We start from the raw sequence: 142500 nt of genomic DNA, 5'->3' as shown, positions 1-142500 counted from the left end.
TGTATTGCAGGGCCTTGAGCACTGGCCATGGGGAGAGGAGAGGAGAGGAGAGGAGAGGAGAGGAGAGGAGAGGAGAGGAGAGGAGAGGAGAGGAGACTGGAAGAAAGGCGGAGAGAGGCGGAGAGAGGCGGAGAGGGGGAATAATGTAGCTCTGTGCAGTTCCATCTGACATCACACCTTTCTCCTCTCTTCTTTACCTCTCTTATCCTCCTGGTCGTCTTCCTCCCCCTTTCCCTTTCTCCTTTTACACTTGTATCCCTTTTCTACCTCTGCTTTGGTCATGACATTCATCATTTCGCAGCCTCCAGACACACACATGATTTGAGTACCAAATGGCACCCTATTCCCCATATGGTGATACTTTTGACAGGGCACATAGGGCTCTGTTCAAAAGTAGTGCATTAGGAAATAGGGTTCTGTTTGGGACGCACACATGAAATACATTTTTTTTCAATCAGTTTCGTGCAATTTTCAAAAGCATTTGGCACATTTTCACAACTCTAAACACAAAAATCTAAACAGATTATCAAAAGGGCTCATGTTTTAAAACTCTAAGCACAACAAACAAATTCACAAATTAACGTGTTCACAGCACCAAATTGCTCTTTCAATTGGAATACATATTCAATCTAAGTGTCTGCTTTTCAAAATGCAATATTCACTTTACTTTTGATATGTTTTCCTTGTCATTTGTTAACAGTACAAGCACTTAATCAAAATGCTCGAAACAGACAACTACTGAACCTGAACTATGTAGTGTCTAGTTAACATCTATACCGCCGTTTTATCACGTTGGTGCATATAAATATATCATAAAAATGGCTCATGTTCCAAAACTCTAATCACATTTTCAATTGACTGAGTACAACAAACAAATTCACAAAGTCACTTATTCACTGCAGCAAATCACTCTTTCAATCAGTAACATAGCCAGACATTCGTTGATGGGTGAGCCTGCAGAAATTTGGGTGCGCCCCCCCCCCCCTAACTTCTTGTAATTCAACACATTTTGCCATGGGCAAAAATACAAATTTGCAGTTTTATAGCTAATCCCATGCTATTCTACACATTATGCCATGAGACTGAGAGAACATTTTGCATTTTTAAAGCTAATTAAATAATTAAAGCTAAAATAGAGGTGTGTTGACCGTGATAAAGGCACTGGATTATGAGCTGTGTTGTTTGCTAAAGGTGGTCATGGTGGTCATATTCGTGGCATGTTGAGGGTGTGGCTTTTAGTTAGTTGTTTTTGACCAACCATCCCATGAGAATGGACAAATAATGTCCTGTTTAGAGCTCTGACAAGTCGAGAGCATTAAAATATATATATATTTTTATGCTCTCAACTTGTCCGAGCTCTAAACAGGACATTATGTGTCCATATATATGGTTGGCCAATACACAGTGGCAAAAAAAAGTATGTGAACCCTTTGGAATTACCTGAATTTCTGCATAAATTGGTCATAAATTTGATCTGATCTTCGTCTAAGTCACAACAACAGACACACACAGTGTGCTTAAACTAATAACACACACATTATTGTCTTTTCTTGTCTATAATGAATACATCATTTAAACTTTCACAGTGTATGTTGGAAAAAGTATGTGAACCCCGAGGCTAATGACTTGCTAATTGGAGACCTCGAGTCCAATCAATGAGACGAGATTGGAGATGTTGGTTAGAGCTGCCCTGCCCTATGAAAAAAAACTCACAAATTTTGAGTTTGGTATTCACAAGAAGCATTGCCTGTTGTGAACCATGCCTTGAAGAAAAGAGATCCTAAAAGACTTAGGATTAAGAACTGCTGACTTGCATAAAGAAGGAAATGGTTACAAAAGTATCTCTAAAAGCCTTGATGTTCATCAGTTCATGGTAAGACAAATTGTCTATAAATGGAGACAGTACAGCACTGTTGCTACTCTCCCACAGTGCAGAATGTTCAATGAGGTTAAGAAGAATCCTAGAATGTCAGCTAAAGACTTACAGAAATCTCTGGGACATGCTAACATCTCTGTTGACGAGTCTACGATACGTAAAACACTAAACAAGAATGGTGTTCATGGGAGGACACCACGGAAGAAGCCACTGCTGTCCAAAAAAAAACATTGCTGCACGTCTGAGGTTCGCAAAAGAGTACCTGGATGTTCCACAGCGCTACTGGCAAAATAATCTGTGGACAGATGAAACTAAAGTTGAGTTGTTTGGAAGGAACACACAACACTATGTGTGGAGAAAAAAAGGCACAGCACACCAACATCAAAGCATCATCCCAACTGTAAAGTATGGTGAAGGGAGCATCATGGATTGAAGCTGCTTTGCTGCCTCAGGGCCTGGACAGCTTGCTTTCATCAACAGAATAATTAATTCCCAAGTTTATCAAGACATTTTGCTGGAGAATGTATGGCTATCTGTCCGTCAATTGAAGCTCAACAGAAGTTGGATGATGCAACAGAACAACTACAAAAAACACAGAAGTAAATCAACAACAGAATGGCTTCAACAGAAGAAAATACGCCTTCTGGAGTGGCCCAGTCAGAGTCCTGACCTGAACCCGATTGAGATTCTGTGGCATGATCTCAAAAGAGCGGTTCACACCAGACATCCCAAGAATATTGCTGAACTGAAACAGATGTGTAGAGAGGAATGGTCCAAAATTCCTCCTGATCGTTGTGCAGGTCTGATCCACAACTACAGAGAATGTTTGGTTGAGGTTATTGCTTCTAATGGAGGGTCAACCAGTTATTAAATCCAGGGGTTCACATACTTTTCAACCCTGTACTGTGAATTTTTACACAGTGTTTTCAATAAAGACATGAAAACGTATAATTGTGTGTTATTAGTTTAAGCAGACTGTGTTTGTCTATTGTTGTGACTTAGAGGAAGATCAGATAACATTTTAGGACAAATCTTTGCAGAAAGTCAGGTAATTCCAAAGGGTTCACATATTTTGTCTTGCCACTGTATATATATATACAGTATACATAAGCAAAAAAAAAATCTCAATCTGTTTGGGTGGGCTCCCCAGTGGCTGGGCCTGGGCTCCCCAGTGGCTGGGCCTGGGCCCACCCAGGCTAACCCGTGTCTATGTGGCTGCCTTCAATTTGGATACATATTCAATCTAAGTATCTAGTTTTCAAAATGCAAGATTCACTATTTTTTTTTGACATTTTCTTGTCATTTGTAAACGATACAATTATCTTTAACTTAATCAAACTGCTCAAAACGAAAAACTATTGAACCAAAATGATGTTGTGCCTAGTTAATGTATATAGTTTGATAGCTTCTGCCGAGTGCCCAATAACCGGATGTTCAGGTTTTCAAGGGAAATGGAAAGGGAGACTGCAACACGCCATCTTAACTCATCCACATTTACTGGATTGGTTGAACAGTGCAGAAAATAGCCTGCAACAGTTTTTTTTCCTTCTCGTCAAGACCAGTATGTAGGGAATCTAGTTTCAGGTGTTTCTTTTACACCGGATACATTAGGTTTTGCATTTGGTAACTTCTGAACACGGTACATTTTTATATTTTTACCTCATGAATGTATCAATTTGACATCAATAGGACAAAGTGGGAAGAGTCACTCTATGTGCAACCCATTTGGAATTACAGGGCCTTCAGAAAGTATTCACACCCCTTGACCTTTTCCACATTTTGTTGTTGCAGCCTAAATTTAAAATTGAGTAAATTGAGAGTGGCCGAGTTACAGTTTTGACTTGAAAAGACCTGAAAATGGTTGTCTAGCAATGATCAACAACCAATTTGACAGAGCTTGAAGAATTTTCTAAAAGAATAATGGGCAAATGTTGCACAATCCAGGAGTGGAAAGCTCTTAGAGACTTTCACAGAAAGTGAAAAAGTGTTTCATGTTCAATAAATGTCCTAAAAATAGGTTTTTTAACTTTGTCATTATGGGGTATTGTGTGTGGGTGAGCAACATTAGAGTCCATTTTGAATTCAGGCTGTAACACAACAACATGGAGTACGTGAAGAGATAATACTTTCTGAAACCACTGTATAGTGTAGTGTGCAATGCACTGCTGAAATACCCGGGTTGTATTTAACAATATATTCCACTCATTATCTGAATGTCATTGATACACTGTAAGATGGCGAATTCCAGTCAGAGAGACAGGTGATACTGTATCAGTTGACAAGTCACGTAGAAAAAGTGATATTGTACAATCCTGCTTTGGGCAGAAATGGCATAATGGCTGCTTTACAGTAGGCTACCCCTATTTCTGATGAATTGTCCTACGTATGTGCTGGATAAGGATAAGGAAACTGTAAGACTGGTATTTGTCAGTATGCTCACAACCTGCCATTGGATACAAGTAGTGTATGGATAAGTATAGTAATATAGTGTATGGAAAATTATATTTACCATCTACTGTTCTTTCTATTCAACACTTCAATAACAACAGTTTTAAAGTGTGTATCTTGTATTTTTCTGCTATTAAATTAAATGGTAGTTCAAATGACAACATTATGTATTGGTGACTAAATGAAATGTGCTCATGTTATTTCACGAAAAAGGTTGATTTTGCTTAAATAACCTATTCCTGCAGTGGGATAAATGTTTTTTGGTAGTCTTAAAAATATATACTTTGAAACAAAAGTATACACCTCACACACATGGTTATGGGCTTTCAAAAAAAGAAGACAAATGTACCATGTCCAATATAGAGTTTAAATGTCTTACATTTTGAGTTTGCATCCCAATATTACACTTTATATACTGTACATCACAGAAGACTGAAATATAACAAAACCGTTTGACATAGAAACATCGGATTTTCAGGTATTTTTTTTGTTGTATGTTTATTAATTATGAAATTATGAAAAATATTCATACAATTTCACCCATGAGGCCACTAGGTCATTTGACTGCTAGAAAGGGCTACATGAATCGGTGGTTAAAGATGAGTGAAACACCGATGAATGCACAATCAAAGGTTCTGAACATAATATAATGGACATTACACGTGTTATCAGTTTAAAATGTTGTACTTAGACTTTTGAAAATTCACCTAATATTTGTGAAATTTGCATCAAAGTGATTGAAATAGAAACCTGTAATATGCAACCTCCCTTTGGCTCCAGATACTTTTTTTCCTAGTATTAGTGTGCTTTAACTAGTGTACACTATGACCCACTACGATAACCAGTGCAATCTGAATTATTTTAAATGATCTTTACTTATATATTTATTTATCCAGGTTAGTCTCATTGAGATCAAGAGAGACATAACAGATAGCAGCAAGTGTGTGCGTGTGTTCATGTGTGTGTGTGTATTATAGCCCGTGGCAGTTCAGCTATCTAACCATGTTTTTATTGGCCTCTTAAAACCTCCTCCAAGATAACCGTGTTTTGAGAACGTGCCGTACGTGGTTCAGCGTTCACATTCACCACCTGACCAAGGCTGCTTGTTCTCAGTGCCTTCCAGAGGAAAGGCAGAAAGTCAAAGTACTTGAAAAAAAAGGTGTGTGGAATAGGTCAGCTAAGCCTTCCCCCTCCCTCTCTCCTCTCTCTCTCTCTTTTTCTCTCTCACACACTCCTTCGCAAGGAGAATTTTTCCCTTTTAATTTTTTTTCTTTTTTTTGGAACCTGTGCAAACTTTCCTCTTTCAAAATCCATCATTCAAGCTCCAGCGCTCATCCCCCCTTGTATACCCCTCCCCCACTCCTGGCTCTCTCTGCGTGGGCAGGGAAAACCTCACACTGCTTGAGCTGGAAGAAAGGGAGAGAGAGAGAGAGAGAGAGGATCAGAGAGCAAACCGAGACTGAGGGAGAGAGTAAACAGGGAGAGAGTGATGAGAGAGTAAAAACGAGAGACGGAGAGAAGAGACTCAAATACTGATTCAAACATCAACCTCAACAACTTTGCAAATACACATGCAGACCAGGTGCTGCTGCATGCAACATTGATTGATACACACTTCACATTCACAAGCAACCACAGCAAAGCACAAGGAATAAATAAACACACTATTAGGAAACCCAGGTATGACCAAACACACACTACCCCCCCCCCCCCCACACACACACACAGAAACACTCACACACTCTCATTCATTTTCTTTCCCACTTTTATGGTTGAGAAAGATGAATTAAAAGGAGTGACTAATAAGTCTGTCTTCACAGCTGATTGTCAAACTTCCTGTAAATTGACAAATTATGTGACTAAACTGAACAAAAAGAAGAAGAAACTGTATTAACTGTATTACTAGAGGCAAGAAATTTGGTTTTGCCACTAACAAAACTTTTACAGATGCACAATTGAGAGCATCCTGTTGTGCTGTATATCACCGCCTGGTATGGGAACTGCACCGCCCGCAACCGCAGGGCTCTCCAGATGGTGGTGCAGTCTGCCCAACGCATCACAGCTGGAACCGAGAGACTGAAAACAGCTTCTATCTCAAGGTCCATCAGACTGTTAACATCACTAGTCGGCTACCAGGGTTACTCAACCCTGCACCTTAGAGGCTGCTGCCCTATGTACATAGTCATGGAATCACTGGCCACTTTAATAATGGAACACTTGTCACTATAATAATGTTTACATACTGCTTTACTCATTTCATATGTATATACTGTATTCTACTGTATTTTAGTCAATGCCACTCCGGCATTGCTCGTCTTAATAATTATATATATATTTCTTAATTAAATTATTTTACTTTTAGAATTGTGTGCATTGTTGTGAACTGTTGGAGCTAAGAACAGAAGCATTTCCCTACACCCGCAAAGACATCTGCTGAGTATGTTTATGTGACCAGTCAAATTTGATTTGATTTGAAAATAAATGATGTAAAGTATGATGCAAAAAAGCGTTGGATTACATTTAATGAAATTATGGACAGAAATACTAATTTAACTCCATCTTTCATTGAATCAGAAGGCTCATTCATCAATCATTTTTTTATATTGACAATTATTTTGATGACTATTTCATTGGCAAAGTCGGCAAACTCAGGCATGAAATGTCAACAACAAACTTTGAGCCATCACATTCATGCATAAAATACCTAATAATGAAAGATAAACTGACATTTTTAATTCTGTCAAATTAGTGTGGAAGAGGGGGGGAAATTATTGCTGTCTATCAATCATGAGAAAACACCTGGTATTTACAACTTAGATGGAAACTACTGAAGATGGTAGCAGACTATATTGAAACTCCTGTTTGTCATATCTTAATCTGAATCTAGAGAAAAGTGTTTGTCCTCAGATCTGGAGGGAAGCTAAAGTCATTCCGCTACGCAAGAATGATAAAGCACCCTTTGCTGGTTCTAACAGCCGACAAATCAGCTTGCTGCTGGCTCTTAGCAAACTTTTGGAAAAATTGTGTTTGACCAGATACATTGCTATTTCTCTGGGAACAAATTAACTTTCATCATGCTTTTGGAGAAGGGCATTCATGTACTGCACTGACACAAATTACTGATGATTGGCTAAAATAAATTGATAGTAAGAAGATTGAAAGGAGCTATTTTGTTAGACTTTAGTGCAGCATTTGATATTATTAACCATAATCTGTTATTGGAAAAAAGTATGTGTTATAGCTTTACGTCCTCTACCGTATCATGGGTTGAGAGCTATTTATCTAATAGAAAACAGAGGGTTTTCTTTAATGGAAACTTCTCTAATGTAAAACATGTAAAGTGTGGTATTCCGCAAGGCAACTCTCTTGGTCCTTTACTGTTCTCTATTTTTTACCAATGATCTACCACTAGCCTTAGTGGAACTGACAGCATTTTAGCAACATGAAATCTTATTATAATCTGTTCATATACACCCCCAAGAAGATTATGACACTTTTTAAAACAATTTGGCTAATCTATACATCCATATTTCCAAGTCCTATTCTTGAAGATCAAGGGGTATAACATTAATTGGAATGACTGGAATTCTGATAGACTTTGGTTTTTAATGTAAAGTTATAATTTAATCTTATTATTATCTGTATTAGAAAGCGATGGGTTACAAGAAGCCTGACATAGCCAACCCATAAAGTAAAATTTAACACCCATATTTGGCCAGCTCTGTGAACCTTAACATTGATTTATCCTGAAATAGATGTCTTTCAATTGCTAATTTTTTGTCTTCTTCTAATGCCCCTTAAGGGGAAAGCAATCTAAAAATAACAGAATACATTCAAATCAAATCAAATCCAATTTGATTTGTCACATACACATGGTTAGCAGATGTTAATGCGAATGTAGCGAAATGCTTGTGCTTCTAGTTCCGACAATGCAGTAACATCCAACGAGTAATCTAACCTAACAATTTCACAACTACTACCTTATACACACAAGTGTAAAGGAATGAATAAGAATATGTACATAAAAAAATAGATGAATGAGTGATGGTACAGAAAGGCATAGGCAAGATGCAGTAGATGGTATAGAGTACAGTATATACACAAACATATGAGATGAGTAATGTAGGGTATGTAAACATTATATGAAGTGGCATTGTTTAAAGTGGCTAGTGATACATACAGTGCCTTGCGAAAGTATTCGGCCCCCTGGAACTTTGCGACCTTTTGCCACATTTCAGGCTTCAAACATAAAGATATAAAACTGTATTTTTTTGTGAAGAATCAACAACAAGTGGGACACAATCATGAAGTGGAACGACATTTATTGGATATTTCAAACTTTTTTAACAAATCAAAAACTGAAAAATTGGGCGTGCAAAATTATTCAGCCCCCTTAAGTTAATACTTTGTAGCGCCACCTTTTGCTGTGATTACAGCTGTAAGTCGCTTGGGGAATGTCTCTATCAGTTTTGCACATTGAGAGACTGACATTTTTTCCCATTCCTCCTTGCAAAACAGCTCGAGCTCAGTGAGGTTGGATGGAGAGCATTTGTGAACAGCAATTTTCAGTTCTTTCCACAGATTCTCGATTGGAATCAGGTCTGGACTTTGACTTGGCCATTCTAACACCTGGATATGTTTTTTTTGAACCATTCCATTGTAGATTTTGCTTTATGTTTTGGATCATTGTCTTGTTGGAAGACAAATCTCCGTCCCAGTCTCAGGTCTTTTGCAGACTCCATCAGGTTTTCTTCCAGAATGGTCCTGTATTTAGCTCCATCTTTCTTCCCATCAATTTTAACCATCTTCCCTGTCCCTGCTGAAGAAAAGCAGGCCCAAACCATGATGCTGCCACCACCATGTTTGACAGTGGGGATGGTGTGTTCAGCTGTGTTGCTTTTACGCCAAACATAACGTTTTGCATTGATGCCAAAAAGTTCAATTTTGGTTTCATCTGACCAGAGCACCTTCTTCCACATGTTTGGTGTGTCTCCCAGGTGGCTTGTGGCAAACTTTAAACAACACTTTTTATGGATATCTTTAAGAAATGGCTTTCTTCTTGCCACTCTTCCATAAAGGCCAGATTTGTGCAATATACGACTGATTGTTGTCCTATGGACAGAGTCTCCCACCTCAGCTGTAGATCTCTGCAGTTCATCCAGAGTGATCATGGGCCTCTTGGCTGCATCTCTGATCAGTCTTCTCCTTGTATGAGCTGAAAGTTTAGAGGGACGGCCAGGTCTTGGTAGATTTGCAGTGGTCTGATACTCCTTCCATTTCAATATTATCGCTTGCACAGTGCTCCTTGGGATGTTTAAAGCTTGGGAAATCTTTTTGTATCCAAATCCGGCTTTAAACTTCTTCACAACAGTATCTCGGACCTGCCTGGTGTGTTCCTTGTTCTTCATGATGCTCTCTGCGCTTTTAACGGACCTCTGAGACTATCACAGTGCAGGTGCATTTATACGGAGACTTGATTACACACAGGTGGATTGTATTTATCATCATTAGTCATTTAGGTCAACATTGGATCATTCAGAGATCCTCACTGAACTTCTGGAGAGAGTTTGCTGCACTGAAAGTAAAGGGGCTGAATAATTTTGCACGCCCAATTTTTCAGTTTTTGATTTGTTAAAAAAGTTTGAAATATCCAATAAATGTCGTTCCCCTTCATGATTGTGTCCCACTTGTTGTTGATTCTTCACAAAAAAAATACAGTTTTATATCTTCATGTTTGAAGCCTGAAATGTGGCAAAAGGTCGCAAAGTTCAAGGGGGCCGAATACTTTCGCAAGGCACTGTATATTAAAGCAATGTTTCCATTATTACAGTGGCTGGAGTTGAGTCAGTATGTTGGCAGCAGCCACTCAATGTTAGTGATGGCTGTTTAACAGTCTGATGGCCTTGAGATAGAAGCTGTTTTTCAGTCTCTCTGTCCCTGCTTTGATGCACCTGTACTGACCTCACCTTCTGGATGATAGCAGGGTGAACAGGCAGTTGCTTGGGTGGTTGTTGTCCTTGATGATCTTTTTGGCCTTCCTGTGACATCGGGTGGTGTAGGTGTCCTGGAGGGCATGTAGTTTGCCCCCGGTGATGCGTCACTACCCTCTGGAGAGCCTTACGGTTATGGGCGGAGCAATTGCCGTACCAGGCGGTGATACAGCCGGTTCCCCTCTTTCCACTGGGATTCTCTGCCTCTAACCCTATTACAGGGGCTGAGTCACTGGCTTACTGGGGCTCTCTCATGCCGTCCCTGGAGGGGGTGCGTCACCTGAGTGGGTTGATTCACTGATGTGGTCATCCTGTCTGGGTTGGCGCCCCCCCCCCCCCCCCCCCCCCCCCCCTTGGGTCGTGCCGTGGCGGAGGTCTTTGTGGGCTATACTCAGCCTTGTCTCAGGATGGTAAGTTGGTGGTTGAAGATATCCCTCTAGTGGTGTGGGGGCTGTGCTTTGGCTAAGTGGGTGGGGTTATATCCTTCCTGTTTGGCCCTGTCCGGGGGTGTCCTCGGATGGGGCCACAGTGTCTCCTGACACCTCCTGTCTCAGCCTCCAGTATTTATGTTGCAGTAGTTTATGTGTCGGGGGGGCTAGGGTCAGTTTGTTATATCTGGAGTACTTCTCCTGTCCTATTCGGTGTCCTGTGTGAATCAAATCAATCAAATCAATCAAATGTATTTTATATAGCCCTTCGTACATCAGCTGATATCTCAAAGTGCTGTACAGAAACCCAGCCTAAAACCCCAAACAGCAAGCAATGCAGGTGAAGAAGCACGGTGGCTAGGAAAAACTCCCTAGAAAGGCCAAAACCTAGGAAGAAACCTAGAGAGGAACCAGGCTATGTGGGGTGGCCAGTCCTCTTCTGGCTGTGCCGGGTGGAGATTATAACAAAACATGGTCAAGATGTTCAAATGTTCATAAATGACCAGCATGGTCGAATAATAATAAGGCAGAATAGTTGAAACTGGAGCAGCAGCACAGTCAGGTGGACTGGGGACAGCAAGGAGTCATCATGTCAGGTATTCCTGGGGCATGGTCCTAGGGCTCAGGTCAGTTGAAACTGGAGCAGCAGCACAGCCAGGTGGACTGGGGACAGCAAGGAGTCATCATGTCAGGTAGTCCTGGGGCATGGTCCTAGGGCTCAGGTCCTCCGAGAGAGAGAAAGAGAGAAGGAGAGAATTACAGAACGCACACTTAGATTCACACAGGACACCGAATAGGACAGGAGAAGTACTCCAGATATAACAAACTGACCCTAGCCCCCCGACACATAAACTACTGCAGCATAAATACTGGAGGCTGAGACAGGAGGGGTCAGGAGACACTGTGGCCCACTCCGAGGACACCCCCGGACAGGGCCAAACAGGAAGGATATAACCCCACCCACTTTGCCAAAGCACAGCCCCCACACCACTAGAGGGATATCTTCAACCACCAACATACCATCCTGAGACAAGGCTGAGTATAGCCCACAAAGACCTCCGCCACGGCACAACTTAAGGGGGGGGGGGGGCGCCAACCCAGACAGGATGACCACATCAGTGACTCAACCCACTCAGGTGACGCACCCCCTCCAGGGACGGCATGAGAGAGCCCCAGTAAAGCCAGTGACTCAGCCCCTGTAATAGGGTTAGAGGCAGAGAATCCCAGTGGAAAGAGGGGAACCGGCCAGGCAGAGACAGCAAGGGTGGTTCGTTGCTCCAGAGCCTTTCCGTTCACCCTCCCACTCCTGGGCCTGACTACACTCAATCATATGACCCACTGAAGAGATGAGTCTTCAGTAGAGACTTAAAGGTTGAGACCGAGTTTGCGTCTCTGACATGGGTAGGCAGACCGTTCCATAAAAATGGAGCTCTATAGGAGAAAGCCCTGCCTCCAGCTGTTTGCTTAAAAATTCTAGGGACAATTAGGAGGCCTGCGTCTTGTGACCGTAGCGTACGTGTAGGTATGTACGGCAGGACCAAATCAGAGAGATAGATAGGAGCAAGCCCATGTAATGCTTTGTAGGTTAGCAGTAAAACCTTGAAATCAGCCCTTGCTTTGACAGGAAGCCAGTGTAGAGAGGCTAGCACTGGAGTAATATGATCAAATTTTTTGGTTCTAGTCAGGATTCTAGCAGCCGTATTTAGCACTAACTGAAGTTTATTTAGTGCTTTATCCGGGTAGCCGGAAAGTAGAGCATTGCAGTAGTCTAACCTGGAAGTGACAAAAGCATGGATTAATTTTTCTGCATCATTTTTGGACAGAAAGTTCCTGATTTTTGCAATGTTACGTAGATGGAAAAAAGCTGTCCTTGAAATGGTCTTGATATGTTCTTCAAAAGAGAGATCAGGGTCCAGAGTAACGCCAAGGTCCTTCACAGTTTTATTTGAGACGACTGTACAACCATTAAGATTAATTGTCAGATTCAACAGAAGATCTCTTTGTTTCTTGGGACCTAGAACAAGCATCTCTGTTTTGTCCGAGTTTAAAAGTAGAAAGTTTGCAGCCATCCACTTCCTTATGTCTGAAACACATTCTTCTAGCAAGGGCAATTTTGGGGCTTCACCATGTTTAATTGAAATGTACAGCTGTGTGTCATCCGCATAGCAGTGAAAGTTAACATTATGTTTTCGAATAACATCCCCAAGAGGTAAAATATATAGTGAAAACAATAGTGGTCCTAAAACGGAACCTTGAGGAACACCGAAATTTACAGTTGATTTGTCAGAGGACAGACCATTCACAGAGACAAACTGATATCTTTCCGACAGATAAGATCTAAACCAGGCCATAACTTGTCCGTGTAGACCAATTTGGGTTTCCAATCTCTCCAAAAGAATGTGGTGATCGATGGTATCAAAAGCAGCACTAAGGTCTAGGAGCACGAGGACAGATGCAGAGCCTCGGTCCGATGCCATTAAAATGTCATTTACCACCTTCACAAGTGCCGTCTCAGTGCTATGATGGGGTCTAAAACCAGACTGAAGCATTTCGTATACATTGTTTGTCTTCAGGAAGGCAGTGAGTTGTTGCGCAACAGCCTTTTCTAAAATTTTTGAGAGGAATGGAAGATTCGATATAGGCCGATAGTTTTTTATATTTTCTGGGTCAAGGTTTGGCTTTTTCAAGAGAGGCTTTATTACTGCCACTTTTAGTGAGTTTGGTACACATCCGGTGGATAGAGAGCCGTTTATTATGTTCAACATAGGAGGGCCAAGCACAGGAAGCAGCTCTTTCAGTAGTTTAGTTGGAATAGGGTCCAGTATGCAGCTTGAAGGTTTAGAGGCCATGATTATTTTCATCATTGTGTCAAGAGATATAGTACTAAAACACTTGAGTGTCTCTCTTGATCCTAGGTCCTGGCAGAGTTGTGCAGACTCAGGACAACTGAGCTTTGAAGGAATACGCAGATTTAAGGAAGAGTCCGTAATTTGCTTTCTAATAATCATAATCTTTTCCTCAAAGAAGTTCATGAATTTATCACTGCTAAAGTGAAAGTCATCCTCTCTTGGGGAATGCTGCTTTTTAGTTAGCTTTGCGACAGTATCAAAAAGGAATTTCGGATTGTTCTTATTTTCCTCAATTAAGTTAGAAAAATAGGATGATCGAGCAGCAGTAAGGGCTCTTCGGTACTGCACAGTACTGTCTTTCCAAGCTAGTCGGAAGACTTCCAGTTTGGTGTGGCGCCATTTCCGTTCCAATTTTCTGGAAGCTTGCTTCAGAGCTCGGGTATTTTCTGTGTACCAGGGAGCTAGTTTCTTATGAGAAATGTTTTTAGTTTTTAGGGGTGCAACTGCATCTAGGGTATTGCGCAAGGTTAAGTTGAGTTCCTCAGTTAGGTGGTTAACTGATTTTTGTCCTCTGGTGTCCTTGGGTAGACAGAGGGAATCTGGAAGGACATCAAGGAATCTTTGTGTTGTCTGTGAATTTATAGCACGACTTTTGATGATCCTTGGTTGGGGTTTGAGCAGATTATTTGTTGCAATTGCAAACGTAATAAAATGGTGGTCCGATAGTCCAGGATTATGAGGAAAAACATTAAGATCCACAACATTTATTCCATGGGACAAAACTAGGTCCAGCGTATGACTGTGACAGTGAGTGGGTCCAGAGACATGTTGGACAAAACCCACTGAGTCGATGATGGCTCCGAAAGCCTTTTGGAGTGGGTCTGTGGACTTTTCCATGTGAATATTAAAGTCACCAAAGATTAGAATATTATCCGCTATGACTACAAGGTCCGATAGGAATTCAGGGAACTCAGTGAGGAACGCTGTATATGGCCCAGGAGGCCTGTAAACAGTAGCTATAAAAAGTGATTGAGTAGGCTGCATAGATTTCATGACTAGAAGCTCAAAAGACGAAAACGTCAATTTTTTTTTTTGTAAATTGAAATTTGCTATCGTAAATGTTAGCAACACCTCCGCCTTTGCGGGATGCACGGGGGATATGGTCACTAGTGTAGCCAGGAGGTGAGGCCTCATTTAACACAGTAAATTCATCAGGCTTAAGCCATCTAAGTGTGCGTTCTCTGATTCTCTCCTTCTCTCTTTCTTTCTCTCTCTCGGAGGACCTGAGCCCTAGGACCATGCCCCAGGACTACCTGACATGATGACTCCTTGCTGTCCCCAGTCCACCTGGCCGTGCTGCTGCTCCAGTTTCAACTGACCTGAGCCCTAGGACCATGCCCCAGGACTACCTGACATGATGACTCCTTGCTGTCCCCAGTCCACCTGACCGTGCTGCTGCTCCAGTTTCAACTGTTCTGCCGTATTATTATTCGACCATACTGGTCATTTATGAACATTTGAACATCTTGGCCATGTTCTGTTATAATCTCCACCCGGCACAGCCAGAAGAGGACTGGCCACCCCACGTAGCCTGGTTCCTCTCTAGGTTTCTTCCTAGGTTTTGGCCTTTCTAGGGAGTTTTTCCTAGCCACCGTGCTTCTACACCTGCATTGCTTGCTGTTTGGGGTTTTAGGCTGGGTTTCTGTACAGCACTTTGAGATATCAGCTGATGTACGAAGGGCTATATAAATACATTTGATTTGATTTGATTTGATAAGGATTGATTGAATATGTCCGTAAACACACCAGCCAGAATGTAATCAGATAACGTTACTGAGTTTGGGTAATCCAAAAGTTACGTTACTGATTACAATTTTGGACCGGTAACTTGTAACTGTGACGGATTACATTTAGAAAGTAACCTACCCAACCCTGGTGCCAACCTTGTAGTGTCAGACCCAAGAAGACTCGAGGCTGTAACCGCTGCCAAAGGTGCTTCAACAATGTACTGAGTAAAGGTGTGAATATGTAAATGTTATATTTCCGTTTTTTTTAATTTAAATACATTTGCAAAAATGTCTAAAACCTGTTTTTGCTTTGTCATTATGGGGTATTGTGTGTAGATTGATGAGGGGAAAAAACAATTTAATAAAATGTTGAATAAGGGTGTAATGTAACAAAATGTGGAATACTTTCTGAATGCACTGTATGTGCAACTGATAGATGCAAACACACAGACACACACACTCTCTCTCTAACGCACACTCTAATACACACTCAACACGCACCCATTATTATTGTTTGGTTGTATTTCTTTTTAAAATGTGTGAAATTGGTGTGTCTTTAATTTTTTATACACAGCGCCTTCTGAAAGTATTCACAGCCATTGACTTGTTATCTTTGTCACTGACCTACGCACCATAACCCATAATGTGAAAGTGGAATTATATTTTTCTACATTTCCTTTTTTAAATTTCTTGACTCAATAAGTTTTCAACCCATTTGTTATGGCAAGCCTAAATAAGAGTAAGAATTAAAAAGTAATGTAATAAGTTGACTACCTTATCTTTGTACCCCACACATACAGTGCCTTGCGAAAGTAATCGGCCCCCTTGAACTTTGCAACCTTTTGCCACATTTCAGGCTTCAAACATAAAGATATAAAACTGTATTTTTTTGTGAAGAATCAACAACAAGTGGGACACAATCATGAAGTGGAACGACATTTATTGGGTATTTCAAACTTTTTTAACAAATCAAAAACTGAAAATTGGGCGTGCAAAATTATTCAGCCCCCTTAAGTTAATACTTTGTAGCGCCATCTTTTGCTGCGATTACAGCTGTAAGTCGCTTGGGGTATGTTTCTATCAGTTTTGCACATCGAGAGACTGACATTCTTTCCCATTCCTCCTTGCAAAACAACTCGAGCTCAGTGAGGTTGGATGGAGAGCATTTGTGAACAGCAGTTTTCAGTTCTTTCCACAGATTCTCGATTGGATTCAGGTCTGGACTTTGACTTGGCCATTCTAACACCTGGATATGTTTATTTTTGAACCATTCCATTGTAGATTTTGCTTTATGTTTTGGATCATTGTCTTGTTGGAAGACAAATCTCCGTCCCAGTCTCAGGTCTTTTGCAGACTCCATCAGGTTTTCTTCCAGAATGGTCCTGTATTTGGCTCCATCCATCTTCCCATCAATTTTAACCATATTCCCTGTCCCTGCTGAAGAAAAGCAGGCCCAAACCATGATGCTGCCACCACCATGTTTGACAGTGGGGATGGTGTGTTCAGGGTGATGAGCTGTGTTTCTTTTACGCCAAACATAACGTCTTGCATTGTTGCCAAAAAGTTCAATTTTGGTTTCATCTGACCAGAGCACCTTCTTCCACATGTTTGGTGTGTCTCCCAGGTGGCTTGTGGCAAACTTTAAACAACACTTTTTATGGATATCTTTAAGAAATGGCTTTCTTCTTGCCACTCTTCCATAAAGGCCAGATTTGTGCAATATACGACTGATTGTTGTCCTATGGACAGAGTCTCCCACCTCAGCTGTAGATCTCTGCAGTTCATCCAGAGTGATCATGGGCCTCTTGGCTGCATCTCTGATCAGTCTTCTCCTTGTATGAGCTGAAAGTTTAGAGGGATGGCCAGGTCTTGGTAGATTTGCAGTGGTCTGATACTCCTTCCATTTCAATATTATCGCTTGCACAGTGCTCCTTGGGATGTTTAAAGCTTGGGAAATCTTTTTGTATCCAAATCCGTCTTTAAACTTCTTCACAACAGTATCTCGGACCTGCCTGGTGTGTTCCTTGTTCTTCATGATGCTCTCTGTGCTTTTAACGGACCTCTGAGACTATCACAGTGCAGGTGCATTTATACGGAGACTTGATTACACACAGGTGGATTGTATTTATCATCATTAGTCATTTAGGTCAACATTGGATCATTCAGAGATCCTCACTGAACTTCTGGAGAGAGTTTGCTGCACTGAAAGTAAAGGGGCTGAATAATTTTGCACGCCCAATTTTTCAGTTTTTGATTTGTTAAAAAAGTTTGAAATATCCAATAAATGTCGTTCCACTTCATGATTGTGTCCCACTTGTTGTTGATTCTTCACAAAAAAAATACAGTTTTATATCTTTATGTTTGAAGCCTGAAATGTGGCAAAAGGTCGCAAAGTTCAAGGGGGCCGAATACTTTCGCAAGGCACTGTACAATTATCTGTAAAGTCCCTCAGTCGAGCAGTGAATTTCAAACACAGATTCCATCACAAGGGCCAGGGAGGTTATCTAATGCGTCGCAAAGAAAAGCACCTATTGGTAGATGGGTAAATAAAAAGCAGACATAAAATAGCTCTTTGAGCATGGTGAAGTTATTAATTACACTTTGGATGGTTTATCAATACACCCAGTCACTACAAAGATACAGGCATCCTTCCTAACTCAGTTGCCGGAGAGGAAAACCGCTCAGGGATTTCACCATGAGGCCAATGGTGACTTTAAAACAGTTACAGAGTTTATTGATTGTGATAGGAGAAAACTGAGGATGGATAAACAACATTGTAGTTACTCCACAATAATAACCTAATTGACAGAGTGAAAAGTCGGAAGCTGTACAGAATAAATATATTTCAAAATGTGCATTCTGTTTTCAACAAGACACTAAAGTAATACTGAAAAGAAAACGTGGCAAAGCAATTAACTTCTTGTCCTGAATACAAAATGTTATGTTGTTGAGAAAATCCAATACAGCACATTACTGAGTACCACTCTCCATATTTTCAAGCTTAGTGGTGGTCATGTTATGGGTATGCTTGTAATCACTAAGGACTGGGGAGTTTTTCAGGATAAAAAAAATATGCAGTGGAGCTAAACACAGGAAAAAATGATAGCGATAAACCTGGTTCAGTCTGCTTTCCACCAGACACTGGGAGATTAATTTACCTTTCAAATTAAATACAATTTTATTGGTCACGTTCACTTCACATATTTAGCAGATGTTATTGCGGGTGTAGAGAAATGCTTCTTTATTTTTTTTTATCGTTTGGCTCTATGTAATAACACAAAAAAAACGTTCCGGGCTAATAATGTAAAATATAACACGCAAAGGAGCAAAATACTTCAAAGTTGCTTAGGAGCTAGAAGCAGAGCTGCCATGTCTGTCAGCGCCATCTTGACAGGACAACAACCTAAAACACAAGGCCAAATCTGCACTGGAGTTGCTTACGAAGAAGACAGTGAATGTTCCTGAGTGACCGAGTTACAGTTTTGACTTAAATCTACTTGACAATCTATGGCAAGACCTGAAAATGGTTCTGACAATGATCAACAACCAATTTGACAGCACTTGGAGAATTTTGGAAAAAAATTATGGGCAAATGTTATACAATCCAGGTGTGGAAATGTCTTGGAGACTTACCTAGAAAGACTCACAGCTTTAATCGCTGCCAATGGTGCTTCTATAAAGTATTGACTGAGGGGTGTGAATACTTACTTACATGAAGGAGATATTTCTGTATTTCAAATAGATTTGCAAAATCTAAAATCTAAAATTTCTAAAAACATGTTTTCACTTTGTCATTATGGGATATTGTGTGTAATGGATGAGAAAACAACATATTTCATTCATTTTGAATTCAGACTGTAACACAACAAAATGTGAAATAAGTCAAGGGGTATGAATACTTCCGGAAGGCACTGGAATGTTTAAGTCTGGAATGTCTACATGTTCATGTTTCTAAATGTATATAAATTGACATTTATTTTTGTTTGTAATTATGTGTCGGACACCAATAAGACTGTCATCATTGGCGTCAGCTAATGGGGATGCTAAATAAAATCAAAATCTCTCATACACACACACACACACTAGAACCCACACACACTAGAACCCCCACACACACACTAGAACCCACACACACTAGAACCCCCACACACACACTAGAACCCACACACACACTCTTGAACCCACACACACACACACACTAGAACCCACACACACACACTAGAACCCACACACACTAGAACCCACACACACACACACACACACACACTAGAACCCACACACACACACTCACCCAGACGGTGGCGTGGGACCAGCGGCCCTCCCTGGCTGTGTCTGTCTGCTCCACGTGTCTGAGCTGTCCTTGGGTTTCCGGCCCTCTTTGAGAGGCCTCTGATTTATGGTATGGGACAGATCTCACTGTATCCGCGTGTGTGTGTGTGTGTTTGTGTCTACGTGTGTATCTAGGTGTTTGTGTTGTCTACGTGTATGTGTCTGTACACGTGTGTGCACGGTGTGTGTGTGTACGCGTGCGGCCCTGTGTGTGTCTGTGTGTGCATATGTGCGTGTGTGCGTGTGTGTGAGCTGTGAATGCGCGCTGTCTATCGAAGCCAAATTTGTCTCGTGTTACTCTCCCAGGCCGCACAGCTTTACACAAGCCCTCAAGTTATAATTCTGCAGACAGCCCTCAACTGGACCCAGACCAACAGCTCTCCAGCTGGCTTTTGTACAGGTCTTTCATTGAGAGATGTGTGTGTGTTAGGTAAAGTGGGTTTTGTGTGTTTATGATGTGCATACTGTATGTTTGTTTTTGTGTGTGTGTGCATGTGTGTGTCTGCTCGTGTGTGTACCTACGTGTTGTGTTCATGTGTTTTTTTCCCCTGTCTGCTCGCATTTACGTGTCCTTTAAAAATGTTTTTTTTTTTATTTAACCAGGCAAGTCAGTTAAGAACAAACTCTTATTTACAATGATGGCCTACCCTGCCAAACACTAACGCGGACGATGCTGGGCAAATTGTCTGCTGCCCTAAGGGACTCCTAACCACCGCTGGTTGTGATACAGCCTGGAATCGAACCATGGTCTGTAGTGACGCCTCTAGCACTGAGATGCAGTGCCTCAGACCGCTGCGCCACTCACGCATATGTCTCTCTCCCTTTCCATCCTCTGTTCTCTCTCTCCAGTCTCTTCCTCTCTCGCCACTTTCTGTCACTCTCCAACGTCGTTACAAGCCAACCGTCTCATAACGAGTTTGACCCTCGCTAATGACCACCTGTTTGTTGTCGGGGGAACGTGCTGGGGCCAGCGCCTGTGTTGGTTAACGTGATTACCGGACAAACAATGGGGGCAGACGGGGTCAGGAGACAACAGACGAGCCATCAAAGGAACCCATTGGTTCAATGATGTTTCGTGGTCCCTCCATCCCCTTCATCCTATTAACTCTGGCAAGGAGTGAGTGGGCATTGAAGGCATTGAAATGGAACACCAGCAGAAGCAGCAACACCAACTGTCTGTCTCTTTTGTCTGTGAGAGAAGGCAGGACTTGGTTATTTATAGAGATTTTAACAGACTGGACTGGACTGGGCAGAGAGAGAGGGACTGGACGGGCTGGATGGGACCCGTGGAGAGGAATACAGGGAATGGAGGGATACAGGGACAGTTCTCTGGCATAGAGTGGTGTGCAGTAGTGTCCCATGGGATGGTTCATTCAGCAATCCGCAGAGCTCGATCGCTATTTGTCTCTCGCTGTCTTTTTCTTTCTCTCTCTTGGTCTCTCTGTCATTCTGTTGCTCACTCTCTCGCGCTCTCACTCTCTCTCTCTCTCTCTTTCTCTCTCTTTCTCTCTCTCTCTCTCTTTCTCTCTCTCTCTCTCTCTCACTCTCTCACTCTCTCTCTCTCTCTCTCTCTCTCTCTCTCTCTATCTAACTCTCTCTCTCTACTGTGTAACCCAGGGTGAGAGATGAAAAGTGGAGAAAATGTGGCCGCATGTCAAAAGCCCAGAGCTGGAGAGCCAAGCAGGCAGGCAAAGTCAAGAGAAGAATAAGGTCAAGATGAATACCAACGCTGCATCGTAAATGGCACCCTATTCCATAGATAGTACATTACTTTTGACCAGATCCCTGGGCTGGGATGAGGCCAGATTCACGTAGGAAGTCCTATTAAAATCAATGAGAAAAACCCAGGATAATGACCAAAGGAAGTGGACTATTCAGTAGCTAGCCCTAATCCACTGTGCTCTACAATTCAGTAAAAAAATATATTACCCAAAAATATATGATAAAAATAACATTTATCATTATGTAATAAATGCAATATAATCCACATGTATGGATTTTATGAGAAAAAGCCAGGATAAAGGCCAAACGTTAATGCACTAGTGGACTCTAATTCAGTTCCACTCTGATATATAGTGTTCAATTATTTAAAATATAATACAAGTAAAATGATAGGTCTTCCATTTCCCATATATGGCAATAGATAATAGTCTTATAGCCAATAGAGCATTTTATTGGTCAGAATATAGTGTGTATAGCAAATACAGTCTAGTGTCCTATTTCAACCAGGCATTGTGTAGGCAACTTCTTATTTCTTTGTTTGAAAATTGGCCAAACCGCTTCCCTCCATTTTAAAACAACTCTGCCAAATGGAATGATAATGATCCTTTTTACCATAAAACATCATTTTCATGAATCCACTCCCTGCGCCGCAGAGGAGGAGGCAGCCGCCTTACTCCCTCCTTCTCTCTCTACACCACCTCCGAAAAATTAAAATTCAATCAAAATAGGCACATTTGCTCCCCCACAGGACACCATAGAGAGGACGTGCGCCGCGGCGTAAGGTACTCCAATCAATGGCCTTGTTCCCTCCTCCCAGACCGACCAGGAACTCACAATTTGCATGACACAGGAGGGGGTTAGACTTATGCACACACAGACGCACACACGATACACGCACACATACACGCACACACACACACAGAGGATATCTGGCACCTCCAGGAAAGGAAGCGATCACATACATAAGTTTCCATTGAGCTGTGCTTTAATCCAACTTGTAGCAGGGCTGATGTGGTCTGGTTCATATCTGCAATGGGCAGATAATGGATTTTGAATGGTGTGTGTGTGTGTGTTTGTGTGTGGGTGTGCGTGCGTGCGTATATGCGTGCATGTGCTCTGCTACAGACACTGAAGGGCAGACACATGGTTTCTTTCTCTCTCTCCCTCTCTTTCTCTTTCTCTCCATCTCTTTCCCTCTCCTCCACTCCTGCACACTCTGCGGCAGCCAAGTGCTCAATACGCTATCGACTGTCTCACCGTGGCAACCTGCAGAATTCCGCCGCCTCCCCAGGAGCCTGGCAGCCTGTCTATCGACCCCCCCTCTCCCCCTCCTCCCTCCCTCTCTCCATCCCTGCTTCCCATCCCCCACTCCCAGCTCCAGGGAAGTGATGACGTGGGGGCTTCTTGCTCTGGAGAGAAAAAAAGAGGGAGAGAGAGAGCGAGGAAGAGAGAGAGAGAGAGACTCCCTCCACACCGCAGTCACGGTGACAATGACTCTAGGAGAACCATTTCGGAGCAGTGAGCCAGAAAACGCAGCCCCACTGTTGCCATTCATTCTGCTAAGCACCGCACTCACTGCTGTCTATGGCACCACATAAAATAGATGTAAAATACAGAATACAACACCTAGATGAGATCCATATGATCAAAACAGCTGTATCTAGTCAACGTATTACATCTAATAGGACTGAATTTAATATTGCATTTAATATTCCAATTTTAGCACCAGATCCTCTGGTTTGGCAAAAAAAAAGACATTTCAAATGTGAAGCATGGAAATGGAAATCTAAAGCATTGCATCAAAACATACTGGATAAGTTCACATTAATGCCATATCCAGGTAGGACAGCATGTAATGGACTCAGTCGATTTCCTTCTACCTCAGTAACCAACGTTAGCCAGCTAGCTAGCTACCTTCCACAATTAGCTTCCCCAAAGCGAAAGGATATTCCATTTCAAATCGGCCCCAGGTCATCCATCTTGGATGAGTTTCCCCCAAAATGAAAGCAGCATTTCGTTAAGCCGGACGGTAATCATAGTGTTGGGCTAATAATAATCCTTCCTTAGTAGTTTCAGTCAGCAGCACTCGGCTGGGCCTGGCTGGGTAGCCAGTGTGATGGCACAGCCTAATCATCCCCCATCGAGCCCTGTCAGGGTGGCTGCAGGCTGCTCTTAACATTTAGACACACTCACAGGCGCATCGAACACACTCCAAGACCCTCACTCCTCGGCTTGAGATCCCCCCCTTTTCCTTCTCCCTCTCTAGATCTCTCTCTCTCACTCGTAAATGACCACTGGGGCCTATCGGGATCTCTCTCTTCTTCATTTTCTTTCTCTCTCTCTCGCTCTCTCTGTTTTTCTTCCTATCTCTCTCTCTCTCTTTCTCTCTCTTTCTCTCTCTTTCTGTCACTTCTGGATTCACTAGGATGCCATCATGGCTAGAGGGATGTTGGGGGATCTCTAAACTCTCAGTCGAGCCTATACAGTTGAAGTCGGAAGTTTACATACACCTTAACCAAATACATTTAAACTCAGTTTTCACAATTCCTGACATTTAATCCTAGTACAAACTCCCTGCCTTAGGTCAGTTAGGATCACCACTTTATTTTAAGAATGTGAAATGTCAGAATAATAGTAGAGAGAATGATTCATTTCAGCTTTTATTTTCTGTCACACGCTTTTTCAGTTCTGTACACAGATTTTCTATAGGATTGAGGTCAGGACTTTGTGATGGCCACTCCAATACCTTGACTTTGTTGTCCTTAAGCCATTTTGCCACAACTTTGGAAGTATGCTTGGGGTCATTGTCCATTTGGAAGACCCACTTGCGACCAAGCTTTAACTTCCTGACTGATGTCTTGAGATGTTGCGTCCATATATCCACATAATTTTCCCTCCATGATGCAATCTATTTTGTGAAGTGCACCAGTCCCTCCTGCAGCAAAGCACCCCCACAACATGATGCTGCCACCCCCGTGCTTCACGGTTGGGATGGTGTTCTTCGGCTTGCAAGCCTCCCCCTTTTTCCTCCAAACATAACGATGGTCATTATGGCCAAACAGTTCTATTTTTGTTTCATCAGACAAGAGGAAATTTCTCCAAAAAGTATGATCTTTGTCCCCATGTGCAGTTGCAAACCGTAGTCTGGCTTTTTTATGGCGGTTTTGGAGCAGTGGCTTCTTCCTTGCTGAGCGGCCTTTCAGGTTATGTCGATATAGGACTCGTTTTGCTGTGGATATAGATACTTTTGTACCTGTTTCCGCCAGCATCTTCACAAGGTCCTTTGTTGTTGTTCTGGGATTGATTTGCACTTTTCACGCCGAAGTGCGTTCATCTCTAGGAGACGGAACGCGTCTCCTTCCTGAGCAGTATGGCGGCTGCGTGGTCCCATGGTGTTTATACTTGCGTACTATTGTTTGTACAGATGAACGTGGTACCTTCAGGCGTTTGGAAATTGCTCTACACTTGTTTTTCTGGGGTCTTGGCTGATTTATTTTGATTTTCCCATGATGTCAAGCAAAGAGGCACTGAGTTTGAAGGTAGGCCTTGAAATACATCCACAGGTACACCTTTAATTGACTCAAATGATGTCAATTAGCCTATCAGAAGCTTCTAAAGCTACGACATCATTTTCTGGAATTTTCCAAGCTGTTTAAAAGGCAGTCAACTTAGTGTATATAAACTTCTGACCCACTGGAATTGTCATACAGTGATGCAGTCATAAGTGAAATAATCTGTCTGTAAACAATTGTTGGAAAAATGACTTGTGTCATGCACAAAGTAGATGTCCTAACCGCCTTGCCAAAACTATAGTTTGTTAACAAGAAATTTGTGGAGTGGTTGAAAAACGAGTTTTAATGACTCCAACCTAAGTGTATGTAAACTTCCGACTTCAACTGTATGTATGTCCAGGCTAGAGTATCACTGGTGTACTAATGTAATACTCACTTCCAGTTGTTCATTCTCCTTTTTCGGACAGGGTGACAAACCATACAGTATCGACAGGAGAATGAGGATTATTGAGCTCTGTGGAGGTTTCTAAAATGATCTACAGTTATTAAAGTTCTGCATGATCTACATGGCAGAAGGTAATCTTCTTTTTAGAAAAAGGTTCTTAAAGAGGTTTGGGATTTCTTCACTAGGTGAAATGTTTTTTCTTGCCACCAAATGGCTTTTACCTCGAACCAAAAAAGGGTTATCATACAAGGTCTGCCGAATAACCCTTTTTTTTCTAAGAGTGTGCCGCCTTCCCGGTCTGTCCGTTTGTCTGCTCACTCAACCTGTCTATCTGCCTTCCCAGCCTGTCTGCCCTCCCAGTCATGGCCAGTCTGTTCTTCTCACCCCGTCTGGCCCTCTATCACCAGCACCACTCTCTCACTGGGCCTCTTCCAGACCCCGACAGGCAACACAAATGGCGTCTGTGGCGCTCCCTGCCAGACACATGATTAGGGGCGGTTAACATTCGCCATCAGAGGTGCGATATTATAGCGTACCAAGACCAGGGAGACGCTCCCGTTCTGCCAACTAACCCCACCTGGCTGCCAGTGAACCAATACATCACACCAACGATCACATACGTCCACACAATAGACCAACGGGAGCTTTTTTATAATCGTATTTTTGCTCTGATTGTTGACGGTTCACAATATTTCCTGCTTGTATTGTTCTGGTGCTTAAAGGATCCGAGCTACCATGGAAGCAGAAGAAGCCGTTTGAACGCCACGAAGAGCGAGGGGGTCGTAAAACCCGCAAAAGGCACGGTCAATATTCAGATTGATGAACTGGTCTAATCTGGTGTGGCCGTGTAGTCAGAGAGGGAGAGAGAGTAGAGGGAGATGAGAGAGGTAGATGGAGAGAGAGAGAGAGAGAGAGAGAGAGACAGACAGAGAGAGAGAGAGAGAGAGAGAGAGAGAGACAGAGACAGAGAGAGAGAGAGAGAGAGAGAGTGAGAGAGAGAGAGAGAGAGAGAGAGAGACAGACAGAGAGAGAGAGAGAGAGAGAGAGAGAGAGAGAGAGAGAGAGAGAGACAGAGAGACAGAGAGACAGAGACGGAGACGGAGACGGAGACAGATGCAGAGACAGAGAGACAGAGACGGAGACGGAGAAGGAGACGGAGACAGATGCAGAGACAGAGAGACAGAGACAGAGACGGAGACGGAGACGGAGACAGAGACAGAGACAGAGACAGAGACGGAGACGGAGACAGATGCAGAGACAGAGACAGAGACGGAGACGGAGACAGAGATGGAGACGGAGACAGATGCAGAGACAGAGACCGAGAGACAGAGACGGAGACGGAGACGGAGACAGATGCAGAGACAGAGACAGAGACAGATGCAGAGAGAGGAGAGAGTGGGAGGTAAAAAACAAGAAAAACACGAATAGAACATTGTCAACTGTGAGTCAGCTGACTGTTCAAAAGTCATAACTGTTACCGGCCTCTGACGTCCTGAGCTGCTCCGTCGACTCCCAACCAATTACACTGCCTGTTCTAAGGAGAGTGTTGAGTCATCGTGGCTCTCTCTCGCCTGATGTGTGGAGAGACGTGAACGACTTGCGTCGTGATTGGTGAAGGCTGCTGGGAAGGCTGCTGTTGCCGTCTGGCATAAAAGCCATTATGAATGAGTCATATGTGTGTTTATTCATTTGAGAGCTTTGTGATGATCCCTATTATGAATGACTGAATATCAGAGCCGATGTTTCTTGAATAACCGGAATATTGAAGGGTCAGTAGAGATATTCGTCACTCACAGTGGCACATTTGATTCTTTATTCCCATAAGAATGTTTCCCAACCTGGAAATTATCAATTTCACAATTGAAAGTAAGGATTACTCTGTGGGTGAAGGACTAAAATGATAGATTTGAATAAAAGTCACTGATCTGAATGACAAAGAACTCCACAGCTACTTGTTCGATCTTCCAAATCGTGATAGTTTATAATAGTTTAACAGGTGTCATTAATTCCACCTAAATTAGCATATAAATACCATGCTATATTATCCAGTTCAGTTCGTCAACGCAGAAGCCAAGACTTGTGTCTCCTGCTTCAACTCTCAAACATTTCTTCATCCCTTCCTCCATATGTCGCATCCACCTGAGACTCCTCCTGATTTACCTGTCTGTACAGTCCCTTTCAGTTCTAAATCCTTTTTATTATTCTTAGCATTTTCCACCATTACATATTTGGACAATAAATTCCTCATTCCTGGTCCCTTCCTCTTGTGTAAACCCTCATGTCTTCTCTCCATACACTTCCCGAGAGTTTCTTGGTCGTAATTTAAGCTCTTCGTCATTTGATCTTTGTCAGGTTTCTTCTCTCTGACACACATAAAGTCTGTTTATTTCCTACGTGTAGGCTAAATGTCATCTTACTCAGATGTCGCCCTGTTGTATAAACCATCCTGTCACTACATACTGCCCCTTTTGTAAACTGCCTAGCTCTCCCTGCTCTCTTGCCCACATCCCTTCAAACAGATTCATACATGCAGCAACGATTCCCTTCAAAACCCCTGACCCAAATGCCCTCCTCTTCTTTGTACCTACCCTGCACTCTCCCCTAACCCTGTTCTGAGGGCCATCATTTTCATTTCTGACCAACCATGTCCCCTATCCTTCCCATTGTTTAGCATAAATCATCTTTCTCTCTCTCCCATACCTAATGTACGTCATTGGATCCGTTAATGTAGACCTAATGTAAATGTAATGTCTGTCTGTTTCTCAAAAGCCATTCCAGAGCCCCAGCCGTTCCAGAGCTATCACACCTGATTCAACTTGTTAATAAACACAATAATAAAACCTCTTTAATTTTAACAATATAATATGGCTATTAAACCAGAATAGAAAACCTGTATGGTTCTACAAAGAGCCTTTGAGATGATTGAGAAAGGTTCTTTATAAAACCATTTTCCATAAAGGTTCTATAAAGAACCATAAAAATAGAGTTTTACATAGCCCCAAAAAGGGTTCTAACCATAGCGAAATCTTTTTTTGGTGCTATATTGAACCTTTTTTGAATGGTTCTTTCTAGAACCTTAGGAAATGGTTCTTTATAGCACCATACAGGTTCCAATTAGAACCTTATGAGCATTGTTCTTTATAGAACCGTCAAAAAAAGGTTGGTTACAAGCCAAAGAACCCTTATTTGGCACTATATAGAACCATTTGTTTTTAGTGGGTATGTTTACTTTTGTTCATTCATTTTGCTCAATACATTTAGTTGAAATCCCATTTGACATATGTAGGCTATGAAGTCCATGTCAGGGGTTCAATTAGTTGTTTTATAAAAGCTTGACGTATATAATAGAGGATTTACTTGAAAGGAGGGCATATCACACTACAAGTCTTCTCAAATTCTTCATACAATCTGGCTGTTCATCCCAACAACCATGGCAACTATAGCCTAAATGAAATAGATCCCTCAGTCCATTGTAACCTATTTGGTATACCTTGTGCTGTCAGGAACATAATTCTCGGTCAAGACAAATGAATGACTTTGAAAGCCTTTTATGCAAACTGTTATTTAAAGTTAATTGAAAATTGTGTAGGCTTTTTGCAGTCTCATGTGTGGTCATCAATCTATGTAAGAATGCAAATCTCCACTAAAACACTGAACCTGAGTTTCACATAGTAAAATGAATCATGCGTTATCTCTGTGGGTTAGAGGTTCATCATGTGATGACTTCATAATGTCCCTAATAAACATCGAATTACTGTAGTTTTTGGATTGACTGCTTGCATTTATGACATGCTGCGGGATTCGTCTATGATATAATTCTTCCTCAGATTTGTCAGTTAGTTCCCTTTGCTGGAATTTTTTACAAGTGACATTGAGCTTTTAGTTACTGAAAGGGTCAGTTCATATGTCGGGGTTATTCTCCGAACTGAATGAGCATCGTATGGAGTTCGCATGGACATGATAGCATATTAATAGGACTGCACGTGCATCACGTTCCCTTGAACCTTTGAAACATGTGCCATGCGCAATTTGAAAGACAGTGAAGTGGAAATTGTGTGGTGGTGTCCATTTTTATCATTCCAACCACATCCATTGTTAAATCTTTAACTGATATGGTTCAGAAATTGTAATATTATGCAAAGCCTAAACAAGATAGGTGATACGACAGTCACAGCCTTTTGGTGACATACAAATATAATTAATTCCATGCGCATATCAAGGGTCAGGTGTTATTGGAGAATACCGTATCTACTAAAATAGAAGGCAAAACTTCGTTTCAACCACGCAAATGGTTTTCATCAAAATAAGTGTTATTGAGTATTGTGGCCCTTGCAGTCAACGGTATGGCTCATTATTTCGAAGAAGATTGCGAATGTTATAGAATTGCTGTTTTATTGTGACCGCTCAAAGCTTGCTCCTCGAGCCACAATGAGAATGCTTTGTGGTCTTTCCTTTGAACCTACTGAAAAATAATGAATGTTTTGATAGCCAGCGTGAGTATGGGAGTGATTTTGTGCGCAAATATTCCGGTGAATCTGGTCGTTCAACTCGTTCATTTGATATTTCTCTGGCGTTTTGAGCTCATTGCCTTATAAGGAAAGGAAGTCGTGCCTGTCTGCAATAGGCTGAACATTGCCGCCTGCATGAACTGTTCTCCTTTAACCCTTGCGCTGCTGAATTTTATTTACGTTTAAAATTATACTCGACGCTTGCGCCTTTATACCGAAAACATATAACGAAATAAATAACAATATAGACAAATACCAATCATTTTACAATGTGTAGGCTTATACAATATAACAGATCATTTGATTAGCCAAATATACGTGCATGTGTGTGTGTGTGTGTGTGTGTGTGTGTGTGCGCGCGCGTGTGTGTGTACAACCGTGGGTGTGCGACGACTATAGCGCACTTGTCAACATGTCCAACCTGTTTCCGTGTTTCAAAGAGACAGCGGGCATAAGAGACACACGAACCACCACCAGCGGCAGTAACTGTGCTGTTGGAAGGTGCAAAAAAAACAAACGCACATTGGCTTTTCTATGTGCCAGAGGTAGGCCCATGCGTCTCTCGCCCAAGTGATAACGCAGCGGCTGGTGCCCGTCAGAGTCGGATGGCAGAAATAAACACGGTGGAAGAAATGCCAACGGGGTTTAAGACCAACTGATGTGACCTACATATCTCTGACACAACCACGGGCCTTTGATGTGCAGAGAAAATTCACTCGATGCCCCGTACGGCGACACTGGCGCTCGGTAATGGTTTTACATATGACCTTGTATTAATGGAAAGGGTAGATATTTATGCCTACTAGCACGAAGCATCCTTGCTCATCCATTGGGTATGTTAGCCAAGTCACCAAGGCGAACAGGAAAGCTCACGTTTATGGATTTTCTTTCAAAGATCCCAGTGTGAAGTCTTTGGAAAACAATCATAAATAATATGGGAAACCCATATTACAGTTATCAGAATCATATGAGGGTGATGGTGGTTATTATTATTAGAATGTATAAATTAGATTGGGAAGTGATTAATACGATCTTCTATACCTGATTTAGCTGGTACATAATGTTTCAGTGTGCATAATGTTTGTTTTTTACCGGGGTTAAATGCTCAAGGTACCATTTATTGATCGGCATCATTCAGTTGTGGGCTACATAGGGCCTACCAGATCCATAATGAACTGTTACATATATTTATTTTTGGTGTGGGACCCCAAAGTTGCATTTCAGTAGGCCTATTGATGATGAGTCACTCACACAATGACATTCACTTAATTTATCCAATCGGTCTCAGCCTTTAATTAAGGAAACCAGGGCTGTGTCCTTTAGAAATATCTGGCATACACTTGTAACAATTGTGAAAACGTTAATGAATACATTAACAAATAGGCTACATTAATTAAAATCGATCAAGGAAATGGGCATGGAGCATAGGCAATGGTAGCCTTGATTCATTTTTTCATGATTTGCATGACATGGCATAAAAGGCAATAATTGCGTAAAAGGCTAATGTTCAGTCACAATTCCCAATTTGACATATCATAACACATTATTATACTTTTCATAGCACCCTCTTGCAATACCATTTCACCCTACACATCCATGGGCTAAAAGCATGAAACTGCCCCAGCCCCCAAAAGCGCCTCCTCCTCCTGACGTCACATCAATGGCTCTTTGCATGAACTGTTTTCTGCAACCCCTTCTCGTGTGCAAAGCAAAGCAAAACGTATCGCACTGCCGCTGCCAACGAATTCCGACTAGAGTGAGAGGGAAAGAGAGGGAAGATCGGAGCGAAGGGAAATCTCTCGTATCAATTTGAACGACGGAAAAACAGCACAAAAGCGGGCAGGGTGACATTTTCTACATCCATTGGAAGAGAAACCTTCCCCTTGCATCGAAAATGGAGCTACCCGCCGCGGGAGAGCACGTCTTTGCGGTGGAGAGCATTGAGAAGAAGCGGAATCGAAAGGTTTGAAATCACTTCAAATATATGATTGCTCAATATCCACAAACAAGGTTATTTGGTATCGCTATGCAATATATTGCGTAATTGATGGAAGTAAATTATGTTGTTGTTGTGTTTTTGCAGATAGACAATGTCAAAGACCCGCTTATAATCAAATTAACCAATATGTTCTCTCATCTTCGTATAGGGGAGGATGGAATACCTAGTCAAGTGGCGAGGATGGTCTCCAAAGTAAGTTAGCTTTGAAAATACTATAGCCTACTTTAGTACTACCTAGTAATGCAAATTAATATTTCAAGTTTTCAAGTGTGTGTGTGTGTGTGTGTGTGTGGCGCGTGCGTGCGTCTTTGCGCGCGTTGAAGTGAATGTTTGATTCGATCGATGGCGCTTAGGATGGATGCCATCACTAATTTATGTGTTGAGCGAAAATTAAGGCAACGTGGGGGTAACTACCCCCCCACCCCCCCCCCCCCCCCCCCAAGAACATTTTCTAGTAATTATCTCTTAAAAGCTCAAATCTAGGTATCTTATTTAAATGTAATACATCTAATAATGAAGCAAAATGGCATTGCACATCTCACTATTAATATCCTCACTATGATGAGGTTTTGATGTAAGGTTCCTCTTTTTATTTGCACACCAAATCATGCCCAAACCATCCTACAATATAAAGAAAATGACTGTAACTCAATGAAGTTATTTGTAGATGATTTGGACTTGCAATATGATTGTATATATACAATATGATTGTATAATTGTATATCTATAAAAAGCTTATAGATCTAATGTAATTGTAATATATATGGGGGGGGGGGCAGTTACCCCGGGGGCTTGTTACCCCACATTACCCTAATCACCCTCATGATTCCCATAGAGTAACCGTTTTGCTTGTGTTGACTTTGTGAAGTATACTTCCTAGCAACTATTAACACTTTATAATGACCTATTTCCAGAGTATAGGCTATACTTTGCTCTTACTTTATTACACATTTATCAATAATATGCATAATGTTTATGTTTTGATATAGGCCTATTTGGTCAAGACTGACTGCTAACTGTTAACAGCTAACCTGATTACAGAAGTTGCCTAGCTACTTTACAACGGATTCTGTCAGCAACCAAGCAGATGACGGCCACATTTGATATATGGTTGTAGTTTGGTTGATAGAAGGCGACCTCTGTTGATATTAATGTCTCTCTCTCTCTCGCTCTCTCTGTCTCTCGCCCTCTCTCTGTCCTACTTTCTGTCTTAATAGATATAACACGTGGGAACCAGAAGAAAACATCCTCGACCCGCGACTGCTTGACGCTTTCCAGAACAGGTGAGTTGGACAGACTCGATTTGACGAGCCGACCTTGTGTAGTCAATGGGGGTGGGGGGCGCTGCTCTGTGTGTGTGTCTGTGCGTGTGCGCGCATAGGGCACCACTTCTATCCCGTGGTGTGCATAAAATGTGCCCTAATTGAATTACATTTTCCTATGGCAATGTCGAAACTTTTCAAACCCCTAAAAAGACATGATGCAATCACAAGTTTTTTATTAAAAAAAATAATAATAATAATTAAAATCTCAGTAGGCCTAGAATAGCAGTAGGCCTACACAGTGACCACACAAATCGGATTGAAAACATTTTGGAAAGATTGCGTATGACTTACAATTTCGTGGTCGACCATATTGGACAATGAATTGTCCCTATGTGATATTCTTAGGCCTGTAATAATAGATTGATTGATTTTAGTTGGCCCATACCACAATAGGCTATCACCTTTCACAGGCTACATGCTTATGCGGACACCAGGGCCAAATATTCCTTGACTGCATGCTTTGTCTTGTCCCCCATCCCTGCTTCATCTCACCATGTATTGAATGAGGAAGGCACTGGGAACAACATTAGACAAAAAGGCGCCCTAGGCTTCTAATAATAGGCGATATTCCTGAAACAACCGTAGAAGCATCCGCTTGAAAACGCCGTCGTGCCTTTTCAAGATGACTTGTTTGCTGGACAGGCATTACTGTTAACCGGTAATTGCTAAACCTCCCGTGGGGGTTTTCTGGACGTGAACACACAACTACAACTGCACTATGGCGCAAAAACCATGCAGTGACTCGGCCTGTCGTCTGGGTTTGCTGTCAATCTCTCCCGCTGTGTGCGCACACCAGCTTTTAAAAGAGATGGGTCACTCAGTAGGGAAAATGTCGACGGAGGGCGGTGTCTGTTTTCGCCATTATCTCTTGTCTCTGAACGGGGGGGAGTTTTTATTGTAGCTAATTACGTGACTCTCCAGGGGGCCTCACCGGGCAGAGTACCAGGCTATGAAAATATACTGAGTCGCCACAGTAATTAGATGTGCTCAAGGAGGAAGGGGGGGTGGGGGGGGGGGGGGGGGGTTGACATCAGTACTCATTGGGTATTGAATTACTGCTATTGAGAAAGCATGGAAAACAGTGGGCTATAGGGAAAGTATCCTTACCCACCAGTTACATGGTCTATAGATGTGTAGTTCATTCAGGCCCTGAATCTATTCCATCCTTATATGGATTGAATGTTGAACTGGAAAACTATTCATTCCATGTGGAAATCATTTTTGGAGTAATGCCGATTTAGTCAGGCCTAAACCATACATTATTTTTGGAGTAACGCCGATTTAGTCAGGCCTAAACCATACATTATTTGGCATGAGAAGGACTTTGATATGCAGCAACGCTTGGTAAACAAGTAATAAGGATATGTGGCTGTAGACGCTACACTACATTAAGGATGATATTTGTAATTCATGTCTCGTGGGTTCAGTTAGAGGATCTAGTGGTAAACAGGGGGATATGACTGAGGGGTATTCCACTGATGTTTCATGTCACCAATTAGGATTCAATTGTGCATGGGATTTTCCCATAAATTACTGCATTGCATTACTGTATTTCATTATTGTTAGTACATCATCCTTGCATTAGCAATGAAAGTACTTTATTGTGTGTAGTCCCCTTTTGTAGTTAAAGTACTGTATTCTGACCTAAATACAGTTTAAATTACAATTACAATTACCCCCCCGCTGCCTAACTCTGTTACATTATGTTGTTAACTACTAAATAATGTATTATTGTGGATGGTTTGAGTGACATGGTGGTGTTTTCTGTCTTTCACAGGGAGAGATACGAGCAGCTTATGGGATATCGCAAAAGAGGGCCAAAGCCAAAGCACCTGATCGCCCAGGTGAGTCTTCACATATTTTGGAGGGTTGACAATTAACTCCTTGTTTACTATACATTTGATCAAATAAATGTTACTATTAATGTTACTGTAAGAGATTTTGAGTACATTTTTGCCATCCAGCACTAAGACCAACACATTCTTTAATTGAGACGGGCTTTATAAGAATTCTAAGTCCTTTATAAGACTACAGAATAGGTGTTAAAATCTGAATGACTGTCATATAAATTAGGGGCACATGCTGTTGATAGGTTGGGGATAGACTGGGTAGATTAGGTCTCCAAAATGTCTTCAATCTTAAAGCAGTGACTGAAAAGTACATCTAGACATCAATCACAAATCGAAAGAGCAAAAGGAACCCCCTCTAGGTAGTGTTTGTTCCTCTCAGGGCGGTGTTGGTGGTAACACATAGGAGGAAGTCAGTGATGGGGCACAAAGCAGTCTATGGCATTCCTCAGAGCTGAGGTCAGAGCGGCTAGAGGAGCCACTCTGAAATGTAACTCTGATGGCCAGGAGGGTGGGAGGGCTGACAAAATATGTATGAGAGGCCCTCCCAGAACTAAACATAAGTTTAGAACTAAACACAAGTTTAGGGCTCAGGACTCACTCAAAGGTCATCTAGAGGGCACCATTTGATGATGGCATTTCTCTAACCTTCATTACAGAGAGAAAGTCAGTCAGATAATCATGTCAACAAGTTGCTCTATCAGTTAACTAACAGCTGTGTTTTTCTCAGGTCCCGTCCTTTGCCCGGAGATCCAGCGTCCTCTCAGGCCTTCAGGAGACCACCCTGGACGAGGAAAACCGGCAGAAAGTGGACCCCATCCAGACACTGCGCTCGCAGACCCAGCAGTACCAGCTGAACAGCAAGAAGCACCACCAGTACCAGCCCCTGCTGGCCAAGGAGAGGGAGGCCGAGCAGCAGGCCAACGGAAAGAAGAAGCTCTACTACCAGCTCAACAGCAAGAAACATCACCACTACCAGCCTGACCCCAAAATGTATGACAGCACCCAGTGCATGAAGCCCAGGGAGGCCACCAAAGCTCCAGAACTGCCCACCAACCACAGCTGGAACCTGCCTCCCGCACTGCAGCAGAAGTGGGTCCGGGACAAGGACTCTGGCTGCCTGAGCAAAGTCAAGGATATCACCATGGAGCTAAAGAAGCTTCCGGCTCACCTCAACGACCACAGTGGCGAATCGGAGCAGAGCAAGGCCACGGCCAAAGAGGACGCACCGCTGTTGAAGGCCAACGGTGTCAGCGACAGCAAGCTGAAGATCGTCAAGAACAAAAACAAGAATGGACGCATCGTCATTGTCATGAGCAAGTACATGGAGAACGGCATGCAGGCGGCAAGGATTAAAAACGGAGATGTGGAAACCCTTGACGAGCCGCAGCCGGACAATGATGATGATGCTGCAGAAAATCAACTTGAAAAGATGAGGCTCGTCCAGAAACTGGGTCTCACCAACGGATTCGCGAAAGACTGCAACAAAGACGTTAAGTTACACGTCCTCAACTCAGGATCTAACGGATCTAACGTATTTAAGTGTCCTGCTGAGAAGGTCGACTCACCCAAAATGGAGCTTAGTGCGACAGAGCAGCCCCTGAGGCTGACCACCAAACCTAACCTTGCCCCTTGGCCCTTTGAGATGGGGGTTCATAGAAGGACTCAGCCAGTAAACGGCTCTTCTCCAGCCTTCAAACGTCACCTTTCAGAGGCAGACAAGGGCGAGGACCGGGGTGGCTGTAAACGGTTTCTAAACTCCCGGAGTATCAGTGCACCCTGCACTGTGTCCTCACCACCTCAGAGCAACTCCATGGACCAAAATGGCCACCATAGCCACAATGGCCACCAGGACTATGACTTCCTGGAGTCTAACCAGGACGAGCCCATGGACCTCAGCTGTGTGAGGTCCAAACGGGAGGCTCCAGTTCCCACAGAGACACAGGTGGCTCCTTCTGCCGAGGAGGAGAAGACTGCCGAACAGACAAAACCGCCATTGGCTATCACAACAGAACAGACAAAACCGCCATTGGCTATCACAACAGAACATACTGTGGAGGAGGAGCCTTTTCCTTCATTCAAGCCTTTCCTTGGGAATATAGTCATCACGGATATTACAACAAACTGTCTCACAGTGACATTTAAGGAATACGTTACAGTGTAACGAAGCTGAAAAAGACGATCTGAGGACGAGGGATTAATAGCAAATGTGTGAATATGTACAAATGTGTGTTGGAACATATTGGTATTTTCAGATGTTTGAATGTAAATAAGAGCCCTTACAGTTTACATTTAGTGGGGTTGAGATTCATTTTGTTTCGGGTTCCTAACCCTTCTATAATTTGTATGGACGTAGCTTTGGCTATCATTCTCTAAATGAGCCCCAGCGTTGTTGTCATACTTGATGGTGTAAGCTTCTAATTGAGTTACAAACTACTTTAGTATATGCTGTTTGACACATGGTATCAGGGCTCAGTGAAAAAGCACTTACTCTTGTAAATCATTATTTACTTTTTATAAAGGCTTTATATCCGTTTTGCTTTACAGTCTTTGTTTAAGGTTTATATATTGAGAAAGAAAAAGTCTATATATTGATTATCGGTAAATGACACTCTCTTTCAGTTTATTTGCCTGTGTGTGGTGTTGGTGCACGCACGTGAATACGTTTGTGTGTCTGTGAGTACATGTGTAGTGAGGTTGCGAAATGATGGGCCGTGTGTGCGCATGTGCAGTACCATTCAAAATTTGGACACAACTACTCATTCAAGGGTTTTTCTTTATTTTAACTATGTTCTACATTGTAGAGTAATAGTGAAGACATCAACACTATGAAATAGCACATATGGAATCATGTAGTAACCAAAAAGTGTTTTAGATTTTAGATTATTCAAAGTAGCCACCCTTTGCCTTGATGACAGCTTTGCACACTCATGGCATTCTCTCAACCAGCTTCATGAGGAATGATTTTCCAACATTCTTGAAGGAGTTCCCACATATGCTGAGCTTTTCTTTGACTCTGGGGTTCAACTCATCCCAACCCATCTCAATTGGGTTGAGGTCTGGTGATTGTGGAGGCCAGATCATCTGATCAGATCAAAAGCAAATGATAGTTCCACTAAGCACAAACCAGATGGGATGGCATATCGCTGCAAAATGCTGTGGTAGCCATACTGGTTAAGTGTGCCTTGAATTCTAAATAATTATCTGACAGTGTCACCGGCAAAGCACCATCACACCTCCTCCTCCATGCTTCACAGTGGGAACCACACATGCGGAGATCATCCGTTCACCTACTCTGCGTCTCATGAGAGCTAGTTTCATCATAGCGCTTGATGGTTTTTGCGACTGCACTTGAAGAAACTTTCAAAGTTTCTGCATTGACTGAGCTCCTTGTCTTAAAGTAACGATGGACTGTCATTTCGCTTAGCTTATTTGAGCTATTCTTGCCATAATATGGACTTGGTCTTTTACCAAATAGGGCTATCTTCTGTAAACCAACCCTACCTTGTCACAACACAATTGATTGTCTCAAACGCATTAAGAAGGAAAGAAGTTCCACAAATTAACTTTTAACAAGGCACACCTGTTAATTGAAATGCATTTCAGGTGGCTACCTCATGAAGCTTGTTGAGAGACTGCCAAGAGTGTGCAAAGCTGTCATCAAGGCAAATGGTGGCTACTCTGAAGAATCTCAAATATAAAATATATATTTGTTTAACACTTTTTTGATTACTACATGATTCCATGTGTGTTATTTCATTGTTTTGATGACTTCACTATTATTCTACAATGTCGAAAATAGCTAAAATAAAGAAAAACCCTGGAATAAGTAGGTGTGTCCAAACTTTTGACTGGTACTGTATGTGTGTGTGTGTGTTTGCAAGATGGACATATTCAAACAAGGAAGATAGAAGTCCATTGCTTGGACAGATCGTGCCATGTGAGACGACAGGGAGAGCCAAACAAACAGGGCCTCCCGGGTCAAACTGCACAAGTCAATGAAGGACCTTAGAGTTAACATGTACTTTGCACTGTTGTAGGCTGGCTGAGGGGGGTGAATGGCTGCTGCGAAGGGGATGGCCTTAGCCTCTTATCTGAGGTTAACGTTTAGGAAGATAGATATTACTGGTTTCAATTATTGTAAATATGTGAAATACCCACTAATATCATTCATTCCCTGTAGTGCTGTAACAATGTGGGATTTTAGATATCAATTCAAGTCCCATTGGCCTAGTTCTTTCTTCAAGATCCATAACATGGATATGATTAATTTAAAAAATAATGCTATGTTTATAATTGATCCTATTTATTGTAGCTATTCAACATTAATGAGAAACGTGAAGGGAAGTTGGAAATGATCTATATAGTATTAACTTTAGAAGGCCTTGTAGGCCAACTAACAATCACATTGAAAGGTCTTGCACATCAACTAACAATCACATTGAAATGTTGTTGTAATTGATGAATTCACCTACATGTCATATTCAGAATGTAAACTATGGGTGATTAAATCAACATTACAGTTAACCCAGGTGGTCTTTAATGTTCAATGCATTTAAGGAAATGACCGGCTATTCTTTTATTCACGCTGTTTTCTTCATTCTCCGTTATGACTAGACGTACAGAAGTAATTAGGAACGATGTTCTCATAGCCTACACTCTTAACGCTCATGAGTTTGAAAGGCCTATGGCCTTTTGTGGGCTTATAACACTGTTAATGTTTCAATTGCATTCAGTGTTTTCATTTCAAGGGCATGGTATATGGTACCCTAGGCTTGTCTGTAGCCTATTCTGGTATCATCAAAAAACATTCATTAATGGGACCTTCTCAATGTTCTGTTTGAAACCCCTTTGAGCACATGGCTCTTCAAATATGCATTGTAACTGCTTTAAGAGGGACTTTGTTGTTTATGTGAGCAGACTACACTGAAAAGGCTTCTTCTGATGTGTTTTGCAAGAATAAAATTGTAAGAAAGTTATGGGCCGAATCTCTTCTTTTTGGGCTACGTGACTATGCATGATCAGATGTTAGGGTGATACAGATCTACATTGTTTCGAGGGTGTCTTCGGGTGAGCAAAAGGCGATGAACTGCGGTCTTGCAACACAATCTTGTAGAAACCGCATGACTTGCTTCTTGCACTGGAGGTTAAAATAGATGCAGTACTAACCTCGCTTCCTGGCCTGCTGCAGGGCTGGCCCTAGCCTTTTGGGAACCCTAAGCAAAGTTTTGTTGGGCCCCCCCACCTTGCGGGCAAAACATTTCAGTGGCCTATTGCCATGTCTTATTCCAATGTAATATGATGAGTGAGAGTGACTAACCAGTGGTTTAAAGTACTTAAGTAAAAATACTTGAAAGTACTACTTTAGTAGTTTTTTGGGGTATCTGTACATTACTTGACTATTTATATTTTTGACAACTTGTACTTTTACTTCATACATTCATATAGAAAATTATACTTTTTACTTCATACATTTTCCAGGACACCCAAAAGTACTTGTTACATTTTGAATGCAGAGCAGGACAGGAAAATCGTCAAATTCATACACTTATCAAGGGAACATCCCTGCTACTGCCTCTGATCTGACGGACTCACTAAACACATGCTTTGTTTGGAGCGTTGGCCTTGCTATCCGTAAATTAAAAATAAACAAGAAAATGATGCCTTCTGATTTGCTTAATATAATTAATATGAAATGATTCATACCTTTACTTTTGACACTTAAGTATATTTTAGCAATTACATGTACTTTTGATACTTAAGTATGTTTAAAACTAAATACTTTTAGACTTTTACTCAAGTAATATTTTACTGAGTGACTTTTGCTTTTACTTCAATCATTTTCTATTAAGGTATCTTTACTTTTACTCAAGTATGACAATTGGGTACTTTTTCCACCACTGTCAATAACTATATTAATGGGGCCTCCTGGAGGTCAGGTGCCTGGTCAGTAATTCAACCATGGTTACAACAAGTTTAGATATGGCTAGACTAATTCATCAAACAAACAAAACATTGGGGGGGTATGGGGGGTGTTGCTTATGCCTAGGGCCGGCCCTGCCTGCTGAATTGAGATTCTTTCTTGATGCACAAAGGTTAGCAGCAGGCTAGAGAACTCTGTAGACATATGTGTTGGTCACACTCATTATACAATAGTGCTTTAAGTTGTGTCAAAGGTGTTGGGGCAAATGCATATAGGCCTAAGGACAATCACAATCACAGTAACCTAACTTCATGCTCTTTTACAATAAGCTCTCCTAGTTTCAGATGACATCTCCTCCATGGTCAGTTTAAAATATATGCACTGCCGCTCAAAAGTTTGGGGTCAGTTTGGGGTCAATTAGAAATGTTTGAAAGAAAAACACGTTTTTGGTCCATTAAAATGACATCAAATTGATCAGAAATACAGTGTAGACACTTAAGGATTGGTCCCTTTTTTCCATTTTCACCTAAAATGACATACCCAAATCTAACTGCCTGTAGCTCAGGCCCTGAAGCAAGGATATGCATATTCTTGGTACCATTTGAAAGGAAACACTTTGAAGTTTATGGAAATGTGAAAGAAATGTAGGCGAATATAACACATTAGATCTGGTTAAAGATAATAGAAAGAAAAAAACAACTGTTTGTATTTTTTGTACCATCATCTTTGAAATGCAAGAGAAAGGCCATAATGTATTATTCCAGCCCAGCTGCAATTTAGATTTTGGCCACTAGATGGCACCAGAGTATGTGTAAAGTTTTAGACTGATCCAATGAACCATTGCATTTCTGTTCAATTTTTTGATCAAGATTGTCCAAATGTGCCTAATTTGTTTATTAATAACTTTTCATGTTCAAAATTGTGCACTCTCCTCAAACAATAGCATGGTATTATTTCACTGTAATAACTACTGTAAATTAGACTGAGCAGTTAGATTAACAAGAATTTAAGCTTTCTGCCAATATCGGAAAGTATCTTATCTAATTCGTTATTCCAAGCTGACTAAACTCAACTCTACGGTGAAGGTTGTTTCTGATAAAATCCACCAACTCCACCTATTCACCCAAGGTCAATACTTTAACATTCTTTAATTATGAAACACTTACCTTGTTTGTCATGTTTGTCATCTGTAGTTGCATGCCTTTCTTTGTACGCTGAAATCAATACTTTTTACTAAAACATTAATCAAATACAACCACTGACTGTTTCCTTGTTGGGATTCAATTGGCACATGCTCATTTGTGCTGAGCTCCCATCTTAGAGCAACAGCAATGAGCAAAAAGTATGTGGTTGTATGTGATTAATGTTTGTTGAAAAAGTATGGATTTCAGCAAACAAAAAAAGGCATGCAACTACAGATGACAAACATAGGTACAAGGTAAGCATCTTATAAATGTGAAAAAGTGTTCTATTGACCTTGGGCAAACCGAAGTAGTCAGAGCTGAATTCCACAAAGCCTGGTCTCTACTCAACTCTGTTGCTGGAGTTAATCAGAGACTTCCTTCACCATGGAGTTGAGTTTAGTCAGCTACCTTCTTCCAGGGTACAACCCCATAATCCATGATTGTTGTTCACATGTGAGTAAATTACTGAGTTTCTAGCCTAGGCCTATGAAATCCACCTTGGATGCCTATAGTTTAATTCACAACGTGTATGAAGCTGTCCAACAAAACGGTTTGTCTATATGCAACTGAAGAAAGAAAGCCTATTTATCACGCGTAAAGCCAATGAGGCCTTTGTCGTTTATGTAGGCTAATTTGCAAGCATATTCATTTGTTTTGTTGCAATCAGGTGGCTCCACGGACTTGTAGCCTACTTGCAGAAGTTGGCACAATAATCCCAAAAACAACATTCAATGGGTGGCATAATTGATGTATTAAAATTGCTATATAATTATAGGCTGCAGGCCTATTTCCATCGAGATGATTTACCATGGTGCGTCAACCATTTCTATTGAAGGAAGACATTTATACTCCGCCTATAATTCCTCATAAATTAATTTAACCTTGGAAACTATACCGATACAATTAAATCTATAGGCTACGCTCAAATAGTTTATACCTTGTAAGTGGGGTGACGCAATGTTTAGCTGATCAGATGGAGGCCTAAGAAGGCTGGCTATATGACCCTGAAAAAAAAATCCCGATTTTCATAAATCAGTCATTGCCCACAATAATGGGAATTAATAGGGCGAAACAATAATACAGTTGCAAATATCTCGGTCTTCAACTAACCAACTTGATCTGCCTCCTCATGCCAACTCTTCTCCCCTGCCAATCCATTCTCATAAATTATTTTGAAACCTTTTGATGTTACATGGATAATGTGGTAGCAAATTGTAAAAAGCAGGGTATCTAGTTACAAAGTGACCTGCAAAACCGGGTTTTATGGCATGGTTTGTAAGTCTAATAATTTTTCCGAATTGCAGAGATTGCTGCAATTACTTCGCATGCACCTTTGACATTAATTTCTCCCGGAAAGGAAAACGTGGGTCCCCGCCCTTAGGTCTATTTAAAAAAAGTTTGATTAAAGTCCGGTATACTTTTTGGTCCAATTTGTTTGAAGTACAGCATGTCCTCTCTCTAACCTGCGCGCACACACACACACACACACACACACATTTGCTAAATTGCAGATTGACAGGAAATCTATTTATTATAGAAGCATTTTCCATACTGGATTGGAGCGATGATATTTGTTTGTTATTTTACAATGGCACTGAAAGTTTTCTCATTCATAAATCCATCAGCTGTTGCTGTGTATTTCCTGGTTGTTTGTTCATGCATGATTCAAATGTAATTGTTTTGTCTATAAAGCCAATGTTTATGTGTACCCTACTTATTTGCCAGTGCTGACAAACAAATGTTGACATTCTGGTTTATATGGTAGCCTATATAGGCTATGCCCTGCATTTACCACAGTGCTAAGCTAATTTATGTGGGAAAATATGACAAATGAGCTCATCCTGTGGCCGATTTATCATCTGTCTTTCCCTATTTGTCATTCAGTTTTTTATATAGTAGATTTACAAACGCAACTAGGGACAGTGTAAAGAGTGTGAATAATTCAAGTTAAATTATCATCAACATGGCGGACTGACTGTAAATAGAGTCGTCGCAGATGCACAGTCGAGAGAGCAAAAGTTGCCCTTAGCCCCTACGCCTCATTGCGAAACTTCAGGGATGATGTGTCGCAAAAACCCATCGGCTTGATAAACCACAATCGCAGTGCAGAAGCCTTTATTCTCGACCATTTTATTTCATTCCATTGCCGCGGAGCCCCCGAATAAAAAAAAACTGCTTTCGGCACCTTAACGCGCGGAGAACGAGAGAGAAAATGGCTGTCTCTTTTAGTCTATCCATCTTATTTTTTTATCGAGGTTTTAAAATGGGCGCATGTGACAACACCGAAACGGATGTCAATTAAATAAACGAGATAGCTTAATGTTACGAGGTTAATATCTGTAGCCTAACTGTCTGGAGACTATAAAGTAAAAAATGTTACCAGCCTGCCAACGGAACAAACCCAACCCATTTTGTCAAGTGTTGTATATGTGGCAATATAACAAAACTATGCACGTTTGCTTTATTACTACATTATTAGATAAATGATGTTCTTGTTGCCTCCAACCTTGGAGATATAGATATATTGTATAACACCCCTATCTGCGAGAGCGTTGATCACTTTTGGCAGTCTATTTCAGTCATCTCAAAATGTTCACACATGTTGTTGTTTTTTTTTGCAACCAATGTTACTTAATTTAGGCCTATACATTCCATTCTCTGTAAATTGTTCCTATGGGAATTATATTGTTCTAAATTATGGTTGGAAAGGATTGACATTATGGATATGCTAGTCATGGTAACGCGCTGGGTCTTGTGGATTTCATTTGTTTGTAAAATCAAATGAAACTGTGACATTTTGTACCATTGTTTGTACCATTGTTTCTTTTCACACACTGGCCTTGTAATTTATACAATTAAGCTCTATCGAAACAAACAGAAGTTGCCTATGCCTCTTTCCCTCCCTCTGCGCACACATTCCACATCCCTCCTCTTTATCAACAAAAAGTGTAACCTTGAACTTTTGTGTTGGCCCAATTGTGTGGAAGGCAATGTGATCTCGGTTAGGCTTAATGAAAATAGCTTGAAGGTCTTGGTTATAGATGTGACGTCCTTTAATGACCAACTGGACGAAAATAAAGGTGACATTTTAATTATGTCCGATGCAAAATGTGAGAGCTGTTGGTCAAGCTTTTAGACAACTAGCGCTAAGAAGTTGTGTTGTTATGCAAATCTCACAAAAATAGTTGATAAGCGCAGAGGACTTGAAATGCATGATACCTGTGTGCGATGGTGTGCGTGTGTGTGAGAGAGAGAGACAGAGAGAGAGAGAGAGAGATAGAGAGAGAGAGAATGCGTGTGTGCTTGCGTGCGCGCTTGTGGCAAGTATGTGTTCGCGTGTCTGCATAGGAGACGATACATTAAGATTCGTTCTTCCCCTTGTGCATGATGTTCGTTTTTTTTAGCTTTGCTGAGCGCTGGGTAATGGCGGTTGCCCAGATACGAGCGAACCAATAATCTTCTAACAGGTCGACCATGCACCCATATATGGCTGCAACCACTGCTGCACTGCAGTCGCGCGGAGACCAATGCTTACCCCATAAAAGGAGTCCAGCAGCCCGTTTTCCTCCCGTAAAGCGATGCACAAAATTCATTACTGGCATCATGTTTGCCTGTGGAAAAATAAAAGAGACAAAATGAAAACCTAATGTTAATGCATATGACGAATAATAACATGAGGCACGGTTCAATAGCCCGTCTAGCCTATTTACTGCATGTCTTTGTCTTGTACTGCTTCTATCCCAACAGGGATTTTGAGAGCATTTACATTAGGAAATGGCTTGTAATTGACTAGATGTTGATGTGTTTGCATGGACGCCGTCATGGGCCTAATTGATATCATAACAAACAATGCAATAATATGCATTGATTGGCAAAGAGGGGGTCCTTTGTTTCAACCATTTCCATTGCAGCTTATCCATTGCAGCTTGTCAGCGCAATATTGCCATTAGCCTATTGTGATTTCCAATGGATCAAGATTGACCTATAGGCGTCTAATTAAGCTGTTTCGTGGTTTAGGCATGCAGTCAGCGTTTGAGATTTGCTTTGTGTTACAGGCTGCATGGACCTGCGTGTCTCTAAGCTTTAGGGTGGTCCGCTATGAATTAAAATTGACATGCATGCTACACTGAAACAACCATTAGGCTATCTCAGTTAGGTTGTTCAATTATACGTTAGGCCTACTTCTTCTCTCCCTTCCTGTCGAGCAATCGGAAAAGGGTATTTAAGTATTGTTTATTAGTCAAGATCTGTGATTTGAAATAGATTATGGCTGGGTCTATCAGGGAAACAATGTTATAATAGGCCTATATGAATTTTCTCCAAAACCAGTTGCTCGCGACGGCCAAATGGTCCCAGAGAGTAAAAGCCTATAGACTAGAAGTATAAGATGAAGGCTTTCGTGATCTTTGCAAGCTTTGACAATGTAAACGTATTGCAATGAGACAATGCCAATACCAAAGTTGTAGAAAACGTTGTCGCTCCTCACACGTGCAAATAAACTTTGACCCTAATAAAGGCCGACAGCTGAGATAGATTTGAATCAATATACTTTTTGCCAAATAGTTGTGCGTCCATCTCAACTCATGTGTTGGCCTTAACAGCAATATTATCGGATTGATTAGCCTATCTGATATAGCTTTATTTATATGAATAGGCATAGATCAACCTAATTAGGACATTATCATTCATTTAAGCCTATATTCCTAAATGGAAGGATGTTTGTGTTAAATTAATGCCTTTTTGTTCGTGTAATTTAGTTCATAATGTAGGCATAATGTATAAACGTTTTGGGAAATCAATCTGCACTTTTGGAGTTTGTTTTAAGGGAACTTGGCGATGAGGTCTGAATTAATATGAAGTTTCAAGAGGATATGGTTATCTTATTGTTAGTCCTTAATTAAATATATTTGCGAATGATTTGTAGATGTGTGATCAGCCAAATAGCTGTCAGGTTAAGAAGATCAGTTTATCGGTCAATTGCAAACAAGGTTCAACCGACATGTGACTTCTGCTTTTAACCCAAACCCTTCATATAGGCCTTCAGGTTTTGTGGAGAGGTGCAGGGGACTGCCACACTTGCCACACTGGGCGCCCGGGGAGCTGTTGTTGTGGGGGGTTTAAGTAACTTGCTCAAGGACACAACAGCAGGTAATGGCATCTAGGATTTGATAGGCCTACCAGCAACCCTCCGGTTGCTAGCTCACTTCCCGCCAGACCCGGGATTCTAACTGGCAACCCTTCGGTTGCTTGCTCGCCTCTAACCGCTAGGCTACCTGCCGCCAATCAATTGGTGTTGTGAGTTTAACCATTAGTTGAATGTATTGCAAATTCATGTATAGACAAATTCATGCTCTGACAAAAAAAAAATCGAATGGAAAGTTTGACAATAGTTCAACACGCGGGACATGATTGAAATGGACCTTTTCTGATCCGACAGGTATGCTGTTCATTTGAATCTGTGCTATAATGCCATATACATTTGATTTTAGAGAAATAATATTGACATAGTAATGATAATACAGATAATAACAATAATAATGATATGATAATTATTAGTAGTATTAATAATTAAATAAATAAACAATTACAATAAATATGTAGGCCTATCCAATTAACAATAATGATAAATACAAGGATATTAGTATTATTATTATTATTTGATCTATTTTGGTCTGACAAACCTCTTTCTTTTACAAATGGCCTATATTTTCCACATGCCCCTTCAGTTGTTGCTGTAACGTGGATAAACGCATTAGGCCTAGCTGACTGATTTATGCTGCATGTGTAAACAACAGGATGGCGTGATTTATTACACGTGTCTAATTATTTGAGCAGATCGTAATGAAAGTAAGCGAATTATTTAAAGCACCTATTTCAAGTCAGCGACCACATTTTCCGAGACTGAATGATTAGAGACCACAAATTACAATATTTTACGGTTAGTTTTAAGTGACAGATTCGTGGAAATTATAGACCTAAATATATATCTTGTTGAGTGTTGAAAATATGAAAATATGTTGATTAATTCAGGCCCATGAATAGGCCTACAAGCTCTATTCTAAACTTGTATTTTTCTATATGAAGCCTAGCCCTACTCAATTAATTAGGCTACATAGACCAACACTAACTTAAACAATAGGCCAATTTCTGTTTTGCTCAACTTTTTGGTAGGCTATAATCACATTATTTTCCGATTAGTCTAAAGTTTATGTTCAGGTTAATTCATTTGATTTGAGATCCTACCTAATAATTTGATGGCAATCGCCTAGTCAAACACTTTAAAGGCTATAAATTAGGTAAATACTTATGACTAGGCTAACTGTGCAATGTGTTCTCTGATCCCCACATTTAGACATCTTCGACTGTGTTCGTTGAATGAAGTCAAACCTGTATGGAAACTGTAGCTTAGGTTTAAACGAATAGCCTACTAAATGGAGACTATAATTGACACCATTTATTTCAAGATAAATAAATACAAAACTAAAACGCAATTTTTTATTTATTTCACCTTTATTTAACCAGGTCAGCTAGTTGAGAACAAGTTCTCATTTACAACTGCGACCTGGCCAAGAGAAAGCAAAGCAGTGCGACACAAACAACAACACAGAGTTACACATGGAATAAACGAGCTTAAATGACGATGTAGGGATCAAGAGAAATAGGATAAACTATTGCACATGAACGTGATCTATAGCCTATGTTCTATTTAGACATAGGACATTTCCTTTAGGCCTATATTGTCTCCTAGTCTCCTCATACAATTAGCCTACATGACTGTAGGCTATTGATTAAGAGCACTTTAATACTGAAATATTGTATGACAGATCAGCTGATAACTGAAATGTGCACACATCCAATCTGCTTTCCTTCACCTCTTTGGCGTATTACATTTGAGGAACGTTGCTCCCATTGTTCATTTATTTTCATTCTGCACATGTTCTGCGTTTAATATCTGGCGACATATGTTTTTAAAGACCGAATAATCCGAGTAATTGATCCACCGCGCTAAAGCCACCATTTTCCCCTCAAGAATTTTCAGAAGTGGACGCTCCTCCTACTCACCTAGCAACCGCGGGCACGTAGCAACGGCTAACCCAATGGGCTTTCTCTAAATGGTTCCACCGACTGCGGTTCCTAGGCAACGCATGATTTCTTTGATGACGTCTTTTCTGTGCAGGAGTATTATGGGCTGTCTGGAATTCACTCTGCGAGACAGCGGAGAAAAATATCTAGCGTTCACCACCAAGCTTTAGTTAACGGTAGCTGGATTGAAGTAAACATGGAGCTGTCTGCAGTTGGGGAACGGGTTTTCGCAGCCGAATCTATCATCAAACGCCGAATAAGGAGAGTATGTGAAACACATTTTCCTAACTTGCATAATCTATTTTGACGCGCCACTGCTGTTCCCTAACGAAGCGTTATTTTTTATATTTCTGATGACACGCAGGGTCGAATGGAATACCTTGTGAAATGGAAGGGCTGGTCACCGAAGTAAGTTGCGTTGAATTTAATGCTAGAGAACCTTGCTTCTACATGGATGTTGCTGACTGCTAGCTATAGCGTTCGCTTGCTAGCTAGGTGGCATATGCTAGTGACAAAGTCAGCGCAGCACGCTTGCAGTGTTAGCAAGCTAGCTAACGTTAGCCCGTATCTATGCTTGCTTTCCCAATGTGGTGGAAAACTAACCCCTGTCAATTGTATTTTCTCCATAGATTTAGCACTTGGGAACCGGAGGAAAATATCTTGGACTCCCGCCTCTTCGTCGCTTTCGAAGAGAGGTAAATTGAATGGATATGGGCCTGTTCATGTTGTACATTCATTGCATGCAATGTTAGCAGCACAGCAAAATAAAATGCATCCGTCACGCAAGTCGCCTATTGCACTTCGCTCTCTTGATACTCAAAATGGGTGTCTTGCTGTTTCAGGGAGCGCGAAAGGGAACTCTTTGGGCCCAAAAAAAGAGGCCCGAAACCGAAGACATTCCTGCTAAAGGTAGCTATGTTGATATGCATGCATTGTTGAAAATAATCCATCCAACACGCAATGAAATCTACTGAATTTATGGCTGCACGGTTGGACACGATTTCTAGCATGTGGCATGTAAACATACCAGTCTCCACCCACTATGTATCCACAGGGTCTTCATCTGGTTAATTAATAAATAGCTGTTTTTTCACTGACACGTGAATGTGCGAGTTTGAAGGATCCCGAAGGATGTCACGTTTTCCCATGAGAATCACCTTTTGTGTACTGGTATTAAGGCAAAATCATATTTAGTGCTGGATGTGTATTTGTGGAGGTGTGAATGTGTATTTAGGGAAATTAGTTAGTTAAGCTGGTGCTAATGGACCTCAATTTGTTTTGCCCTAATTGAACCGAATCATGGTAAATTGTTTTGGATTGACAGGTAGCCAAATTGATCAATAAACATGCCAGGTTAATTGTTTATATTTCGAAATGAACTCAATGTAGGCCTACAGGTGTGGCACATAAAATGTGCTTATAAAAGGGAGGGTTCATCTATTCAGGCGTGCATCGATTATTCGGCACGGTTGAAAGTTATTACGTTTTGACGTGTACTAATGAGTAAAGCAATCGTTATAGGTAATACCAAACGTTTGCATGAGATTGGTTTTGAATGAAATCTTAAACTCTGAAGACGTCATCAAACGAATGCACCAGGCTTTACCGACGATGAAAATTGCTTAATACCAGCATCTTATTTAGGGTGCAGGCTCTCTCCCAGGCCTGTAAATAGATGTTTTCAAACTGAACTGAAAAGACATATATAACAAGTAACTACTGTGAAAATGTAAAAATGCTAACAAACTGATGTAGCCTGTAAATTCTTCAGGGGATATTATGCCAAGTGAAGATTTTGTCTACGGTCTTCATTTATAATTGTATACATGTATTGTTACAATTATACTCTTTGTTATAACATTGTTTTGCTAATTGCAAGTGCACATTATTTATTAAGCCATTATAAAGCTGCTGGCATACTCGTATTATATATCTATAATGACAAATAAAGAGTATCCTCAACTGGCATTTTAAATCTGCCCTTATGAAAGAGAACATTATACCCACTGAAATTGGAGCAGTGGAAAAACATTGCCCATATTGCCATCGGCAATAGCCTACTTTCAATTTTCCGTCTTTGTTGTTGATAAGATTTTCCCCAATTCAGAAGTGGTTATTCTCTGGTTTCCTTCCCCATTTAGGCTCAAGCTAAAGCTAAAGCTAAATCATACGAGTTCAGGAGTGATGCGGTCCGGGGGATACGCGTCACCTACCCGACCCCAGAGCCTGTCATCACCCCCAGAGCCCGAGAGGGGCTGAGGGCCGTGGTCCCCACCATCTTTCCACCCAGCACCGTCAACAGGGGCGAGAGTGTGCGGGTCAGGCCCCCAGAACCAGTCCGAGAGCACCGTCAACCAGTCCTCCAGAGGCCCCCAGGCCCCGATGGCTTTGTGATTGTCCCCAAGAAGAGAGGGCCCAAACCCAAGCTGCGATTTAAGGACAATCCCTTCAATGCTACTTCTGCCGCCACAGAGCCCCACAAGAGGAGGGCAGAGGAGCAGGCGACATACGGCCCACTCAAACTGGCCAAGCTGGGCCTGTCTGATGGTGAAGAAAGGGGGTCTGAGATGAGGGGGATTAAACTAGCCCACAGGCACCAGGTGGAGCTGGGTGGTTATCCCCACAAGCAGATGAGGCCCGTGGCTAGTGGGAGCACACAGCAGCACTACGGCCCAGACAGGGGCTTGTTGCACTCACACAGAATAGGCTCTGACTCCCAGGCCTGCAGGACTAAAGAATGCCCCTCAAATTACTTATCCCCTCCACACCTAAAGCACCTATCCAAAAAGAATGGGCATCAACCCAGTGAAGAGCTTCCACAGAGGGGGAAGCCTTCACTCATCGCCAAAATCCCTGTGTCACGGATCCTGGGCCAAACAGACGAAGTGTCTTGGAAGCCTTGCATGAACAACGTGGAGAAGGTTCTGGTGACTGATGTGACCACAAACTTTTTGACAGTGACTATCCGGGAGAGTAGCACAGATCAAGGATTCTTCAAAGATAAAAGATGATTGGCTCTGATTTTAATTGTCTTCAGCTGTCTCTCTGTCAATCTTCTATCAAATTATTTGGAAAAGTCCAGACTTTATAGTGTCATTTATCAGTCAGATTTTTTTATGTAATGTATAAAAGCAAATTGCAGGATTGTATGTGCATATGTGTATAAATATAATATAGTTGGAAGTCTATTAAATGTAACGACCAAAATGAAAGGAATTCCATTGAAGCTAATCACCACCCATAGGCTATTTGAAAGAGTTGCATGCCTTGTGTACAGCATTTACTTGTTTACAAACAGCTTGTAGTTTTCAACGATCCACTTTTGAACTAACAGTATACGTTGTCAGACAGGCTATATTTATGTCAAGCTAGTACCTTTTAAATGTTAGAGGTATAATGTGGGCACATTTGTCATTTGATTTCACATGTCCAATGAGAAAAATGTATATGGAGAAATCCTAGGCCAATTATAGTGTGAACTATTTGTTCCAGGTCATGCCATTTCAGTTTGAGGTGTAGCTTACCCTATTCATTTCAAACGTTTATCAAGCACTTTTTGGAAGGTTTAATAAAAAGTGTATCAAATCTATGTCTTGTTGATGTACATGTCCTCTATAAGAGTTTATATAGCCTTTACAATGCTATAGGTCAGTAGTTGAGCAGATGTCGATCTTGTTTCCAGATTTTTTATAAGCTGTTAATAAAAATGGGAAGGCTGCTTGGTGTTTATGACGCTGTCTTTGTCGAATAACTTATATTGACATATTTTACACAAGGGCTTTCTGTTGACATCTGTGTTGGACATATACATGAAATGCTTTCAATGTAACAGGATGATCACAACCTGATGTCACAGTTTGCTTTTGAGATGCTTTCCAGTAAACTTGTTGAAATTGTGTCTGTTTCTGGTTGTCATGATTTCTTCCTTCTGATTTTCAGATTCATGTTTTGCATTGGCTGTGAGAAGGACTGATGATAATTGCAAATGTGCTTTATGGAATTACAGGTTTCAGAAATCCTTTGGCACAATTTTTTGATTTAAGAAGTTGCTTTAGTTTGCATGTTTCCGTTGTCTTAATTTCAAATAGTGTAAAGAATAACGTTGACCATATTTCAGATTTATAAGCCAACTGCAGGAATGGGCTTACCTATTCTTTGCCGTGGTGCGTAATGACATTTTCTTAGCAATATGGTAGTGTCAGTTATAGCAGAGAAATAGGTCCTATTTTTCATTGAGATTATTAGTGTGTTTTGGCAAAGGTCCCCAAAGGCCTAGACCTTGGTTTATATATTTTGTAATGATTCAGATAGTTTCGAAACAAATCAGGACGCAACTCAAATGTATAGCCCTATCTGCGTTCATTAAAAATACTATACTAACTTCACTGTCTTATATCTATTAAAATGACAAAGATTTCTAAAAGAATAGGGTAGTTGGGACTCAGAGACAGCTGACAAAGCATTTTAATAAAAGTTGTTTTATTGAATTCTATTTAAATGTAATTGTGCTGTCCTCAGAGCTCTTCACAGAAAAAAATCGCAGCCCACCATTATTTTAAGTGGTTGACATTGGGCCTACAGGAAGAATTGAATTGTACTTTTGCAAAATGATATTGGCCTTCAAATTTTCTCAAATCATAAACCAATGCAATCCAGCGCCCATCGGTATCTGCGGAATGGACACGATGGTTATGCGGGGTCACAAGGTAGGAAGGCCTGTGTTACCAAACATGTCATCAGAACTATAATAGATTGCCTACGAAATATATAATGTGTTATAACCTGCTATTACACTTATGTCTGACAGGAATGCATCTGCCTGACAAAAGACTCTGGTCATTTCAGTATAGGCGATGGCTTAAATGTTATGATCAATTTGCATGATTATTGCGTGCTTACTCTTGTTTTTTTTACTTGGTTGGTTCTAGTGGCCTATTTGTACGCCTATGGGTGCATTCGTTTTGCAGAATCATTCGATGATGCTCGCATGCCACATGCAAGATAATAATTGAACAATCTGACTATTGATAGGCTACAGTGCAATTTCTCCAGATGAAACACACGTCGGGGGTTAGATGTTGTCATTGAATCATGTGGATATAATACAATAAAATAAAAGTTCCCAACAAATTTGACCAAATGCATTAATAATTGTTCGATATTTTTGGCAATCAATCAGCACAAACATCAATAGCACATTTCTTAAATTGCGTGTAAAACGTGTGCCGGTTCAGTCGTATACGGCCATATATATTATCAGCTTATTGATATATTACGCAATGTTAAAAATAATTTGTACGACATTCACTTCGGAGAATAACTGGATTTGTTATTGTCTGGATATATTTACTCCCTTCACACGTCCAGAACTGCGTAGGATTTAGCCTAGTGCTCCCGGCCATTCAGTTTAGCTGCAATAAAGCGTTGAATACTTTGTGTCAAATAATTCCCCTCTTTCCTTTCATAAGTTGTTATTCATTGTGGTCAATAGCATGCCGTTCTTCTGTAGAGCTTCCTGCGCGAGAAAGTAACAGCACAGTGCAGAGTCGCACAGTGAACTCGAGGGAAGGGCACTGTCTAAAATTGCCCAAACATCAGTAAACTACGATAGTAACCCCGAATCAGCAGCGGGGTCAACCCACATGACCAGTTCACAGTTCCTCTTTCTTAGTTTTTATTTTCTCTAAAGTCCAACTGAAGTCCTACTTCAAAACCCGCAGAAGAACACACCAAGATTCCAGCATTTAAATGTTTTTGATTAGATTATTTATTCAATTCTTGTTTTTTAAACATTGTTTTACATAATACAGTGTATAATTTCTCATAACTGTATCAACATATAAACTGATTATGTATCCTCTCTGATGTTAACATCATTTAATACGTTTCCTATACGCTAATGTTGCTGGAATAAGCTGTGGACATCTCTATTGATGGCCACTAATGTTCCCTGTTGAGGCTTCATCATGAAATGCATGTGATAGAGTTACACTCTGAGCTTCCCCCTCATATCATTATCATAGTCATCATCATCATTGTCGTCATCACAGTTGTCGACATCATTCTTGCCATCAGCGCCCTCCGCCACACAGAAAAAAAGTTTGTGAAAAAAGTATCTGGAATCAGTTTACCCTACCCCAATTCTAACTATAACCAATCAGGAGAGAAATACAAAACTGATCAGCGTCAGAAGGCAACTTCATCCTATAGGCTAATTATGGGTACTGTACATTGTGTTCAATAGGCAGGAAACAGAATATTGTCCGAAATGTAGTGATATTATGTACTTTCTAGTACTTTTTTTGTTACACAGCATTTTGCTACTCTGTTCCCTACTGAACATGACTCCGGGGACCCAAGCAAGCATGTTTTATGGTTCTGAGGACAGACGGGACCTGGGCTGTGAGGAGTCAAGGCGAGGTCACTGGGGGTTAGACAGGGTGTCCGTAGTTCCTGTCACAGCGAGGGTAGCAGTGGGGGTTCAGCCAGTGTTCCAGGTTGGTCTCATGGGCCCTCTGATCCAGAACCTGCATGTGGAGCAAGTGCTCCTGTACAGGGGGATAGATAGATAGATAGATAGATAGATAGATAGAGAGATAGAGAGATAGAGAGAGAGAGAGAGAGAGAGAGAGAGAGAGAGAGAGAGAGAGAGAGAGAGAGAGAGAGAGAGAGAGAGAGAGAGAGAGAGAGAGAATGCCGTTCATTTATCAAGCCATAAGCAGCTCTCATTATCATATCAAAACAGAAGAAATTACAGGGTAACCGTTAAGTAAATTGTTTTTAATGGATTCTTAGAAGGATGAGCACACCGCTGCAGGTTTCTAATTGTGCCCTTTCCACTTTGAACTTTACCCTCATTGGCTCATCGGGGTGGCCAGGCTTCTGCCTCTTGGTCCGCAGAAGTTGCTTGGCATAGCTCTCCTTGATGATTGGGTTTGCATCTGGCGATAGAGAGAGAAAGCATTTCAAGACATCCATATCCCTTCATTTTCAAAGAGCTGACTGTGCAACATCACTGTTTGCCTACGCAGGTTGGCATTTATTGTGATACGTTTTGCCCTGGAGGCAGCTCTGCAAAGTGGTCACTAGCTGGCAGAGCCACAAAGTCTTACAAAGTCATAGTTTTGTCGCACCTGGACTACTGCCCAGCTGTGGGGTCATGTGTAGTTTCACCTGGACTACTGCCCAGCTGTGTGGTCATGTGTAGTTTCACCTGGACTACTGCCCAGCTGTGGGGTCATGTGTAGTTTCACCTGGACTACTGCCCAGCTGTGTGGTCATGTGTAGTTTCACCTGGACTACTGCCCAGCTGTGTGGTCATGTGTAGTTTCACCTGGACTACTGCCCAGCTGTGTGGTCATGTGTAGTTTCACCTGGACTACTGCCCAGCTGTGTGGTCATGTGTAGTTTCACCTGGACTACTGCCCAGCTGTGTGGTCATGTGTAGTTTCACATGGACTACTGCCCAGCTATGTGGTCATGTGTAGTTTCACCTGGACTACTGCCCAGCTATGTGGTCATGTGTAGTTTCACCTGGACTACTGCCCAGCTGTGTGGTCATGTGTAGTTTCACCTGGACTACTGCCCAGCTGTGTGGTCATGTGTAGTTTCACCTGGACTACTGCCCAGCTGTGTGGTCATGTGTAGTTTCACCTGGACTACTGCCCAGCTGTGTGGTCATGTGTAGTTTCACATGGACTACTGCCCAGCTATGTGGTCATGTGTAGTTTCACCTGGACTACTGCCCAGCTATGTGGTCATGTGTAGTTTCACCTGGACTACTGCCCAGCTGTGTGGTCATGTGTAGTTTCACCTGGACTACTGCCCAGCTGTGTGGTCATGTGTAGTTTCACCTGGACTACTGCCCAGCTGTGTGGTCATGTGTAGTTTCACCTGGACTACTGCCCAGCTGTGTGGTCATGTGTAGTTTCACATGGACTACTGCCCAGCTATGTGGTCATGTGTAGTTTCACCTGGACTACTGCCCAGCTATGTGGTCATGTGGGGCAAAGAAGTACAAAGCAGCACGTATTGCACTTCGATGTACACGGAGGGAAAGTGTCAGTATCATGCATGTCAGTCTCTCCTGGCTCAAAGTCGAGGAGAGATCGACTGCATCACTATTGGTCTTTGTGCGAGATATTGATGTGTTGAAGGTACTGAGCTGTCTGTTCAAGCAGTTGGCACACAGTTCGAACACCCATTGGTACAACACAAGTCATGCAACCAGAGGTCTCTTCACAGTCCCCAGGTCTAGAACAGAGGCTGGGAAACACACAGTATTAAAGAGAGCCATGGCTACGTGGAACTCTCTGCCGCCCAAGGCAAGCTAGCAATAAACTAGTTTCAAAAAACAGATAAAAGGACACAAAGGGAACTGTGAATCGACACAGTCATTTTATATATATTGTATTGTAATTTGCACTGTACTATTTCTTAGACCTAGATATTGTGTGTATGTACTGATGCAGTGCATTCAGAAAGTTTTCAGACCCCTTGACTTTTTCCACATTCTGTTACGTTACAGCCTTCTTCTAAAGCTGATCAAATGTTTATGTCCACAGCAATCTACACACCATACCACGTAATGACAAAGCAAAAACACCTTTTTAGAAATGTTTGTCTAATATAATGTCTCACAGTTGTCAGAGCAAAAACCAAGCCATGAGGTCGAAGGAATTGTCCCTAGAGCTCCGAGACAGGATTGTGTCGAGGCACAGATCTGGGGAAGGGTACCAAAAAATGTACTCCTTAGTAAAAGGCACAAGACAGCCCGCTTGGAGTTTGCCAAAAGGCACCTAAAGATTCTCAGACCATGAGAAACAAGATTCTCTGGTCTGATGAAACCAAGATTGAACTCTTTTGCCTGAATGCCAAGCGTCACCTCTGGAAGAAACCTTGCACGATCCCTACGGTGAAGCATGGTGGTGGCATCATCATGCTGTGGAGATGTTTTTCAGCGGCAGGGACTGGGAGAATAGTCAGGAACGAGGCATAGATGAACAGAGAAAAGTACAGAGAGATCCTTGATGAAAACTTGCTCCAGAGTGCTCAGTTCCTCATACTGGGGCGAAGCTTCACCTTCCAACAGGACAACAACCATAAGCACACAGCCAAGACAATGCATGAGTGGCTTCGGGACAAGTCTCTGAATGTCCTTGAGTGGCCCAGCCAGAGCCCAGACTTGATCCCGATCAAACATCTCTGGATGTGGAAAAAGTCAAGGGGTCTGAATACTTTCCAAAGGCACTGTATGTAGGCATAACCGTAACCTTAACCATAACCTTAACCACACCACTAACCCTAACTTCAAAGCCAATTTTGACTTAGCAGCTGGCCCATCTAGCAGAAAATTGCTCAGTTCTGCCTCCAGGGCAAGATTCATGACAATGAATGTCAACCTTCATTTGGCTCCATCTATCTCAAACGAAAATATTGCAACCATCAGTGACATAGGGTACTTTGTGCACAATATACCAAAAACAATGTTCTTGTCATTTTCCTGAAATCAGTCATTATTTGTCACCCACTCTTTCCTCCTGTATCTATCTGGTTGCTCTTGACTTTTATAACTCAAAACACAACATTAACCCACATTTCCAGACTTGCCATTTCAGTTGCAGCCATTAAAACGGGAAGAAAAACTTGCATTAGATTTCGACACAGTCAACAACAACCCCCTCATCACACACCCAGCGTGTGCAGGATATAGGGGAGAAGCTGCTGTTTGTTTGGATAGTACATGTCGAGCCGTGTACTCTCTAATGTACCAGGCTGAGGATGCAGATCAACAGCCCCTGTTCTACATCCCAAATGGCACCCTATTCCCTATATAGTGCACTGGGCCCTGGTCAAAAGTAGTGCACTATATAGAGAATAGGGTGCCATTTGAGATGCAGCCCCTAGTCTCATAGAGGTCTGTCTCTGTCTGTCCCCCAGCAGCAGCAGAATATCATTAGGAGGCTGTTTTTTGGTGGAGCAACAAAGTACCCATTCATTTCCCCCACTCTCCAGAGAGCCAGGCCAGCCCGTGGAGCACGTGACCCCCAAAGGCCAACCTGCGAGGGGGTATGAAAATGAACCTGGCTGGCTCTGTCAACAGCGCCAGGCACACACAGCGACGTGGCAAAGCACCACCCAGGGCTCATGTAGGCTTTTTGCAATGATTTTGAAACTGCATTGATAAGAGCTGCAAAATGGAAGTACATGATATTGTAATACAATGCAATATTTAAATGAGCTATGTGCCTGCAGTTAAAACAATGATGTCATATTTGTTCGGTTTTACATGAACAATTATGTGTTTAGCTTATTTTCATATTTTCATGCAATATCTTCATACAACAGAAATGTATTTAGTTTAATATTTACTAGTTACAATGACACAACACAATATTTGCTTTTCTGTGCATGATTGAATTGCATTTTTATTTTGTAAGTTTAATTATGCAGTAATTACTTTTCTTATGCATGTAATTATTTGAGCATATCAATTACAGCATTAATTGCTACATAACAACTTCATGTTCATATTTTCTTAAAACAACATTTCTGTTCCATTAAAATTGAGAAAAAAAATTCAAAAATAAACTTTTATTAGAGACTAAAGTCTAAAAGACTCACAGAGCCACCAAAAGGTTAATTAATACATTTTTCTAAAGGCAATTGACCTCTTCAAAATGAGCCTACCTGCTGTGTAGATGGTCAAGAGGACCAGACAGAGGGAAAATGCCACAAACTTCTTCATCTTGGTCTCAGCTCACCTGCCCGGCTACTTCTGCACTGAGACCCCAGTCCGTAGGAGATGAGGGGGTAAATTCTCCTCTACGTCACCGATCACCTCCCCAATCCAAATATTACAAAACTGGGTCACATAACTGTGAAAACATTTGTTGAGTGTCACTGTGCCTGCTGTTCTGGCATGAGACATTTATTTATTTGTAAATTTATTTGGTGGTGATTATAGCATGCAATGTACTTGTTTTTCATCAGTTTGAACTTTGATACCGTACTCAAATAGATTATTCTTCTAGCATGAATTACATCTGTATCCAGTTGCAGTTTTAGCGTGAGGATTTCAAATTTGCAATGCTGATTCTATCCACTAGATGGCGCGCAAAACTCATTTTATACAGAGATAATTTGTCAAGGATTAATGGATGTGTTTTTCCGCAAGGCAGGGATTTTTAAAGGCTGTTTTCTGTTTTGTCCTTGGTTTCCCGGAAACTAGGCCATGTGCCTTTTTTACGGAACTTCAATACAAAGTGATTTCCGTAGCAGGTTAGGATAGCATTTTCGCTAACCATAACCCTATCCATACCTTAACCTCAGTATCATAACTTCCTTCGTAAATTATCCAAACCTGCTGCAGTATCGAAGTGCCGTGAAAATAGTGTTTTGGCCTTATCGCTGTTTGGATTGCAAGATTTTTTGATAGTTTACCTAGTTTTTAACATTCATTCCAGCCAAATGTAATGTAATAAAGTTATTGTTCAACTTATTTCTATAAATGCACAAATAACGTGTCTGCTTTTCCTAAATATAAGATTTAAGAAATGACATCCTATAGGCCTTATTAGGCCTATCAGTAAATGTGAAGCTCTGTCTGCGTTTATAATATAAATATGTTATGTAGATGTGTCTTGATGCCTTTAAGGCAAATGTTAGTAATTATTTTTTAATATACTGAACGAAAAGCTCAAAATAAAAAATAAATAAAAAAACAGCTCTAAATCTTTCCCCTCAACAAACTGTTTTTGATATGTTATTCAGTTGCCAGAGTCAGCTGAGCACCACGTAAAAACGTACGCCATGGTTACGTATATTGGCCAATTAAAACGACCGACACTATTAATAATCGGCGCGTTCGACATTGCAGCCCGCTTTAAAGACATCTCGAAACTGACTGATTTACAAATCACATTGCATCATAAATAACCATAGAGAATGATAGAGGCCTCTAGTGGCCAAAGAGCTATTAGCATGTGCAGCGCCATTGAGGGATTCCACTATTTTAATGTAGTCAAGTGGGTGGGACTTAATTGGCTTATCCCTCCTAGTGACCCTTTTGGAGTTTTGTCCAACCGGGTCATCGGGAGGGATCAGCCAATCGGGAAGAAGAAAATGGATTACTTCAAAATGGAGATAGCCTCAATGGCGCTACCCATGTTGTTACTGACGCTATAATTGCACAGATACAAAGATGAGTCCTATATCTCTCTCTATGTAAATCACTGCTCATTATTATTTGCAGATCAGTCAGTCAAAATGTACCCATGATACAACACGGTTTTGACGCGCTTGAATACTGCCATTAGGTGGGAAGGCAACTGTTTGCGATTGGACATATGTTTTATCGACGAATCTATTGTTTAGTCGTGTTATTGATATAGTAATGAAGCGGTCACTTCAATGCAACCTTTAATATTATAAATGCTTGTGCATGCGTTTCGATGTTTTTAAAAACGTTTATTTTTTACAGACGATTGATTACTAGCTTTTAATGTAGTCATTGCTGGAGAGGTGAGGAGCACATCAGGTGCCCAGTAACTATATCTAGCATAGCTTCTGATAACAATAACAGTAAGCTAATCATTCAAATGTTGGTGGTCGTCGTCTAGCTAAGTCTTTTGCACACAAAAAAAATCACGGCAGTCATTGTTTACAATCTCGCTCGAGCCTTGTTTTGTGCGTTATTTCGCTACACGAGAAGGTTGTCATTTTCTCGTAGCTATTGCATGGACACCATGATGCGCGCGCCTTGCGCACAATGTTTAAATGAATTCTCGTGATATTCTATGATTTGATTAGTTTATTCACGTTAATACCAACCACTCTTCCTCGGATGTCAATGGAGGGGGACGAGGGAAACCGTGACCAATCGTCACGGGAAGAGTGGACACTCCTGTTTTGGACATCTCTCGCTGTCGTAGTGCCCGTGATCATTACATTGTGGTGCAGTGTCCAACGCTCCAAACGGAAAATACACATGAAAGACTTCTTCCGCAAGAGCAAGCACGGCTGGCACTGCACCGACCTGTTCAACAAGCCCACCTACTGCTGTGTATGCCAACAACACATTCTACAAGGGGCATTCTGCGACTGCTGCGGAGTGTGCGCCGACGAGACATGCCTGCGTCGGGCCGACCGGAGCCTTGTTTGCAAAGAGATTATGGCTCCGTCCCAAGCGGATGGGACACTAGAGCACCGCTGGGTCCGGGGAAACGTCCCTCTCTGCAGTGTCTGTGTGGTCTGCAAGGAGCAATGTGGGAACCAACCGAAGCTGTGTGACTTTAGGTAATATTATTTTGCTTCTAGGCTGTCGTTTGTGTGTGAATTAATGTCTGCCACATTAATCAAAGTGAAGCCCAGCAGGATGCGAAGGCGTTAACATTTGTCTGGTTTTGGCACGAAAGATGCAGGGTGTTATTTGTAATGTTTCAATCATGGGGAAGCTGAAATTGCTTTATTTACAAATTGACAGGAATTAATATCATGTCCTTTTCCTTTCATGTGTACAATTCTTAACCAGCTCTCTGTCCACCTTTTGCCTTGACATTACAGTGAGCGCCACAAAAATTGTGCTTGATCCACTGATGGGTGTGTGTTTGTCCCTTGGCAGGTGTGTGTGGTGTCAGACAATGGTGCACGATGACTGCAAGGCCAGCCTGTCGGACGGGGAGCGCTGTGAGCTGGGCGAGTTCCGCAGCCTCATCATCCCCCCTCACTACCTCCACCACGTCAACAAGCTCCGCCGCAGGCATCCCGATGAGTACAGCAAGGTCAGAGGTCACACCCAGGGAGGGGTCAGTGTCTGGGGTTATGGTGGCCCAAATGGTGGATCGGGACCGATTGTTTGGTTGCATTACTAGCAACTACCAGTCCCTCTTGAGTCAGGTTAGAAGACTGGGCTGTGGTTTGAAACAGGTTTCGTTTACTTTTCAATTTTAACTGAAAGGTTGCTGGATTGAATCCCTGAGCTAACAAGGTAAAAAAAAAATCTGTCGTTCTGCCCCTGAACAAGGCAGTTAACCCACTGTTCCCCTGTAGGCCGTCATTGTAAATAAGAATTTGTTCTTAACTGACTTGCCTAGTTAAATAAAGGTTAAATTAAACAAATTTAACTGTGTGTCTAGCTGGCATCTGCCTGTGGAAGCAGCTGGACTCCGGTGCTGGTCCTGGCCAACACTCGCAGTGGGAACAACATGGGGGAGGCTCTGCTTGGAGAGTTCCGCACCATCCTCAACCCTGTCCAGGTCAGTCAGTCCTCTGTGTAGCATCCTGTAGGAGCATATTATGGAATTATTAAGATGTCTAGGTCCAATTGAACTGGTGCACAGTAGGCAATCTTTCGAGTTAAAGTGATTGTGGAGGTGGCGCGGTGATGGTGGGATACATATACATCTCCCTCCCCTCCCGTCCACCTTTTCCACTTTGTTTCCTCCCATATCATACATTTTCTGTCTGCTATCCTCTCCTTTCCTCTCTCCTCTACTCATCTCCTCTCCTTTCCTCTCTCCTTTCCTTTCTCCTCCCCTCCTCTCTCAGGTGTTTGACCTGTCCGAGCTGCCTCCCTCCAAGGCTCTGCAGCTGTGCACCCTGCTGCCTCCAGGCAGTGTTAGGGTGCTGGTGTGTGGGGGGGACGGAACCGTGGGCTGGGTGCTGGATGCCATCGACACCATGAAGCTCAAGGTAAAGCTGTGTGTGTGTAACATGACAGTGGCAGGAGCAGGTGAGAGTCGTGCAGCTCTATGCCAGGCTGTCGTAACTGCTGTTGCAACTAACATTGCTGTACCTACTGTTGTTGTTTGGTTATTATTGAATAAGACGTCTGTAGATGGCGTGCCTGTTTGAACATTTTCAGCTAGCTTGAGATGTTTCCGATGGAGCTATCACATTAGATCATTTTTGATAGCTCAAACGGTTGGTACGTTGTGAAGGAGGGCGGTCACGTGTGTTTGTGAGCAGAGGATTTTTAAAACATTTTTATTTATCTTTATTTAACCAGGTAGGCCAGTTGAGAACACGTTTTCATTTACAACTGAAGCCTGGCCAAGATAAAGCCAAGCAGTGTGACAAAAACAACACAGAGTTACACATAAACAAACCTACAGTCAATAACACAATAGAAAAATCTATGTACAGTGTGTGCAAATGTAGGGAGGTAAGGCAATAAATAGGCCATAGAGGCGAAATAGGATCACTGGTTTGATCCCGGTATGGGAACAGGGACAGCGGAGGAAGATATGTTAGCAGCACCATGATGTCTGTTTCACATGTGTGTATTGGTCTCCAGGGCCAAGATCAGTTCATCCCCAGGGTGATGATCCTGCCCCTGGGTACAGGGAACGATCTGTCCAACTCCCTGGGCTGGGGGTCGGGCTACGCCGGGGAGATCCCTGTGGAGCAGGTGCTCCGGAACGTCCTCGAAGCAGAGGTGGTCAAGATGGACAGGTCAGTGGAGAGCCAGAGGAAGCAATGCAGACTGCTGTGCTAATGCTACGAAGCTCAAGTCATGTAGCCTGCTGTGCTAATGCTACAAAGCTCAAGTCATGTAGCCTGCTGTGCTAATGGTACGAAGCTCAAGTCATATGCCTCATGTGCCAATGCTACAAAGCTCATGTAACGTAGCCTTCTGTGCTTATGCTGCAAAGCTCAATATCCCTAGTTCCATTTGTGTTGTAGCATGGTTGTAAATGATCCAGTATGACATTTATATCTCCACATGTCCTAACAGGTGGAAAGTTCAGGTAGCCTCAAAGGGGCTCTACTTTCGTAAGCCAAAGGTGAGTTGCATTTCACCCTCCTCTAGCTAGCCTCTTTTGATCTTGTCCATTTGCCCTGCATTTTGATATAATTCAGCAACACGTACTGTATTCAGTGTGTGGTCCGTACAGGAGTCACACCTGTAACTCTGGTGTTGCCTCTGCCAGAACCATGCTGCAACCAAGTGATCCATTGCAATCATGGGGCTGTTCCAGAATGCTGTATCAATGAGTAAGCCAGCTAACTGTCCAAAATGGCTTGAAGTAACTTATTTTTATGAAGGATTTATAATTGACTTGACAAACAACAACCAATATACATATTCAGCGTTTTTAATGAACCAGAAAAACAAGTTAAATGGTTGTTTATCAACGTTAGCTGGTTAACTTAATGATCCTGCTTACTGGAATAGCCTACGTGATTGATTTATTCACTGTTTATACTCTTGATTTGCTCACTAAAGGACCTCCTAACTCGTGTGTGTGCTATTCTCATCAGGTCCTGTCCATGAATAACTATTTCTCAGTGGGCCCGGATGCCCTGATGGCGCTCAACTTCCACACCCACCGTGAGAAGACCCCCTCCTTCTTCTCCAGCCGCATCATCAACAAGGTCAGTGGGCCCGAAGACGCATCTGAAAATATTCACAAACGTATGCAAATGTCTTCACGTGGTTGAATTTACATACAGTGTGAGAGGACATTTCCAGGGTGGTTGCTTGAGTGTAATGGTCGACACATCAATTTGGAAAGAGTTCTTTAATGCTACTTTTCTCTCTTAGTCAAATGCATTTGGAACTGCTTTTACTTACTGGATATTAATTATGTGGTTAGTTGTTCTATAAATGGCCGATTCAGAATAGTCTAGGAGTGGTTATTTGGGTGAAAATGTAATCAATATTTGAATTAGTTCAAACATGACCTGCTTTTGATAACGCGTGTCCTTTGTCCATATTACTTTCCCCTTTTTTAACGGTCAAACTGTTGCCTTTCCTTCTAGGCTGTATATTTCATGTATGGCACCAAAGATTGTTTAGTTCAAGAATGCAAAGACCTGGATAAGAGGATTGAGGTAAGGTGTGCACAAAGACACACACAAACAACACACAGGCAGACACACACAGTGGCCTCATGGAACGACTCTCATGTCTATTGTGCAGTCTTTCACCTCTATGCCTCGGAAGAATTTAATAGAATGTTCCGTTGCCTTGGCAAATGTCACAAACTTCAAATGAACTCGAGCATTCTTTGTGCGCTGTATAATCTTTGGATGCCTCCTTGAACTAGCGGATACTCATATCATTTAGTAATATTGTGTGTGCGCTCCCACAGTTGGAGTTGGATGGAGAGAGAGTGGCCCTGCCCAGTCTGGAGGGCATCATCGTGTGTAACATCGGCTACTGGGGCGGAGGCTGTCGTCTGTGGGAGGGCATGGGGGACGAGCCCTACCCCCCTACGCGGTGAGCACCACTGGCTCACACAGGACTTTAGACAATACAGAAATGGAGACAATCAAGGCTTCGAAAGCCCTACCATCAGACAGACAATGTCCATTAAGTTGTTTGTGTATTATCACTGAAAGCATAACTCAAGATCACATTGTCCTTTTTTGTGAAGCATTCATACAGTGGGGCAAAAAAGTATTTAGTCAGCCACCAATTGTGCAAGTTCTCCCACTTAAAAAGATGAGAGGCCTGTAATTTTCATCATAGGTACACTTCAACTATGACAGACAAAATGAGAAAACAAAATCCAGAAAATCACATTGTAGGATTTGTAATGAATTTATTTGCAAATTATGGTGGAAAATAAGTATTTGGTCACCTACAAACCTGCAAGATTTCTGGCTCTCACAGACCTGTAACTTCTTCTTTAAGAGGCTCCTCTGTCCTCCACTCATTACCTGTATTAATGGCTCCTGTTTGAACTTGTTATCAGTATAAAAGACACCTGTCCACAACCTCAAACAGTCACACTCCAAACTCCACTATGGCCAAGACCAAAGAGCTGTCAAAGGACACCAGAAACAAAATTGTAGACCTGCACCAGGCTGGGAAGACTGAATCTGCAATAGGTAAGCAGCTTGGTTTGAAGAAATCAACTGTGCGAGCAATTATTAGGAAATGGAAGACATACAAGACCACTGATAATCTCCCTCGATCTGGGGCTCAACACAAGATCTCACCCCATGGGGTCAAAATGATCACAAGAACAGTGAGCAAAAATCCCAGAACCACACGGGGGGACCTAGTGAATGACCTGCAGAGAGCTGAGACCAAAGTAACAAAGCCTACCATCAGTAACACACTACGCCGCCAGGGACTCAAATCCTGCAGTGCCAGACGTGTCCCCCTGCTTAAGCCAGTACATGTCCAGGCCCGTCTGAAGTTTGCTAGAGAGCATTTGGATGATCCAGAAGAAGATTGGGAGAATGTCATATGGTCAGATGAAACCAAAATATAACTTTTTGGTAAAAACTCAACTCGTTGTGTTTGGAGGACAAAGAATGCTGAGTTGCATCCAAAGAACACCATACCTACTGTGAAGCATGGAAACATCATGCTTTGGGGCTGTTTTTCTGCAAAGGGACCAGGACGACTGATCAGTGTAAAGGAAAGAATGAATGGGGCCATGTATCGTGAGATTTTGAGTGAAAACCTCCTTCCATCAGCAAGGGCATTGAAGATGAAACGTGGCTGGGTCTTTCAGCATGACAATGATCCCAAACACACTGCCCGGGCAACGAAGGAGTGGCTTTGTAAGAAGCATTTCAAGGTCCTGGAGTGGCGTAGCCAGTCTCCAGATCTCAACCCCATAGAAAATCTTTGGAGGGAGTTGAAAGTTGAAAGCCCCAAAACATCACTGCTCTAGAGGAGATCTGAATGGAGGAATGGGCCAAAATACCAGCAACAGTGTGTGAAAACCTTGTGAAGACTTACATAAAACGTTTGACCTCTGTCATTGCCAACAAAGGGTATATAACAAAGTATTGAGAAACTTTTGTTATTGACCAAATACCTATTTTCCACCATAATTTGCAAATAAATTCATTAAAAATCCTACAATGTGATTTTCTGGATTTTTTTTCTCTCATTTTTGTCATAGTCATAGTTGTCATAGTTGAAGTGTACCTAGGATGAAAATTACAGGCCTAATCTTTTTAAGTGGGAGAACTTGCACAATTGATGGCTGACTAAATACTTTTTTGCCCCACTGTATACTCTATATTAAGACCTTTTAGAGATGCTTCAGAAATCATTCATAAGTTAATGTCATGTGATTTGTGAAGCATGTATCTAGGCCTTATGAAGCCTATATGAATGCTCTATAATGCTTTTCGACGGTGTCGTTTTCTAAGTGTTTTTTTTTCCCCCTCCTGTCCTCTACCCCAGGCTGGATGACGGGCTGCTCGAGGTGGTGGGTGTGTTTGGCTCCTTCCACTGTGCTCAGATCCAAGTCAAGATGGCCAACCCGGTGCGGCTGGGCCAGGCCCACACAGTCCGGGTGAGGTTACAGCACCATCACCACCACCTGCTGTTTATCTCCACAGTGTGAGAGGACAGCAGTGGTGTACCTGACACATTTGTGTTTTCTGTGTTTCCTTCCTGGTTCTGTCATTTTGACCTTAGCTGAATAGATACGGTACCAGTTTGAATGGCTATCTTTTATAAGTATCTGGGTCATTTGCTAGTTTTGTCTTTTAAAAGTTAGGTTAGTTCATGTTCAGTAAATGTCAATGTACTTAAAATATGTTTTTACTGTGCTCATCACTGTTCAGCTCTTCCAGTTTAAAAAAAAAAATGAACCTTCTCTTTCCTCCTTCGCTTTTCTCCGCCCATCTCTCTTACCACCTCTCCCTTCCTATCTCTCTGTAGCTGGTGCTGAAGACGTCCCGGATGCCCATGCAGGTAGACGGGGAGCCGTGGGCCCAGGGCCCGTGCACCATCACCATCACCCACAAGACCCAGGCCTTCATGCTGTACCACAGCGCCGAGCAGACGGACGACGACGACGAATCCAGCACCTCCGAGGCTGAGAGCTCCGCCCCCCATGACTCTCCCAAGCCAGCAGGTCCCGCCTCTGCTCGTGCCTGAGCCCCCAAGTTCCACCACCTCAATGTTTCATCCATACCCCTCCTTTGTTCGTTGTAGTAAATGCTGATGACATAATGCCATGCTTGCACACTCCCCAGATGATGATATAAGCCAGAGCTCAGGCATATTCCCGCCTCGGGGTAAAGGAGGGAAGGAAGGAAGGAGATGTTTCAGTGGATGATGGGCTGTATATTTGCACTGATCCCTTGTTTTATAGTTATAACAGTTCTATAGTTTGAATAGTTTGGCAGTGTTTCCCAACATGGACCCCGTGTGTCCCTGACTCAAGAGGAAGCATTGACCTCGACACTCCGACTCCTATGATAGAATATATATTTATATTAGTAAGTCAATCACTGGACGTTTGTTTTGTTTATTCTTATTTCATGATGATGCACTGTTATTGCCATGTTGGCCAAATCCCCAATGTGCTGTATTGGACAGACACTAGTGGTTACTAAGTCTTAAGAAAATGTTACTTGACTATATTTCTTAAAATTAGTTTTCTTAGGTCTCCTAGTTAACCATTCCTAGTGAAATATTCAATGCTTCTAAAGGATTTATTCACAGGTTTTATCATTTCGACCTTGTCATTTTTGGAGACAAAATGTCTACCACAATAATCCACTCAGTCTGATGCACTTCTACTTTTTATTTTATTTTTTTTGCAATATTTTGTCCTTTTCTTGATTAGACCTCTCTTTGTGTGGGCACTTCGTTGTTGCACTGTAGGAATTACTCCGTAGGACGTAGTTAGAATTGTACCGTCCCTCAAAACCGACTGCTCAAAGTGTTCAGAAGTATAGTTATGATATTACTCTGTCCGTATCTATTTTGTTTGTTGTCTACTATGGAAAGATTGTTTATTTCAAACACTTTGTCTTCATGCTGCGTATCACTAGACAAACTGCTAGGTGACACCCTATGTCTGTCACATAGAAATAGATTAGCATCTAGCCATTCTATTTCTATGGTGTGTCGACTGTCGTAATGTTTGTTACCACAATGTTTTAATGATTATTTTTTTTCTGAATCTCCGTCACCTTTCAGGAATGTCATTCAGGAATAATGCTGTTTTGTCATTTTAGTGAGGTCAAAGTTGAGATATCAGAAGGTTTGTTACAGCCATAATATAAAGTTATAGGTGGCATTCCAGGTTGTCTGTTATGCAATCACACTGCGCACTTGCCGCTAAGCACTTCTGCAGGTCCCTCGGTTTGTGGAACCAGTTTGATCTCTGCGTTCGCCATTCTATTTCAAATCACTTACAGTAGAACAGAATGGTTGACACAGCAATCAGATTGGTTCCACCAGGTTACCAGCCCCCCCCCCCCCCCCCCCCTGTCCACATAATCTTATTCATTGTGATCTATAAGGGAAAAGTGATCCTAGATCAGCACTCCTAATCATCTGTGCAGCGTGACTGCAAGCAATATGACCTGGAACGTCTCCTAAAAGTCTTGGTTCTTAAGCCAACTATTGGCATCAACTGTATAACGGGAGGATTGTCAATGTTCATCTAAAGCTTCGGAGGTCCATAGTTATTAATATAATGCCAATGCTTGTGATATACAAGTCCTTACATTCCCTTTGTGTGTGTTAAGCTGTTGGGTAATCGTCTTGTTGCTTGACACCCATTTTATGTGTATCTGCGCTTCTACTGTGTTTACAACAAACCTGAATGTTCTAGAAACAAGTCTGAGCATCTTAACTGTGGACAGAAATGTTATTTCAAACAGTATAGAGCAGGGGTACTCAACTCTTACCCTACGAGGGCCGGAGCCTGCTGATTTTCTGTTCTACCTGATAATGAATTGCACACACCTGGTGTTCCAGGTTTAAATCAGTCCCTGATTAGAGGGAAAGAATGAAAAAATGCAGTTGAACTGGCTTAAGTCCAGAGTTGAGGTTAAGGGGTATAGAGCCCCACACTGGAGGTGTCATAATACTCATAAAACCTAGTGGTCAAACAGGTAAATGGTTCCAATTGTTTTTCCACTATTCATTTTTCCTATTTTAAAAACACTTAAGGGCTGTGTTTCCTGATTACATGGTTATCAAAACGTCACGCCAGGGTAAGCCCACACAGAACACAACCCTTATTTTAAGTGTTTCTAAAAAATCCCCCATGGGATTTGACCGCTAGGTTTTATGGGTATTATGACTCATACTGTGGTACTCTATTGGCTGTAAGGTTTTATAGAAATGTAACTGCATTGCTGGAGGAGAGCATGTACTGTATGCCACCGATTGTTCTCAACTCGATTGTCTTCAGATATTGAATGGTAACGGATCATCTTAGTCTTGGTAGTTTATGTTCACGTCATTATGTCTACACTTAACAATGGAAGGAGACCATGTGATAGTCTTGCTGATACATTTTCCTGTAAAGTTGTGAGTGAAATTTACAGTGTACCATGAGGAACAGTATATTTGGAAATATATTTAGCTACACATTTAGTTTTTTCAGTCAAACCACTGTACATAAATGCACAAGATTGCTGTGGAAAGTGTCAAAGAAACCAGTTAGTCATAACAGCACTTTATTGATGAATGGAAGGCATACGACTCCATTTTGTCTCCATCTTATGGTACGAAATGTACCATCTTCTTCCTGGCCATTTAAAAAGAAAAGATGGATAGAGAGATGGATAAAATAATTGTAAGCAAACAATCACTTAATAGCAATTAAAAACCTGAGACAAACATGAGACAAATATGAAAATAATTGGCTGTACTGAATTTGCTACTGAAGATGTTGAAACTGATCATTTCACTGAATGTAATAAGCAATGTAAATTAGAATTTGAAAACACCCATAATAAATATTTTCATATGTATTATGAATTTCATTGTTTTCTAATAAGTACATATTTCATTGTTTTCTAATAAGTACATATTATTTCATTGTTAGTTTTGCAAGTATATAATATGAAAGCAATATCAGTACTTTTCCTTCCCGTGCACTTGCAATAAGTCTACTCCTGAGCAGTTTGAAGTAATATGATTACCATATATATATATATATATAGCTATGTGTGTGTAGATATGAGGAACAAATAAGCCACAAACAGGAATATAGGAATATATTAGCACAGATTGCATATAATAGTACATCATAAGGGGGGGACATTATCAAGTTGTCTTTAACAAGATTAAACCCCTTATACACAAACAGAATCAATTCTATAGAGGGAGAAGGCAATTACACCAACTGTTCATTTGGCATTGGGCTTTGCAAAGTAAAATTAATCTATCACGTGCTATTCTCAACTTGCTCTCCGATCGTAGCGATGGCTATATATCCATAAATGGAAAAGATCCAATCAACAATACAGACATTATGAGAAGCATGCAGTCACATCACAGACAATGTGACACCCACAGACACAGATGTCCAAACTAACACCAACAGACATTTGTACCCTTCTACATGAGAAGGCCCTAGGTATGGGCTATAGCTACATTAGCTATAACTTGGACCCAGAGTTTTTCCTTTGTCTGGTCACATGGACAGGCAAAACACCAGCCCTAAATCATCACTATTTACAAAACCCAGATTTGGAAATACGTCTGTTCACAGGGTCTAAATGACCTCTGCTTGTTCTTATGGGCCAGGCTGGGTCTATCTAGCCTGGTTGCCAGATCAACCAAATCCTCTGCCTTGTTCACTGTAATTCTTAACCAAATGCAGATCTGGCAACCAGGCTAGGTTCTATCAAGCCTGTAGTAGCAGTGTCAGGAAGTGCTTTCAGCACACTGCACCATGCGGAAACCCCCTTCACTTACAGGCTCTGTGTGAAACACTAGCGGAAATGTATTAGATCAAGAAAACAGTGAACGATACCCACTTTTTCTTTGGGGGGGTATCAAGCCTATTGTGGATGCTTTTCAGCTCTATTCATTGCTTCTATATTCAGTGGTGTTATTGAATATGATATTCCCTAATGCGGAATGCCTGACACCAGCAAAAGCATTGCATGTGTGCCAGTACATGGCCTTCTGAACGGTGTTGTACTGTTCATATACAGTAGATAACATACATGTTAGACATGTTTATTCATGTTCTTTTGTGTATTTTACATGTGATTGTGTACTACCAAGACCCACACCAAGAGATCATAAGCTCTGATAAAACAGGCTGTAAACAGCTACCCGCAGACCACTTAAATGTATCTGTAAATAAACTGGCTGATCAAGACATGTATAATAATTTGTAATGTTTCTTTACCTGTATGGAAGTGCTTAGTTTTCATTAGATACTGATTAACAAATGCTGCCTGTTTAGGAGGTTGCTGTAGTTACAAGAGACCAAAGTCCAAAAGGATTACCTACACTGCATTATTACTAAAGCCAGTGACTACAACCAAATAATAACCTTTAAGGTACATTTCCAATATAAGTTCCCAATATCAGTATGATTAAGTCATTTATTGACCCAGATGCTGTACAGTGCCTTGCGAAAGTATTCGGCCCCCTTGAACTTTGCGACCTTTTGCCACATTTCAGGCTTCAAACATAAAGATATAAAACTATTAATAAAACTATTATATAAAACAAGTGGGACACAATCATGAAGTGGAACGACATTTATTGGATATTTCAAACTTTTTTAACAAATCAAAAACTGAAAAATTGGGCGTGCAAAATTATTCAGCCCCTTTACTTTCAGTGCAGAAAACTCTCCAGAAGTTCAGTGAGGATCTCTGAATGATCCAATGTTGACCTAAATTACTAATGATGATAAATACAATCCACCTGTGTGTAATCAAGTCTCCGTATAAATGCACCTGCACTGTGATAGTCTCAGAGGAAGAGTGGCAAGAAGAAAGCCATTTCTTAAAGATATCCATAAAAAGTGTTGTTTAAAGTTTGCCACAAGCCACCTGGGAGACACACCAAACATGTGGAAGAAGGTGCTCTGGTCAGATGAAACCAAAATTGAACTTTTTGGCAACAATGCAAGACGTTATGTTTGGCGTAAAAGCAACACAGCTCATCACCCTGAACACACCATCCCCACTGTCAAACATGGTGGTGGCAGCATCATGGTTTGGGCCTGCTTTTCTTCAGCAGGGACAGGGAAGATGGTTAAAATTGATGGGAAGATGGATGGAGCCAAATACAGGACCATTCTGGAAGAAAACCTGATGGAGTCTGCAAAAGACCTGAGACTGGGACGGAGATTTGTCTTCCAACAAGACAATGATCCAAAACATAAAGCAAAATCTACAATGGAATGGTTCAAAAATAAACATATCCAGGTGTTAGAATGGCCAAGTCAAAGTCCAGACCTGAATCCAATCGAGAATCTGTGGAAAGAACTGAAAACTGCTGTTCACAAATGCTCTCCATCCAACCTCACTGAGCTCGAGCTGTTTTGCAAGGAGGAATGGGAAAAAAATTCAGTCTCTCGATGTGCAAAACTGATAGAGACATACCCCAAGCGACTTACAGCTGTAATCGCAGCAAAAGGTGGCGCTACAAAGTATTAACTTAAGGGGGCTGAATAATTTTGCACGCCCAATTTTTCAGTTTTTGATTTGTTAAAAAAGTTTGAAATATCCAATAAATGTCGCTCCACTTCATGATTGTGTCCCACTTGTTGTTGATTCTTCACAAAAAAATAGTTTTATATCTTTATGTTTGAAGCCTGAAATGTGGCAAAAGGTCGCAAAGTTCAAGGGGGCCGAATACTTTCGCAAGGCACTGTACATTATAATTGTTTGTGAGGGAGAACAATGTGTGTGTGTGTGTGTTGTGTCAACTTCTTAAGACTGCAGCTTGCACAGGCTAACAGACGAGCCGCTGGAGAAGAGCCAGAATGCCGGGTACACTGCCTCCGCGAACTGGAACACAAACGTATGGAAAGGGTATGCCCGGTCCTGAACGTTATAGAAAGTGGCCGTTCCCTCCTCACAATCCAAAAGCACGCCGACGCGGATCGGATTCGGGTTCTGCAGTACAGTCTCACTGCTGGCGTGCCAGGCCGACAGCTTGACGTTGAACCACTCCACGCACCAGGACTGGGCGTTACGCCCCAGCCGGCTAGCCGGACCCTTCCGGTCAATGCTGTTGTAGGCCAGGCCGATGCCGGTGAAGTTGTTGCTGCTCATCTTAACCTCCCAGTAGTGACGGCCACGGGAGAAGCCCTTGGAAGTGAGCACCTGGCTGCAGACAGAGAAGCGGGCGGGGCCATCGGGGTAATGGGTGGGCTCGTCTGACACAGAGGCCATGGTCATGTTCTCTGTCAGGGAGATGCGCTTGTGGGCCGTTTTGGGGTCAAGGGTGAGAACGGTGCCATCTGGTGAGGGAGAGACAGGAGGTAAGATTCTCTCTCACAAACACACCCATGCACACATTCCTTCAGAATGCTGTACTTGTTTTCAAGCTAGTGTTAGGAATACAGGTAGATAAGTGGTTAGACCACAGACAGTCTATTTCCACTACAGACATCTCTCCACTGCTGGCAGCAGCTGCTAGGACTACCAGCAGGGTTAAGGGTTGAGTAATTGCTCACAGGTGTGAGTGATTCAGTGGCAATTACTGTAACAATCTTAGAAGCTGATCAAGAGCAGCATCCCAAGCCAATGGGGATTTCCTGTTGAGTGTTTGAATCTCTTTTGTTTGGCATGCCTTTTTGTATATTGTTATACTTGTCATCATATGAACATCAATAACCAACATGAGCCGTTTCCCCTAGAGACACTTACAACACCCTGTTGACTTATGTTGAACGCACACTGAGGTTACAGACTTGCAGCTTGCCAGAAGATTACGATGGAGCAGTGTGGATGAAAAGTACAATTTGGAGCACAGTGGCATATCCCATTCCTGCATCGAGGTATGTTTTCCGTCCCATATCTCACACCGGCTCCACGGTGTCTTAACGTAACCACGATTGAGTTCTGACCCCCAGTGCAAACAAGTGTAACGGTAGGGTCAGTATCTTCTGGCAAACCTCCTAGCTTCCCTAGATCGAGCCAGAGTCGGTTTTCTACGTGGGTTCGTAACACTTGTGAACTTACATCGTAGAAGGTCATTTCGTTTTGCTGCAGACGTGATACTTGGGGGAACACTTGCTTGTCCTGTAAGAAAAATACCATGCCATTAGTTTAGTATAGCGTATAGGTGACTTACCAGAGGGGTATTCCAGAAAGCCAGATTAGTGAGTTGGCGAGATCTGTCAAACTAGAATTTGAGCACATTTCCAGTTCCAGAAAGAAAGCTCGACCTATAGCCTGATCAACCATAGCAACGAATGCTCGGAAGAAAACCTCTTAGGTAGCAGGTTAACTTTACCTTAGCCTGTTCTGGTGAATAAAGACGGGGTTTCTCAGCCAATAAGATTGTTGTTCGTCGGCTATGGCCGGTCCCTTTGCGGAAAATCCAATTGACATCAGAGCCTTCATTGTTTGCCGTGCATTACAAAGGGAACAAATAATTGGACCTCAACTATCCTTTAAATCATTCAGAAGATTATCTTTTGGAACGTTATCGTTTTTCTGCACAATCATTCATATCTGGCCAACTTTTGCCAGCAGCATACCACTGCTGGCTTGCTTCTGAAGCTAAGCAGGGTTGATCCTGGATGGGAGACCAGATGCTGCTGGAAGTGGTGTTGGAGGGCCAGTAGGAGGCACTCTTTCCTCTGGTCTAAAAAAAATATCCCAATGCCCCAGGTTAGTGATTAGGTATACTGCCCTGTGTAGGGTGCCATTTTTCGGATGGGACGTTAAACGGGTGTCCTGACTCTCTGAGGTCATTAAAGATCCCATGGCACTTATCGTAAGAGTAGGGGTGTTAACCCTGGTGATCTGGCTAAATTCCCAATCTGGCCCTCAAACCATCACGGTCACCTAATAATCCTGTTTACAATTGGCTCATTCATCCCCCTCCTCTCCCCTGTAACTATTCCCCAGGTCGTTGCTGCAAATGAGTACGTGTTCTCAGTCAACTTACCTGGTAAAATAACGGATAAATAAAACTTACTCAACCTGTACATAGCCAATGTAATCCAACGTGGTTTTGCCTTTACTGCTATAGGCCTACAAACTCTGCATTACTTAGCAATATTTTGGCCACTGGAAGTTTCCTGTACAAACGATTTGGCAAAGCAACTGTGCGTAGAGCCGTAAGAAGAGTATGCCTTGCATTAGAGATTTTTTGTTGTCTTTGTTGCATTCCCTGCCCATCAAGCTGTATAATCAAGGTCTTTTACAGAACGGCAGGTACAGTAGGCTGCGACGCTTTGCTAATGTCAAATGAATAAACCTAAGCAACATGATAAATAGCCTAATTAAAAGAGCGCAGATTTTGCAAACATCATTGGCGTTACGACTTAGAACAAACACACCGTTGTCGTGAAAAGCACTCAAATTATTGTTCATCCTACATAGGCTATGGAATGGGCCTACCATTGCAATTGTGACATAGGCCATAGCCTTGACATGAATATCACCAGTGTTGCAATAACAGTGCTCTCTGAAGTGAAGGCATCATTACTAGTCACCCATGTGTGTAAGCTAGGCCTATTAAGGTATTGGAATTGTGCCATTTCACTTAAGCATTTACTCGGTCCGCAACTATCTGCCCTGCACCCTCTCTGGCATTTGCACCCGCGCCTCTATTACAATTTTGGTAAATATATGAACATATTCATTGTATGTTACAATAGTTTCTTGTTCTGGACTTGTGACATATTGGGCTGTCTTGACTCCATAGCTGTAGTTTATTTCGGTCATCGACATGAGGCCCTTTTTGAATGTTGCGTGCACGCGCCAGTTGTCGGATCAACCAATCTGCATTTCGCTTAGCACAATTACTTAAACGAGAAGCAGACGTTCTGGAACCAAGAAATCAGACTCATCTGGTTAAGAGAAACTGGACATGTTCAGGGAATCCTAAATATGTTAAACCATCTTGCTAGAATTACCCCCCAGTTGTGACAAGTATCCAGAATTGCATTCAAATTTGTCATTGGAGGCTCATTTATGGTATTCGGCTGCATGAGCAGAGAATATAATTTTAAGCAACATTTACCTGGGTCCTCCCTGTTCCTGGGTTCTGCTGATTGTCCTCTGGGGTGGTCCCTTGGTGTGTGTGGAACAGGAGTGGCGGACTCTCTGGGAGCATTAGGTGGCTTTTGGGAATTTTCTGATGGAAGACAAACAATTAATTTACAATATATTTTCATATCCAATGATGGCAGGCAGTTATTTTACACAATATTGTATGAGTCAGCTGCTGCCCTAATGAAACAGGCAGGGAGCAGGCCTCGAACCCTCGACCTTCTAGCCCGAAGTCCAGCGCGATATCGACTGTGCCCCAAAAGCATACTCGAGCGGCAGAGTAGATATCCGCGCTTATAAACCCAGGGTCGTTGCACTACTTCCTCCTTTCAAAGAACGCGCCCTCGTGCTAGCTTCCGACTCTACGTCTTGTAGGAACGCGCTCACTGGCCAAGCCCATGGCATTGTCGAGGATGCAAGGTCCGACCACTTCTGACATCAATGTAATGAAACAGGCACAGAGCAGGTCTCGAACCCTCGACCTTCTGGCCCGAAGTCCAGCGCGCTGTCGACTGTGCCCCAAAAGCATGCTTGAGCGGCAGTCGATATCTGCGCTTAATAAACTCAGGTTAGTTGCACTGTGTAGGTTACAGGGATAGACTTTTTGACAATTAAGCCCCTTTTTAAAAATGTTTTTTCTTACCTAGAGTCCGATGAACTCATTGAAACCATTTGTGCCTCTGTGTGCAGTTTGAAGGAAGTTGAAGTTAGTTTCTGATGCGATTGCTAACTAGTAGTAGTGCAATGACTGGAAGTCTATGGGAGCATCTAGCCAAAATTGGCTTATTTGACAATGTCGAAATATCCCTTTAAGCACTCTCTCCAACTAAGGTTTGCAGAACAGACTGAATAGCCATAAGCCTGTTAAACTAGATCATAAACTAATAACATTTTAACTTGTGATGTTACTTGAAACATGCAATGCACAGCACACCTGTTATCTGAGCTTGGCAGTTATTGAAGTAAACACACAGAAAAACACTGAAAAATCAGTTCTCACTGTCAGCCTTATGTTCTTTCCATTCCTTGTGATCTCGTTTCTTGTCCGACTCTGAAAGGGAGAAATGGTTGAGACGTGTAGGATCAAAAAAGTAACTGAGGGTCATAGTTGACCCTTTAGAGGTGTAAATAGTGGTAGAATTGGCAGTAAGTCTTTACTGACAGTAAAACAATCTGCTATCTTGTTTTTGAACCATTCATGTCACAGGTGTTTCTGACTGACAAAAATGAGCTGTATTTGTCCTGTTTTTGTCTGGTCTGATAAGGAAACGGGAAAAACCTAGTCGGTGTATCATATTCTATGTTTGTTGAATGGTTCAATGTAGTGTCTTGGTAAAAATGTACCTAAAAACACACTAAAAAGGGAATCTTTATCAGGCTACAAGGCCACAACGACCCATCTTGTAATAGCCTACTTCTCTCTCGGTTTGAATCTTGTGGAGGCTTCTTCTGGTTTGCCCTGAGGGGAGCTCCTGGGCTGTGGGATCTAGGCACTCTCGGATGACCTTGTGGTGGCATGCCTCCTGAAACAAAGACCAGATGACACTTAGAGTGTCACGCTGTATCAAAGTAAATACAGTGCCCACGGTTGTAATTACGCTATGAGTGACCACCACAACGAGTCTATTACTGATTTCACTAATTATTATGGCTGTACAATTTAGCCATACAAAAGCCATATGTTTCTGAAAAGTTACAACTGTTACTGTATGCCAGCAGGAGTTATGTAGTTATAAAGAGGAGTGCATAATGGCACTCACCCATTTCATAGAAGTTTGGCAGCAGAGGAGCAAACCTCTCAGCTGTTGGGAAGAAATCAACATTTATTGGTCATTTACACATATTTAGCATATGCTATTGTGGGTGTAGGGAAAGGCTTGTTTTCTTAGCTCCAGCAGTGCAGTTATAACAATACAATAAAAACATGAACACTTTCCTAATATTGAGTTGCACTCGCACTCAGAACAGCCTCAATTCGTCGGGGCATGGCCTCTACAATAGGGATGGGCATTTGACAGTTTGACAGTTTTTTTAAGAGTACTCGCATAATTTCAGGGCTCTAATGAGAAAATTATAATTATTAAAAACACATTTGACAATGTGTGCATTTATCTATATGTCAAACAGCGCGCAACCATGAATAATTTATCATAACCATTAGACACATTCTAATTCCTAGATTGCTATTTGAGAATCATTAATGAAACTATGGGCTCTGTTAAGGTGTCAGCATGCTTCAGTTCGGCTGGCGCCTAGCCAAACCTGGCTACCCTAACCAAGCGTGTGCTCGCATACTCCCGCATACCTTGCTTGAAAAACGAGAAAAATGCGTCAATAGTACCGTTTGCCCATTGAGACGCCTCAGCCTGTATACACTTCCTCAATAGTCAGAATTAAATCGACGATAACTCAAGACGTTTTTGCTGACGATTTTAGTTGTGCAATTTTACAAACTAACGTGCATGAACGAGTTGAATAACATACTTTATTTTAGAATCAATATTGCTGACCAATCACAGACGAAAGGTCGTGACTTCGCTCCGAATTTCGGCTTGCCTCCGAACAGCCGAAAAAAACCCTCACCAAAACGTCAATAATATGCACGAACTCTACCGAAGTGTTTCGGTTGGGAAGCATGCAGACGCTTTTACCTGCTCTGCTCTGGTGAAGTCACAGCTGCGTTTTGCAGTGGCAAAATATATAATGCGAGATTTCTGCTGCTGCTTGTCCAACTCCGAGTTTCGTTGTGCTTGATTAGCATATGATTTGTCAAGGAGATAGTTGTGGCTTCTGCTCTGCATCAGACAAGTTTTGTGCTTCAGTTGCACTTCTCCACTCGGATGAGAATTCACGAACTGAAATTCTCTGGTAAAATGCTAGATTAACTAGAAGCAAAACATTAGATTAGGAAATGTAGCTGGTTACATTGTATGATCAACATTCGACAGTTTGAGTTCTCCAAACAACCTGTACACTACGAGAATGAGAACGCTATGCCTATTAACACATTGAATAAACGGAAATGACCATAACCAAACAGTCTGGATTAATGGGGAAATGGCAAATGATTAACACTAGCCTACATTTACTATTGATATATAGCAGGGATTTCATAAAGATTGACAAACAATTCACACCATGAAATCAATGAATATGTATGAATTGGCGGGAGAGTGAGCATTTTATTTTTAAACTAGGCAAGTCAGTTAAGAACAAATTATTAGGAACAGAGGCAGAACAACATATTTGTACCTTGTCAGCTCTAGGATTCGATCTTGCAACCTTTAGGTTACAAGTCCAAAGCTCTAACCACTAGGCTACCTGCTGCCTGCCGGTATGGAGAAAGATTTGATGTCATCCCAACTCTACAAGGTGTCAAGCATTCCACAGGGATGCAGGCGCATGTTAACGCTGATGCTTCCCACAGTTGTTGTTTCAAGTTGGCTGGATGTCCTTTGGGTGGTGGACCATTCTTGATACACATGGGAAAATGGGTGAGCGCCCAGTTCAGGGCAGGGTACTGGGTGGAGGCCGGCAAGTGGTGACTATTTCACTTAGATGACCTAAGTATAATGCTTGGAATCTGGAAAACTAACACCTCAAACCACCAGATTGGTAACCAATTTGAGGGATAAGATGTTGGATTGTGAATTATTGATTGATTGGACTCATTGTTTGATCCCTTATTGCTCTCCAATATAAAAATCACCATTGTCAAACATGTCCATGCAAAGTTTTGGAATTAAATATCACAAGGCATCATACAAATGCCGCCCATAAGCATGTTTTATACACTTGTATACACACCTGGTTTGAGTATCTGCAGTCTGGTCTCTACAGGCTGTTTCAGTACATGTGTGAGATGCTCCCTCAGGACTGCAGAGTAGGCATGCCAGGCTGCCACGGCCTTAGAGTCCAGGTTCACCTTTGGGGTATAGGGGTCAAAGGCCACCACTGCCGGCATGTCAACTGAGGCCTGTCCCAAAGGAAAGGTAAAAAACCAACATTAAGATGCATTATAGTCATTATCGGAATTTCAAGACTGTTAGCCCACTGAGCTAAGGCCGGGAGCTGACGCAAGTCTTCTGATTTCAGGTAAGGTTGCTCATCACGTGAGTGAGAGCAGTTCACCGAAGCCACCTTCGCTACACTGGACTCACCTGTAGGAAAGCCACGGTCTGAGTCTGACTGAGCAGGCTGTTGACGCCATCTTTTGCTGCGCTAAGCTTCACAATGTTCTGGTTGAACTTCTTTATGAGGTTCTGGAGTTTGGTCTGACCGCTCTCCTGCTCGCGGTCCACAGTGTTCAGAGCCTCACGCTCGTCACGGTCCAGCAGCTCCCGGATTTGGCGGTAGTCATCCTCTAGCGCTCTCTTCCTGCTGGCTGCAGAGTCCTGGAGGAGGTGGACACAAAGTACAAGGAGTTCTCAAATTGATATCTCTCATAGCATCTCACACTGCTCTTCCTGTAGGTATTCAATATTTAGTTTTTCCAGGTGCTCAAAGGTTTCAAACTGCTTTATATACTGAATACGGTAGTTAAGACAATTTCTTGAGTCCTTTGTTTAAAAAGTGATCGCTCACCTTCAACTTGCTCTGCTGGTCACTCATCTGAGAGATGACCGTCTGGTTCTTGTCAATCTTTCCATCCAGCAGACTCAACTTGCCCCTCAAATCAGACTGAATGAGACATGAATGAACATTATCTTCAACCAAATAAAAACATTTCTAACTCTTAAGATGGGATAATTAGTTCTTTCAGGATTAGTGATCAATCACTGTGACCTTACACCTGTAGCCTAGCGGTTAAGAGCGCTGGGCCAGTAACCTGAAAGGTGGTTTAAATCCCGAGCCGGAAAGGTGGAAAAATCTGCCCTTGAGCAAGGCAGTTAACCCTTAACAACTGCTCCCCGGGTGCTGATGACATGGACATCAATTAAGGCAGCCACCCTCACCTCTCCGATTCAGATGGGTTGGGTTAAATGCGGAAGATACATTTTGGTTGAACGCATTCAGTTGTGCAAGCAACTTACTAGGTATCCCCACAGAACAGAATGCTAGGTATTTTACCAGATGTATAAATGTGAAGCATCTGGTTAGTTTCCACTCACTACCAAATATGGTGATTAGAGGAAGCCCAGGGGTAGATTTTGGCCAACATTCACTTATCCATTTACAAAACTAGAATCTGTAAGAGTGGACTGGGTTTTGTAGACTAACTTTTGCCAAAGTTTCTTAACTGCGTTGTTAAGGAGTACAAGGGCGAATTGAGTTATTGTGTACACACACACACCAGAGTAGGCGTTCCATAACGGAAATATGCAAATAAATACTAGAATGAGCCAATAGGATCTCACTAGCTCGTGCTTGGCTCTGCCCACCTCCTTGCTTGGTCTGCCCACTATGATTAATTTGCTCCCATTGAACCGACATGCTCTGGTCTATTCCCCTTCCCTCATAAAAAGGTTCAGACCTCTAGACGGAGATTGTAATGCACTACATGGGTGCAATGGGCTGGCACAACACTGTGTGCCTGACCGTGGATGGGGTGTATTAACATCTATTGTGAACTTACCTCTTGCAGTGCCCGTTGTTCATCAGGGTTGGAGAAGGTACAGCCTTTATGCACCTGCTGCAGACAGACACCACAGATACAGCGGCCATGTTGGACACAGTAGAACTCCATCAGCTTGTGGTGGTCGGGGCAGATACGGTCGCGCAGGTCACCCAGAGGCTCGTTCAGCTGATGCGCGCCAAACACTGGATTCTCATGATGAGGCCTCACGTGCTCAAGGCAGAATGACGCCATACAGGTGAGGCAGGTCTTGAATGCTTTGGCTTCCATACAGGTGTCGCACAAGATAACCACCTCTTTGGGCTCCAACTTGACCGCATCCCACTTGATTAAGTCGCCCATCTCATTGGGGAGGTCGCTTTTATTCGACTTCATTTTGAACGTTTCCACAACAGTGCTGAGAACGGTGTTCTTCTTCAGCTCTGGTTTGGTGGTGAAGTGGGTACGGCATTGTGGACAGCTGTAGTTGTCTTTCCATGTTTCTAGGAGACACGCTTGGCAAAAGTTGTGTCCACATGGAATTGTCACCGGACAGTCGAAAGCACAGAGGCAGATGCTACAGCTCAGTTCGTCTTCGAGACTCATGAGGGAAAACATTTCGTTGGCCATGATGGAACTACAACCGTCTGCTGCTGTGTTGTCTAAGTATTCGGTTTAAACTACTATTCTGACAACAACAGAAATGATAACATCACCTTTGTATGGAAACCTTCAAAATAAAAGCACACAGTTCAAAACATTGCAATGTTGATAACTCATTCTAAAGATATTAAATTGTAATCAATTGCTATTTACTTGCTAATTAATTGCTTATATGCAAGGTCTTCTTTGTTTTGCAAAAAAAAGTGTACAAAAATTAAGACCTAAGACCACTTGGTATAGCTATTGGTATGCTCACAATACTGGGGTAGCTCCACCAATTAGGTGCCTTGGGAGTAGTGCAACTTTGTGGGAAAAAGTTTACTTAGCTGAATTACAACATGTCAAAACACACATGTTCAACCTAATTTAAAGAGTTTTCCCAATCCCTTAAATATTTTTTGGGGTGACAAATAAGTAGCAGGGTTGACCGTACATAAAGTAGCAGGGTTGACCGTACATAAAGTAGCAGGGTTGACATGTTGTTCTTGACCAGCTCAGTTTCCTGCCACAAAGCACCAGAAAATGGACAAAAAGAGTAGAACCAGCTCACTTGCTTTTACACTGATTTGACTATATGTCCAATTAAAACTTTTGCAGGAATAGCTTCACCATATTAAAATGAGAGTTTAGTTAACGTAGTGACCTTAACATTTTGGACAGATGTTTAATTCCTTAAATTAGTCTCTAAATAATGTGATTAATCTTCAGAAATGACTGTCAGTGAACCAGTATTGCTTCCGCACCTCTCCAATTGCTCCATAAAAGCTGCAGTCCTTGCAGAGCAAGGGAAATAACTACTTCAAGGTCTGAGGGAGTGAGGTCACTGATTTGAAACACTACTAGAGAGCACGACTAGCTACCTAGCCATTACACACAGGTTACAAAAACAACATAACTAGGGCTTTACAATGATTGTGAACATCGGGCACAAAGAGGAAATTGGGGAACATCAGCACAAAGTTCTCTATAAACCAGTATGTAATTCATATAGTGTAGGCAGTCACTGTAAATAAGAATTTGTTCTTAACTGACTTGCCTAGTTAAATAAAGGTTCATTTTTTTTTAAAATTGCATTGTGGCCAATGGAATGGGTGGAGTAAAAGGCCAGCAACACTGTATTAGCATAGCAGTATTTGTGTACACTTTCAAATGAAATGCTGGTATAAAATATAATAGGTTATTTGTCCAAGGTGGTTGCAATGCTTTGAAAAACAGTTGTACGTAACTAGTGTTAAACAAAAGGATAGTCAAAACTGTCCATGTCTTTGCAGGTAGACTCTTATTTTGAGAAAATCCTGCTGCTGGTACAACGGTAATCTAGTTTCAGTGAGTCACTCTGGCGAAACAAAATGCATTAGCAACACAAAACGTATTGATAATCTTTGCTTCCGTGGTGCAGCTACGGAATATTTGGGTTTTGAGGATACTATTTTTGCGCATAGTCATTATCTACTTTATTTTCAATCTAACCTTACCGTTTCCCCTTTTGAAGAGACATTATTACATTATTTTCTTGAGTGAACAATTAGGCCTTCATGATTTTAGTGTTTTTAAAATAAAATGTACCTGAACCATTATATTTTAAGTAAAGTAGCCAACGGAATCAAACTTACCAGGCTGTAAAGTGTGCTGACAACCGGTCTACGTAGGTCCCATGACTTGTCCGAGTTCTGCGGCCCGTTCCTAGGGAATCTTCTTCTGTGGGGTTTATCGGCAGTTGGCATCCAACGTTATGGTGCATTACCGCCGCCTACTGTACTGGAGTGTGGGCCAGAGACTGGGAGAAACAAAATTCTACCTGTCAGCCTGTTTCTCTTAAAAAAGACGACAAAAAATGTAGACTGTATATAATGACGTTCAACTTAGTATACTCTTTAAACTAATTTCCTGTATCCACTTCTCCCTCATACTGGATCTCAGCCTCTTCCCCACTCATACTGCCTACACTATGTCAGTACAAGCTCCACTGTCTCTGTTTCCTGGCAATAATCATACTTTCCTGTTGGATGCTTTCCCATAAAGTCTTATTTAACCGGCTGTGTCCCACCCCTAATCTTGTAAAAAATAGCCCCCTCTCTTCTGTCTCTTCCTGCCGTCCTCCCCTTCCCGACATTCCTCTGTACTTAGAATACATGTCTACCCTTAGTATCTCTATTCCACTGCTCCTGCCATCTCTGCACCACCACTGTCCATATCAGGCTTTTTGCCTCTGCCTTGCTCATTTGAAACCTAAACATCAACATCCCGAGGGGACTAAGTTCTTGTTTAGCCAGTACATCAACTGCCTTGTTTCCCTTCACACACACACTTGGGCTAGGACCCAAGTCAATCTTGTCTGTATACCCATCTGTCTAACCCTACCATGGGTTTGTAGTACGGCACAAAGCCGGTATTGTCTGCTACATGTACTAAAGGACTGCAGACTCCAACACAGCACATGAATCAGAGTACATAACTACTGTCTGGCTTGACTTCCTCCACCCGCCGCAAGGCCAGTATGGCCATCAGCGCTGCTGTATATACCGCCAGATGATCTGTAATACGTTTCCTGACTGCCACCCCACATTCCTGTACTACAGATGCTGGCCCAGTACGTCCTGTCCGTAGATCTTTTTGAACCATCTGTAAATGGCCACAATGCTGATACACTGTATCCAGATGTCTATTAAACAAATCAGATGGATGAACACTGTCCTCCATCTTTCTGTAGTCTCTCCATCACTTCTCGATCAACTACAAGAGCTGGGGAGGAGCCATGGTGGGTTCACAAGAATAGCTACTGTTGGACTACATTCTCTTCCCGACAGTCCCATCTCCCTCGCATGGGTATTACCCACCCGAAGATCGTGTTCTGTCCTCGCTCATGTTCCCAGCATGCCTTTCACAGGATGAGACGCCCCATGTCCCTGTAGGTTCACCCAATAATTGCCAGCTGCTGTCTCATCTGCAATGTCATCTCCCCCATCTCCACATGTAGTCAGTGGAGTTTATTCATGGATGCCAAGGGAAGCCAGGTTTCTCCCAAAAAATGTACCAATATAAAAAAAATGACATTAATTTATTTTGTTTTCTGTGTTTCATAATTTCCCTTAAATTCGCAAGACGCTGAATGTATCTGGATGGAGATGGGGATTTGGACTTGTGGTTTTACTTAATTCTATGTACTGGCCAATGATTATAACATCGATTCTGATCCAACTATTAATGCATACCTTGTTGTGCCCCTGGCCACGTCATATTTAGCTTACATTGATTGGACTAAATCATTTTTGGTATCTTTTAGTAGTTACTGTATTTGACTAAGCAGAGGTGATTTGATGTTGAAATGGTGGTGGAAAAGTGGAGGCAGCTCCTGTTTTCTTTGTGACTTGTGGTAATCAATAGTAGTTTAGCTTGACCATGCTGTTGGTCATGTTACTGTACATGCAACATGCTTTGTGGACTTCACTGGACAGAGGTTGCGATCAGGTTTTGTGATTTGTGACAAAGGTGTGTTTGAATTTATTCTGACACCTTGTCTTCTTATTGACTCGGCCTTTAGACCAATATATCAACGTAACAGGTTATAGCGAAACTACTACATAGTCCTTGACCCTGTATGACATCTAGCCTTTCCAATGAGATCCTGGCTGCCAAACCATGCGCTATACTGTCGTAGTCTATTACAGATCGGATCAATGCAACATACATGGTCCTCAATACCCGGCCATACCTGAGTAAATATCATTGCTTTGTGTGGAATGTTGATTCAGTTGCGGTTTGCACCATTATTTAACAGTACTGCATGTCAGCCACCTGAAACATTAGCGAATTGACTGGAAACTGGGTGGTATATGCTCCTTGTGGTTTGAGGGGAACACTTGCATTTTTGTCAAGGCGGAGATGAGTGGCCGAGACAGAGGCATGCATGGACGCATCAATTCAGGCTACAGGCCTAATGACAGGTGGCAACCCATCATTCAGGGCAGGTGTGGCTTGAGCCCCACTTTTTTTGTTGTTGGGGGGGGGGGGGGGGGGCTTGCCTGGTTTTTGTTATTTTGGCATTAATACGTGTCACATCAGTTTGCAAGCAATGTCAAATATATAATTATCATTGGGTTTAATAAAGTCACATACAAACATGGTCTCTTGTTTTCTTGAGTAATGCAGTTCCAAAAGGCAGGTGTTTCAGCCTAGCTCAGTGCTTTCTGTGGTGGATAATATTTGCCCACGAAGGACCGTCGCACCACCTTCCTGTTCAAGTGAGCACAGCACCACAAGGTGAGTCCAAAAATGTATTGTATGCTGCTGCATGAATGGAGTATGCCAAGGAGATATGTATACTGTAGCTAAGAAAGTAATATGAAGTATGTTGTGTAGTTTCATCACCAAAGCCCTATATACCACCCACCACTGTGACCTGTATGCTCTCGTTGGCTGGCCCTCACTACTTATCCGTCGCCAAACCCACTGGCTCCAGGTCATCTATAAGTCTTTGATAGGTAAAGCCCTGCCTTATCTCAGTTCACTGGCCACCATAGTAACACCCACCTGTAGCACGCGCTCCAGCAGGTACATTGCACTGGTCATCCCCAAAGCCAACACTTACCTTGGCCGCCTTTCCTTCCAGCTCTCTGCTGCCATTGACTGGAACGAATTGCAAAAATCTCAGAAACTGGAGTCTTATATCTTCCTTTCTAACTTTAAGCATCAGCTGTCTGAGCAGCTTACTGATCACTGTACCTGTACATAGCCAATCTGTAAACAGCACCTCATCCCCATATTATTACTTACCCTCTTGCTCTTTTGCACCCCAGTATCTCTACTTGAACATCTATTACTCCCGTGTTAATGCTAAATTGTAGTTATTTTCGCCTCTAGGGCCTATTTATTGCCTACCTCCCTACTCTTCTACATTTGCACACACTGTACATATATTTAAATTTTATTTTGTGTTATTGACTGTACATTTGTTCGTGTACCTCTGTTGTTTTTGTCACACTGCTTTGCTTTATCTTGGCCAGGTCGCAGTCGTAAATGAGAACTTGTTCTCAACTAGCCTACCTGGTTTAATAAAGGTGAAATAAAAAGAAAAGACAAGAACCACTATAAAATAAATATGGATATTTTCTTTCAGTCCTTGAAATGTGTCTGCCCTTATGGATTCACAGAAGATACATTACATGGCCAAAAGTATGTGAATACCTGCTCGTTGAATATCTCATTCCAAAATCATGGGCATTAATATGGAATTGGTTAAATTTGAGGAACTGACTTGTTGGAAAAGTGGTATCCTATGACAGTGCCACGTTGAAAGTCCCTGAGCTTTTCAGTACTGGCCATTCTACTCCCATGTTTGTCTATGGAGATTGTACAGCTTTTTTCTGATTTTGTACTCCCGTCAGCAACCGGTGTGGCTAAAATAGCCACATCCACTAATTTGAAGGGTTTCCACATGTAGTGTATTTTATATAAGTTGTACAGGGCTCTGTAGCAGATGCTAGGTATTCAGATATCCAAAGAATGTCTGTCTAAATCTCTAAAATACAGGAGTGTACACTATTTACTGGTAAATCAAGAGAACTGTGTATTCAACAATGTTACATGGTAAAAGTAACATACCCCCAAATTTTTATGAACAGTGTAGTTCAGTGTGTCTGAGTGTCCCTCAGGTGTAGGGACACACAAGTGCAGAGAACTGTAGCTACAGATTGTTACACCAGATAATGTGATTTACCCAAAGATTTTTGCAGACATTTTGTCTATTTCAAGTCTTCTCTCATTGATAGAGACAGGTGGTTGTCCACCCCAAAATTCCTGTCTCGATCAATGAATGAAAAGACACGATGTCGGAGCACATACTGTTGGTATCTAGAATCCACTCCAGGAAGAAGCACAGGCACCACATGGTAATGTCTGTGAGACACAAACAAATACTATATTGTACAGTTTGAACAACAGTTGAACCATGCCAGCATAACATCAACATTAGGGAAGACTAGTTGAACATGTGCACAGGCACATAGATTACATTTACAATAATATCTAGACTAATAGAATGAAATATGGCATAACCCTCAACCTTTGCACAGTGGGCAGACTGTACAAATGAGCCTAGGTAGGTAGGCAGGCAGACAGTATCTACATACAACCATGTCCACTAGGCAAATATTTTTATAGTAAAATCAGCTCTAGTTTTTGAGATTTACCACAGTAAATTGTTGTGTAGTTTCTCCTCACTGTTTGCTAGTAAACTTAGGTAGTTTGCGGGATATGCAATACTTGTTATTTACATCTCTTTGGAATCCTATCTTGCATCATGCCTATAACTCTGTGAGATTTAAATGCATCCATGGTCATAACCATTGTCAACCCTCATCAATGTTACATAGCTAGCTAGTAAAATGATTTACAGTTGCTGATGTTACACATGCTTGCTAACAAGGTACAAATGTGAAGCGTGGTGCATAACATGTTAGCAGGTGCCAGGCTAAGTAGCTAGCCAACTCCAGTCGTGCTAATGTTTGCTGTTAAACCTAATTTTAGGTGGCTGGTTGTAATGTTGTAGCTTGCTTTTTAGTAGCTAGCCATATCTACAACTTAAAAGAGAGGTTTTACAATCAAGATACAAAAGAGCTCCTATTTTGTAATAGATAGATAGATATGGCTACCGGTAGTTGTTTACCTACCTAGCTAGCTACATAATTAGATTCCCCCCACTGTAACACAGTAGTAGCTATGTTAGTGTATTGCTGGCTATGTGTTTCAGTAGATAAAGTTAGCTAGGATGCTTGCAGGAAACAATGGCATTTGCATCTGCTCAGTTCTTTCATTTTTGCCCAAAGGATTGTTGTTAGTGTCCGCCTTGTTGTTAGTGTTCCCCTTTAACATTTAATTGAAACGGTTTTTGGGAAACCCATTCCAACCGTCCTCTAGGCTACTTTGATATGCGTCACTGGGGATTAAGAAGTGAGTATACACAATGCCCACTAAAAAGTGGGTATACAGCGTATACCTTTGTGTATATACTCTCAAATAAACCAATTTAACTATTCTCTGACTCCTTGCATGGACATTCTGTTTATTTTGTTATTCGGCAATAGAAATGTAGTCAATCTTACCAAGTAGAACACACAACAAACACTTTGAATGGTGCATTGCTTATTTGAGTTTTATTTATTAAATTAACAGAAATTGTAAATCTGCATTCAAAATGGATGGAAACTGGATAACATTCTGAGAAGTGGTGTATCAAAATAGGGCAAAGCTTATGTATTTAATTACATATCAAGGTGTGGTATCATATTACTCCAGTGCTAGCCTCCCTACACTGGCTTCCTGTCAAGGCAAGGGCTGATTTCAAGGTTTTACTGCTAACCTACAAAGCATTACATGGGCTTGCTCCTACCTATCTCTCTGATTTGGTCCTGCCGTACATACCTACACGTACGTACGCTACGGTCACAAGACGCAGGCCTCCTAATTGTCCCTGGAATTTCTAAGCAAACAGCTGGAGGCAGGGCTTTCTCCTATAGAGCTCCATTTTTATGGAATGGTCTGCCTATCCAACCCCTTGGGTTGTGCCATGGCGGAGATCTTTGTGGGCTATACTCGGCCTTGTCTCAGGATGGTAAGTTGGTGGTTGAAGATATCCCTCTAGTGGTGTGGGGGCTGTGCTTTGGCAAAGTGGGTGGGGTTATATCCTTCCTGTTTGGCCCTGTCCGGGGGTATCATCGGATGGGGCCACAGTGTCTCCTGACCCCTCCTGTCTCAGCCTATTTATGCTGCAGTAGTTTGTGTCGGGGGGCTAGGGTCAGTTTGTTATATCTGGAGTACTTCTCCTGTCTTATCCGGTATCCTGTGTGAATTTAAGTATGCTCTCTCTAATTCTTTCTTTCTCTCTCTCGGAGGACCTGAGCCCTAGGACCATGCCTCAGGACTACCTGGCATGATGACTCCTTGCTGTCCCCAGTCCACCTGGCCGTGCTGCTGCTCCAGTTTCAACTGTTCTGCCTGTCATTATTATTTGACCATGTTGGTCATTTATGAACATTTGAACATCTTGGCCATGTTCTGTTATAATCTCTACCCGGCACAGCCAGAAGAGGACTGGCCACCCCTCATAGCCTGGTTCCTCTCTAGGTTTCTTCCTAGGTTTTGGCCTTTCTAGGGAGTTTGTCCTAGCCACCGTGCTTCTACACCTGCATTGCTTGCTGTTTGGGGTTTTAGGCTGGGTTTCTGTACAGCACTTTGAGATATCAGCTGAAGTACGAAGGGCTATATAAATACATTTGATTTGGTATCCTTATGTTCATTTTGTTAAACTGCAGAGAGGGAAATTGTTCTTACCGTAGGCTGTTATTGATGTTTAGGTTTCTACACTCCCATTAGATCCGTCTTTCTGTCAAATCAACTAATATTACACAAATATTTGAAGTACATTGTACACAGTAAGTGCTATGTTAAACAGGCTTAGCATACCTGTGACTTTTTAGTTCATTTCTGTTTTTGCAATTGGACACAGTTTAAGATTCATGCATACATTTACCGTATTTCTGAAAGTAAGCCAACCATCAGGCATAATGACATAATTTTGGGTGTTTTTGTATTTGGAAGAACATGAAAGCTATGGGGACTAAACTTCTCATGTGTCTGTATTACAACTCTGTGCTGCCAGTCTGACTTCAGTTGCTGTTGACATGATTTGTCCCGATCCCAGGGTACTGTGTGTTGTTCTGGTCACCGGTGTAGTCTCCACTGAGCTGGTGCCTGTCCTTCAGCAGGTCTGCAAACTGCTCCTCCTGAGAACACACAGCAACAAACGGCTCCATTTAGTTTAGCTTTTCAAGTCATGTTACCAGCTAAGAGAGAAACAAAAATCAAAATGTAGCCTAAACACTCATCTTTATCTTAATGATTGTGGTAGATATCTCCAGTCTTACCAGTACGTTCATTCGTTCAGCTGCTGCCACGGCGACATTCAGCTTCCTCTCATCCTCCTCCCTCTCCTCCTCGATAACCCCCAGCCTATGACGCCGATTTAACAATTGCATTTTAGTTCATGTTCAAACCAAATAAACTCTCATTCATTTGAAAGTTTGTGAATTAAACGCTATGACCTTTCGATCTGTCCCTCTTACTCCACTGTCTCACCTGAAAGTGGCGCTGGCGAGCTGTTCCTCACGGACAGCCAGAAGATTCCGCAGTTCGTTAACCTCAGCCAACAAGACTGCATTCTGATCTTGACTTTGGACAATGAAGTCCTCCAGCCGCTTGGCCATTTCCAACTCACGCTCTGTCACCTGCTCCACCCCCAGGCGGAGCTCCGACAGCTCCTGTGCATGCTGGTTAAATCACAAATCAACATCATGGTGGTCAAGTAATTTCATCATTGCTGTATTTCTTTGATGAGCTGAAGTAATCAATGCAAAAGAGGAAGGAGCCAGCGTTACTGGATGATAAATAACATGAAGATGAACCCACCCTGTCCAGTAGGTTGATCTCTTCATTCTCGATCTTCCTCTCGTATGGCTCCTTGCTCTGGGACACTTTGATCCAAGGCACTGGGGCAGGAGGAGACTTTACACCGACACTCTGACACAAGAAGAGGTGATGCTTTCATAAGATTCAATCACTTCTCCCACCCATCAACTCTCAACAGAACAACCACATGGCAATGCTCGGTTATGACTATGAACCATATACTTCATAAGGATAATATCAACATGAAATAGAACGTTTGAATGTTGACAATTGAAACCACATGACCAAGACTTCCAAACTCACGTTCTGCGGTGATGAAATATCAAGTGGAGGGTTGGCGTCCTGCTCTGCCTCTTGGTCCTCCAGTGGCAGATTTTCAGTGCTGCTCCTCCTCCTCCGTAGCTGTTTAGGGTCCGCCGGCGGTCTGTGCGGTGCACTCTGGGTTCTGGATACTGGCTTCCTCTCTCTGGCACTCCTCCTGTCTCGATTGCCCCTCTGAAAGCTTTCTTTCCGCGGGCTGCCCTTCACATCCATAGGCAGCTGCTGCAGGGAGTTGTGCAGAGGGCTGTACTTACCCAGGTCTTTAGGGGGCACATATGTTGGCTTGGATTGACCAATGTTGCTGTTGTGAAAAAGAAAAATCACGACAATAAAGTGAGATGTAAAGAAGATTGAAACTGTGTATGCACACAAGCAGGTCTACAAAAATGCTTATGTGCAATACACTTAAGTACACTCGCCAACCTCACCTGCTAACAGTAATCCGCAGAGCATCTGGGCCCAGAGATTCTGTAATCTGGTTCAGGATTGAAGGCAGAGGGTGCAGTTTGTCTATGGTGTCCTGAGGAAGAGATATGAACAGCATGTTAGCTACCACTTTTTATTTTACCTTTATTTAACAAGGCAAGTCAGTTAAGAACAAATTCTTATTTTCAATGATGGCAGAACAACAGGCAGAATGGGCAGAATGACAGATTTGTACGCTCTAACCACTAGGCTACCCTGCCGCCCCACTTAACCTTACCACGGGCGGTCTCAGCTTCGTTTTGCAGTTTTATTTGTCACATGCAAAAATACAGTGAAATGCTTCATTTGCAAGCACTACCCAGCACTGCAGTATTCAATATCAAATCAAACTGTATTTGTCACATGTGCCAAAAATACAACAGGTGGAGTAGACCTTATCATTAAATGCTTACTTACAAGCCCTTAGCCCTTATTAACAAACAATGCAGAGTAAAAAAAAAAAAAAGGAAATGTTTGCTACAAAGATAATACAAATAAAAATTAACACAATAAAATAACAATAACGTGGCTATATCCAGGAGGTACCGGTACCGAGTCAATGTGCGGGTGTACAGGTTAATTGAGGTAATGTACATGTAAGTAGGGGTAAAGTGACTATACATTGATAATAAACTGCGTGTAGCAGCAGCATATAAAATGGGTAAAGGAAAATAGTCTGAGTAGCCATTTGATTAACTGTTTAGCAGTCTTATGGCTTGGAGGTAGAAGCTGTTATGGGGCCTTTTTAGACCTAGAGTTGCCTTGCAGTAGCAGAGAGAATAGTCTATGACTTGGGTGGCTGGAGTCTTTGACAATTTTTAGGGCCTTCCTCTGACACTGTCTGTTATCGAGGTCCTGGATAGCAGGAAGCTTGGCCCCAGTGATGCACTGGGCTGTATGCTCTACCCTCTGCAAGGTGCTACAATCAGATGCCGAGCAGTTACCATACTAAGCGGTGATGCAACCAGTCAGGATGCTCTTGATGGTGCAGCTGTAGAACTCTTTGAGGATCTGACAACCCATGCTAAGTATGTTCAGTCTCCTGAGGGGGAATAGGCGTTGCCCTCTTCACAACTGTCTTGGTGTGTTTGGAACATGACAGGTTGTTAGTGATCTAGACTCCAAGGAACTTGAAGCTCACAACCCGCTCCACTACAGCCCCATGTGAATGAGGGCATTCTTGGCCCTCCTTTTCCTGTCGTCCACGATCAGCTCCTTTGTCTTGATCACGTTGAGGGAGAGGTTGTTGTCCTGGCACCACACAGCCAGGTTGGTCTCTAACCTCCTCCCTAAAGGCTGTCTCAAACTGGCACTAACCAGAATAGAAAGAGGAGTGGGAGGACTTGTGAGGCGCCTGTTTCTCAAACTAGACACTCTAATGTACTTGTCCTCTTGCTCAGTTGTGCACCGGAGCCTCCCACTCCTCTTTCTATTCTGTTTAGAGCCAGTTTGCACTGTTCTGTGAATGCATACAACGCTGTGTACTACTCCAATCTTCAGTTTCTTGGCAATTTCTCACATGGAATAGCCTTCATTTCTCAGAACAAGAATATACAATTTTGAGCCTATAATCGAACCCACAAATGCTGATGCTCCAGATACTCAACTAGTCTAAAGAAGGCCAGTTTTAGACAATAGTCATTTACAACATCAACAATGTCGACACTGTATTTCTGATAAATTTGATGTTATTTTAATGGACAATTCTTTTAGATTTTCTTTCAAAAACAAGGACATTTCTAGTGACCCCAAACTTTTGAACGATAGTGTACATGTAAACAGGGCTGAAAAGTGACTGGTAGCAAGAATATAGAAATACAGGAATGTCATGGCATGATCCTTGCCTTTTGATTCAGTTGATTTATGCCTACCTGCTTCATTGGGGAAATTATGTCGACCAGCAGGCTGTGTAGGACAGCCAGACGCAGAGGCAAGTCAACATAGCCATCGAAGGATGTCATTGGGATCTCTATGTCTGTGCTAGACACTGTCTGAAGGAAGCACCTCATCCTCTCCCAGTGCTGCTGCAGGAAGTCATTCATGAACAGCATGTACTCCTCCTTCTCCCCAAACCTGTTAATGGAAGAGAATGGGGAATGGGTTAGTGTTGAAGGAGGGAACATCTGGTTTGGGAATATGGAGAGAAGATGTTTATTCTTGACTTGGACCACATAGTTTGAAGAATTGAAGAATTGTCAAGTATATTATTTCCATCATTGTGTCAGATGTTTTGAGGGTATATTAGGGAATGTATCTAGTAGCTTATGTCTAATGTTGGTATCCATGGCTACATAGATGAAGTATGATGGGGTGCAGACAGAGGTGAAGCCCCACACACTCACAGGGTGAAGTTGGCCAGGTTCTGGATGACCTTGGCGGTGAAGGTGAGGGTGCGCAGGGTGGCCGGCTCTGGGTAGGGCTGTGTCAGACCAAACAGGGAGGGGCTGAGGATGGCGGGACACAGGAAACGGAGGAATAGCGAGGCAGAGATGAGGCGCTGGCCGATTTCAGGTCGTCCCTGCTCCTCGCACAGCTTCACCCAGCTGGAGAAGATCCTGTTAAGCTCTTCAGGGAAAGACCTGCGAGGTAAACGGTGGCGAGAGCGGTCAGTTACAGCCTTGGATTTTCTGTGAATGAATATGAATTGGCGCTCATTTGATAGCATTCTTCTGGCTAAGACTGCTCCCCCCCATGTTCTGTCTTTATATATCGTTTCCCATCAGGTCTCTTTGTCCCTCACCCGTGCATCTCAGTGATTTTCTGCACTGCGTCCTCACACCTCTCCTTCAGGTGACGCTGGTTGTTTGACAGCTCAGAGGCGGGGCATTTGAGAGGGTCCACTTCACAGCTCTCTACTGAGGCATACAGTTGAGTGATGAAGTCCCCTGTAAGACGAGCAAGGGCACAGTTTTGCATGGCAACAGTTTTCTAAAAGGAAGGTCTAAGAAAGTGTTAAAACAGATCCACTGTTACCCAGGGGGAAAAGTTGTATTTCCAAAAGCTTAAAAGCTGATCTCAACCACAGATATTCCTCACCCAAGGTGTCGATGAGGTACTTCTGCCCCACCAGCTTCATGTACTCATCAATGGCCTTGGTGGCCAGCGTGTTCTCCCTGAAGATCAATGCCTCTTTCTCCCCAAGGCGTTCCACCTCTGCACTACCCAACTCGATAAGGAACTCCTGGAACATAAACACACAGAATAAGCGCTTTTAGCAAGTTATGACTAGCTGACTATTGTAAAGGTCTACTTTAAATGCTTATCATGACCCAGCGGTCACCCTTTTGTTTTCTTACCTTGGCCTTGCCAATGCTTTGCAAGACGTGGACCAGTGCCCCGGCTAGTTCCTCCTTCTCCCTGACAGACAGCAGTGGCTGCAGGTTCCTACACATGCCCACATAGTCCACTGTCACAAACTCTGCAAACTCCTTATACTTCTCGATGGGCAGCACCTGCAGGTTTTGAAAGCGGGCCTTGACACGGAGCGCCGCTTGGGGCCCCAGTTGCTCCTTTGTCCCGCCGGCACCAGACGCCTTGTAAGGAATGATTGGGTGCCACTTCTCCTGGAAGGCCCTTCCACGGATGTCAGCCAGGGATATGGCCACACTTCCAAGGGGATGCAGGGTGGACTCATCCCGGGAGTGACGCTTCTTCTTGGGTTCCTCGTCACGGAAGAGGTGCAGGGTGATCTGGGAGACCGACGGCAAGTTGTCCAGCTCAAAAAACTCTCCCCAGAACAGCTGGCAGCCTCCGACCACACCCCCGCTGCCCCCAAGCACCCCACCAGAGGACCCATCACCAGCTAAACTGGAGTGATGGGAAGACTTGCCCACGGCTCGGCTGCTGGTGCGGGCGAACAGGGTGCCGTCCAGGTGCAGCTCGCAGTAGTATCGCCTCTTGGGGAGCAAGTCCTTGGCCTCGTTCACCCACAGACTGAGGGAGTTCTCTGTCCGCTCACAGTTGTCCTAACGGAGACGGAACATGTTAGAACATCAATCAGAGAGTACACAATAAGGATTCCTATGATATCATGGCAATGTGGCATACATTGAAGGATACGTTTTCTTTTGTACAATTTTTTTTAATTTTTTATAATAATATTCAATTTTGTTGTGACTCCAGTGGTTCCTCTCCATTCTATAAGTAACTGCCAAAATAAAAACACTTATAAGGGATACAAAGTACTGTATATTGAAGGCATGGGGTGCTTCCACATAGGAAGTTCCAGACACTTGTAGAATCTATGCCAAGGCTCATTGAAGCTGTTCTGGTGGCTCGTGATGGCAGTTACCTGTAGAAGCAGGCTACATGAAGAATGGAACAGCTGGATAGGGGAGACCGCTTGAGTCACACAAAAGGGAATATAACGTTGCGGATCAACTTTGGAGTGGCGTAATTTCATGTACAGTGCCTTGCGAAAGTATTCGGCCCCCTTGAACTTTGCGACCTTTTGCCACATTTCAGGCTTCAAACATAAAGATATAAAACTGTATTTTTTTGTGAAGAATCAACAACAAGTGGGACACAATCATGAAGTGGAACAACATTTATTGGATATTTCAAACTTTTTTAACAAATCAAAAACTGAATAATTGGGCGTGCAAAATTATTCAGCCCCCTTAAGTGAATACTTTGTAGCGTCACCTTTTGCTGCGATTACAGCTGTAAGTTGCTTGGGGTATGTCTCTATCAGTTTTGCACATCGAGAGACTGAATTTTTTTCCCATTCCTCCTTGCAAAACAGCTCGAGCTCAGTGAGGTTGGATGGAGAGCATTTGTGAACAGCAGTTTTCAGTTCTTTCCACAGATTCTCGATTGTATTCAGGTCTGGACTTTGACTTGGCCATTCTAACACCTGGATATGTTTATTTTTGAACCATTCCATTGTAGATTTTGCTTTATGTTTTGGATCATTGTCTTGTTGGAAGACAAATCTCCGTCCCAGTCTCAGGTCTTTTGCAGACTCCATCAGGTTTTCTTCCAGAATGGTCCTGTATTTGGCTCCATCCATCTTCCCATCAATTTTAACCATCTTCCCTGTCCCTGCTGAAGAAAAGCACCCCAAACCATGATGCTGCCACCACCATGTTTGACAGTGGGGATGGTGTGTTCCGGGTGATGAGCTGTGTTGCTTTTACGCCAAACATAACGTTTTGCATTGTTGCCAAAAAGTTCAATTTTGGTTTCATCTGACCAGAGCACCTTCTTCCACATGTTTGGTGTGTCTCCCAGGTGGCTTGTGGCAAACTTTAAACAACGCTTTTTATGGATATCTTTAAGAAATGGCTTTCTTCTTGCCACTCTTCCATAAAGGCCAGATTTGTGCAATATACGACTGATTGTTGTCCTATGGACAGAGTCTCCCACCTCAGCTGTAGATCTCTGCAGTTCATCCAGAGTGATCATGGGCCTCTTGGCTGCATCTCTGATCAGTCTTCTCCTTGTATGAGCTGAAAGTTTAGAGGGACGGCCAGGTCTTGATAGATTTGCAGTGGTCTGATACTCCTTCCATTTCAATATTATCGCTTGCACAGTGCTCCTTGGGATGTTTAAAGCTTGGGAAATCTTTTTGTATCCAAATCAGGCTTTAAACTTCTTCACAACAGTATCTCGGACCTGCCTGGTGTGTTCCTTGTTCTTCATGATGCTCTCTGCGCTTTTAACGGACCTCTGAGACTATCACAGTGCAGGTGCATTTATACGGAGACTTGATTACACACAGGTGGATTGTATTTATCATCATTAGTCATTTAGGTCAACATTGGATCATTCAGATATCCTCACTGAACTTCTGGAAAGAGTTTGCTGCACTGAAAGTAAAGGGGCTGAATAATTTTGCACGCCCAATTTTTCTGTTTTTGATTTGTTAAAAGAGTTTGAAATATCCAATAAATGTCGTTCCACTTCATGATTGTGTCCCACTTGTTGTTGATTCTTCACAAAAAAATACAGTTTTATATCTTTATGTTTGAAGCCTGAAATGTGGCAAAAGGTCGCAAAGTTCAAGGGGGCCGAATACTTTCGCAAGGCACTGTATATTAATTTAAAGACCTGCATCACTACCCTGAGATATTTGCTGTTTCTAAAAGGACACATTTGGGTGTTTTTGGAGCCTTTTTTTTTTTTTTTTCGGGCCCCCATAACATACAACAAGGATGAGGAAATGATTTGCTGTTTGGGATAAGTTTCACAAAAACAAGTGAAATAACATGCCATTTACATTTTTTTGTGTTTTTTTTGTGATTTGATTGTAAAAAAATAACTTTTCCTTTAATTGGTATGGAAGATTAATGTTTTTAAATAGTTTCTTTACCTTATTGGGCTGAGCAGCCCGTCTCAGGTCCTCTATCCAGCGGTCTCGCTCAGCAGCTGAAGTGCACCCAAAACAGTGGTTGGTCTCTGAGTTTATCACCTAGGATGTCAATGTGAAGGTGGAAAATTCCATCAGTCCATACATGACAGGACAGAGTGAGGCAAAGATGTTATTGGGCAGTATTTAACATGAACCTGGTCAAATCACTTTAAGACATGGGACGAGTATAGAAGTTACAGGTCAAAGGTCAGCCCTACCTCAAAGCAGTACTTCTCCCCCAGGATGGAGCTGTGTACAGGCCTGATGACCGTACTGGTGTCTGCACTCAGATCCAGGTTTCCTGCAGCGCTGACTGGGATGGACACGGACTCCCGTGAGCCATGGAGCCTGCTGAACAGACAGGGAGGAGGAGACGAGAGGAGTCAAGGAGGAACAGCCTGCCTTACACACCAAGAACACTATGAGACTGACCACATACCTGCTCCCTTTGTTCAACCCTATTGTGTTTAACTGGGTATTGCTCTTTCGCATGGCTCCACCATAGAAACGCCGCTTGATCAGCCCCTAGAGACAGAGGGCAGGAAGAAGACAATTAAAGAGGGGGAGGGAGAGATGGGTAGATGAAGTTCAATTCATCCCCAGGGGCATACTGATTAGCAGGCCCTGAGTCATATAGAATCCTCAGGAAATCCAGAGCTGTCATGAATCATGTAATAACAGTGTTTTATCTGTGGAGTATGCAGTGCTCACCCTCACTCCTCCATCTTGGCTCTTCAGTCTGGGGCCTCCAGTGGGGGACATGTGGTCAGGGCTGCATTCTGCAGGTCCAAGAGATGCACACAGATAGCTTGTAAACACAGTTTTTGGCTTGACATGATCCCTCCCTCGAAAAAAAATGGCAACCTTTTATCAGAGCGTCTCAGGCGTGAAGTGGGCATTGTGGGTTGTCTCTTATTGTTGCGCCAAATAAACATGTAAATATACTGTTTATCTTGTTACATATCACTCACGTCTTACATATGTACGTGTGTACATTTTCCTGTTTATCTGGAAACCATTGGGGAGAGACAACCAGTGGTTGATCTAATCTCCCCCAAAAACTAAATTGCGGTCCTCTGAAACCAACAGGGGAAGTGTAATCATTTCCCCCTTTCTGCATTTCCTCTGAAGACCGAACAAATAACTGCTCAAATCGAGGAGGCTGCAAGGCTGAAGATTATTCAGACTGAGTTTGACTAACTCATCTAGAACAGTACATGTTCTGTATAACTGAACATTAGTACTCCGGCTTTGAAATGTTATTGTTCACCACTTTAGCTTTAAGTCTCTCCAACAGTAAGAAATGTCTAACGTAAGACGGTTGAGGGATGACTAGGCTCAGTGTTCAAAATGAGTCAACCTTTGATAAGTGTTCAGACAGTCACACCGGATATGACTTTTATCTCGTGGCCTAGACAGGGCAGGAACCTTGCAAGTGCAGCCTCAGACATTGATTTACTTGGTTTAGAGACTACTAAAACCCTACCACTGCAGAGCAGAAAATCAGCCGTGGTGTCACACCATGTCAATAAAACAACCATTGAAACACTTTTTTTGGCGAAAATAATAAACGTACCTATGGCCGTAACTAAAGCCATCACACAATACATCACTTTTCCTCAGAGCGTTCGTTAAAAATTCACCTTTTGATATTCTCCTTCGTAGACATAATCAAGTAAAAGATTTGTAGGGATCAATAGCAATTGTGACCGTACAAATAAACGTACACAATTCTTGGAATCTAATCCTTTGCTTACCCAATGCGCCTCCACATGCAATCCAGCGTCTAAATCCCATCATTGAGAGAGCGAGAGAGAGATCTGTCGAACTCTCCTAATCACACGCAAGAGTGAACACTGTTTCACAACTCATGGTTCTCCTCTCTTCACCAAATGGGCCTTGCCAATGTAGGCATCGCATAGAACGAATCAATATCTAATATTCTATAGCCGGACTAAGTCCACAAGCTAATACTAATAAAAGGAACATGAGTGAGAGAAGCCACGCTACAAACACTGCTTCTTCTCAACCAGCCCTGACTGGTCTTCTGGAACACACAGATGCGATGGTATCTACCCCCCAAAATTTTGAGGAAACAATTTGAAAGCCACTCGCAAGCATAATCACGTCAGCTATTTCCTCTGTGCCTGCTCTACCGCTACTCTGCTAGACTCTCTAGTGGTTGTGATGCTGCCGATTTGGATGTTCTCCTTGCAAAGACATCCCTGACTCAGTCTCGCTCTGTCTGTATTTCTACGGATCAGCCATTTTGATGAGAAAGTGGACTTCACTGTTGTATCTCCTTTGTGTCTCTGATGACGACATTAGGAAAGCTACTAGAGAAAGCAAGGTATTGATCACAGTTCCAGGAACCCCATTCATATGAAACACTCCTCTTGTCTAAAGCCATGTGGCGTACAAACCCATGTTGACATCTGCCAGGTTCTGCATGCTGAGGTTTGACAGGCAGCTGCTGACTCGGTTCCGGGTCCACATCACTGGCTGAGAGAGGGAGTAGAAGAGATGCACACTCACATAATAACCCAGAGAGAAGCCATGACTGTCAACTTCACACAGTCAAGAGTGAGTTTCCATTGAGAGTGCAGTGCTCCCAGTAATAGTACTAACTGTTAAGTGCAATGCTTCAAGGTGTTGACTCCATGTTGTTTAATGGAAGTGCAGTGTTAAGTGTGGTGAAATGTTCAGTGTTGGTGATGTGAGCGGTCTGTGTCGTGTACCTCTTCCTCCGGGGTGATGAGGATCTGTCCGTCCTCCAGGACACAGTTGTTGATGTCCCAAATGGGGACGTCCTGGGGAGGGGCCCATGACAGCCTGGCTAGCTCTTGGGACGCAGCTGCAGGCCCGCTCCCACCCGCATCTATACACACAAACACACACACCATGACAACAGCACAGTAGATCAGTGCAGAATGGGATGGACCAAATCACTCCAATAGTCGATTGAAATCCTGGCCTTTAAATTGGAACTGTCTGTGTGACACAACTAACTCCATTTGGGTGACATGGTCTACAATAAAGGCCACTAATTTGACTCATTTTGATGACCCTAGTCATGCGTCTGATCGGGCACATTTATTTTAACTCTATTTCTGTGTCTGACATTGGCACAAGTGGAGCTCTCTGAGTTTTCCTGATTACAATATAATCTGAGGAAACCAGCAATGGTCGTTCTGGGGGATAATTGAGTGCACACGCTGGGGCTTGGATGTTTTACATTCTGACTAATTGTGGCATGATGTCGTTATCTGACACTGTGCACATGGCCACTCCCATTTCTAGTTAGTTTTGACGCTATCTTCTCCGCCCCCTCCTCGCTCTCCATCTATGATGAACCACAACTCTCACACATCCTGTGTCAGTTTGTTTTCTATTCTAAGTATGGCTGTATTAACTTCTCCTAAATCACATCACATACTGTACTTAAAAAAAAAAAATCCAAATCTGTACCTTCAGGTGTATTCTCGTCTCCTAGGTGAATAGACCGACTGAGAAGTCCACTCAAAATGGTCTCTGACTGTATGGTTGATTTATAATGCTTTTGGTTTTATGCAAACTCACTTCTTTAAAGTGTAAAATGCTTACTAACCATGTCTACCTTCATCATGGGTTCTTAGATTCAGACTAAATGCCATGTATACAACACCAGATGTCAGCATTTCACTGAAGTAAAATTACTGAAAATCTAAACTAGACTAAAATGGGGAGACTAACTAAACTATACAAATTCAAACCTAGAATTTAAAACTGTACTCAAAATGGTTCACAGTGATGTTGGACGTCTTAAAAACCAGAAGAAAGAGCATAGTACTGTCATGTGTGGTGCTAGGTGTGCATTCAGATAACAAGGCAATGGTGTGGTGTGCATTCTGCGCCTTCACCTTGTAGGAGGGTTGAGGTGCTGTTTCTGCTCAGCAACCGGGGCCTCTTGAGCTTCTGGGAGACGGTGCGTATGTACTTCCTGAACAGTGCCCCTCCGCCCCCTTTCTGTGGCGTGTCCGTGGGGGATGGTTCCGATTCCTCTGCGCTTGCCCCCGGTCCCGATGTTGCCTGGGCTGAAGAGGAAGGGGACAAGGTAGTGAACAGCGACCCTGGAGGCTCAGACTGGGCCCTTCTGAAGGGGTTCTTCCTGCAGGCAGGGTTCTTCTCCAGCCTGGGGGTCTCCCCTCCTCGTCCAGCGGTTGAGGCTTTGTCCCCGGGGTCCTCGCTCAGGGCTTTCCGCCAGTTCTGCATCTTATTACTCCATTTGGTGGTGGAGGTCTTCTCCATCTTCTCTATTGTTGTTGATGCTGTCTCTCCACCCTCTCCCCTCGTCCCGTCGAGGGTTGCTGCCTTGGCTCCAGTGTGCCACTTGTAGGTGTTGAGAGGGTCGACATCCTCAGGAGGAGGGGCGTCTTGAGGATGCTCAGCAGGTGTCTCCCTCTCCTCCTCTGTGGGGCCCGTCTCCTCTGCAATCTGTTTATCTTCTGGCTCAGATTCAGCCTCCTGGTTTGTGCCCATTTTCATCTTGGTATTTGTGGCTATCTTATTTTTTAGCTTGCTCCTCTCACTGTTTTCAAGAATGGAATAGGTCGTCCTTACCTCCCTACTTAAGGTCTCATCAAAACGTAATCACTTAGGATGACTAAGTGTTTTCTTTCTTGATTCTTTTTTTGATTTCTGTGTTCCAAAATGTCATCTGGCAACATCTGTCTGACTGCTTCGTGTGTAGTTCCTTTGCTGTGAGTATTCACGCCCTCAACCTCCCACACTCAGCGGTTGCTTCCTTTCAGAGTGTCACTACCTTTTTGTTTTTCTTCTTCATGTATTTGAGTATTCTGACTGGCCTCTCTGCTCTCTCACCTCTCTCCTTCTTTCCCTTGCCATCCTATCCGAGAGTTCTCTTTTTACTTTACCTCAAATCCTCCCACCCTCTCTGTAATGGCCCCTTGTCTTGAACAGAGTATTGTTAAATTCCTCTCCTCATAAAATCCTCAGGACCTCTTCACATGTATGGTTTAGGTAACTAAAAGGGAGGTTTAGTCTGTGTAGTTGTCCTCCACCTCACAGGAAGTGTGTCAGTTCACCCGATCAATTTGAAAGCGCCAGAGAGGAACAGAGAGAGTTTTCAAATGTCCTACCCACTTGCCAACTCTATCATGTATATGAAATGTAAATACATGCTTGGTTCTGATTCTGTTTATTTAGCCTAGATATTAATTGTTTGCATCTGTACCTTCCTTTTACACAGATGGCTCGTATTTCTTCACAACTTTCTCTCTTTTTTTAAATTTAAAACACTGATTGAGACATCTGATCTGATCCTATCATAATAATGGGAAGCTGAGACATCCATTTTACAACTCTGTCTAGGGGCCTGTCTCATTCACCAGTTCTATCAACTATTCCGATCAAACCTGAAATTCATACATTAACGACAACAAGATGTAGAATATTTATTGACTGACATTTAATAGAACATCATCACCATCTGTGGGTCATCTGACACAGATACATGTGGTTGTTTGTGTTCAGCGGCTGTTGGGCTTAGTTTCCTGTCTAAACCAGCGGCACTTCCTGCCAGCCAAACAGGTTTGAAAGGCTCTAAACCACTTCCTGTGTTGATGCTGCACAGTTGTGACACATGCACCTGTTAAATACTTCAATCTCACACACTGGTCAATGTGTGTTTCATGAGATTGTGACTGTGAGTTTGAATTGGACCGACAGCCAAGAAATCTGATCCAACACCATTGGATAGGTGAAAACAGGTTTCCACAATACAGTTCTCTCTGATCAGTGCCAGACCAGAGAACCATTTTCAAAGTACTCTCCTTTGAGTTGTGGAGCCTCATTTGAAATGTCTCCTTATGCAACCTAAAACTGACTTAGAAGACATACTAGCAACTTCCAATAGCTTTGTCAAAACCCCACCAAGACAACCATCATTTATCTAAACCTTTACTCAGAAACACTGGAGGGCACTATTACACCAATACAACTGAACAGTTGTCAGGAGATACAATTGAACATACTGTAACAACAATTTTAAATCCCTGCGTTGGTTGCCTGTAGTTTCATAATTGATTTTAAAAGCACTACGTGGCCCTGCACCTGAGTACATGTCTGACATGCATTTAAGATACTGTATGTGCCCGGTCGGTCCCTCAGATCCTCTGGCACGGGTCTTTTAGTTGTTCCAATGGTGAGAATCAAAACGTGTGGTGAGGCTGCCTTCAGCCACTATGGTCCTGGCCTTTGGAACAGCCTGCCGGAGGATCTGAAGGCCTCAGAAACTGTTGACATTTTGAAGAGCTACTTATTAGCCGTGCTTTCGCTTAGTCCTACTATCTATTTTACCATTGTATATATCTTATTTATTTTCATTTATTTTAGTGCATTAGTCTCTCATGTCCACTGTGATTGTTTGACTATTTTCATTTCTCATTTTTATATTTCTAACCTTTTATATTCTATGCATTTTGAAATGCATCATCTGTAAGAAATGTGCTCTGCAAATAAAGTTGTGATTTGGTTTTGATTAGGAAAATAGCCCAGAGTAGAGCCATTCAACCACAAACTTACATTAATATGCAAAGTGTCTCAAATGATTTCGTACATATTTACTAGTGTGTAATGCAGTAATACTGTGATTAATGCATACTTAAGCACTTCTAAAACAACTTAATTGTCTGGAGAGTTAATTAGTAAGTGTTATTCAAAGCATTCTTCATACTATAGTAAGTCATATGAAAAACACTCATGAAAACAGGTTTTTTGTTGTGGTTCAGATCCCCTTTATTTGTATTATTAAAAATAGGCAGTTGGAAGGAAAGGGGGAGATGGTGGAGAAAGTGTGGCCCGGAGTTGTGTGTGCTTGAGTCACTCCTCTTTTGGGAGGCTGTTGGTGCATGTGAAGAACTTCCACACACGTCGGAAGCATCGTAGAACGCCATTTTTCTTCTGCTTCTTTGTGCCACTGCGCACCACTTTCGCTGCGTTCGACACCTCGGGCACTCCACTGCACACCTCAGGAAGGCTCTCGTTGGATCCAAAATAGGACTAAACAGACCATGCAGAGCAGTGCAAGAGTAAGAACAACACATATATGTCCTTTAGCTGTTTCACAAAACATACCACAGACATCCAAAGTCAAAGATTATAGTAGTTCATTTGTAATATTGTCCAGTTTCAGACAACCCTGATGCACCCCACTTAGATAGACAGTTGACCTTTCATTCACGAAACAGGCTTCTTGTTCCTTACCTTTGGGAGTCTTGCAATCATATCATTGAAGTCTTTGGTCAGCTGATCTTCCCAGCCCTCCTTCAGCCACCCTTTGGATTTCACCACCTTGCTGAGGACATTTTCAGTGTCCCGAAGTTCTTCAACAGCCTCTGTCTTTGTATCACTGGACACCTCTTCCACTGGGTTTGACACCTCAGGACCTCCACTGCACATCTCAGGACCTCTGCTGCACACCTCAGGACCTCTGCACAGCTCAGCCTCTCCATTGCACACCTCAGCATGGCTCTCGGTGGATAGCTGCACCACCTTTCTCAGGACATTTCCAGTGTCCAGAAGGTCTTCAGCAGCTTCAGTCGTCATTGTGTCACTGGACACCTCTCCCACTGCATTTGACACATCAGGCACTCCACTGCACACCTTTGGACCTCTGAGACACATCTCAGGAAGGCTCTCAGTGGATCCGAAATAGGACTAAGCAGACAATGCAGAGCAATGAAAGAGTCAGAACAAAACAGATATCTGTCCTTTTTCACAAAACATACCACAGACATCCAAAGTCAAAGATTATAGCAGCTTATTTGTATAATTGTCCCGCTTGAGACATCTCTGACACACCCAATTTGCAAAGACACTTGACCTTTCATTTCCGAAACAGGCTTCTTGTTCCTTACCTTTGGTAGTTCCGTAATCATATCATAGATTGTTGGGGTTAGCTGATCTTTGCAGCTCTCCTTCAGACACCCTTTGGGCTTCACCACCTTGCTGAGGACCTTTCCATCTCCAGCAGCGTCTTTCTCCACACTGACCAGGGCCAGCGACTCAACCTGAACGTCCACCACATTGTTATTCAGAGACTCCTCTGAATCCTCCTCATTGGTGTTGTCAATGTCAGCAGCCCCAGCGACGCTGGACTGGCACTTGGTCTTTGGACTTTTCTCTTCAATTAGAGTTTCCTTTGAAGAGGTCTCAGAATGTCCATACAGCTCAGTGAGCTGTAAATGGACAGAGACTATCCTATAGCTACTTCACAAATACAACAAACCAAAGACATCCAAAGTTGACTGTAACATTGACCAACTTTGAACACCATTTTATACACAGAATTGACAAAGATGCTTGACATTTTATTCAAAGAAACAATATTGGCATTGCAGATGGCTCTTATGTCTTACCTCAGTGGCCTGGCATGTCTCATCCTTTAGGTGCAAGAAGTTCAACTTCCAAAACTCCTCTTTCAGAAGCTGGATGTTTTCGTTGGGCGCCGTGTCCACGGTGAAATCAGACATCCTTAATTCATCCTGAACTCTCGGGCAACTGACCAGGAGAACTCTCTCTGTCTCCTGTAATTCCAGGCCCCTCTTTGCATCCCAAGTCTATGTAACAACATAATATGCCATTAACAGACTGTTGATGTATCAGGTGAGACTGGACACTGGTCCATCATTGAAATGATGGGAGAAATTATTAATTTGAACTGATAGCTACTGTTTTTCTCTTTTGGTCCAAAAATGAGCTTGCTGATATCTTAAGGGCTTTACAGTGGGTGTACTGTTTGCTCTACATAGTCCTCACCAATTCAGCTACACAGACCTTCCTCCATCTCTTCCATGTCTCTGTCTCACGCCTTCATGTGAATATGGAAATGTATCAGACTATGTCTGTCTACACTATCTATCAAACTATTGCTGTCATCTAATTTATTTTGATACATTAGTGTTATCATTTACACTTGTCTAATGATGTGATAAACTCAAGTTGCCTAAATGAAGTATAACGTTTCGTACAATTCAAAAATAGTCTGAGAACACTGCACTCACTCCAAGAAGACTCTTTTTCCTGCCAGGAGCCAGGCCTTCATTGGTCTCAGAGGGAGGTCTAGTGGGAGTCTTCCCTGGGCTTTCAGTGTACGGAATTGCCTCTTGAGCATTTTCTGCAATAGAGTCTTCAATTAGTGACTTAACCATTTAGAATGTGGCAAGCAGAGAGTGATATGAATTGGTTCATGGCACAAACAAACTGCTCCTCCATGGAGAGTGATGAGCCCTTTTTTGATTCTTTGTTTTTGTTGGCCAAAGCTCTGCAGAAAGAGCCAGGGTTACTGAGCACAGAACCCAAAACCAGATGTCTAAAGTTATCTAAATGGGAAGAATATACATTATACTTTACATAGAACAACAACATGCAATATAAACAATAAAAGTGCAGATTAGATTAATGAGACCTTAATTATGATGAGGACGCAAGTCATCTTAGATGATCGATAAATTGGTTGTATAGCTAACAGATTCGATATGATCCAAGTAACGTGTTTTTCGAAAATGTCGAATGCGTGCAATATCGGTCCTTCTCATTATGGGAAGACCTACTTACCTTACTGAGAACAGGAAAAAATATACGATTTTTTGATTGACTTGAATGAAGAATTCGCGTTTGCTATTGATATACTGTAGGCTGGTTGTGATTGTGAATAAATTAACCTCTGAGTAATACACATAGAATTAGGAATTCAAATGTATGTTAATTGGACATTGTGACGAGCATGGAATTCTAATATAGATTATATTTATATGGTGACACGTTCCTTATTGCGCACAACGTCGTACATGTCTAAGCACATTTATTTATCCTGTTGTATCATTTCCCCCTGGCCAATCCTATTTCTCCCTAATGATTACAGATCCTGTAACATTTTTACGCGATGTCACTGGAAAAAAAACGTAATTTATGATGGTTTATTGGCGATGGAAATTCGCATACAAAAGGGTTAGAGAAATATATAAAACATGCAATACAATATTAAAATGTGTTGGTTTAAAAATCGCTTCAAACTTGAAGACAACAGGCTATTTAAAGTAGGCGATATGAAATGAATTACAGAATCAATCAATACGATTAACAGTATGCTTAGGTATCAACAATGACTAGTGGTGGATTTTTAACATTATACTGTACTTTTAATACATTGAAAGTGTATGAAAATAGCTAAATCAGTTTTGATTGAACAAATATGCCATGATTGTTAATCCATGCTGATAAAGCAAATACATATGACAACATTTTACAAAATACAAAATGAATAAGAATATTAAAAATAATGTTCAATGCTCTAAGTTTACAATCATTTGATTGAAATCGAGGACAATTTGTTTGTGTGTTTAACTCTGCCTGTTAACACGCTGGATGTTTCAGAATCCATTGAAGAGCTTGAACGATTCATTGACGAAATATACTTACGAACTCAAAAGAAACATGTCGCTGGTTTCGGAGGATTCAAGCATTGTCAAGGACATCCAACCAAATCAATAAACAAACCAAAACCAAGTTGGAAAATAGGTATCAACGATGGAACGAAACCATCCCTTAGTAAGAGGGTGCGTGGGGAGAGGTTTACTGATATGGATGTTGACTTGTTAAAATCCATCAATGAAAGGCTTGCCAAACTTGATATCTTGGATATATTACGAGAGGACATCAATGCATTATGTGCTAGTCTAGAATTCAGCCAACGTCAGATGGATGATCTAAGGAAAGAGAACTCGGCGCTGAAAGGTACTGTAGACTCTATTCATGGAAAGATGGAGGTGGTGCAAAGGGAGAACAAACAACTTAAAGAAACCTTGCTTGATGTACAGTGTCGATCAATGCGGGACCATCTAATATTCTCAGGGATACCGGAGAATGACAACAGCAGAGGCTGTGGGGACACATTCCGAGACTTTATGTCAACTCAACTAAAACTGCCCACGGATGTTGTGCGTAATGCCACTTTCTCCAGAGTCCATAGAATAGGTAAGGCCTCTGGAAATAGGCCACGGGCTATTATTGCAAGTTTTGACAAATTTAAGCAAAAGGAAATGACAAAGAACATGGGCAGAGAACTCAGAAACACTGATTTTGGAATGAATGATCACTTCCCCACCGAGATCAATGAATGGAGAAAAAAACAGATGTATCCCATCATGAAGGAAAAGCGTTGCCTGAATCAACGAGTCTCCATGGTGATGGATAAACTTTATATCAACTGGCAATTGTATCGGGACTCTAGAGTAACTCTCTGTCTATTTTAATTTAATGTTCACATCTGAGTTTGTCTGTTCTAATGTATCATGACAACTTCAACTATAATGAATACATTCTCTATTGATCTCCACTTGACAAGGAAAGGGCTGCATATAGCTCAGGTTAATGTATGTAGCCTTCCTAACAAAATACATGAGGTTTTTAACTTGGTCAACATAAATCATATTCATATTTTGGCTTTGACCGAAACGCATGTAGATGTGTCTGTAAATTATGGGCAATTGAACATTCATGGATATAGTCTACTGAGAAGAGACAGGAATAGGAATGGTGGGGGTGTAGCACTGTACATTCAGAATCACATACCTTTTAAGAGGAGGGATGACCTTAATGTATGTCAATTAGAGGCACTATGGGCTCAAGTACATCTGCCTCACCAGGCAGCCATATTGGTGGGATGTGTGTATAGACCTCCTAGCTCTAAGGTGTCCTATCTGGATGGCTTATGTACTGGGTTTGACCAGGCCACAGATAGCAACAGAGATGTGTTTATCTTGGGTGATTTTAATATAATTTGGAAGGATCACAATAATTCAAATAGAACTAAATTGATGAGATATGCCAAGAACTGTGGTTTGAAACAAATGGTTAATGATACTCAATTAAGTTGGGTCATCGTTCAGACACATGCATTGATCTGATTTTCTGTAATATACCATTGCAATGCTTAAAAGCCAGAGCAATGCCAGTGGGCTGGACAGACCATAATATTGTGATCATAACCATGAACACTAAGGTTCCAAAGAATAAAGGGATGAACTAAATCACGCTACAGAATGTTTTATTGATTTGCTCACTGAGGTAATGGACCATCATGCCCCACTATGAAAGAGCACAGTTGGTGCTCGTCCATCTCCATGGATTGATGATGAACTGGGTGAGGCTTTTTCTCAAAGAAATATGGCAAAAGTCTTAGCAGCCAAGTCAAATTTAGAAATTGATGAACAGAATTAAAGAACATTACGTAGTTATGCAGTTAAATTGAATCGAATGAACAAAAAGTTATTTTACAACAATGCTTTTATTGATTGTAAAAATGATTCTAAAAAAAGTATGGAACGCAGTTAAGGGCTTACTTGGTACATCTATCTCATCATGCCCATCTAGTGTGGAGGTTGGCGGGAGAATAATAACAAAACCAGTTGATATTGCCAATCATTTTGCAGATTATTTTACCAAGAACATTTATTTACTGAGCAACAATGTAAACATTCCTCCAAACAAACTATTGTCCAATGGATTGATGATCATATTATGAGCAACAAGACCTGATCTTTTAGTCTGCAAACGGTGTCAGTGGAGGAGGTGTTAAACCTATTGAAGTCATTACCTGATGGTAAATCCACAGGTTATGGTCTTATGGACAATGTTTTGCTTCGCTGTGCTGCTCCCCAGATTGCAGTTCCACTGAAATAAATATTTAATTGGTCACTGGAAAAGGGGATGTTTGCAAATGTATGGAAGCATGCGAAACTGTGTCCTATTCTGAAAGACAGCAAAGAACCCATTACTCCTGCCAATAGTCAACCAATTAGTCTTCTCCCTACACTCAGTAAGATATTGGAGGGTATTGTGAGTAAACAAATATGGGAGTACATGGAAAAGAATGATCTGATTACACTCAAAAACCATTCCACTACCACTGCATTATTTGGCATGACTGACCAGTGGCTCAATGCTATGGATAATGGCAAGTTTGTGGGTGTAGTATTTGTAGATTACAGAGCTGCATTTGATTTAGTGGATCAGGAAATAATTGTGACAAAATTTAAGCATTATGGTTTTAAGGAGGTAGCATTGAATTGGGTACAGTCATATCTGACAGGGAACAGTCCACCTATATCAATGGTTCATTTTCTTCCCCTCATGTGTTAAACTGTGGAATACCGCAGGGCAGCTGCCTTGGGCCATTTCGTTATTTAATATATACCAACGACCTTCCCTATGCCTTAGCTGAAACTTAAGCTACTATATTTGCAGATGATGCAATTTACGCAGCAAGACAATCAGTTCAACAGGAACAGCAAGCTTTACAAGGAGATTTGGAGAATATCAGGGAGTGGGTTTGCCAAAACAAACTTGTTTTAAACACCAAGAACACCAAAGTTATGTTGGTCTTTTCCACTATGAATAGGCCAAAGCACATGGGATACAATTAAGTATGGGAGGAGTATAAATTGAAGAGGTGTTAGAAACCAAACTATTGGGAGTGCAGCTAGACAACTGCTTCTCATGGATGTCTAAAATTACTAATCTATTAAAAAATATATATATTAAAACAGCATGCATAATCGGAAGGATAGCTACATTTACCAGAAAAAAATCTTAAGCAAGTAAAACAAGCATTAATTGAGTCAGCTGAACTTCTATTCTGTGGTCTGGGGAAATGCATCATCAATTGAAGTTAGGAGACTGTAGATTACACAGAACAAAGCAGCAAGGATTGTTTTAAGGTGGAGATATGGTTCTTCTGTTGCAGTCATGTGCAATGTTCTTGGTTGGTCATCAATCGACAAGATAATTGAAAATAAATGCTTATTTTATTTAATAATATACATAATTTAAAACGGCCAAGTTCAATTCACAACGGTATTCAGTTGGTAATTGGTAAGAGACAGACATTCCGTAATACTAGGAATTGATTGTCCACCAGCTATGTGTTATCCAGACAGAAAAGAGAAATAGGCAACAACAAAAAAAAAACCATTTCGATTTAGAGCAATAAAGAAATTGAAAAAATGAAATTACAAAACCAGAGACCTTCAATATTGAGGCAGACCGGGGGGTTTGGTCAAGATGTTTTACCCAGATCAGACACGGACAGAGAAGGATTAGCTCAGTTTCAAGGGTGTTTATTTAAATAATAGATCAAAAAGAAAAGGATAGGTCTCCCCCATGAGACCCTCTCCGGGATACCGTGTTCGGGGTTCCGGGTCTGGCACAAAACTGAACTCCCGCTTGTTACCTCCGCAACCGCCAACAATAACACGGGAGACCTTTCCTCCCCCTCCCTTCCTGTATACTGACTGCCCTTCTGGCAGCTTTATGGGCCTCGCACAGCTGGTGAGCAATCCGCCCTTGATCACTCACCAGCTCCCGATCAGCCCCAATTAGTCCTGGCTGGAGAGTCCGTCGAGACCTGGCACATCCAGCAGATGGCGCCATCGCCTCGTGATCTGCACTCCATCTGTTACCAGGCCTCGATGAGTCTCCCCCTGGTGGTTAACCTGCTGTTCACCACAATATATACATTTAAACATTATTTTAAAACCATTTAAATATTATACATACAAATGTTGTGGGACTATAGTAGATGAAGAATTGAGTATTTATTGGGTCATTATGTTAGTATATTATGTATGTTTGTATTATTTGTGAAAATGTGTTTGTATTATAAATTGTGTTTTAATGTTTAAGAACTCTTGGAAGATTAGTCCAAATGGGGACTAAAAGAGATCCAAATAAAATCAAATTAATATTAACTGACACATCTGTTAAACATTTCACTCTCACAACCTGGTCAATATGTGTTTCATGAGTTGGACAGATAACCAAGATGTATAATTCATTATCCAAAACAATTTCAAAGTATTCCAATAGGCCCAACTGTCTCCCTACGCCCGCTAAAACTGATGTTATTTTTGTGTTAACGGCGATGTTTACAGTAATTGAATTGCTATTCACTTTTAATTCATTAACAATTTATTTCACATTTTGATATAGGCTAAGAGGAGTGGAACCCAGTCATTGAGTGGAACACATCTATCTTGGATCCTCTTGTAGTCTTGGTGCCAGAAGTCATTCCTATGCCACTGGGTGTCACTGTCTCTCTCTCTCTCTCGACAGATGCAGCTATACTGATCAAAAACATTATGTTACATGTTATGTTATAAGAGTTATAAGTTCATATAAGGAAACCAGTAATTTTAAATAAATAAAGGCCCACCCACTGGGGAGCCAGGCCCAGCCAATCAGAATGAGTTTTTCACCACAAAGGGGCTTTATCATCAGCTGTCCGGGTGGCTGGTCTCAGACGATCCCACAGGTGAGAAGTCAGATGTGGAGGGCCTGGGCTGGCGTGGTTACACGTGGTCTGCGGTTGTGAGGCCGATTGGACGTATTGCCAAATTCTCTAAACCAACGTTGGAGGTAGCTTATTGTAGATACATTTACATTCAATTATCCGGCAACAGTTCTAGTGGACATTCCTGTAGTCAGCATGCCAATCACACACTCCCTCAACTTGAGACATCTGAGGTATTTTGTTGTGTGACAAAATTGCGCATTTTAGAGTGGCTCTGTATTGTCCCCAGGACAAGGTGCACCGGTGTAATGATCGTGCTGTTTAATCAGCTTCTTGAAATGCCACACCTATCAGGTGGATGGATTATCTCGGCAAAGGAGAAATGCTCACTAACAGGAATGTAAATACATTTCAGCACAAAATTGGAGAGAAATAAGCTTTTTGTGCGTATGGAACATTTCTGGGGTCTTTTATTTCAACTCATGAAACATGGGACCAACACTTTACATGTTGCTCTAATATTTTTGTTCAGTATACTGTACATGTCTCGCTGTTGTGTTACAATACTGTAATGTGAAGCAGTGACAACCATAAGGGTGAGTGTTATATCCTGTTATAACTCTAAAACACACTATTATTATGGACATAACAAATTGATACCCCCATACAATCCAATGAGACATTTTGACAAAACTGGTTTAATTCCACACTGCTTTTTACATGCTTGTCTTCTTCATTGGTCCTTTTTCGATGAGCTGGTTTCCTGTAAAAGGTTGCTGTAATGAGTGATCAAGATAACACCGGATCTAAACGTGTCAGCAGCATCAAAATCAACAGTGGACAAACAGATTAATGTTGGTGTTTATCACTAATGTCTAATATAGGAAAAAGGGCACAATTGTATTATGATTGAATAGTGTTCTGGTGGAACTGTGATGCCCTTCTGAGTGTGTATGTATTAAAAGGATACATTTGACATTGACTGACAGTATAGTAACCTATAATACTGAACAGTCTCTCACCCCAAAGTGCTCCCAGCCCTTGATCTCTGAGTAGAGGGCGTCTCCTGGACATGAGGTGTCCACCAGCTGCCGGTGCCCGTGGAGGGTGAAGTTGGCCTGCAGGCGCCCGCCATCCACTGCACACTTGGCCAGGTGTTGGCGCACCAGATCCAGGGCGTGGAGTGAGGGCAGAGAGGAGGAGTAGTTGCCAATGAAGGCCACGCCGTAACCGTAAGCGTTCTGCCCCCTGGTGTGGGTGCCAAGGTGATACCAGCCGCGCCCCTCGTAGATGTACCCGTCAGAACCTACCACAAAGCTGAGGGGAACATACATTTAGGAGTTGGAGTGATAAAACAAATCGCATTATCTCACAACCCTGATTCCTGTTATAGCATCTTGTCATTTTATATTGCACAGTTATACTGTGTAATAAATATCATGTCAAGATTTGCTATGGTATGACTGCTTCAGTAATTGTAGGCTGACACAGCACACTTGTCTCCATCTATGAAGCTTAGTATAAAGGGTTTGTTAATATCTGCGAATGGATGAGGGGGTCAAAGTTCACCTATATCCGATGTCGGCCCAGCCGCGGTCTTCTTGGTGGAAGCGCTGCATGGCCCTCATGCTCCTGGAGCACTGCCTGAAGGAGTGACAGGGCCTGTCTGGCTCGTAGGTGTGGTGGATATATAGGAAGGGGAGGGGCAGGGCAAGAGGGAAGGGAGACCCTCGGTAGGGTGCCGCCCCCCACTGACACCGTGGGATGATGGGAGGGCAGTCTGGAGAGGAGAGGTATAACCAGAGTAGAACAGGTTCAATTACTCTTCATGTTTACAGACTTCAAATGAGTAGCCATTTATCACCTACAATTTCATAATTACAGGGGTAAATGATTCCCTCTCTCCTTCCCTGAGACTCACCCCAGTATCTGTGGACAAATTCCAGCATTCCGTCTCTCACTGCTTTTTCCACCCCTGTATCCTTGGCTATCCACTGAGTGTCCTCCAGCCTCCACACCAGGTATAGGGTCTCCATCACCTGCCTCTGGGTGTCCAGGGTGCCCAGCAGGGCTTGGGAAATCTCTCTACGCTTGGGGCTGATGTGGCTGGATACAACCCCCAGGTCTTGCCCCTCCAGCACATGGTTGTAGTAACCCTTCAGCACCTCGCTGAGTTTACCAGGCTGTTCAGAGGGGGCCAGGGTGGCAAGATCCATGCCCAAAATGGACCCATCCATTCCCCCATTGACGAGGGCATCGGTGGCCAGGGTGGGCACCCTAGACAGCTTGAACACCCTGGGGTTGGTCAAGTTGTCCCAGCAGCCATCCGGCCCCAGACGCTGAGCGGGTGGAAAGTCCTGGAGGCTAAGGAACGACAACCCTAGGTTTTTGGCCAAGGTGAGGGGAAACATACCCAGAGGAGGGGTGCCCTCAAGCTTAGCTTTCAGACCCACCTCAATGCCTAGAAGCATGGGAGCGATGGCCACTGTGGTGCCATCTTGGGTCAGAACGACCCCTCTCTCCTCACCACGGTCCGTCACAAAATGGTGGATGGCTTTGTCGAAGAAGCCAAAGAGAGTGGTGTTGAACACAGAGGTGTGGGTGTGGCTGATGTTGTTGGAGGCCCCCAGGAAGTGCAGGGTGAGTGGGTCCTCGTGTCCGGCCGTCCTGCGGAGCCTCCTCACAAGGGCTAGTGGGGACAGGTCTGGGTTCGAGTCCTCAGCCTGCTCTACGGCACTTATGAAACTGTCCATGTCGCGCAGGTGGTCCTCTGAAACCAAAACAAATGTTTTAGTTCATGCTACAACAGACTCCGTGCAAACAGTTACCTGGGCCTTCATTCATACTCATATTCATACTCATATTCATACTCATATTCATACTATCTGGGGTATTTAATGTCTTGTACATCAGCTACATACTAGTGACTTTTTGTGTTAAATTGAGCTCTCAGTTTAACAATAGAAGCATATGTTGCCAATGGAGACGGACAATGCAGTAAGGCGGCCATACCTTCAGACATATGAACCCAAATGAACATGTAATTACAGTCCATTAACACAGGTTACCTGAACAGAGAACGCTGTGGCACGTTCCAGCCACAATGAAGAGCCATAGAACCACTGTAGTCATGCTGAGTGTAGCTGCACCACACCAGATCCAGAGGCTAAACTAAAACCCACAAACAATCCCCAGACAAGGTCAACCCAGGCTGCCGATTAGAGTTGTAATCTTCTTATCTCTTACGGTCCAACACTCTGTTATGACAAACCACAACCACTCATGACAAACCACAAGCAGAATGTCCAGGTGCTCAATAAGGCTTTGTATCAAGTACCTTTGTATCAAGCTGGTTTCACTTCCCACTTCGGGGAATCAATGTGTTTGTAATGCGGTGTCCCAATAGATGAAATAACTCTTTATACACAGACGCCTCCAAATATTGATTGGTTCCTACCCAAAGTCAAAGTTTGTCATCGGAAAACAAATAAGGCCCTTTGAAGCTTGTGATGAGATCAGGCTTAAAGGGACACGAGAAAGTGCTGAAGATGTGCTGGTTTGTATTATTAGTCGTCCCATTATTTCTTTCCCATGATATACATCTATTACATCCACCTTTCACACATGGATGTAATTACACACACAGACACACACAGATAGTGAAGTCTGGTAAATGTGTTCCACTATGCATAGAGAGGGGCGGTCTGTTTACCGTCAGTGTCAGGGAAACCCAGTAACCTTACTGGAAAGGACTCTTAACAAATTCCCCTGAAAACAACCCAATGTAGTTGGCATACACTACAATCAGTGCATGTATGCTTTTTCAGATGACAGAAACGTTCATGACTCATGGCATTAGTGTCCCATGGCAGGTGGTGTCCATATGCTTATGAGGTTTTGGTAGTAGGGAGTAAAGGGGAACAAAGTCTATTACACTTGAGTGAGTGCTGCATTGAGAATTGCAGCCAGTGTCTGTTTGTTTTTGTGTTTTTCTTCCATCCCCAACCCATTTGTTCTCAATGTATGAGGTGAATTTTGGCCCCAATGTTTATTGTCCCTTTGTGCCATTAAGCAAACATCCATTACCCGTGGATAAATGGGACAATAGTGGCCTCTACTGGATGATAATTCGATTTTTTTATTTATTATTTGTGTAGGTTTAACAAAATCTGTTTAAAATACGGATTTATGAAAACTGTAATATTTTAATTGTATCAATACCATAAAGTTTCAACAGAAGATATTTCAACATTCATATTGTGATGTGTGAGTGTGACGTATCACCTGGAATAATATTTGCTATGTTTATTTCTTCTCCGTGCATGTTTCAGTGTCAACTTTCCACCATGTGTGCTCATTGAATGAAATAATCCTTGTTTTTATTCATATTCTGTTCAAGAGTATCTAACCGTAGCAGCACGTTTCCTGATGTGTTGAAATTGATGGACGGTTGTCAGAACAGTCATTGGGTGATGTTAGGTACTAATGCCCCATTCAAAATAACTGGGAACTGGGAAATCTCCGACTTCAGTGCGTTCAAGACAACTGGGATCTCGGGAAAAACTAGTTCCCACTGGGAAAAATCCTTTGAACTGTCATCCAACTCGGGCATCCTTCTGGAGTTACGACCTAAAGATCACTTACGTCATGATTTGACCTCGTTTTTTTCCCCAGAGTTCCCAGTTGTCTTGAAAGCACCAACAGTCATGCGCTGATATTTTATTATACACCAATATTCTGCTGTTGTTGACAGTCACTCACTCTCCTCACCTTCCTCTCCCCCTGTAGAAAATGGAGACTCGCTTCACCAGGGGCAAGTCTGCGATTCTAGAGCGTTCACTCGCCAGACTCTTCTCTGAAATGGTACAGTACTGCCAGAGTCAGGTGTACTCTGCGTCGGATGTACTCTGAGTCGGGTGTACTCTGCGCTGCAGGCACGCTTGGCAGACTTCGGTCAAGGCGTGGGGGGCCAGCCTGCTGGATGTGCTGGTTTTGAGAGAAGAATGTAAAAGGGAAACCAAAGTGTTGAATATACTGCTCTTCATCAAGGCATGACCAAGAAAACTTTGCACATTGTGTGTGATTCACATACTAGACTTTTTCATTAGTGTAATAATAACCAATGTATGACATTATACTATACTAATTCACATAACATTAGGCTATAACGTAATACAAATATAGCCTAGTTATGAATGGCTCTTGGCTGTAGCAGCGACTTGACCTCCACTTCAAGAGACCTGGCCTCAGACATAAGCATAAACACAAACAAACCACCTTCTGGTGTCACGAGATACTAGGAGTGGTGGGTGGAATCAGGCGCAGAGAGCAGGGTTCAGTAGATTGTCAATTTATTCTCCAGTGCACAAAACGGTCACGCCAACACACAGGGCCAGCCCAAACACAGGACCAAAATAGTCCGGAGAATACACACACGAAAAACCACCATACAACAGAGTAACAAAAAACAATCCCGCACAAAACAAGGGCGGGACAACCTACTATATATAAGAACGCTAATTAAACTAAAATACACACAGGTGAAACTAATAAGACAAAACCAACAGACAAACGAAAAAGGGATCGGTAGTGGCTAGTATGATGGCGACGACGACCGCCGAGCACCGCCCGAACAGGCAGGGGAGCCAACTTCGGTGGAAGTCGTGACAGTACCCCCCCCCTCGAGGATGACCCGGAGGATGAGGTGCCGGGCGATCCGGGTGGAAATCTCTCAGGAGAGAAGGGTCCAAAATGTCCCCCACCGGAACCCAGCATCTCTCCTCCGGACCGTACCCCTCCCAGTCCACGAGGTACTGTAGGCCCCCCACCCGGCGTCTCGAATCCAGAATGCCCCGAACCGTGTACGCTGGGGACCCCTCGATGTCCAGAGGGGGCGGAGGGACCTCAGGCACCTCACCTTCTTGCAGGGGACCAGCCACCACAGGCCTGAGGAGAGACACATGAAACGAGGGGTTAATACGGTAATACCTAAGAAGTTGTAACCTGTAACACACCTCGTTTATTCTCCTCAGGACTTTGAACGGCCCCACACACCGAGGCCCCAGCTTCCGACAGGGCAGGCGGAGGGGCAGGTTTCGGGTCGAAAGCCAGACCCTGTCCCCCGGTGCAAACACACTGGTCAGCGCTCCTCTTCTGCCGTTCTCCCGCTAACCTTAGTGAATCCTGAACGGCTCTCCAGGTGTCCTTGGAACGCTGTACCCATTCCTCCACCGCAGGAGCCTCGGTCTGGCTCTGATGCCATGGGGCCAGGACCGGCTGGTAACCTAACACACACTCAAAAGGGGAGAAGTTAGTTGAGGAGTGGCGTAGGGAGTTCTGAGCGAGTTCAGCCCAAGGAACATACCGTGCCCACTCACCAGGCCGGTCCCGGCAATAGGACCGCAGAAACCTGCCCATATCCTGGTTTATGCGCTCCACCTGCCCATTACTCTCGGGGTGAAAACCTGAGGTTAAGCTGACCGAGACCCCCAGTCTCTCCATAAACACCCTCCACACTCTGGACGTGAATTGGGGACCCCGATCAGAAACAATGTCCTCAGGCACCCCATAGTGCCGGAAGACATGGGTAAACAAGGCCTCCGCAGTCTGCAGGGCCGTAGGGAGACCGGGCAACGGGATGAGACGACAGGACTTAGAAAACCGATCCACAACGACCAGGATCGTAGTACTTCCCTGGGACGGGGGAAGGTCGGTAAAAAAGTCCACCGATAAGTGTGTCCACGGCCGTTGTGGAACGGGGAGGGGTTGTAACTTCCCTCTAGGCAGGTGCCGAGGAGCCTCGCTCTGAGCACACACTGAGCAGGAGGAGACATAAAATCTCACGTCTTTAGCCAGCATGGGCCACCAGTATCTCCCTCTAAGACTCCGCACTGTCCTCTCGATGCCAGGATGACCCGAGGAGGGGAGAGTATGAGCCCTCCGGATCAGCTTATCCCGTACTGAGTCCCCACTGGACAGTTAGGGGGGGCCGGCTCTAACCGTGAGGCCTCCTCTATCTACGAGTCCACCTCCCATACCACCGGTGCCACGAGACATGACGGTGAAATGATGGGAGTTGGCTCAACGGACCACTCCTCGGTATCATAGAGGCGGGACAGCGCGTCGGCTTTGGTGTTTTGGGAGCCTGGCCGGTATGAGATGGTAAACCGAAACCTGGTGAAAAACATGGCCCATCTAGCCTAACGTGGATTTAGTCTCCTCGCTGCCCGGATATACTCAAGATTACGTTGGTCAGTCCAGATGAGAAAAGTGTGTTTCGCCCCCTCAAGCCAATGTCTCCACACCTTCAGAGCCTTGACTACAGCTAACAACTCCCGGTCCCCCACGTCATAGTTTCGCTCCGCTGGACTGAGCTTGCTCGAAAAGAAAGCACACGGGCGAAGCTTGGGTGGCACGCCCGAGCGCTGGGACAGCACGGCCCCGAACCCCGCCTCGGACGCATCCACCTCCACTATGAACGCTAAAGAGGGGTCCGGATGCGCCAACACGGGCGCATTGGTGAACAGCTCTTTCAAACGACTAAAAGCTCTGCCCGCCTCTGCTGACCAACGCAAACGCACCGGTCCTCCCTTCAGCAGTGAGGTGATGGGAGCAGCCACCTGACCAAAACCCCAGATAAACCTCCGGTAGTAATTGGCAAACCCTAAAAACCGCTGCACTTCTTTCACCATGGTCGGAGTCGGCCAATTACGCACGGCTGTAACGCGGTCATCCTCCATCACCACCCCGGAGGTAGAAATACGATACCCCAGGAAGGAAACGGACTGTTTGAAAAACTCACATTTCTCCGCCTTGCAATACAGGTCATGCTCCAGCAGTCGCCCAAGTACCTTACGCACCAGAGACACATGCGCCGCGCGTGTGGCAGAATAGATCAAGATGTCATCGATGTACACTACCACTCCCTGAGGAGAATCTCATCTACGAAGGATTGGAAGACGGCTAGAGCATTCTTCAACCCATATGGCATGACGCAGTACTCATAATGACCAGATGTAGTACTAAATGCGGTTTTCCACTCATCTCCTCCCCTGATACACACCAGATTATACGCGCTCCTCAGGTCCAGTTTTGTGAAGAAGCGCGCCCCGTGAAATGATTCCACCGCCGTAGCGATGAGGTAGTGGGTAACTAAACCCCACTGTGATGGAATTTAAACCTCTATAATCAATGCACGGACGCAGACCTCCATCCTTCTTCACAAAAAAGAAGCTCGAGGAGACGGGTGATGCGGAGGGCCGAATGTACCCCTGTCCCAGCGATTCAGCAACATATGTTTCCATCGCTACCGTCTCCTCCTGGGACAGTGGATACACGTGACTACTAGGAAGTGCAGCGTTCTCCAGAAGGTTTATCGCGCAGTCCTCTCGACGATGGGGTGGTAATTGGGTCGCCCTCTTTTTACTGAAGGCGATAGCCAAATTGGCATATTCAGAGGGAATGCGCATGGTGGAAACCTGGTCTGGACTCTCCACCGTAGTCGCACCAACGGCAACTCCTATACACCTGCCTGAACACTCCTCTGACCACCCCTTAAGAGCCCCCTGTCGCCAGGAAATCACCGGGTTGTGTTGAGCTAGCCAGGGAATTCCCAACACCACTGGAAACGCAGGTGAATCTATAAGGAAAAGACTAATCTGCTCCTTATGATCCCCCTGCGTTACCATGTCCAGCGGCACCGTACCCTCCCTAACTACTCCTGACCCTAATGGTCGGCTATCTAAGGAGTGCACGGGGAAAGGTAGGTCCAACGACACCAGGGGAATCCCTAGCCTTAACGCGAGCCCACGATCCATGAAATTCCCAGCTGCGCCTGAATCGACTAGCGCCTTATGCTGTAGAGAGGGGAAAAAAACAGGGAAAGAAGTCAAAACATACAAATGACCGACAGGAAGCGCTGGGTGAGTCTGGTGCTTACTCACCTGGGGTGATCGAGTAGTGCTCTGCCTGCCCTCCCGACTCCCAGACGAGTTCCTCCAGCACCGGTCGGCCGTGTGCCCTCGTCGACCACAACTGGTGCAGGAGGACACTCCTCCTCCGGTCCCCATCGAAGCCGCCCCTCCTAATTCCATAGGGATAGGGGCAGGAGGGCTGGGAAGTGGAAACGACAGGACCTGATCCGAACGCCCGCGGGCAGCCAGCAGGTTGTCGAGACGGATAGCCAAGTCAATGAGTTCGTCCAGTGTGAAGGTGGTGTCCCGACATGCCAGCTCCCTCCGGATGTCCTCCCTGAGACTGCATCGGAAATGATCTATCAAGGCCCTGTCGTTCCACCCTGCTCCTGCGGCCAAGGTCCTGAACTCCAGGGCAAAGTCCTGTACACTCCTCGTCTCCTGACGCAGGTGGAACAGCCGTTCACCCGCCGCCCGACCCTCTGGTGGATGGTCAAACACAGCTCGGAATCGGCGGGTGAACTCTGGGTAATTATCCCTCGCCGAGTCCGGACCATTCCACACTGCGTTGGCCCACTCAAGGGCTCGCCCAGTCAAACAGGAGACGAGGGCGCTCACGCTCTCCTCTCCGGAGGGAGCAGGACGCACGGTAGCCAGGTACAGCTCCAGTTGGAGAAGGAAACCCTGGCACCCAGCCGCCGTTCCGTCATACTCCCGTGGGAGCGTCAGCCGAAGAGCCCCGGAGCCAGATGTGGTTTCAGGAACAGGAGGTGCTGAAGGAGGGGGTGCTGGAGATGAGGTGGGAAGGCCACTCCTCTCCCATCGATCCATCCTCTCCATCATTTGGTCCATGGCCGAACCAATCCTGTGAAGCACGCTGGTGTGATGGAGGACCCTCTCCTCCATGGATGGGAGAGGAGAGCGGCTGCTCCTGCTGATTCCATTGCAGTGGTACGGGATTCTGTCACGAGATACTAGGCGGCAGAGAGCAGGATTCAGTAGATTGTCAATTTATTCTCCGGCGCACAAAACGATCACGCCAACACACAGGGCGCATACAATTGACCAGCCCAAACACAGGACCAAAATAGTCTGGCGAATACACACACGCAAAACCACCATACAACAGAGTAACAAAAAATAATCCCGCACAAAACAAGGGCGGGACAACCTACTATATATAAGAACGCTAATTAAACTAAAATACACACAGGTGAAACTAATAAGACAAAACCAACAGACAAACGAAAAAGGGATCGGTAGTGGCTAGTATGACGGTGACGACGATCGCTGAGCACCGCCCGAACAGGCAGGGGAGCCAACTTCGGTGGAAGTCGTGACAACTGGTTGTTCAGCAAGATGTAAAATGGAATCCCCTGATTGAACAGACTAATATAGCACTTTACAATGATATGCACTTCAGTCTTATTTGTAATATCTAATGGGTGGGATATTTTACAATGCTCCCCATTTAGACATGACACATCATTGTGTCATTGTAAGTATACATGTGGCTGCTTTAATGTCCACAACTTATTTGGTGCTTGTATATTGCTTTGTCAAAATTGAAATAAATACTTTATTACCTGAAATAATACCTTTGTTTGAAATGACCAAGAAGTGTAATGTTTAAATGTGCCTTATGGACCAGAAATTCCATGAGAATAAATAATTGTGTCAATAACATAGGTCTCAAGGTTATACACAATTAGATGTTGTGCTTGGTACGTGTTTTACTGTCGTCTGAAATGAAATGTTGGCCAGAGGCTGCAAAGAGACGGTAAAGTTGAAGAGGGAGAAAGCCGAGTCAGAGAGATCGACCTGGAGAAGAGTCCCCCTAAGCAAGCTGGTCCTGGGGCTCTGTTCACAAACACAAACAGAGCCACAGGGCAGCAACACAATTAGACCCAAACAAATCATGAGAAAACAAAAAGATAACAACTTGACAAATTGAAAGAATTAACAAAAAAAAAGAGCAAACTAGAATGCTATTTGGCCCTAAACAGCGAGTACACCGTGCAGAATACCTGACCACTGTGACTGACCCAAAATTAAGGAACTCTGTAAAGACTGAACATAGCCTTGCTATTGAGAAAGGCTGTTGTAGGCAGACCTGGCTCTCAAGAAAGAACAGGCTATGTTCACACTGCCCGCAAAATGAGGTGGAAACTGGGTTGCACTTCCTACCCTGCCAAATGTATGACCATATTAGAGATACATATTTCCCTCAGATTGCACAGACCAACAAAGAATTTGAAAACAAATCCAAATTTGATAAACTCCCAAATCTATTGGGTGAAATACCACAGGGTGCCATCACTGCAGCAAGATTTGTGACCTGTTGCCACAAGAAAAGGGCAACCGGTGAAGAAGAAAGACCATTGTAAATACAACCCATATTTATGTTTATTTATTTCCCCTTTTGCACTTGAACTATTTGCACATCCTTACAACACTGTGTATAGACATAATGTGACATTTGAAATGTCCTTATTATTTTGGAACTTTTGTAAGTGTAATGTTTACTTTTCATTTTTTATCGTTTATTTCACTTTTGTTTATTATCTATTTCACTTGCTTTGCCACTGTAAACACATGTTTACAATGCCAATAAAGCCCTTTGAATTGAATTGAAATAGATGAGAACAAACGCCACCTTGTGCAGTCACATGATGGCACATGAGTCATGTGATCTCGTCTAAGGAAGCGAGTTATGTCTCGTCCCGATGCTGAACCTATACTGTAATTGCAGAACACAGAAAAACGTCGTCCCCATGGCTATCTTCTCAGACAGTTAATTTCACGGTAACAATATACTCACGTTTTATAACCGCTTTTATTTGCCTTATTTATTCTGAGACAGTTCAGATTTTATGTCGCATATTTATTTATAGTTTCAAAACGTTTACATGGCTACAGCAAGCGGCAATTGTAACCACGGCAGCGCCCGTTCAGGTATGTTGAGTTTCAATACTTTTCTGACATGTAACTTTGTGTGTTTTAAGTGGTTTGTTACATTGTTGCATGTCTTCCATTGAAAGGAGGGGCCCTGTGTATATTATGATTGTTGTGTAACGTAGCTCTACAGTGTGGGCTGTCATGTCTTGCCAATCATAAAACATAAAACATACATCTCATTCTAGGTGCAAAACCAATGGTGATTAATCGTGAATAAATGCATTAGTAACATCGTATTACACAGTAACATAGACAATAACATTGTATAACACAGTAACATACACAGTAACATTGTATAACACAGTAACATTGTATAACACAGTAACATTGTATAACACGAGTAACATTGTGCAACACAGTAACATTGTATGAGGCAGCAGCATCAACAATGTTTTGTTACAATGTTTCCAAACACTGACTGGAAGAAGCGTTATTGCATAAATATGGACAAAACCATCCACCCTCTAGTCCCTTATCCCCACGATGTTTTGTTTTTTAATCACGTGATCGCTGTTGCTAGGGATTTTAATGTGTTGTGTTACGCCTGGGAAGAAAACACTTCAATTTGCTTAACTTGCCATTGGCTCAACTTTACCCCAAGGCAAACACAACTACAAGGATGCTCTTTCATGCTAGGTTTAGGGCCTCATATTGACGCTTACAGAGACCCCAAATTATGTATAGAACCATTTTAAAATGATCTGCTTTGGTTTATATGCAAGCATCACGAAAACATCTTCCCTAAATATTTGGTCAAATTATACATTTTGTGTATGGTTTCCTAGAAACAAGGGGTGGCTCAACTTACCCTTTCGTTAACATACCTGATTCTCCCCTACAGACATTCTAGATTGAATAGGCAAAGATAGTTTGCTTTATGTTGACCTGATGCTGACAGAATTTGCCAATAACAGTTTACACTTGTCAAGTCTGGGGTAGGAAATTATACCTGATGGCCACTTTCAGCAAGGAAAATTGTAGCCTTGAAATTGTTCTATTCTATCCCACCATTGCAGTCAATGTTGTACTTCAATGCTCATGAGTCTTGATTTAAACAATTATTCCTAAATTCCAGGGTTAGTGCTATCTGGAATCCCTGGGACGTCCCTACCCTAAACACAAACCCCTACCCCAACCGTTTTAAATGATTAGTTGGACGTCCCAAGGATTCCGTTAAAGTCCTAGAGTGTTGGAACCCAAAGACTCTGACTACTCTTGCTCCCTCCCACCACCATAGCATGTCTGCTACATTTTAAACCAGACTGACGCAGGTTTTTTTATTTGTATTATTATTTTTTTCCCCACCTTTATTTAACCAGGAAGGCCAGTTGAGAACAAGTTCTCATTTACAGCTGCGACCTGGCCAAGATAAAGCATAGCAGTGCGACAAAAACAACAACAACAGAGTTACGCATAAACAAATGTAGACTCAATAACACAAAAGTTTTAAAAAAACGATGTACAGTGTGTGCAAATGTAGAAGAGTAGGGAGGTAGGCAATAAATAGGCCATAGAGGTGAAAATAAGGACAATTTACCATTAATACTGGAGTGATAGGTTATCCATCTATCATACACTGTGATAACCTCCCACCACCCAGTTTCTTAACCTCCTCTCACGCGTCCTAGTCTACGGTGCCCATATGACCGTGGACACAGGCTTTCATTTCTGCACTTAACTGTGTCTGGGTCAGCCGGTTAGAAATGGTCTTGTAAGCAGTCAAGCAGTTATCAAGCATTTGTTTTCTCATGCCGTAGTATACCTTTGACTCATTGTTTACAGCACTTCATGTGTGATCTCATACATACAGTGCCTTGTGAAAGTATTCGGCCCCCTTGAACTTTACGACCTTTTGCCACATTTCAGGCTTCAAACATAAAGATATAAAACTGTATTTTTTTGTGAAGAATCAACAACAAGTGGGACACAATCATGAAGTGGAACGACATTTATTGGATATTTCAAACTTTTTTAACAAATCAAAAACTGAAAAATTGGGCGTGCAAAATTATTCAGCCCCCTTAAGTTAATACTTTGTAGCGCCACCTTTTGCTGCGATTACAGCTGTAAGTCGCTTGGGGTATGTCTCTATCAGTTTTGCACATCGAGAGACTGAAATTTTTTCCCATTCCTCCTTGCAAAACAGCTCGAGCTCAGTGAGGTTGGATGGAGAGCATTTGTGAACAGCAGTTTTCAGTTCTTTCCACAGATTCTCGATTGGATTCAGGTCTGGACTTTGACTTGGCCATTCTAACACCTGGATATGTTTATTTTTGAACCATTCCATTGTAGATTTTGCTTTATGTTTTGGATCATTGTCTTGTTGGAAGACAAATCTCCGTCCCAGTCTCAGGTCTTTTGCAGACTCCATCAGGTTTTCTTCCAGAATGGTCCTGTATTTGGCTCCATCCATCTTCCCATCAATTTTAAGCATCTTCCCTGTCCCTGCTGAAGAAAAGCAGGCCCAAACCATGATGCTGCCACCACCATGTTTGCCAGTGGGGATGGTGTGTTCAGGGTGATGAGCTGTGTTGCTTTTACGCCAAACATAACGTTTTGAATTGTTGCCAAAAAGTTCCATTTTGGTTTCATCTGACCAGAGCACCTTCTTACACATGTTTGGTGTGTCTCCCAGGTGGCTTGTGGCAAACTTTACACAACACTTTTTATATATATCTTTAAGAAATGGCTTTCTTCTTGGCACTCTTCCATAAAGGCCAGATTTGTGCAATATACGACTGATTGTTGTCCTATGGACAGAGTCTCCCACCTCAGCTGTAGATCTCTGCAGTTCATCCAGAGTGATCATGGGCCTCTTGGCTGCATCTCTGATCAGTCTTCTCCTTGTATGAGCTGAAGGTTTAGAGGGACGGCCAGGTCTTGGTAGATTTGCAGTGGTCTGATACTCCTTCCATTTCAATATTATCGCTTGCACAGTGCTCCTTGGGATGTTTAAAGCTTGGGAAATCCTTTTGTATCCAAATCCGGCTTTAAACTTCTTCACAACAGTATCTCGGACCTGCCTGGTGTGTTCCTTGTTCTTCATGATGCTCTCTGCGCTGTTAACGGACCTCTGAGACTATCACAGTGCAGGTGCATTTATACGGAGACTTGATTACACACAGGTGGATTGTATTTATCATCATTAGTCATTTAGGTCAACATTGGATCATTCAGAGATCCTCACTGAACTTCTGGAGAGAGTTTGCTGCACTGAAAGTAAAGGGGCTGAATAATTTTGCACGCCCAATTTTTCAGTTTTTGATTTGTTAAAAAAGTTTGAAATATCCAATAAATGTCGTTCCACTTCATGATTGTGTCCCACTTGTTGTTGATTCTTCACAAAAAAATACAGTTTTATATCTTTATGTTTGAAGCCTGAAATGTGGCAAAAGGTCGCAAAGTTCAAGGGGGCCGAATACTTTCGCAAGGCACTGTATTAGAATGAAATTATTCACCACAAGTGCACACTGTGGGGCCACACTTGCGAGCATTAGAAACAGTTTCAATTAAAACTGTTTCTCCGTCTCATAATCGGCATCAGCCAATTAAAACTGTTTCTCCGTCTCATAATCGGCATCAGCCAATTAAAATCGCTGACGTAGTTGTACGTGATAAAAAAAATCTGAAAACCTGGTTTTGCTTTGTCGTAGTGGGGTGTTGTGTGTAGATTGATGAGGGGAAAACACAATTAAATCCATTTTAGAATGAGGCTGTAACGTAACAAAATGTGGACAAAGTCAAGGGGTCTGAATACTTTCCGAATACACTGAAAAAAAACACCACTTAATTTCTTATGTAGGCTACACTTACATGTACAGCATTTTCTATGCATTACTCTTTAGGCTGACCCCATTTAGTCAACTGGTCAATTGTTTGTTCGACCGTGATTTTTGTTGTTGTCGAGCAGTGGCAAATATATACAAACAAATTATGGCACAAGAGACACATCTCTGATTCAAGCCAGTCTGAGTGGACTAATCCAATGCGGGTATGGCACACCAGTATCACCAGTAGTACATTTACCATTCATTCCCATAGTTTCTAATCTACAAATTTGTTTGGTTATGGTCATTTCTGTTAATGCATTCAATATATTATTATTATTATTATTATTACAGTCTTACCGTTGTCATTCTCGTAGTGGACTCTTTGTTTGCAGAGAGCACAACCTATGCTACACTTGTGAGAAAGTTTTGGTTTATTTCATTCCATTTACGAGTAGTCAATTCTGTTTGTCTTTACTCGCCGTCGTTAAAATATTTCAACCAATCGATTGGTCAAAAGAACAGATTACTCTTGGTCAACCAATATATATATTTTTTTTTTAGTCGGGGACAGGAGGAGTGCTCGAACCCATGGGGAAAGTGCACTATTGATTTTGAGTCAACTGCTTTAGCAGCGTGTGCCACATGGAAGCAATGGTAATAAAGGGACATGATTTATTCTTTTAACGATGTATGATAAACTTACACGTGTAAGGACTTCATTTATCTTTTTTCCATTAAAGCACATGGATGTGTGTGAAACAGATTAGCAAAAACTGGATTTTGTCTCATATGCGAAAACATGAACACTTTGTCTAATGTTAGTATTAGTAGCCTAGTTAAAGATGCATCAATGCAATATTGGCACACGACATTGTTACTCACCAATTTAACAAAATTGAACCTTGAATTTATAGGTTTAAAATATCCCTCTAGTGTCCAGGGTTGACATATTTTTTTAATATATATTTTTTTACAAATGCCATTGGTTGGTGGATATAAAATGTAAGATCTTTTATAGGCTGATGCAGAATTTGTTACAGGAAATAATCACTGTCAGCTGGTGAGGCTAGCATAGGGCTAACGTGCCAGGTTATCTGACTGGACCAGCTACAATGTAGCGTTCTATAACATGCAAGTAAATCAACGATTTTAATTGACTGATGGGCATTTTGAGACTGAGAAACAGTTTAAAGTTAAATAATAACAATAACAAAAAGTCCACCTCATAACCATGTCCTCTCACCACAGGAGGAAATAGAAACAGGAAACAGGAAATAGAGTCCAAGAGACCACCCAGAGTTAAGAGTTGACAGAGACGAGGAGCAGCTTTGCTTGTTTACTGGTTCCAGTGAGGTTGCATAGTGTAGCCTGCTCTCCCTGGGTGGCCCAGTGCAGACTGATAGCTGCTGATCCATTGTAGCGATACAGAGATGCTGGCAGACTGATGGTCACAGTGCTGACTATGACTGACGGACAAGGTGCAGAGTTGTCTATTAAGCCTTCTCTAACACACCATTGACTGCCCTGAACCGGAAGAGCAGGATTTTTCAGCTGATTTATTCCATTTGATTGACTCTTATCTCTTAGTGCGGTTCAGCAACAGGCCCTCATCGTCTGCTCTTTTGTTTTGACGATTGCTATCGGCCTTGATGGCCGAAATGCCCCATCAAGATCTGTCCATTTCTTGGCTCGGGCTACTATTGCTGGCACGAAATGTTACATAGTGAAATTCTTTCAACACAAGTCTGAATAGTTTTTGACAGGGAGAGTCACGCAACTGCTGTCATGTCTGTGAGTGTTTGTGACCTTGCAAGGTTCTGTGTGTGCAAGTCGATATATTGTAGTTAGGTCACTCCCCGCTAGATAGGCTTCTCTCATTCACTTGGACGAACTAAAGATTGTTAGATATGCAGGTGATTATTGTGGATGGCTTTCTATAGGTAAACATTGAGATATCACCGTTGCCTCACACAATCCTACACACACACACACATCGGTGATTCTCTCTTCTATGTCCGTCAGACCAGATTGTGGTTCTTCTGTCTAGTCTTCGAGTTCTGTTAATACCAGAGGTGAGGTGACCCAATTCATGACAGCAGTTCATTTCAAGTTCCACTTCCTTTTCTTCCATTACTGCTGAACTAGCTCTTTTACCCAGTAACTATATGGTCCACATTTCCCTTCCAAGTCTGTTATTGTCACAAGTTTGTTTGGGTGACTCAGAGGTTGAATTCAGCTTTCACCAGAGGTCTCTCCGCTGAAGGTGCAGTGATTTAGGTTTTTACTACACCTTTATGGTTTATGTTATCGACGACGACGATGACAATCCAAATGTGTAGCATCGCACCTCGAAAGCTCTGCTCCTTCGTCAAGTGACTACCAAGTCAGACGGGTGTTGTAGCAGTAGCGCTATTGCAGGTTACATTGGTGTTTTGCCCAGTTATCCACTCCACATTCTTTGATCGGCCTGACTGTTCGTATTAGTCACTCTCACTATCCTTCTAGCGCTGCTAATGTGTTTTTTTTTTTCCCCTTCCTTTTTCTTCCCTCGCTCTCTATCTTCTCTCAGAGAAGGACAGCCTGGTTTCCTCTGTGTCTCCTCACGGCTACGGCTCCAGCGACAGCAGCGGCGAGCACGTTCACCACAGAGACAGCCATGGCAACCCCCGGTTGCCCACTGCGACGGCGGGGGGTTGGCTGGGGGCGGAGCAGGAAGAGGAGGCCCTGCGCAGGAAGCTCAAGTACTTCTTCATGAGCCCATGTGACAAGTTCCACGCCAAAGGCCGCAAGCCCTTCAAACTGGGCCTGCAGCTGCTCAAGATTGTCATTGTCACCGTGCAGGTAACTACACACATTTAGTTTCATGTGCACTTTGAGTGTATGAACAGTACATGCTAAACGCCCTCATGGCAAAGCTCGGGTTTTATGGCGGGACCAACCATCCCGAAGTCCATAACAACTGACACCTTGTTTCATATGCACCGTTCCTATTGGTGGATAGGATGTCTGTGCATCTGACGTTTTGAAATATGGACCGACAGTCTTTACAACAATAGCTTCTAAAATTTCCCTAAGATCAAAAAGGGTTACGTTATAGTTGTTGAACGGTCACTTCCCTTCAATTAAACACCTGAATCCCTACTTCCCTCCCTCCCTCCCTCAGCTGGTGTTTTTTGGCCTCAGCAACCAGATGGTGGTGACGTTCAAGGAGGAGAACACCATGTCCTTTAAGCACATCTTCCTGAAGGACTATGACGAGGGCCCCGACGACACGTTGGCCGTGTACACACAGAGCGACGTCTACGAACACATCTTCTACGCCGTAGACCAGGTAACAGTCACTAACGACACCCGGGTCATGTTCATTAGCGCATGCAAAGGACTTTTTTCCCACTTTTTTTTTAAAGGAAAATGTTGATTAGAGTTTCCGGAAATCTTTTCGTTCGGTGCCTAATGAACACGACCCGGCATACAGACTGCGATGGAAACATGTCCATGCAGCGCAAAAGAAGGACCCCATCTCGTCCCCTTCATAATTCCATCCTCAACTTTCATCCTAAAAGTCTCCAACTCTTTAGGCCCTGTTTGAATATTTAGAATGTATCTGTTCCTTCCTGCATCATTTGAAGTAATCACAGATCTCAGCGAGTTTGATTGGTGAAAGCGGTGGTGTGGAAACGTTCACTAAATCGTCCACGAATCCGCATACAGATCAGTGATGACCTCAAATTAGGGCGGAAAGAGGGATTAATTATTTTAAAATATTAGAGCAGGGCCTTATTCTCCATCCTCGCACCCTTCCTCCTCCCTCACAGTATGTGATGCTACCCGAGACCACGGTGGGACGCTATGCGTACGTCAATGGGGTCGGGGTGAACGGGAGTGCCCTCTCTCTCTGCCAGCAGTACTACAAGAAGGGCAGCATCGATCCCGCCAATGATACCTTCAACATTGACCCTCGTGTTATCACAGGTACATAGATCTACTTTCTTGCATTATGCCAATGCCAGAGGTCACCAACCCTGGTACTAGAGCTACAGTGTTTCGTGCTTCCCAAATGGCACCCGATGGAGTGAGAATCTGGTGCCATTTGGGACTCAGATGAAATGTAGTTCTGTGTCATGTACTGTCATGTTGTGTCTTGTCTCTGTCCTTTCCCTTCACCCTGTCTCCCTCTGCTGGTCGTTGTTAGGTTACCTTTTCTCCCCCTCTTTCCCCCAGCTGTGCCTTGTCTCCTCCTAACCACCTCGTCACCCCTTTTCCCACCTGTTCCCTTTTTCCCTCTGATTAGGTCCCTATATCTCTCTCTGTTTCTGCTCCTGTCTTTGTCGGATTCTTGTTTGTTGTGTTTCATGCCGGAACCAGACTGTCGTCATGTTTGCTGTAACCTTGTCTTGTCCTGTCGGAATCTGCCGGTCCGTCTGAGCCTACCTATGTTTGGTAATTAAAGAAGCTCTGTTTAAGTTAATTCGCTTTTGGGTCCTCATTCACGCACCGTAACAGAAGAATCCGACCAAGAATGGACCCAGCGACTTCGGATCCTCTCCACTCAGCCGTCGGGATCCAGGGAGCGATGCTAGGCAGACACGAGCAGGAATTGTCTGCTGCTCGACATGCCGTTGAGACCCTGGCCACCCAAGTCTCCAACCTCACAGAACAGGTTCACCATCTCCGCCTCGATCCACCGGCCACTTCCAGGGCTTTCGAATCTCCGGAGCCCAGAATCAATAACCCGCCGTGTTACTCTGGGGAGCCCACTGAATGCCGCTCGTTCCTCACCCAGTGTGATATTGTGTTTTCTCTCCAGCCCAACACTTACTCCAGGAGCACTGCTCGTGTCGCCTACGTCATATCTCTCCTTATTGGACGGGCTCGTGAGTGGGGCACGGCAATCTGGGAGGCAAGGGCTGAGTGTACTAACCAGTATCAGGACTTTAAGGAGGAGATGATACGGGTTTTTGATCGATCTGTTTTTGGGGAGGAGGCTTCCAGGGCCCTGTCTTCCCTATGTCAAGGTAATCGATCCATAACAGACTACTCTATTGAGTTTCGCACTCTTGCTGCCTCCAGTGGCTGGAACGAGCCGGCTTTGCTCGCTCGTTTTCTGGAGGGTCTCCGCGCAGAGGTAAAGGATGAGATTCTCTCCCGGGAGGTTCCTTCCAGCGTGGATTCCTTGATTGAACTCGCTATTCGCATTGAGCGACGGGTTGATCTTCGTCACCGAGCTCGTGGAAAGGAGCTCGCGTTCTCCGTTGCCCCCCTCTCCGCATCACTACCATCTTCCTCTGCCGGCTCGGGTGCTGAGCCCATGCAGCTGGGAGGTATCCGCATCTCGACTAAGGAGAGGGAACGGAGAATCACCAACCGCCTCTGTCTCTATTGCGGTTCCGCTGGTCATTTTGTCACTTCATGTCCAGTAAAAGGCCAGAGCTCGTCAGTAAGCGGAGGGCTACTGGTGAGCGCTACTACTCCTGTCTCTCCTTCAAGATCCTGCACTACCTTGTCGGTCCATCTACGCTGGACCGGTTCGTCAGCTTCCTGCAGTGCCTTAATAGACTCTGGGGCGGAGGGCTGTTTTATGGACGAGACCTGGGCTCGGGAACATGACATTCCTCTCAGACAGTTAAAGGAGCCCACGGCCTTGTTCGCCCTGGATGGTAGTCCTCTCCCCAGGATTCAGCGTGAGACGCTACCTTTAACCCTCACTGTTTCTGGTAATCATAGTGAAACCATTTCTTTTTTAATTTTTCGTTCACCTTTTACACCTGTTGTTTTGGGCCATCCCTGGCTAGTTTGTCATAATCCTTCCATTAATTGGTCTAGTAATTCTATCCTCTCCTGGAACGTCTCTTGTCATGTGAAATGTTTAATGTCTGCTATCCCTCCTGTTTCCTCTGTCTCTTCTTCACAGGAGGAGCCTGGTGATTTGACAGGGGTGCCGGAGGAATATCACGATCTGCGCACGGTGTTCAGTCGGTCCAGGGCCACCTCTCTTCCTCCACACCGGTCGTATGATTGTAGTATTGATCTCCTTCCGGGAACCACCCCCCCCCCGGGGTAGACTATACTCTCTGTCGGCTCCCGAACGTAAGGCTCTCGAAGATTATTTGTCTGTAGCTCTTGACGCCGGTACCATAGTCCCCTCCTCCTCTCCCGCCGGAGCGGGGTTTTTTTTTGTCAAGAAGAAGGACGGGTCTCTGCGCCCCTGCATAGATTATCGAGGGCTGAATGACATAACAGTGAAGAATCGTTATCCGCTTCCTCTTATGTCTTCAGCCTTCGAGATCCTGCAGGGAGCCAGGTTTTTCACTAAGTTGGACCTTCGTAACGCTTACCATCTCGTGCGCATCAGGGAGGGGGACGAGTGGAAGACGGCGTTTAACACTCCGTTAGGGCACTTTGAATACCGGGTTCTTCCTTTCGGCCTCGCTAACGCTCCAGCTGTCTTTCAGGCATTAGTCAATGATGTCCTGAGAGACATGCTGAACATCTTTGTTTTCGTTTACCTTGACGATATCCTGATTTTTTCACCGTCACTCCAGATTCATGTTCAGCACGTTCGACGTGTCCTCCAGCGCCTTTTAGAGAATTGTCTTTTTGTGAAGGCTGAGAAGTGCACTTTTCATGCCTCCTCCGTCACATTTCTCGGTTCTGTTATTTCCGCTGAAGGCATTAAGATGGATCCCGCTAAGGTCCAAGCTGTCATTGATTGGCCCGTCCCTAAGTCACGCGTCGAGCTGCAGCGCTTTCTCGGCTTCGCGAACTTCTATCGTCGTTTCATCCGTAATTTCGGTCAGGTGGCAGCTCCTCTCACAGCCCTTACTTCTGTCAAGACGTGCTTTAAGTGGTCCGTTTCCGCCCAGGGAGCTTTTGATCTCCTCAAGAATCGTTTTACATCCGCTCCTATCCTTGTTACACCTGACGTCTCTAGACAGTTCGTTGTCGAGGTTGACGCGTCAGAGGTGGGCGTGGGAGCCATTCTTTCTCAGCGCTCCCTCTCTGACGACAAGGTCCACCCATGCGCGTATTTTTCTCATCGCCTGTCGCCGTCGGAACGTAACTATGATGTGGGTAACCGCGAACTGCTCGCCATCCGGTTAGCCCTAGGCGAATGGCGACAGTGGTTGGAGGGGGCGACCGTTCCTTTTGTCGTTTGGACTGACCATAGGAACCTTGAGTACATCCGTTCTGCCAAACGACTTAATGCGCGTCAGGCGCGTTGGGCGCTGTTTTTCGCTCGTTTCGAGTTCGTGATTTCTTATCGTCCGGGCTCTAAGAACACCAAGCCTGATGCTTTGTCTCGTCTCTTCAGTTCTTCAGTAGCCTCCACTGACCCCGAGGGGATTCTCCCTGAGGGGCGTGTTGTCGGGTTGACTGTCTGGGGAATTGAGAGGCAGGTAAAGCAAGCGCTCACTCACACTCCGTCGCCGCGCGCTTGTCCTAGGAACCTGCTTTTCGTTCCCGTTCCTACTCGTCTGGCCGTTCTTCAGTGGGCTCACTCTGCCAAGTTAGCCGGCCACCCTGGCGTTCGGGGTACGCTTGCTTCCATTCGCCAGCGTTTTTGGTGGCCCACCCGGGAGCATGACACGCGTCGTTTCGTGGCTGCTTGTTCGGTCTGCGCGCAGACTAAGTCCGGTAACTCTCCTCCTGCCGGCCGTCTCAGGCCGCTTCCTATTCCCTCTCGACCGTGGTCTCACATCGCCTTAGATTTTGTCACCGGACTGCCTTCGTCAGCGGGGAAGACTGTTATTCTTACGGTTGTCGATAGGTTCTCTAAGGCGGCTCATTTCATTCCCCTTGCTAAGCTTCCTTCTGCTAAAGAGACGGCACAAATCATCATCGAGAATGTTTTCAGAATTCATGGCCTTCCGTCAGACGTCGTTTCGGACAGAGGTCCGCAATTCACGTCACAATTTTGGAGGGAGTTTTGCCGTTTGATTGGGGCTTCCGTCAGTCTCTCTTCCGGCTTTCACCCCCAGTCTAACGGTCAAGCAGAACGGGCCAATCAGACTATTGGTCGCATCTTACGCAGTCTTTCTTTTCGCAACCCTGCGTCTTGGTCAGAACAGCTCCCCTGGGCAGAATACGCCCACAACTCGCTTCCTTCGTCTGCGACCGGGCTATCTCCTTTTCAGAGTAGCCTCGGGTACCAGCCTCCGCTGTTCTCATCTCAGTTCGCCGAGTCCAGCGTCCCCTCCGCTCAGGCTTTTGTCCAACGTTGCGAGCGCACCTGGAAGAGGGTCAGGTCTGCACTTTGCCGTTATAGGACGCAGACTGTGAGGGCTGCTAATAAGCGTAGAACTAAGAGTCCTAGATATTGTCGCGGTCAGAGAGTTTGGCTCTCCACTCAGAACCTTCCCCTTAAGACGGCTTCTCGCAAGTTGACCCCGCGGTTCATTGGTCCGTTCCGTATTTCTCGGGTCATTAATCCTGTCGCAGTTCGACTTCTTCTTCCGCGATACCTTCGTCGCGTCCACCCGGTCTTCCATGTCTCCTGCATCAAGCCCGTCCTTCGCGCCCCCGCTCGTCTTCCCCCCCCCCCCCCCCATCCTTGTCGAGGGCGCACCCATCTACAGGGTCCGTAGAATTTTGGACATGCGTCCTCGGGGCCGTGGTCACCAGTACCTCGTAGATTGGGAGGGGTACGGTCCTGAGGAGAGGAGTTGGGTTCCCTCTCGGGACGTGCTGGACCGTGCGCTGATCGAGGATTTCCTCCGTTGCCGCCAGGTTTCCTCCTCGAGTGCGCCAGGAGGCGCTCGGTGAGTGGGGGGGTACTGTCATGTACTGTCATGTTGTGTCTTGTCTCTGTCCTTTCCCTTCACCCTGTCTCCCTCTGCTGGTCGTTGTTAGGTTACCTTTTCTCCCCCTCTTTCCCCCAGCTGTGCCTTGTCTCCTCCTAACCACCTCGTCACCCCTTTTCCCACCTGTTCCCTTTTTCCCTCTGATTAGGTCCCTATATCTCTCTCTGTTTCTGCTCCTGTCTTTGTCGGATTCTTGTTTGTTGTGTTTCATGCCGGAACCAGACTGTCGTCATGTTTGCTGTAACCTTGTCTTGTCCTGTCGGAATCTGCCGGTCCGTCTGAGCCTACCTATGTTTGGTAATTAAAGAAGCTCTGTTTAAGTTAATTCGCTTTTGGGTCCTCATTCACGCACCGTAACATTCTGTTCCAACATGCTTTTGATGATTAGTTGACTTGTTTGAAAAAGGATGAGTTTTTGTGTCAGATTTGAACTAAATCCTGCACGCCTTGTGGCTTTCCAGGGCCAAGTTTGGTGGATTGACCATTGCTTTATGCCTTAGCCTTGTCTAGCCTGAAGTTAAGTTATTTAATTTACTGTAACAATGGGGACTACCCAAAGAGTTGCTAAGCTGCTTCTTTCCAGTACCACGGCATCTTTTCAGTAACAATTCATCGTAACTGTGTCATTTGTTTTGTGTAAGTAAGTACTGTATTGTTCCCCGACCCCAACCATGGGAAAGTAGTAGGGAGCCCCACTTCCTTATATGAGCTGACACTTGGGACAATACTACTGACTAAAGGGGAAACACATTGAGCAATGGAAACCACCTGGTATTGAAATGGCCTACCCTTGAAGTGGCCTACCCTTTGACTCTTGACATGATCACCAGAACAGAATAACCATAGATATATAATTACTAGAACATACATTTATATCAGTGTAATGGTCATTCTATTTCAGTGGAATTCTATTTCTGTAAGGAAAAACATTGACAGCCCCTGAAATGACTAACTTCTCTCTCTCTCTCTCTCTCTCTCTGTCCTGTTACTAGATTGTGTGGGAGTTAACCCTCTGTCAGTCCCTCGAGCGCCTTTCGGCAGTGACTACAAGAACTTTACCCTAAAGTTCCACAAGTAAGGCTTCATTTTTCACATATCTTTTCAAATGACTTCGGGCTCTCGTGTTTGCTGTCGGTCTAAAACTAAGATAGATGGGACATCCATCTTTGTAGTATCTGGCTGTTGATTTTTAGCGCCACAAACTGTTTACACACTACCTATAGCCCTGGGTTATGTTCATTAGACGCCAAACGGAAAACTAACAAAAAACAGGGAGGGTCTACCTGGACATTTTTTTGTTTTGCGTTGCAAAATGTTTGAAAAAGTTTCTCTTTGCTTTCACTTTGACATCACCCTGATATCCCTCTTCATTTTCTATGTTCACTATATTGTCTAGACTCATAAACGTGACGATACAGTTCCAACTAAAGGCCATCAACATTCAGACCATCATCAACAACGAGATTCCTGACTGTTACACCTTCTTCATAACGGTGAGTCCCACCCCCCCGTCCCTCCCCCACCACTTCCTAAAAAATTGTCCTACCCAGTCTGTGGCTCATTGTAACCTGTTTAGTGTGTAGTAGTTGCTGTGGAAACCTTTTCATTGCCTGTGTATTTTAGGTATCCTTTAACTCATCTGTTATATTATCCCTTGAGGAGTTAGCCTTTATGTTTCATTTTATTGCCAAAGTTTACAGCAAGTACTA

General features: G+C 43.0%; 9 protein-coding genes across 18 annotated transcripts in view; 4 read left to right on the top strand and 5 right to left on the bottom strand.

Annotated features, from left to right (window-relative positions):
• The first annotated feature begins 31534 nt into the window (after positions 1–31534).
• LOC110493691 (E3 SUMO-protein ligase CBX4-like) lies at positions 31535–37600 on the top strand. Its single transcript, XM_021568101.2, has 5 exons — positions 31535–31857; positions 32042–32085; positions 33111–33176; positions 34996–35062; positions 35796–37600. Exons 1-5 carry the CDS (start codon positions 31789–31791, stop codon positions 37227–37229), a joined length of 1680 nt encoding a protein of 559 aa, XP_021423776.2. The 5' UTR covers positions 31535–31788; the 3' UTR covers positions 37230–37600.
• An 11737-nt stretch (positions 37601–49337) lies between these two features.
• LOC110493689 (chromobox protein homolog 8) lies at positions 49338–53151 on the top strand. Its single transcript, XM_021568100.2, has 5 exons — positions 49338–49520; positions 49620–49663; positions 49885–49950; positions 50098–50164; positions 51397–53151. Exons 1-5 carry the CDS (start codon positions 49452–49454, stop codon positions 52264–52266), a joined length of 1116 nt encoding a protein of 371 aa, XP_021423775.2. The 5' UTR covers positions 49338–49451; the 3' UTR covers positions 52267–53151.
• A 1847-nt stretch (positions 53152–54998) lies between these two features.
• LOC110493688 (uncharacterized protein C17orf67 homolog) lies at positions 54999–60191 on the bottom strand. Of its 2 annotated transcripts, XR_002469183.2 has the most exons (4): positions 59945–60191; positions 56108–56196; positions 55436–55803; positions 54999–55354 (listed from the first exon to the last, which is right to left on the bottom strand). XR_002469183.2 is itself a non-coding variant. In XM_021568099.2 (3 exons), exons 1-3 carry the CDS (start codon positions 60000–60002, stop codon positions 55687–55689), a joined length of 264 nt encoding a protein of 87 aa, XP_021423774.1. In that variant the 5' UTR covers positions 60003–60191; the 3' UTR covers positions 54999–55686. The 2 variants fall into 2 exon arrangements, 1 of the variants encoding a protein (XP_021423774.1); XM_021568099.2 differs by having other exon boundaries at positions 54999–55803.
• A 1191-nt stretch (positions 60192–61382) lies between these two features.
• On the top strand, positions 61383–71512 carry LOC110493687 (diacylglycerol kinase epsilon). Its single transcript, XM_021568098.2, has 11 exons — positions 61383–62551; positions 62877–63036; positions 63391–63510; positions 63803–63946; positions 64551–64708; positions 64992–65040; positions 65519–65632; positions 66020–66091; positions 66352–66479; positions 68412–68523; positions 68895–71512. The coding sequence occupies exons 1-11, from the start codon at positions 62100–62102 to the stop codon at positions 69111–69113; spliced, it is 1728 nt and encodes a 575-aa protein (XP_021423773.2). The 5' UTR covers positions 61383–62099; the 3' UTR covers positions 69114–71512.
• Positions 71513–74874: 3362 nt separating this feature from the next.
• Positions 74875–86103, bottom strand: LOC110493686 (E3 ubiquitin/ISG15 ligase TRIM25). 5 transcript variants are annotated; one of them, XM_021568096.2, is made up of 11 exons: positions 86015–86103; positions 83760–84468; positions 82769–82864; positions 82345–82578; positions 81992–82160; positions 79945–79986; positions 79600–79707; positions 79185–79235; positions 78156–78269; positions 76142–76201; positions 74875–75417 (listed from the first exon to the last, which is right to left on the bottom strand). In XM_021568096.2, the coding sequence occupies exons 2-11, from the start codon at positions 84366–84368 to the stop codon at positions 74885–74887; spliced, it is 2016 nt and encodes a 671-aa protein (XP_021423771.2). In that variant the 5' UTR covers positions 84369–84468; positions 86015–86103; the 3' UTR covers positions 74875–74884. The 5 variants fall into 5 exon arrangements, with proteins under 5 accessions (XP_021423771.2, XP_021423772.2, XP_036805576.1 ...); XM_021568097.2 differs by having other exon boundaries at positions 79600–79704; XM_036949681.1 differs by lacking the exon at positions 79185–79235.
• A 6641-nt stretch (positions 86104–92744) lies between these two features.
• LOC110493685 (ras GTPase-activating protein nGAP) lies at positions 92745–106074 on the bottom strand. 4 transcript variants are annotated; one of them, XM_021568092.2, is made up of 18 exons: positions 104901–106074; positions 103740–103879; positions 103425–103503; positions 101713–101780; positions 101441–101526; positions 101220–101352; positions 100963–101061; positions 97946–98614; positions 97686–97830; positions 97390–97534; positions 96992–97228; positions 96521–96722; positions 94613–94704; positions 94167–94485; positions 93864–93974; positions 93534–93724; positions 93323–93407; positions 92745–93181 (listed from the first exon to the last, which is right to left on the bottom strand). In XM_021568092.2, the coding sequence occupies exons 1-18, from the start codon at positions 105523–105525 to the stop codon at positions 93065–93067; spliced, it is 3543 nt and encodes a 1180-aa protein (XP_021423767.2). In that variant the 5' UTR covers positions 105526–106074; the 3' UTR covers positions 92745–93064. The 4 variants fall into 4 exon arrangements, with proteins under 4 accessions (XP_021423767.2, XP_021423768.2, XP_021423769.2 ...); XM_021568093.2 differs by having other exon boundaries at positions 101220–101349; XM_021568094.2 differs by lacking the exons at positions 103425–103503; positions 103740–103879; positions 104901–106074 and adding an exon at positions 102759–103397.
• A 1750-nt stretch (positions 106075–107824) lies between these two features.
• Positions 107825–109221, bottom strand: LOC110495158. The gene is made up of 2 exons (XM_036948341.1): positions 108265–109221; positions 107825–108060 (listed from the first exon to the last, which is right to left on the bottom strand). The coding sequence occupies exons 1-2, from the start codon at positions 108682–108684 to the stop codon at positions 107881–107883; spliced, it is 600 nt and encodes a 199-aa protein (XP_036804236.1). The 5' UTR covers positions 108685–109221; the 3' UTR covers positions 107825–107880.
• A 7573-nt stretch (positions 109222–116794) lies between these two features.
• pglyrp2 (peptidoglycan recognition protein 2) lies at positions 116795–119742 on the bottom strand. Its single transcript, XM_021568091.2, has 5 exons — positions 119419–119742; positions 118272–119120; positions 117920–118130; positions 117373–117667; positions 116795–117113 (listed from the first exon to the last, which is right to left on the bottom strand). The coding sequence occupies exons 1-5, from the start codon at positions 119480–119482 to the stop codon at positions 117084–117086; spliced, it is 1449 nt and encodes a 482-aa protein (XP_021423766.2). The 5' UTR covers positions 119483–119742; the 3' UTR covers positions 116795–117083.
• An 8154-nt stretch (positions 119743–127896) lies between these two features.
• The window catches only part of LOC110493683 (mucolipin-1), a 22379-nt gene continuing 7775 nt past the window's right edge, over positions 127897–142500 (top strand). The window contains exons 1-6 of one of the 2 annotated variants that reach the window (XM_036949678.1): positions 127897–128217; positions 134560–134831; positions 135154–135321; positions 135806–135962; positions 141784–141865; positions 142188–142284. In XM_036949678.1, coding sequence (XP_036805573.1) covers positions 128172–128217; positions 134560–134831; positions 135154–135321; positions 135806–135962; positions 141784–141865; positions 142188–142284 — 822 coding nt within the window. In that variant the 5' untranslated portion in view covers positions 127897–128171. The remainder of the gene's footprint in view (positions 128218–134559; positions 134832–135153; positions 135322–135805; positions 135963–141783; positions 141866–142187; positions 142285–142500) is intronic. The other variant, XM_036949679.1, reaches the window with a different exon arrangement.

The sequence above is a fragment of the Oncorhynchus mykiss genome, chromosome 17, assembly GCF_013265735.2.
Source record: "Oncorhynchus mykiss isolate Arlee chromosome 17, USDA_OmykA_1.1, whole genome shotgun sequence".
In the NCBI taxonomy this organism is placed as follows: domain Eukaryota; kingdom Metazoa; phylum Chordata; class Actinopteri; order Salmoniformes; family Salmonidae; genus Oncorhynchus; species Oncorhynchus mykiss.
The sequence above is the reverse complement of the archived record's forward strand: the minus strand, read 5'-3'. Positions and strand labels throughout refer to the sequence as shown.

Coding starts and splice junctions, on each gene's coding strand:
- LOC110493691 (XM_021568101.2), top strand. CDS start 31,789: ATGGAGCTACCCGCCGCGGGAGAGCACGTCTTTGCGGTGGAGAGCATT. Junction 32,086..33,110: donor TGGCGAGGATGGTCTCCAAA/GTAAGTTAGCTT, acceptor CTGTCTTAATAG/ATATAACACGTGGGAACCAG. Junction 35,063..35,795: donor CAAAGCACCTGATCGCCCAG/GTGAGTCTTCAC, acceptor TGTTTTTCTCAG/GTCCCGTCCTTTGCCCGGAG.
- LOC110493689 (XM_021568100.2), top strand. CDS start 49,452: ATGGAGCTGTCTGCAGTTGGGGAACGGGTTTTCGCAGCCGAATCTATC. Junction 49,664..49,884: donor TGGAAGGGCTGGTCACCGAA/GTAAGTTGCGTT, acceptor TTTTCTCCATAG/ATTTAGCACTTGGGAACCGG. Junction 50,165..51,396: donor CGAAGACATTCCTGCTAAAG/GTAGCTATGTTG, acceptor TTCCCCATTTAG/GCTCAAGCTAAAGCTAAAGC.
- LOC110493688 (XM_021568099.2), bottom strand. CDS start 60,002: ATGAAGAAGTTTGTGGCATTTTCCCTCTGTCTGGTCCTCTTGACCATC. Junction 56,197..59,944: donor CTTGACCATCTACACAGCAG/GTAGGCTCATTT, acceptor CTCTATCGCCAG/ATGCAAACCCAATCATCAAG. Junction 55,804..56,107: donor ACCCCGATGAGCCAATGAGG/GTAAAGTTCAAA, acceptor CCCCCTGTACAG/GAGCACTTGCTCCACATGCA.
- LOC110493687 (XM_021568098.2), top strand. CDS start 62,100: ATGTCAATGGAGGGGGACGAGGGAAACCGTGACCAATCGTCACGGGAA. Junction 64,709..64,991: donor GAGGTGGTCAAGATGGACAG/GTCAGTGGAGAG, acceptor ATGTCCTAACAG/GTGGAAAGTTCAGGTAGCCT. Junction 66,480..68,411: donor GAGCCCTACCCCCCTACGCG/GTGAGCACCACT, acceptor CCTCTACCCCAG/GCTGGATGACGGGCTGCTCG.
- LOC110493686 (XM_021568096.2), bottom strand. CDS start 84,368: ATGGCCAACGAAATGTTTTCCCTCATGAGTCTCGAAGACGAACTGAGC. Junction 79,987..81,991: donor ACTGCAGATACTCAAACCAG/GTGTGTATACAA, acceptor TCTTCCCAACAG/CTGAGAGGTTTGCTCCTCTG. Junction 79,236..79,599: donor AGATTCAAACCGAGAGAGAA/GTAGGCTATTAC, acceptor TCTCCCTTTCAG/AGTCGGACAAGAAACGAGAT.
- LOC110493685 (XM_021568092.2), bottom strand. CDS start 105,525: ATGAAAATGGGCACAAACCAGGAGGCTGAATCTGAGCCAGAAGATAAA. Junction 94,705..96,520: donor TAATTTCCCCAATGAAGCAG/GTAGGCATAAAT, acceptor TCTCTTCCTCAG/GACACCATAGACAAACTGCA. Junction 93,975..94,166: donor ATATTTCATCACCGCAGAAC/GTGAGTTTGGAA, acceptor TTCTTGTGTCAG/AGTGTCGGTGTAAAGTCTCC.
- LOC110495158 (XM_036948341.1), bottom strand. CDS start 108,684: ATGTGTCTCAGAGGTCCAAAGGTGTGCAGTGGAGTGCCTGATGTGTCA. Junction 108,061..108,264: donor TGATTGCAAGACTCCCAAAG/GTAAGGAACAAG, acceptor TGGTCTGTTTAG/TCCTATTTTGGATCCAACGA.
- pglyrp2 (XM_021568091.2), bottom strand. CDS start 119,482: ATGACTACAGTGGTTCTATGGCTCTTCATTGTGGCTGGAACGTGCCAC. Junction 119,121..119,418: donor CCACAGCGTTCTCTGTTCAG/GTAACCTGTGTT, acceptor TTTTGGTTTCAG/AGGACCACCTGCGCGACATG. Junction 118,131..118,271: donor ATTTGTCCACAGATACTGGG/GTGAGTCTCAGG, acceptor TCTCCTCTCCAG/ACTGCCCTCCCATCATCCCA.